The sequence below is a fragment of the Mchenga conophoros genome, linkage group LG2 (genome assembly GCF_057382185.1).
Source record: "Mchenga conophoros isolate Kocher_MC1m ecotype Shallow Benthic linkage group LG2, M_conophoros_male_GT1.1, whole genome shotgun sequence".
Classification (NCBI taxonomy): Eukaryota; Metazoa; Chordata; class Actinopteri; order Cichliformes; family Cichlidae; genus Mchenga; species Mchenga conophoros.
Genome location: NC_140527.1, coordinates 35,460,034 through 35,604,212, shown reverse-complemented (window position 1 = coordinate 35,604,212; position 144,179 = coordinate 35,460,034). Strand labels below are relative to the sequence as shown.

The following is a 144,179-nucleotide window of genomic DNA, read 5'->3' as shown; positions in this document are numbered from 1 at the left end:
TACACTCAGCCACTCTCTTTCTGACATCTGTGTCAAAATAAGCCCTTGGAAAACATATTTTTACCCATTCCGTTTCCTTCAAATCATCCAAGAGAGAGAAATTAAAGCATGTCAAATGGCTCACTGTGTGATTTAAAGGACTTTCTGACACAACAGTACTACACTGTAATCGACTGTCCATGATGCTTGGAATGAAAGGTGGGTGAGCACTGGCTTACACTATCATAGGACACTGTCTGGACTGAGACTGGCCAACAGATGGTCACCTGGATTAATGGAGTCAATTAATTCATCCCATTATGTAATTAAGGCTGGGGTAAAATGAGCAGAGAGGGTCAGCCTTAGCTTCCTCAGAGGTATCTGTTTATCTGCTTTAAGTCTTGAAAAAACTAAACAAAGCAAAAACAACAAAGCAAACTAGGAAATCCAACATTTATATTTTGCTGCATTCCCTGTATCTCACAGCTAGCCAGATATAATCATGTGCCAAAAATGTGTTCAAAAATCATAACAAAAATCACTTAATAAGTGTAATTTCATCCTACATTTAGGACTGCTACCTACTCCGAATCTTTGATCTTGATTTTTTTTTCTTTTTGCTATGGCACACCCTCAAAAATGGCAACATGTCTAGAGATGTTGATGCAAAGGTCTAATTTTTATTGTTTTAATAATGAACATTTTAAAACTGAATAAATTCAACTGCATTCAAACAATAACTTCATGTCCCATACAGTAAATACTGTATCTATAACGTAGTAAATCTGTTGTCATGACACCTCTTTGCAGTAACCCGTTTGTGTCCACTAGAGGGAGATCTAGTGTAAAAGTAGCAAGTCCCATTTAACTCTGATCTGCTCCCGTGCACACACTGACTTGCTGAGAGGGGATCTGAGGTGAAAACACTGTTTTGAGGGCACAGCTGATGAAATGTTGAATCACAGTGAGAAAGGGATGACATGAAAGTGTTGACATCTTACTGTTCACTCCCTGCCTTCCTCCCCTAAGATCCGTGAGCACATCCATTACATCTGGATTCAGACAGAATTAAGTAGTCTTCATTATGTGGCTTCCTGCATTACTGCAATAGCTTTTTCCAACCATCTGCAAGTCTGCTTGCATATTTAAATTTGCTTTATTGTATAATAAATCCTCTAATTGCTCATGTGGTGAGAATGCATGAGTATCGGGGCTGAAAAAAGTCAATGAATGATGCAAAGCATTTCCTGTCAGGATCAATACATCTAGACTTAGGCTGCCACCAGTTACCTCATGTTTCAATTATAAACCTCACTTCTATTATGTTGAAAGCTCCCTTACAACATGTGCACCGAAATGCAAGATGAAAGAGTACAACACTTCATGAAGAGCATAACAGATTATCTACTTGAGCTTTAAGCCACTCAGTTCATTCCAATCAGAACAAACTGTTCTGAAAGCTAAACACTTGTCGTTGGATGGTATTTAATTCCACCATTTATATTAGGGTATCTTACAAAAGTGACATTGTGTTAATTTGGCTGAAAGGGCAAAGATAATAGCAGAAAACCTCTCAAATAGGGACTTCGGAAAGGCATTTCCCAGTGGGAGGCATGCTCATTGGGGGGTATGTCCGGCTGGAGACCTCCTGTGCACATGGGGGTGAAACACACATACACACAAGCACACACACACACAGATACAACCATTTTGTAAGCTCACCTACTCCTATTAATTGCCACTGTGTAATCTCCCAGGGTCTCCACACATATTAAGAACAGTCCCTGTGCTCATTTAATTTAATGTAGGTTAGGAAGAAAAGATAAGAGGCCGGACAGTTAAGCTGATCTTTCTTGCTGCCCCCTTGCTTGGTATCTTATTGAAAACCCAGCCCAGCCAGAAAAGAGGATGTCGTCTAAGACATGACTAATCTTGGCAGAAAAAAATCCTTGTCTGTTCAGTGTCTGAAAACAACATCATCTGTGAATCCATTGACCTTTCTGTCTGTTTGCCCTAAAATACTGTCATTTGGGAGCTGGTGGATTAGACTACCTGTTTATGGGTTTGAGGAGCCTTAAGGTCTGAGTGATGCAAGAAAATAGCATGGACATCAGTGCGGCCAGTGGGGTGTCTCTTACTGCCCTTTGCTGGATTGCATTTGCTACATCAAAGAACCTTGCATTCTCAGTGCTTACACCAGAGCAAAGCTATCTGGTTTGGCGATTAGTTCTCACTGGGAAGCTTGAGAAAATATTGTTGGTGCAGCTCACTTATGGTTAGAGTAGGTTAGAAGGTAGATTAGAATAGAGTAAAATAGAGCAGAGAGGCGGAGGCGAGAGCAGAGGAGAGAAGAAGACATGAGGTGCGATGAGGTGACACCGTATTTACTCATTATATTTTTAGCTTAGAATTTTCAAAGTCAGCCTGTGAGGTGCTGTAATTAAACATTTCAAACTTCACTTGGAACATAACATTCCTCAAATAGAAACTTTACTGCACTGTGAAAGCTTTTACCCAACGTAAGTGGAAGAGCGGAAGGACAAACCTGTCTCCTTATCTCCTTTGATCCAAGCGAGATATGACAGTCGGGTGGCATGAGCAAGGAACGTGCCTCTCAGGTGTTAATACTGTGCTGATCTCATGTCGTAATATGCAAATATACATAATATTAACCCCCCCCCCCCGAACCCTGAACGAATTGCAGGGTGGGGCCTTCATGGATTAAGCTTGTTCCAGTGTGTCCCGTGGATGCCTGATGGGAATATAATCTTGGGAGTTTGGAGACTGGATTTGGTCATGCTCATCAAAGCCATTCCTAAACAGTTTTTCTGGCTTGGAGGAAGAAGGTGGCTGGCGTTGGGATGTAGCTTTGTCCTATGTATGTAGTGTATGTCAAAGACAGGGCCTGGTGTTTCCACGCAACAGATTTCATTGTAGCAATGTTCATTTAACTCATCAGTGGTTTTAATGCTTTGGTTAATTGGTGTGATCTGTTATATATCAGCTTAAACATAAAAAAAATAATAAAAATAAAAATAAAGGTCTGTAATTTAAGAGTAAAAATAAGCAAGATTCACAAACATTCCCTTTGTTTTGTTTGAACCAATTTGTTCGTTTGTCAGCAGATGGCAGCATTGCACAGAAAATGTAGCCCAGAATTCAGAAAAATGTCACAGGGGCCTTAATTAATTCCATCTCTTTCCTTGATGTATTTACATCTACTGAATTTTTGCTCTTATTGGGAACAGTTGCTTTTCTTGCTGCCACATTTGTTTTTACTGGCATAACAATGACAGAATGCACAAGAGCATGTTTTGACAAGAGTCTCCTGGGGCTGTTATGATGTGCACCTAGGTCACTCTTATGATTTCTCTGCAATACTATCTGTTTGATCAGTGAAAATGAATGGACAAGTTGAGTTCCATAATAAAAAATATTATTTAAAAAAGCTTTCTGCTGTCTTCCCCCCCCCCAAAAGAAGTACAGATATGTTTCAGATTCCTTCCTGCAAAGAGCACAGCAAATAGTTTGTAGTGCATGTAAGTAAGCTGTTCTGTCCCTTATCATATTTCCACTTGAAGCAAACTTACTCGAAGCTTGTATCTTCCACATGGAGCCCTAAGCCCACTTAGTTGTAAAGAGCCTTTACTTGCTCCCGTATCTTATCACGGGGCTGGTTAATGACTATGCAGAGTAAAATGGATCAGCTTGACAGGCCGTGGCTCTATTGGGAACATTTCCACTTATGAGTGCTAACCTCTAGAGCCACTTTGTGTAAGCACTAATACAGTTTGTGGCTGGCTGGCTGTGGACCCGTAATGCACCAAAAAGGAAATAGAGGCTGAGTGAAATCAGGACGTTGGTGCAAAAATGAGATGATGTGATATGACTGAGGAGGAAGGAGAGGAGGATGGCTGGTGCACTGAGGAGATGTGAAGCTGCTAAGAGAAACATGACCCCGGGGCATTTTCCCCATTGCAAAGAACTGTGTAAAGTGAGATTAGCTGGACTGCAGGGGATATTAACACTGGAGTCTCTAGCGCAAATAGCTCGTTTATCAGAGTCTCGAAAACATCCCTAGACAAGATAAGGTGTGTGGTACTTTACCACGCACACTGTAGCTGGCAGTATTCTCTGGACTAACTGGGCATTGAGAAAAATAGTATACTTGTTCATATGGTCTTTCTTCTTAAAGTGTAAAACAATAATCCGCAACCTGCCAATCCATTTCTGTTTTGCAGAAATCCAACGAAATCTTTTGGAAGCCTATAGCATGGCTAAAATTACTCTCAAGAAAAAAACAAAACAAAACAAAAAAACTGTTACTGTCTCTGAGGGCTTTCTCCCCAAAACAAATGGCAGTAGTAGAATAAGCCTTTTGTAGCCAAAAAATAATAATAATGATGAAAAAAATTTTTTATGTGAGTTTGTATGTGTGTGAGGAAGGAGGATTTTAAGTTCAACATTGTTTGTTGCTGGCTATAAGAATAGTCATATTAACAATCAACTGCAAACAGAGAAAAACATTTGTCATTTTCATTTTGTATATGCCAGTATTCATTTTACCCTTGAAGAAGATGAAAAGTAGCTGCTGCAGCCTTGTAACACAGCTACCCACCACAGGCAGACATTTGTATGACACTGTGTTTAAAAATGCATTTTTCCACAAAATCTTTACACGACTCTGATCTTCTTCCTTCTCTTTCACAATTTTTCACACTGTTAAATTAAGGAAAGGCATACTTTTTCTCTCCTGCTCAAACTTTTCTTGACACAGAGGTCTTGCCTTGGCCCAGTTCTGTTTCTTTCACGTCTATTAGGCATCCAGGGTCTTCAGCTAAAATTAGCGTTTTCTTATTGAGCTGCCTTTGATCAAGACATGGCATATACCCTACCCTCTTCACACCTGCAACCTCCGAAAGAGTCTAAATTTATCTGAATGACCAACCTTGTTTATAAGATGTAAACCGCTCTCGATAGCTCAGGCTTTAAGGTTTATAAAAAAGATCTCTATCTGCAGCCTGACATCCAACGCTGTCAGCCTCCACAGACCAGGCATGCTGCTATTACATAACCACAATCTGAATATGGGAGAGAAGACAGTAAGAAACAGACATACTGTACTGATGATAATTATCTAGCACTCCATCCCAGTGCTGTAACATCCTGATAATACTGAATGTACAGTAGATCAAAGACACAAACTTCAAATTCAGATTTCTCTAGATGCTTTGAAAAGTGACTAGATGTTATCTCATTTGTGGATGGCATTTATACTAAAATAGTCTTTGTCACTGCAGAGAAGAATTTCTGTAGTATTTAATATCTTTTCAAATAATGGCTAATTAAATGTTGATTATTCTGTAATCTGACTGCACATCAGTTAATAAGTGATATGTCCTTAATAAAACAGTGGGCAGATAATTTAAATTACATTACAAAGATAAGGACAGTCTTCATTTCTGTGTCAATTAAAATTGACACAGCTGCAGTTTAATAAAGCAAAGACTAAGTTGAGATGTGACCTAGACATCAAAGAGGAATAACTATCTTGATGAAGATATCGTATCAAACTCAGCTATGTGGACTTAAAAAAATAAAAAAGATGGATGTGCTCTATTGATTTTCTGGCCTGAGTTTTCTCATTTCTTTGAGGTACAATGGTGCATTTTTGTTTACTCTCTATTGATTGATGACAATAGCTTTCCCATCTAGCTTAGCCACCTGCCATCTGGCTGAAGTAAAAATGAGTTTGTGACGTTGTTGTGGGAGAGAATTTCTCTTTGTTATTTGTGGAAATGCCAAGTGTTTATACAGTGTGAACAAATGTGAATACAACCCTTTACGTTATCTCTATTATTTAGCAGAAAAAGGATAATCTTCCTGTCTCCTAATGTTTACATAGGATTTATGAGACATTTGCTCCATCACAGTTTGTATTTTGGGGTCTCACTGTGTCTGATTATGATGTTGCGTCCTTCTGGGAGCAGTGAAGTTAGGGTTAAGTGCTGTCAGGGGTTAGGTTAGGGTTAAGGGCATGAATGGCATGATTGGACTTGTAAATCAAATGAAGGAGGAAATGAGGCAGAGAGAAAGTGAATGTCCGTCTGTTTGGAAGGAAGTTCAGCATTTTATTTTCCCTGTGATACATCTAAAACTTTGTGACCAAAGGCTTCTTGGTACTGAAACAGCTCAGTGGGCCTGATGGAAGCCTAGAAAAGAGGCGTTGCCCTCCCATGTGTCAACAAAGAGTGGACAAGACAACCGCAGACACGGAGTGCTTCCCCTATGTCTCTACAATACAACAACATAAATGCATATAAGACCGCATAGAGCCTTATTATCCTCACAGAGCACTTTACTCTCACACTGCATGCTTTCTTGTGGTTCCTTTGAAAGTACAATCGGAGCCAGAGCCTTTAGACCCTCCATTATGGAACCAGCTCCCAGTTTGGATTTGGGAGACAGACACTCTTTTTATTTTTAACATAAGAATTAAAACCTTCCTTTTGATAAAGCTTAAAGTTAGGGTTGGGTCAGGTGACCCTGAACCCTCCCTTAGTTATGCTGCAATAGCCTTAGGCTGCTTACTGTTATTGCACTGAGCACTTCTTCTTCATTTAATTATTTTTATTCCCTGTATGTTCCTCAGTAATTATTAACTCTGGCTTTTTTTCTCCCATGCAGCTTACCCCGAGCCTAGTCGGTTGGATCTTTCTTTCCGTTAAAAGTTTTTCTTTCCCACTGTTCATATGAATATCATGTGATTCTTGGTTTCTTTATTATAGTGTCTTTAATTTATGATAAAAAGCACATTGAGGTGACTTTTGTTGTGAACTGGCGCTATATAAATAAAATTAATTGACTTGAATTAAAATTTTAATAGAAGGGTTCTGAAGTTGGAGATTGCTATCTAATTAAAGTTAACAAATTAGTTACCTTTTTCATCATTCATGAAAATATAAATATTGCAAAGTAGTAATTTGCACATACAGTGTGCATGTTTGTAAAAATGTTGTAGTAATAGGTAATCCATTGTGTTCATGACTATAAATGCACCTTTGGTTGCACAGCTATATACAAAATGTGTATGTTACATGTTTGTGTTTGCAGAAGCAGTCAAATATAATAGTCTAAGGAGCTTGGAAAGAAAAGCATCTGGAGTTGAAGACGTTTCACCTCTCATCCGAGAAGCTTCTTCAGTTCTAAGAGCATCTGGTGGAGAGTCCCAGATTTTAAGCCCTATGGGAGTTTCCCAAGAGGGTCATGGACCCCTTATTGGTCCTCTACTTAATCACACAAGTCAAGGTGTGAAAACGGGTGGGTCATAATCAGCCAAGGTTTCAGGTAAACCCATTGTGAAACCTAGCCCCACCCTATGAGGATGTGAGTGGGCATCCACCTCAGGATGTCCACTCACATCCTGAGGTTAAAAGGCCCAGGATGTGAGTGGGCATCAAGGTGTCAGGGAAGGGATCTCAAAACTGGATTATAGATGACAGACGGTTGTTGTCGTAAACCACCGCCTCTGTTCAAAGATGGTCGCTCACAGTGGACATAGATGGCTTTTTTTCACTCCTCTTTCAAACCATCTGTCTTCTCTGTCCAAAATGTTAACATTGGCATCCTCAAAAGAGTGACCTTTGTCCTTTAGATTCAGATGGAGAGCTGAGTCTTGTCCCATGGAGGTGGTTCTTCTATGTTGTGCCATGCCTTTATGAAGTAGTTGTTTGGTCTCTTCAGTGTAGAGGTCTGAGCATTCCTCGCTCACTTCTCAGATGAGAGGTGAAACGTCTTCAAAGAGACTTAAAGAAATCCAGACGCTTTTCTTTCCAAGCGCCTTAGACTACAATGATCTGGATGGTAAATGGTAAATGGCCTGCATTTGTATAGCGCTTTTCTAGTCCCTAAGGACCCCAAAGCGCTTCACACTACATTCAGTCATTCACCCATTCACACACACATTCACACACTGGCGATGGCAAGCTACATTGTAGCCACAGCTGCCCTGGGGTGCACTGACAGAGGCGAGGCTGCCGGACACTGGTGCCACCGGGCCCTCTGACCACCACCAGTAGGCAAACACGGGGTTAGTATCTTGCCCAAGGATATTTGGCATGCAGGCAGGAGGAAGCCTGGGATCAAACCACCGACCTTCTGATTAGTGGCTGACCTGCTCTGCCACCTGAGCTACAGCCACCCCGGATGACTGAGAACCTTCACAAACTGTCAAATATAATGTTTATGTACTTTATTCTACACTAAAATGGCTGATTTCAACCATCAGGAAGCTAAATGAAAATTAATAAATTGTACAAGCAGTGGAAAGCAAGGCAAACTTGCTACACTGTCATTTGTTTGTAATAAATAAACATACATACATATATATATGTATATATGTATGTATATATATATATATATATATATATATATATATATATATATATATATATATATATATATATATATATATATATATATAGATGTAGCGGTTCCCAATGACAGCAATATCAGGAAGAAGGAACACGAGAAGCTGGAGAAATACCAAGGGCTCAGAGAAGAGCTCGAGAGGATGTGGAGGGTGAAGGTAACGGTGGTCCCCGTGGTAATCGGAGCACTAGGTGCGGTGACTCCCAAGCTAGGCGAGTGGCTCCAGCAGATCCCGGGAATAACATCGGAGATCTCTGTCCAGAAGAGCGCAGTCCTGGGAACAGCTAAGATACTACGCAGGACCCTCAAGCTCCCAGGCCTCTGGTAGAGGACCCGAGCTTGAAGGATAAACCGCCCGCAGGGGCGTGCTGGGTGTTTTATATATATATATATATATATATATATATATATATATATATATATATATATATATATATATATATATATATATATATAGATATATATCTATATATATATATATATGTATGTATGTATGTTTTTGCTTGCATGAACAGTAAAATGTTTTGTAGAAAATGTCTCCTGAAAAAGCACCAATTTCTAGCTCTTATCAAGTCTCTATTAACAACACAAACTACTGCAATGAAGTCTAAAACATCTCCCCTTGTAGCATAACTGATTAACTCTGGAGCAAAAAGCAGAGTACTTCTACAGTTTGTCATAGAACATTAGACGTGTTGTTTGAGATTTAGCACCCTGCAGTAGAAAAGAACAAAAGGTTTCAGCTCATCCACATGATGTCATATTATTCTGTCAGATGGGCTGGCTTTAACAGTGTGACTAATCCAGAAAGGGTAGACTCTCAGTTTAATATTTGCAAGAACACTAATCAACTGAAATGTCACAGTCATATTTAACTATTATAACTTTCAGCATGACACTTTCTTCCTTAGTTCCTTACAAATATTTTTGTGTCCATCTGACTATTTGACCATTGGCGCACTTTTCTTTCCTATTGCCTCAAGGCCTCGATCTCCCGGTCAATTTTTCCAACTTTCCATTCCCCCTGTACCTCCTGATCTACCCACAGGATCAGTCTCTTTCTCAGTGTCTCCCAGTGTGGCTCCTCAGCTGCTGTGCACACTGTCCTGGGTGACATGAATTAATGATAACAGCAGCAGCTTCACAGAAAAGGCTCTTCGATTACATAAACCAGGCAATTCTGCAGCAAATCCAGTTTTTCTTCCATTTAATCCAGAGTACCTTCTACGAATGACCCTTTTCACCTTCTTTTCCCATTGCCAGTGCCTTTATCACTCCATACAACAACTGTTGCAGCAGGTATGCAAGCATATAATCTATCTATTGAGGCAACATAAAAAGGCATAGTCTGATTTCATTGTTGTTGAAATTCTTTTTTACTTTTTTACAGTTTTTTTTAAACTAAAATCAAGTCAAATGATGTATTAATGTGCTTTCATAGAGGTAGGCACCTTTTAATGAATAATTTCAGGGCAGAAATCTTAAGTGTTATCAGGAGGCTGTTGTATATGATCTCAAATTGAAAATGACCTGCCTCAACCTCGCCAGAATGCCTGAATAGCATGAATATCCTCTACATCACGATCTCATTATGCATTTTCTGCAAAGCTACACAGAAGATTGTAACTAGACACTCTCCTCTATTAGGCTTTTGTTAGAAAGCCCTTTCAAAGAGCAGGTGAGCCATGATAACACACCCTCAAATCTATTCGCAGAGGTATTCAACAGTAGAGGTTTCAACATAAAATGGGTGCAGAACCTTCAGAACTGTGCTACCATCAACAGTGTTGGTCAAGTTACTTGAAAAAAGTAATCAGTAACTAATTACTGATTACCTCCCCCAAAAAGTAATCCCGTTACTTTACTGATTACTTATTTTCAAAAGTAATTAATTACTTAGTTACTTAGTTACTTTTTAAAAACACGATTTACAACCTGAAGAGGTGATAAAGCGATAGATCTTTCAGCCCAATTCTACTTTTTCCTGCATAATCCATCATACAAAATGTAATCAAATGGAAAAGTCTCTTTTTAACTTGTTTTATTAGTTTTAATCTTTTAACTTTATGCATCAAGCAAAAATTTAATTATATGCAACATTCTCTGACTTGAATAAATTAGTTTAACATTTAAACCTATTTTCTGCACATTCCACCACATAAAATAAAATATTTTGTGTGTTTACACTCAGTCTTTCAAATAGATGCAAGTAAAACACAGCAGAAAATAAATAAAGTCAAAGACTCAGCGGTCCTGTTGCTCTATTTTCACCTGTAAAGCAGGAGTTGGGTAGGCGGAGGTTTACCCTGGTGCAGGTGTGCTGCGGTCAGTGGAAGGATATGGCAGCTCTGTGAGTTTCCCATTACGTCGTAGCTACTCGGTGCTTCCTTGGAAGTTTAGGGGTTTTTTCGCTGTAAAAAGAAGTTTTCTTCCCACGCACAGCGGACACTAATGTTTTTGTCACTTTTTATGGAATCAAACTCAAAGTAAGGTCAGTACTTCCACGCTTTAAACGCTGCACGCTCATACTCTCTCCCACAATCGATATGTTATCCATTGTTGATCTGCACACAGCTGTTGTCACCAACGGCGCACTCGCTTACGTCACTGTCGTGAGACATTCTCGCAAAAGATTCACGGTTTTAGTAACGCAGTAACGCAGCGTTCCTACGGGAAAGTAAAGGTAATCTAATTACCGTTTTTGCAATAGTAATCCCTTACTTTACTCGTTACTTGAAAAAAGTAATCGGATTACAGTAACGCGTTACAAATAACGCGTTACTGCCCATCTCTGACCATCAATCTAAAAATTGTCCCTTCAACTTTTCACATTGTAGGCGCAAAGATGGCTATTACTCTTTACAAAGTGATGGTATCCCAGTGAATTACCTAACAGTTACGTAAGGTAAGCACAATAAGTAAACAAAATTACTGTTCCAAGATGGGATTATCAATTTATTATATTAAAAAATAAAATAAATTGATGCAGTCATGTTAATGTATAATGTAACCACATATCATATATGTTAAAGAAATGAGCTGTTATTCTTTGCACTACTGGTAGTCCCCCAATAATATAACAGATAAAAAAAACTGTTGTTTCCCTATAGAAAAACAAAGAAACAATTTATTCTTTAAAACTCATGTTTGACATTTAAACTTTTCATGTCACAGTATGGTTTCTACAATTAAAGCAGGCATTAAACACAGCTATCTCAGGTTTTGCAGAACAGAATGTCATGAATTTCACAAATAAACAACCTATCTGACATGAATACCACAGTACTGAGTCATTTACATAAAAAAGACAGTTGCACTTGCTATAGTTTACACTCTTTTTTGTTGTCGTTGTTTCTTTGTTTATTTGTCTGCAAAAATCCCAGTTTCTTCTTACTGAGTACCCTCTTAAAATCTTTCACGTGTGTGTCTTCTCTGTGCCCCTTTTACTTGTCCTCATGCCTGTCAAACCTCCACTATTAAAGTTTGCCATTTAAACTGTCGGGAACCAATTAGCAAAGGTTTAGCTGTAATGGTTACGTTTCCTCTCTCTCCTGATGCAGTTATCGCCCAATCAGATGTTATAAAGTTCTAAAAATAGGCTGTTTCTGTCATTGTATTGATACATTGTGCTGCACTGAATGAACTGAATTTAATTTACACAATTCTACTATTTTACAGAATTACACAAATGACAATTGTGCCAATTTCTTTGGTTAATATATTCTGTGTAGTAATTACGATATCCAACATGGGTTAAATGCTACAATTGTACTGCAAATGGTGTTGATGTTACTCTTTTCTGCCTGAGCAGTTATGCTTTGTGGCCAGGGTGAAATATCTCCAGAAACTCCAGCCTTAACGTAGTGGCAAAAAGTAATTCTAATCCCCTCTGACCTCTGCAATGATGGCAAGTTTGCACAGCTGTTAAAAAGTAGTGAGAAGCAAGAACAAACACAGTTGCTGTAATGGAAGTGCCATGAATAGTTCATAGCAGTTTTCCTGTAGGCAGCAGCAGCATACCTTGAGGCCTCTGAATTACTGCTTAGCTTTACAGTGGGAACTCCTCCAAAATTACATAATGCAGCAGTAGTGCACTTTGTTTGCCAATAAGCTGGAACATGATGGTGCTCACATTAGATTAAATTGGGATTCTTTCAGTGTTGAACACACAAACACTTTCACCACATACACAATAGATACTGTTTGCTTATGCCTACATCTACATATACATACATTACTGTATAAACTAGACTTTCCTTTCCTTTAATTTCACATCTGAGAGTAATTACTTACTTGCCTCTTGCTGTTTAAAGTACAAAAACACGTGGCTATTTGTGCATGTTTGTGAAAGTCGATTGAATTGATTTATCTAACCAATAATCCTGATTTGTGAAAATGATATTTGCATATGATCACAGCTTAAATGCTCACTTTAGAATACATTTCATCTCTGTGCCTGCTGGAAAGACATCATGGAATCTAAGCTGATTAGCAGAAGACAGAGACCCTATATTGTAAAGGAGAACAAACCTTGAATGAAGCAGGGACCTAAAATGGAGGCTTAGCAGGAACACAGCTACTGAGCATGTAACCCTAAATCCCCTGTCTAAATATTTCCATTAAACAAGCCTTTATTTAGACATCATTAGGGAGGTGCCTTTCAGCGTTTGGCTCAATGCTTATTGTAGAATTGAATCAAAGCTGAGTTTGAAAAGAGGAGGGCTTTTGGGAAGAAGAGGGTTGCAGTGAAACATTGCCTCCGTCATGTCTCACTGCTTTTGTCTTTTATTATTGCTGCCACCACTGAATGACCATAAACAGTTAATGAGACTGCTCAGGAAAGGAGCGGAGTAATATGAAACCTGTACAAGGCAAGCAAATGTGATTTAAAGTGACTAATCATCAAGATGTACATCTGGAGCCTTAACCAAATTGTGACCTTTAGTGCCTGCGTGGAGTGGCTGTAATTAGAGTCAGGAACTTTAAATCAATACAATGATGCACTGCAGATTGTATCCAATGTGTCACAAGACTAGATTGATGAGGAAAGGCCTTTAAAACTCTGGGACGTGTTGTACGTTACTGTTGTGATGAAAATCTAGCTAAGTGTGAGGTGCTCTATTTACCAACTAATCTATGTACTAGCTCTTTTTTTGACTGCAAGTTATTACCCAGAGAATGCAATTTACAAAATTAAGTATAATTTTCAGGTAGCTGGCAAACCCCTAAAGCTCAGAAGCCTAGATCTTGATTAGGGTGCCCTTTGGAAGATACACTGTGGAAGTATTCTTAAGTGGGAGAAGCCCAAATCCAAAACATATTGGAGGGAATTTAAGTTCCATTTGGCCTACAAACTTCATGGAATCCTCCATGAATACAGAAAAAAGATATTCTAATAACCCACTACAAAACACAAATAAGATATATCACATGTGCAGCTGCAAAATGATGAGCAAGAGGTTAAAAATACAATTTGTGAACATTTTCCTTTAAATAGTCCAGTCATTGGCTGATCCATATTAAGTAGACCTTTACACTAACATTGCTCCCAGACATTGCTCAGAGAGCTTATTGATTGTGGTGGACAGCCAGACACCACAAATGCATCCTCACTCACAAATAGAAGAATTAAACATGTCCTTACACGACCTGGGTATCTGGTACAAGTTTGAAGAGGGATAAACAATTTTTTGTAGAGAAAAATGAGAGAAAATAAGATAAGAGTTTGGCCTTCACCCTTACAGTGCTACTTATGGTGAATTGTTCTTGCCTGTGGAAAGTGGACTGCAGTATTTCAGCATGAAAGAAAGGCCACTGAAAAATATCACAGATTCACTGCTTATGTCAGGCTGGAAGATACTGAATAAGCATGGCCTGTCCGAACTCACAATAGTCTGAAAAATCCCCACAACCAGAACGCTGTCATGTTATATCGATCTGTCCGTGTAATATTTTGCAATTAATCTCATCATGCTGACATTTTCTTCATGAGACATTTTTTTATTATTATTTACTTCATCTGTTCTCCTTGCAGTGCTGCTCTTCTGTGATTTTTGATAATGAGAACATTCTCATTTATCTCTGTGGTATGACAACTACAGTGCAGAACAACTTTGAGGGCTGCTTTCTAAATTCCAAGCTACATGCCACATATGACTGCACCCGCTTCATGAGGCTTGTTTTTCTTTTTAATCCAAAAATGTGTCAACCAAGAACCTGGTTATTCTCCCCCAGACCCTCTAGACACTGATTAAATATGATCAACCATATTCATCACTATTCAAACAATATCTATCAGCCTTTGTGAATTACCTTGACTTTTCTCCATTTAGGACCACAGAATTGGGTTCAGAGTTGGCCATGTTTACATTAAAATATGTACTTATGAAGAAAGAGTTAGCTGACCCTGTATTTTGTATAACCTGAATGTAAGTCTATTTATTACAATGAGCTACTTTAAATAAAGTTCAATCTATCAGGCCAACATGCTGGGCACACTGTGCAAATTACATCATCCATGTAACTTTAACATATAAAACATCAACAGCATGCTCAAGATACTACATATCAAGACTGAAAAAAATCTGAGGAGTCAACTGCAGTCTCCATGACAGCAAAATCCAAAGGTGGGCGGCAAACTGTTCTCCAGGGACTGGCCCCCGCAGTGTGACCCTGATCACAGACATTTAAGGAACGGAGCTACTCGCCTTTGTTGTCCTGACCTGACACCAGGCTGTCGGAGGTACGCACTTCTGCTCTTGGCTATAGCATTCTTAAAGGCATATTAAGTCTTAAGATGCTTTATTAAGGAACACAGTTGATACACAATTATAGCAACTTGCATAGTGTTTGGTGTGGACTGCCAGTAGGAAGAATGTGTGGGACTGGATCTGCATACTGTATTTGGCTTTCTGTGTATGAGCATGTTGTGGTTAAAGACGCTTAACATATAAAACATGTATTTGTCATAAGTAGGTCATGAAATGAGGAAGATTTGATGGGCTTGCAGATGCATTTGCTGCATGCATGTACTATGTGGGTGTGTGCATGAATGTATGAAGGAATATAACTTTTCTCTGTTCAGAGACTGACGTCAAAGCTTGCCAGGACAAAATTGATGTAAATATGGATATAATTGTACATATATATTAACACACTTAAAAAATATAAAAATAATCTAACAAAAACTCCAGGGACAACGATGGTTGTGAAACACTGTAATAAAATGACTCTAACTGTAAAATTCAGGAAAGATTGCTAGCCAAACAAGCTATTCTGTTGAAGTTGTATGATCGACAGGGGTACATTTCAGCCCCCTGTTGAGGCGCAGCGGGTGAATGTGTAAAGGTGGAGTACTCGGTCTCATAGTCCACAATGCAGACCCCCTGGGAAGGGTAATCACCATGAGGCCAGCAACAGTCAGCACAGCAGTAGCCCCTCGCCACAAAGGCACTCCTCTACAGAAACATGGCTGTGCTTTTGTGCTCCCCTTCTCCCTGAGTGTGTCCCACTCCAGGGGGCTTGAGAGGCACCACAGGGTGCCCATTAAACCATTAGTAGTGGAGGACAGCCCTGACAGCCTGATATACAAATACGCACACACTCACAAATACACAAGCATTCAAGATCTACACATGTACTGCAAGTATGCAAATGTCCCAAGCTGGCAAAGCCAAAGTATTGTTTATTTAACATCACTGTCAGCTGTTAAGAGCCTTAATTGCAGAATAATCTTTAATTTTTATTTGTTCCCTCTCTCATTTGTCAGCATAATAGCTCATTGACTTTTTCATTTACTGGGAGACTTGCTTATTGAATGTACCATTCAAGTTCAGTTGTTAACTGCCATGCTCCACATGTTAACTGAAATTTATACAAGCATACATCAGAATAAATTACAGGAAAAAAAGAGAAAAGTTCAAAGCAGCACAATAATCATCTCTATAATAATGGCAACAGTGATAAAAACAAACCATAGAATGTTAATGATACTTTACAATTCATCACTGATTGTTAAGACTGGTTTAAGGGGATGGATGGTTCATTAAATCTGGAGATTCAGATTCAGAACTGAATATCTCATCTACAGGCTTGTTGTCCTAATTATAATAGTTTCCTCAGGTTTTTAATTAAGAGGCCATACCAAGAGGAAAGAGAACATTTTGAGGGTTAAGAGACAAACCTTAAGAGGTATATGCCATCAAAGTTCGTCAGCATATTGTCTTTTTAGACCAGCTATGTAGTCATGGTATATATTTGATAGAGCAGAATTCTGTCTTCAACTTCTGACATAGTAAAACTTTGTGGCCATTAAGAAGATGTGATGGAAGTGGGGTTGATTTAAATACTCTCAAACTGTCAAGCATTGCATTCCAGCCTGGGCTTGGTAGATTACTAATGTCTGCAAGCTTTCATACCTTTCATATCTTTCTACGGAGCTTAATTGTTGCAGAAAGTTTCAGTTTTTGCAGTCTTTTGAAATTTATAGTTCAGACATTACCACTAAAAACTAATGTTGTTCTACACTGCTGTCTCTCAGCCATGACCATTAAGGTAGTTATGACAGTGTCATTGTTTACAATAATGTCCTCTCACTCAGTCTAAGAAGGAAAAAAATCTGCCCATGACACCTGGCATGCTGAAGGCTGCAGCCAGTGTTTCTATTCCTCAACACTTGCCACAGAGACCACTTGCTTACTAATTTTAACACACAACCCACATTTTTTTATCTATCATTAACAGTAACAAAAGGATCTCAAGTCTACAAAATAACGAGTATCAGCAACATCATATTCATTCAAGTTAGATTCACTTTATATATTTCCCCCTGTCTATTACGTTGTTGACATCATGTCAAAATAATGGGTAGGTACAGGAAAAGAAGACAGCTTCCAAGATGCGATGACATATTCTAGACAGCGTCAAACTGCTGAGGGTGTCTATTAGAGTAAAATAGCTGTGATATTATTAGAAACAATTCATTATACGCTATCTAATTAACTGAGCAGTTGGAACTTAAATTATTTTTCAGTTCCAAATTATCTGTAATTAATGAGTGTTTCTAGAGAACAATGATAGCTTTTCTTTTTGACCATAAAAGACAAAACCCGGAAATGAACATATGTTGTGTAGTGGTGGGATTGAAAAGTTTATAGAAACTTCACTATGCTTCTTTATTTATTTATTTAGAGTCTTTGCATTCTGAACATTTTGAACTTTGAAATTTTTCAAACTGTCAAAAATATTTCACTGAGAACTCAGTGGAGAAAGAGGACTACCAGCACATATCTCAGAGATAGTTGGGAAGGACCGATAAGATATTTTTAAACACAAAAGGAATAGCATATTGGACTGATGACTATCATTTGAGTCATGTTGTCATCAGAATGATCTATAAAAGTGGCACAAAGGCTTGAAACTGTCGCCAGAAGAAGTAGCCTATAGGCGAGCAGCTATTATTGGTCATGGCTTCTGTCACACTCCCGAATGTTGTTAGAACTCAGGACTTGTTTATGAAAAATCCAGTGAATCTTTATAGTGGGGAGTTTTTTGCTAGAATTATATTCTGGTGTTACTGCAGATTTATTTAGCACCTGCTTGTGTCCGTCTGTCAAGTTTTATGATGTGACATGAGGCGACATGTCCATATGGTGTTGGTGTTTGTACGTGAAGGAAGAAAAAAAAAAAGAAAACAGGATTGTGACAGTCAGAATCGCTTTCACAAATACGCCTCACGGTAATGTTAATGCAACTTCTCCACACGTTTTAAACTGTCCAAGTTACTTGCTTGTGGTGGCAGATTTGTCTCCCAGCATCTAGATTGTCAGCTAAAAGGATTTAATATTGTATATGTATATGAAAAATATATGTGGTAAATATTCTATACAGGACGAAAGTAAAATATTCTCTTCAGTTATGTTTTTGAGGTCCATCAAGACTTACAGTGCACAAATCATGAGAACAAAGGGAAAGGCTCTGTTTCTAATTAAAATTTCATGACTTTAAGTTTTAAAAAACCTTTCACTGCATTTTTCAGCATCACATGGTACAACATACCAAGTTCAGCATAAATAGAACACAAACTATATTATATTCAATATATAATATTAAACAAACTTTCATAGAACACATCTCAGCTATTTAATGCTCTTTTTCAACACATAACATTTATTTCTTCCTGTTTGAACTAAAAATAGCTGTACCTGACATAAGGGTTCCTCTGTGTTTAAGGTGAGTGTTGGCAGGTGGACCGCAATGTTATTTTACACATGCATACATGCAATGCGGTAGCCTTTACTGCAGTCACTGTGTAGAATAGTCCATATATTTTAGCGGCAGCTGGTAAATGCATATCTCATTGTGTTTCTCCTGTTTCCTTGAATCTGCTGAGCAAAGAAGTGGGATGCCTCGCATGCTCAAGATTATTATACAGTTAAAATTTAACAGGTGTAACCTTTTTTGTGGACACAAAACCTTTGAATGTGCCTGTAGTTTCCTGGTATTGTGTTTTCAGATAGTTCTTTAGTTTGGGTCTCTCCAGGCTTTGATTGCTTTGAACACAACTCATGTACTCTGTTTTTTACTAAGAAAAGCAAAAAAAAAAAAAAAAAAACAGCTGGCAAATTCATGAATGATTAAAAGCTACAGCTATTCAAATGATGCGGTACAGTGGATTGCTTACATTAGCATTCTATTAGTTTTTAAAGACCGCAGAAAGACACTTTCAAATAAACTTGTCATGGCTGTGTGCAGGCAGGCAGAGAGGAAGGACCCAAAATGCAGGACTCATGGAGGCAAAAATGAACTCGGAATAAACTGCTTTATTGCAGGCTGCTGATAGAACAGAAGACTAACTAAACTGGAAAATACAAACTAACAAACAAGCAAAACAGGTAGCAGAACACACAGCGTAAACTGAAGGTGATTAGACATTAACGACGCGACAGAGAACAAAGGAAACACAGGGCTTATATACACAGGGGAGTAATCAGGGAATGGAAAACATGAGGGAGACACAGCAAGAAACAATTTACAAGGACGCAGACAGACACTGAACTTAACCTAGAATAATAATCAATAATATAGAAACATACCAAAATATAAGAAACTGAAAAAGCTGGGTCAAAATGACCCAGAACCGTGACAAAACTCATACTTCAGTCTCTATTACTCCCTGATGTATCCATTCCTATTTTTCTTTAGTGATACTCACTCCTGAAATCATTAACAGGCAAATGGATCAGTGAATGTGCTTGTACACCAGGGTTTTTAATAGTTTTGCAATTTTCATTAGTTTTTTAAATTTTATTTATTTTAATAGGTAATAAAATAATATCACTACAGTAATCAAATATGACAATTTTTTCACCTCAGCATAATGTAACTGGTAGTAAAAATTGCTCCTTGTCTCGGCAAACCTCTGACAAATTTTGCCTATGGATACAAAGTTTATAGTGGTTCTGATGCTGCAGCTCACACTCCAGTATTTTGTTGGCAATGTATCAACTTTGAATTTATGTAATGAAGCACCTCCTAAATCTGAAATATATTTCTGCTGAATTAGCCATAAACAAGCTTTGAGCTTGTTTAGCAATTCACTTGAACCAAAATTACGAACACCCGGTGCTGCAAGAGTTAATGGTCTCATTGGGGCCAAGATATATGTTTTATAGTTGCCTGGTATCAATGGTTGTTCATCTGCCCTAAATTTTAAAATTTCAGGTTATATGTGTAATGGTGAAATGAGGTATTTTAGTATTGGCTTGACTGCAGATATCTAAAATAATGAAATGGGTTTGAAAGCTAATAAACATGGGTTTGGATATTTTAAGTGCAGTGCCTTAAAGGATGCATATACTGAACAACCACACAGTGCACTTCATAAAAATACACACATAAATACACAATAAAACAGAAATTATAACCCTGATTTTGAATATAAAAACCCCAATACTGCTAGATCGTTGTCTACCACGCGTCAGTGAGAGTCAAGCTACAGCTCGAGCTAAGTCAAGCGTCTATTTGTGAATATTGTTACTCATTCTTGTTTCCTTGTCTACAGACCTCCTGGATTACCTCCCCTGTGTGAATCTGTGTATCAAGTGTGAGGAAAGGAACCGCGGTCGAGTATGTGGAAAGTTGGAGAGCAAGTGATTCCCCGTCCCTTACATTATTGTATATAGCACTGCCCTGCACTTCATGTATATACACCTGGTGAACTCTGTGAATAAATCTTTGTGTTCAGCTGATTCAGGAGTCCTGCATTTGAGTCCCCCGCATTGAACCTTAACAGTTCTTTGCTTTGGCTGTATGTTTAGTTATATGTTTTTCCATGTTGTCTGACCAAGGTGTCTCATGTCCCCTTCCTGTTTACATGCCTCCTCCTTGTGCTCTGTTTCATGTCTCCCCTGTTTGTTATGTTTGTCCGTGTATGTTTCTTCATCCCGTCATGTCTCGTCCCCTCTTCCCACATCCCCTGTGTTTAAATCTCCCTCTTTCTCTCCTGTTTTCTCCCTCTGGTTCTCCCTCGCTCTCTAGCTATCTTGTGTCAAGCTTGCGTGTCCCAGGTTACGTCTCCCCTTGTTTCCTGTTTCATTTTAAAAGTCTTGTGTTTCCATGTTCAGTGTGTTTAGTTTTGCTTTCCCTGTGGCGTCATGTTCAGTTGGGTCAGCTGTGTTCCCCATGCATTTCCACTTCCCTCATTACCCTTCTGTGTATTTAAGTCCTGTCTCACTTTGTTTAGCATTAGGTTGTCTGTTATTCTCACCTCATGTTCCATGGATGTCATGTTTCTCTAGTCTCTGTATTCTCGTGTTCTTGCCATGTTCATGTTTAGTTTTACGGTTATTGTTAGAGCTTTTCCATGTCCCGTCTTAGTTTTTTCCCAGTTTTGGTTATCCTTTAGTTTTTCACCTTTGTTCGCCTGTGCTTTTGTTTTTGTGGTAGTTATCAGCCAAAAATAAATGCCTCGCTTTTTGTTAAACTTTAGTCCTGTCCCTCCTGTATCTGCTTTTGGGTCTGTTCCTCAGACACATCGGCCATTCCAGCCATGACATCCTCCAGGATTTTCTGCTAGGGGGTAAAATTTATATGAGTGTTCAAAGACCTGAAGCAGCAAAGCAGCCGCAGGTCGTCACAGTACCGCCACCATGTTTGATTGTTGTTATACTCTTTTTTATGAAATGCTGTGTTAGTTTTATGCCAGATGTAATATGACACAAAACTTCATAAAGTTGAGATTTTGTCTCATCAGGCCACAGAATATTTTCCCAAAAGTCTTGGGGATGATCAAGACATTTTTTGACTTTGTTCCCCTTTCCAGACTGATGGATCTCACTGACTTTGTTTTCCTGTTGTTTCTTTTGAGTTTTTCATAATGTGTTGCTTTTTTAGATTTTAGAACTTCTTATCTTTGTGCAATTTCTTGATTTGACAAGTATAGCAGTAATCAGACCAAGTGTGGCTAGTTAAATTAAACTCAGATTTCCAAAAGAATGTGGTTCACAGTTAATTAATGATTCAACAGTTTTAATAACACTATACCTACATATGCCCTCCTGGCACTTGGAACTGTGCTAGGTAACGAGCTCTCACAAAGTGTCTCCATACACAAGTCAATCAACCTGATATCACATCAAACCATGTAATAGATGCACCAGTCCATGTCCGTTTGAAGACAGACGGCAATTATCAGTGCCGGAGAAGCGCCCGAGAAGACATTGCGAACACTTCCTGGCCATCCAGTGTAGATGTCAGTGAAACTGTTGGGAAGACAACATTGGAGAAACGTGAACATTTTATTTGTACTGTATAATCTGCAGATTCTGACAGAAATCTGCAGCTATCCTTTGAAGCACCGCTCCTCTAAAACAGCAATAAGGATCAATATTAGGTTATTTACATTATTATGTAAATAACAAAATAACTTAAAGCAAAAATTGGGAAACGTAAAGTCCGAAGTCTTTATATTAAGGGCCATCAGTCAAACAATACTGTTTGCTCTGGGTCTAACCAGAGTGCGCTGTGTGTGACGTCTTCTTTTGCGCATGCTTTGAGCGTTCACACTAGGGCAGCGGTCCCCAACCTTTTTTGCGCCACGGACCGGTTTATGCCCGACAATGTTTTCACGGACCGGCCTTTAAGGTGTCGCGGATAAATACAACAAAATAAAACTAGTACCGGTACCGAAAAAAGAAGATTTATTCATAACACACGGGAAAAGACCCAGGAAAACCGAGTTAACGATAAAAACCATAACAAAAAAACCGCTGAAAACCGATAAAAACCCTGAAAACCATACATTTCACACCTGAGCCTCAACTCTCGCGGCCCAGTACCAAACGATTCACGGACCGGTACCGGTCCGAGGCCCAGGGATTGGGGACCGTTGCACTAGAGCATGTTTGCTGTCGCGTTTTATTTGTAGTGTGAACAAGCAGACAAAAAAATCGGATTTGATCAAAAAAACGGAATTGAGCATCAAGACCTGCAGTGTGAACGTAGACACTCCAAAACGTGAAATGTACACGCATGCAGAAGTTGCAGTAAGTTGCAATAACTTGCAGTAACAGCAGAAGGAGATTTTTTTTCAAGCCAGCATGAAAATAATCAAGGGGAGAGCATTTAAACAGACATTATTAACACATTTACATTTACACAGTTGCCGAGCTTAATTGATTCTGACAATTACGTTGGAATGTATTTAATAAAATTTTTGTTCACTACCGACTTTGTGGCTTTAAACATATCATCTCCCTCTGCTGGTAATGCAATTTGTGCATGCGTGTCCATAGACTGGTGTATCTATTACATGTATACCATATACATTTATACGAGTGTTTATTACATCGATACCACAGACATTCAATGTTTTCATTTGGCTCTTTGAATAACACTTAAAACAGTAGAGTTGTAAATACTGGAGCACTCAAAGCAAAAAAAAAAAAAAAAAGTGCTAAAGTATCATCAGAAATGACAAGAGAACAAATAGAATTTCTTCTGTATGAAATAATGCATCAGATGCTAAGAACAGTGACATCCTATATTTGCCATCCTTGTGTGTATCATCACTATTGTCCATTAAATGATTATTATTTAATTCAGATATGTGACGTGTTTAGCCGCTCCCATTCTGGCCTCTGAGGTTATTTTGGTATTTTCAGAAATCCACAGTACTATTTGCTCAACCATTGTGAATTATCTTGTGACACAGATTTTGGATATATGGGAATCTTTACAGATCACTTGAAGCGTGACCATTTATTAAGTTGAAAAATTGAACAAAAAACTCATAATCATTTGTTTAAAAATAAATGTGTAAAGAAAACAGAGCTTTCAGAAGGAGGACCAGTAATTAAACCTGTGGACAGAAATTCATGGGAGTTTCAGCTTTATCATGCAGGGAGAACATGAATCAATATGTACAAACATAATCTGTCAGCTGGTATTCTAGGTGACGCAAAAAGTCCTGCCATTGACCATTAGAGACCATGATTTATAGCCGTTTGGGAAATGCTAGCATTCTCCAGAAATGATGAATTACCTGCTGCATCCTTCGGAGTGGATCAATACATTGAGTTCATGGACTGGTGTTGTAGTGTGTAGTAGTTCTGCATTTACCAACTCTTCTCCATATGCTCTCATTCTTGCTCTCTGGTAAAGTGCAGTTCAGCTTAGCCGAGCAGCAGCCTTACGCCTGCGGTGAGTTTCTTAGCTTAATTTCACTGGCCTTCTCCATCTCTGTCATCAGAGGGCTGTTTTTGGACCTGGCTAGCACATTATTAATAAAGCTGATACATTCTCATTTGGCCCGCCATGGGAAATGAATTATTCTAATGGGTGTAATTCCACTGTCACTTCAGTTCCCCCTGCTTTGCATGTGGGCAAGATAGATGAGATGTGTGATTGAGTGGAACAGTGACTTTGATACAGCTATTAAATGTTCTTAAGCTGAGTGAACAAGACTCAACTGTCTGTGTGGGGTCTGTAAGAAAACACTTTCTCAGAAGCATGTATTTTATCAGGGTTTTATTTAAGCAAGCATTGTAAGACATGCAATGTTCAGTGTAGGGAATCATTTAAAGCAGACCTTTTCTCATGTGTAGCTCTATATGTGTATTTATAGGACTCAAAGACCAGGATTCTAGTTTGTGTATAGTAACACTATGTTGCTCTATATTTATTCCACCATGCCTTAGCATCAGTGAATTCTTTCTTTGCTATGAGCAAAAGTTAACCACAACCACATTGACAACTATGAAAATCTTCTGCTATCACTTGGTTCTCTCTCACTCACTCACTCTGTCAGTCATATGTTCAGTTTAACGATGGTTGTGAAGCTTAATTGCTCTTATAGTAACATCAACTTTATTATTATTATAATTTATGTGAGTGTAAGATATATTCGCAACGAGAGGTCCACCAGATCTTAATTTGGCCACTCCAGAACCGTCTTTTTTCCAGCCATTCAGAGTTGGAGTTGCTGGTGTGTTTCAGATCATTGCCCTGCTGCATATTCCAAGTGTGCTTGAGCTTCAGGGTTTATTTAAGGATTTTCTGCTCTCTACCATAAAATCCTGAAATCAGATATTCTCATTTCAGGATTTTATGGTATAGAGAGCAGAATTCGTGTTTCCACCAATTACGCAATTTGTCCGGATCCTGAAGTGGCAAAGCAGTCCCAGACCATCACACTACCACCAGCATACTTGAATGTCACTATAATGTTCTTTTTATGAAATGCTGTGTTAGATTTATGCCAGATGTTACAGGATGCTAACCATTCCAAGTAGTTCAACTTTTATCTCATTCGTCCACAGAATAATTTCAGTTATGTTTTCCGACAATGATAAGACAAGCCTTTGTGTTCTTTTTGGTCCAAAGTGGGTTTCGCCGTGGAACTCTCCAATGCACTGGTAGTTAAAATCAGAAGATAGCCAAAGACCTGGTATCTATATTGTACTGGGATGGGAAACTTTTTTGATGATTGGTACATCATTCTGTGTATTGGCCTACATCATTATTGGAAACTATGGCTGTGTTAAACTGAGAATTCATTTTAACAGAGCATCTGAGAGAGGGAAAAAAAAGTAAAAAAGGACATACATAGGTCCACTTTAATTAATAAATTTATATATGTATAAAGTAGAGACTGTGTATACAAACTCACCTCTCTCCTCAAAATCTTTTGGCTGTTCATTCAATTCAGTCAAGCCAGTACCGCCCAAATATGAAGAATGCTGTTTGTTTATTGTGATGACTGCTCCATTTCCACTATCACCCTCTCCAAGCCAATCTGTGCGCTGTCCATCTCTTTCTCTGTATAGCTGTCTGTGTCTGTCTTTCTCTCCGCTCATTTTCCTGCCAGTGTTTTGGTTTAGAATAATTCAGCTCTTCTACACCCAACTTTGACGAATGTGCTGTCCGTGAGATATATTAAAAACCCAGCAACCAGTTGGCATTGCTTAGTTTGGTAGAGAGCCATATTCTAATTGGAAACAGTGTCGCCATGCTGGACTCTAATTATGGTTTCCATAGAAACTGCAGAAAAAAGGATTTCTACAGTAGAGGTGAAGAAAAAAATAAAGGCTGCACAATATGGTATGCTATCATCTGTGGTTCTCTTGCTCACATACTGTCATATTTTGTGTGGTTACAAAGAATTAATGCCCCATAGTAAGGAGATGGTAAGTTCTTTTCTGCATTTCATACTGTATGCTGTCTCACTATGTTTAGACATGTCTTACGAAGGAAGATAGCACAGGACTGCGAAGTTATTAAAGTTCAGAGTCGTGGGCTCAGTGATCCTCTGGTTATTGTTTTCAGCTTCCACCTCTGCTTATCTGCCTTTCTAAACTTTCTCAACTAAAATAACATGATGCACACATATGGAGTTTTAAAGCACAATGGAAGCATCTTCCAATAATGTGCATTCAGCTCATGTGTTTGCTAAATTATGAATTTAGCAATGTAAACTGATGCAAAACATTTATGATCCTAAAATGATCAAATAAGATAGAATTATATCATCAACATCCAAAAGAAGTAATGCAGATGGCCATTGGTATCTAAAACCAAAATGCATTTCAAAGGTGCATTTGCTTCCTTGCAAAAAAAGTACTTTTTGCTCTGTATTTCTTGCAAAGGTTCTAAGTCTACTAATCAAAATCTCTACTTGTATGTAGTTGACGTCATTATGCTTTGGTGACGAAGATGCTGTCACATAAAAGGCTAAGAGTCTGCTAAAATCAGTCACAACTCCCCATGGAGTAGTGTGATATGTGTAAATGTGTGCATGTGAGTCTGTGTGTCTGTGCGAATAGGATAATGATGACGGGGATGATATGACACATGTAGGCGAAGGACAGCGCCTGTGTGTTCCTGAAAACGTGCTTTGCTCCATCTGCTGCTGTTAGGCAACCAGCTGCCTGCCTCCCATCGGTCCAGCAGCACCAGGCACAGCTACTCTGAAACCATGGCAACCAACTCTCGTCTGTGTGCTGCCCAGGATGACCCTTCTCCTCTTTCCCCCTCTTCTCATCCTCTTTTTGCAAATAATGTCAAGGGTCTTTAATTTCTAAAATGATTTGTGAACTCTTCCTGCTCCTCTTGTTTAAAATGTGCTCTTCAGATGTTGAGAAATGCAAAGCAATGTTGTTACATGTGTTGCACTGTAGTCCAATAAAATCCATGTGCTGTTTATATACAGTGGCACTGGGACTGAACATAACCTAGTGCAACCAAGTGCACCCACTTGACACACCCACATACACACAGGCACATTAACTTTGAAACAAGCTATCGTTCTCTTTCCCTTGGCCTGGAGGAGACACAACAAAATAAAAGATTTCTTCCAATTACTAGGGGCCTTTCTCAATCTCCTGTTGAGAGACTGATTATCAGCGCTCACAGTTTCAGGCACCTCCCATGCTCACCATCTCTGTTCTTACCATCATCATCAGACATTTTACATTACCTATTGTGCTTAATAGTTATGAAAAGAAAAGAAAGCAAAGAACAGGAAAATACACACAACTATATGGATAAAATTCAGAATAATTCATAATCAGTGAGTAGAAGAGTTATCCCTATTTTTATACATGATGATGCATTAAAGGCTAAAAAAATTATAATAATAAAAAAATTTATTAACTACGTTGTGGTTCCCAACCTTACTTGATAACTCCCTGTTACTCCAGGAAGATTTGGATGAGTATTTTCCATGAGCATGAAGTTCCGATGCCAAGAATGCCTGATGTTACGTCTCAGCTTCCATTTACCAAAAATAATTCATCAGCTATGTTTTTCCCTCTCATTCATGGTGAACTACTGGTATAAAGTGCTTGGCTTTGGGTTTTGCTAAAATGGAAAGAGTCTTAAATATTACATTTTACACATCATAACTGTTGATAATTCCCATGTTTACATCAAAATAATAAAAATATCCAAAGAATTTGGTTATCATTTGTTTATAGTGATACACAATGTATTGCTTAGCAATAGTTCAGCAGCAATATCTTAATACTGATTAAGACAGCTGTTTGCTTAAGCTGCAGTTATTGATGTGCTGATCTCGTAACAAATTAAATTTTGAACAGGGAAATGCAGAAGTTCTCTTAATCATAAAATCAGCATGCATTTTTTTGAAATGAACATGATTAACCTCCTAAGACCCGAACTCTTCCACGGCATGCATTTTTAATTTCTCTTTCATATTTGGTCATATTGGGGCCCAATGAATATAAAAACAAAGAATTACCAGATTTTTTTTTTTACCTTATTTTTGTTTTTAAGAAAAATAAGAGCCACATATGAGGATATTTGTTAGAAATGTTGATAGAACAGTAGCATTATAATGTCCTCATAAGTGGATATCAGACCATTGTAGAGCAGAATTGAGTATTTTGGTCTAAATAACCCAAAATGTGATGTCCACGTACGTGGACGGCAGGTCCTAGGAGGTTAAAGTACATTTGTTGACATAAGGAGCATAAAGGTATCCTTGCAGGCCTTTTGACAAGCTAATCATTAATGATTTTAAGTTAATGCAGTGCCTTGTTAACAGAAGTTACATATATATTATTTGGATAATATAAATATGTACAAATACAATTTCCAGCCATGAATCCTATTTTTAAACATGCAAATTTTCCACATTTTCATTTTGTTACTTAACCACAAAAAGACGAAATCAATAATGACTAATGCTCACTAAACCTATCTTGCTTTGATTGGAGGAGACAGGGGTGTCTATTTTCCAAGTCATCATCCATCTGGTTGATGTGTTTATGCTTGCCATGTATAGGTGCACAGGTATAGGTTGTTTCTGACAAATAACGAAAAATTCAGAAAGTGCACCATGGATGTTGTACAGCTATAGTGACACATGTCACTAAAAAAACTACCAAAAAGAAGGCAGAATCATTTCATCACACTTGAACAAATGAACAGCTGTCACTGCTTAAACATCTGCTGTTATTTCACTGATTAGGATGTAAGTATACTTGAAGCATGCCTCATTTTTAACACTGTAGCGCACACTCTTGCTTTTCTGCCATATGTGCCATGTAGTGTTTAATTGCTTTCTTTAACACACCAAGAGAACAAAAGAAACATTAACAGCAGAGAACAGGTTCTAAATCCATGGTGACAAAAGTTTTCACTCAAAAATAAGTAGGCTCTGCTATTTATTTATTTAGTTCTTACTTTAAACATTATGTATCTCTACAGTATATGCTCTGTAACTTTGTGTGTGTGTATTTGTGCTTTTCTGTATTTATTCTGTAGACTCATATTACGAAAGGGTTTTACTAAATGGCAATGTTGGAAAGTCTTGTGTTTTTGTGTGGGCCTGTATTTGCAAATCTTTGTGCACAAACATACATATGTGATGCTGATTAACAGCGGGCGACGGAGATACCTTCTTCTTGCCAGCTCACCCAGTGATACTGGCAGACAGAACTGCCTCTTGGTGAAACAAGCTAAACTCTCTGCTTCCCAACGTAAACACTGAATGGCATTATGCAAATACGAGATCAGATAGTTCACTAAAAACATATTCTATGTACATATCCTGTGTAAAAAGAAAAAGAAAAAAATGGTTCAGCGGGATTAAGCTGCCATCATAGTACTGAGGTCATTGATGTTTAGGATTTTCAAAGGGCCAACTTAAACAATAAGAGTGTGATGTCCATGTAAATTAATATTAAAATATTAGACTAACTGACATTTTTAGTGGGATATCATGTACTTAAATCAGCTTGGTTTATCTTAATTAAGTAATTTAGACAATTAATTAATTATTTAATTAATTATTACATTCCTTCAACATGGTTTACATTTTTACAAGTTCTCAGTAATAGGTGTCATTTTGAAACAAAGCATTCACTTTTTTTGTTTTTTAAATACTGACCATAACAATTTTATGTGAGCTATTTATACTGATTGTTAGGCATTTTTGTGTGTTATTTGTAAAGGTTGAGCTACCTAAAAATCATAAGCCTAAACAGCTTGATTACTGCTATGTTACCACAAACTTTGATTTCAAGCAATGTTTAAAACTACACATTTACTTATTTTAACATTTTGGCACAGGTGAGACATTTTAACCCTCACATCAATAATAAAGACATGATAAATAACTGAAAAGGCAAAGGAATGCTTGACTTCAAAGGAACGAATTGGCCACACCTGTCATTTGAAGCGACTACTTTCAGCATTTTGTATATTTGGAAAGACTTTCCCTCTCACTTGATGAAAGTTGATGAAACAGTCATTTTACTTGATTACCATCGTCCAGGCACACGTTAGCAAACAGTGTATGGCCTCAGATACACCATTTAGGAGTAGCATTTAAACCTTGTGCCTAAAATTCTGTAGTTCCCCCTTGTGATATCAAAACAAGTTCTCAAGCCAATCCTGAATCATTTTTGCCATGCAGCAATGAGCATTATGGGGTTTAAAGAGGCTCCTGCCTTTGGGGAACGCCAGTGAAACTCAAGGGATTTGTATGGGATCTGCAGTTTTCTATGAATATGTCACACTAACATTTCCATGAAAGCAGAAAACGGACTTTTCTAGCAGAACATCATCCACAGTCATGCTGCCTTGGGTCACTTGTTTCCTTCCCATAGTGCATTTTGCTGCATCTCTTCCACAGATAAATGCACATGGCTGTCAGGATGATGTCAAAGAAAATGTGATACAGCCATGGTCCGTAGTCTAGTGTAGAGATGGACCGATCCGATATTACGTATCGGTATCGGTCCGATACTGACCTAAATTACTGGATCGGATATCGGAGAAAAATAAAAAATGTAATCCGATCCATTAAATATCACGAAAGCACCTCACAAAACTTGCAACACGCCGTAACTCACCTCAGAACGTTAGCAGTCGGAGCAGTATGCATCACGTGATAGAGCGGCTGTGGCATGCAGGACCTGTCGGTGGTCTGGATAGCATGTGGAGCTTCGCTAGCAACCTGGCATTTCATCTCCGACAAAGTTATCCCCGAGAGAAGTAAAGCAAGTGTGTAAGTCCATCTCTGAATGTTTGTAAAGCATTCCCACGTTAAGCTTAACAAGCGACTGCCTCTCTCTCTCTCTCTCTCCTGCTGCTACTTCAATCATGAAACTGCTTAAATGATCAGCTGATCGGCTTTTCTGTTGCGAGTCCGTCTCTCTTGTTTGTTTTTGGCCCACTTTGCACCAGAAAGAGGAAACCAGCGGCTGAACAACAGCAGAACGTTTAAGCTTGATAAGCTGTTGTTAGAATTTATTTAATATTACTTTCTACACCAGGATCTTTTTCTACGTAGCTGACGCTGGTAACTGTGCAGGGGCGGATCTAGCAAAGTTTAGCCAGGGGGGCCGATAGGGCATGAACAGGGAAAAGGGGGCACAAAGACATACTTTTCTTTCTTATTCTCATTTAAAATGTCTAGCTTTTAATAAATAATTATCTGACACCCAAAGTTTTAATTTGATGTAAAATGAATAGAAGTCAATTACTGTATATAGTAACTATTAAATCTAATATATATACCCTAGTAAGCTATAGTACTTTTTCCTTTGGGAAGGTACCATCTGTGCAGTCTGCAATTTTGTTGAAGAAAGATGTTGAATCTATTTAATATTTCTTGAAAAATAATTGATTTCTGTGCATTTTTTTTCACACTGCATCAAATTAAGGTTGATTACGTCGATTAAGCATCATGAGGTGGCGCGTGAGAGGTGGTTCCTTATTTTTTATTTATTTATTTTTGTTGTTGCTGGGAGTTGGAACCCTATTAGTTAGGTTGCTTAATATTTACGCTAAGTACTCTTTAAAATACCAGAATAGGGAGGATGGTGTAGGTCTAAGTTTATTAGATTGATCAGTATTGCTGAACTATGAAATATTTTTTTTGTATACAGGTATAACAGAATAGCTTTAGTGTAGTTGTTGTTTTAAACTTGAGTATGAACTTGCAGACTTGCAAAATGCAGCAAGATATTTTAAAAAACAGTTTTGTTGATTAAAAAACACTATATCGGATTCATATCGGTATCGGCAGATATCCAAATTTATGATATCGGTATCGGTATCGGACATAAAAAAGTGGTATCGTGCCATCTCTAGTCTAGTGATGACGTTTGTGTACCATTTAAAAGCATTTTCAGAGCAAGACAGGGGTCAGCCTGAGTACTCTGGCTAGACTGTTGCTTCATAGATATGCTTGTACCGCCATTTGCTCCCCATATGCATTAATGAGCCCATGACCCTTCCGCTGTCCGTATTTAACCACTTTTTGTAGGTACTGACCAAACTCTGAACCCCCTTTTGTGTGTTAAGATATATCAACCTCATGCACCAGCTTTATCAATTTATTTATTTATTTAGGACAGTGCATGTTAATGAACATAAATGTAAAAAAAAAATTACATGAATGTAAACATACCAGATTATAGCCAAGGGCTAATTTCCATCTGTTTCCATCAATCATGTTTGGCTTTGCTTTTCAGTGACATCTGGTAAAATGGAAAAACACTAGAATCATTAAGATGGTCATTTTGATTCTTTTGGCATTTTAAAATTATGTAATTCTGTTAGAAAAAAACGCTATCATGTATTTTGTGACTTTTCCTAAATGGGTTTATTCGTCATCTGGTGAATTTTTGGTCTGTGTGGGTTACAAAGAAAAAATGACAACGATTTGATGACAGTCATTTTGACCTTCATAGAAATTGATGTAAAAAGCTCTGCTCAGCCGTCACAGCAAGCCTGGTTGCTGAGCAACACGTATAGTTTAAACAAATTTAGAAATGAAGGCCACTATATCATGACCCATAGCTAGCTTGATGTCATTGATAGATAAATATATAAAGGGCTAGAGTTAGATAATGGACAAAAAATTATTACAGGGCTGAATGGGTCTGGGATGGTCGGGGAAAAGTCGAGCAGAATGGAAAATCGGAAAGCGGACAGGTTGCTGTCTGTACAAAGCAGTGGGGAACCTTAGTTCAACCAAGCACAGTACAGACTGTGGGAAACTAATCGAAAGCAAGTAAAGGGTGAAATCCAGAGCAGACCGACTGAATCAGGCCTCAGAAGCAGAGCTAAGAAGGTGAATGGCTGAAGACTGGGATGGAGCAGAGTGGATGAGGGATGACAGAGGCCATCAGTCTGGTGATGCTGAGGCACTGATGTACAGTGGGAAAAACCTTCGCTCTTCTAATTTTATAATAATTTTTAAAAATGTGTCCCTTATTTTGTTGTTGCAAACTATAATGTAAGTTTTAAAATGTGGTCAATGACCTATTCAGTCTGTTTCACAGTGAAATTCAAATGTATGTTTTTTGTTGTAAGTCCTGTGATCTCATTTGTATGTGATACAAACACACCGCAACAACGTGATGGTATACATGCTACTAAACTGATGGAACTCATCATTATACCATGGTGTTAGTGTGTGTAGCCATTTACCTGACCATTTGCCAGGTTTCAAAACTGGCGTGTTTGATTCTTGCAAAGGTGTTGCTCTCATGACTTATTCAGTAACATCGCTCCCCGGCCAATCAGTGGCATGCAGGCTGTAGATGTCACATTCTCGGCTCAACTCAGGTCACTTGGAACACCAGCCAAGTAGATACTAAAAAGTACCTGGTACCAGGTACTACCGCCTAATTTAAAACCATAAAAACTGAGCGTGGTCAAGCTGAGCCAAACAGGTACTAGTAGAAAGAGGCCTCAAGTGGCAACACCTCAACAGGTACCAAAGTATTTATATTTAAATAAATAAATACAGTAAAACAGTAATGAAAGGGAAAAGACTAGTAGTTTATTTCATGTGAGCAATTTTGCAAGACCAAGTTACTGTGTTTGCATTGCAGGATCAGTTGTCAGATATAAGATGCTAACCCTAAACCTACAACCCTTAAAAATCTAACCCAACCCTTAATTCCCTGATGTAACCCTATCCCTAAAGCCAGAACTTCTATAGGCAAACAGTAAATATCTCTATTTATATTTTACAATTAAATTGATTTTTTTCCCTCTCAGTTTTAGCTAGAATACCATATGGAAACTTTACAAATTTATTACAATTTATTGTTTGATAGCGCTGAAGTTTGGTTATGCGTTTTGGCAAAGCTGTGTGTGTCTTAATTCATTCTGCAAACAAATACATCCACTTTATTATAATACTGTTACAAGGAACAAAAGTGACTCATGCACAAAACTCAGTACTTTACAAATCACTTGCAAAAACAAACACTGCATTCAAAACAATGTTATCTCTTTCAAGAAGAAAACACATAAGAGTAGACATGTCTAAGAACACCAGTGTTGTTAATAGAAAATACTATGATGAGCAAAAAACAAGACTGCTAACCTTATCAGCAGGCCTTTAATATCTTGCTGTAGCCTGTGGTAAACTTGTTTCATATTTAAGTGATAGAACATATTATTTATTCCAGAAATGTCAGCAAAGAAGTTGGTTATGTAAAACATCATTTATATAGCGATGAGTGAAATTTATAAAAACTCCATCTACATCATCTCATTACAATGTAGCCACAGAATCCCACAGAATCACAGGTAATTCTTTTCCTGGCCAAGCAGTGATGAAAATATTGCCTGATGTAACAAATCCAGCCTTAGTATGCTTCAGTAGTTAAATCCCCTCATGAGTCTTCATTGTTTGTAGGAGTGGTATGCACTCATGGGGATTGTTCCTTCCAGCAGAATGCTGAAAACTTACACTCAAAAGATTTGATAAATTGCACACATGCTATTGAATGAAATACAGGACAATGTGCATATCCGATGGACCAGTTATATAGTAGAACAAGCTGGGAAAGAGTTTATATCATGTAACGTAGTTAAAGAACATGGGCTATCACAGTAGCTAGGCTAAGAAGAGAGAGCAAAAAGAGAGCAAAATTATGGCTTCATGTTGAGAATGACCACCACAGATGTGATGTTTCCTTTGAGAGTGTTGATGGAGAACTATAGAGATTAGTGCCAGGGATGACGTGTGACAGAAGGATGGCAGCAAGGCGGGAGGAAATGGGAAGACTATGTAGAAGGTTCATGGATGTAGTGAAGTAGGATATGCAGAGGGTTCACGTGACAGAAGAGAATGATAGAGATAGGGTGAAAGGGAGGCAGATGTCCTACTGTGGTGACCAAAGGGAGCAGCTAAAAGAAGAAGAGGTCTGAGTATGTGCATAACTATTCACTATCTAAGTTCGTCATTTATAATAAGTCACACTGTTGACAAGACAAATCAAAATAAAATAATCAGTCAGAGTGATAGTGTGAAAGCTATTTCCACAGTAGTACACCACTTGTATAAACAGAGACAGTCACTTAGCGAGAAAAGAATAATATGACACAGAAAGCACAACAAAGCTGCAATTGGAGGGAGAGAGAAAGTGATCGTGCATAAGAGATAAGAGCAGGAGATAGCAGAGAAGAGAGCCATGAGAGAAACTGAGAAGGCATTGTGACTATGTGAAAAGGGGGGAGGGAAACAGTGTAGAATATTGAGGGATGAAAGAGCTCAAAATAAATGGGTTGGAAAGACTCTCATTGTAATTTTTTGGATCAACAGTACTAATAATCCAGGCATCATAACTGGACCAAGCTTAAGTATGGGCTAGCTATTACTCACAGTTACTAAAAAGTGTAACTGTTACATCCTGTTTTAGTAATTTCCCATCATTAAAGTGAGCAGTTTACCTTTAAGTTTGGGTTTTGATGTGATAACTTTAACCAAAATATTAAAAACATCAGGGATATATCCAAAATCAAGTAAGTATTGCCAATGTAAGAAGGGAAAGAGAATTCAGTGGAAAAATCTGTTGATGAAAATCATCAGCAGTAAGAAGGCACTACTTGAAAACTGAGAACTACTTTTTCTTTCTTGAAAGGTCATAGCTGTAATGAGAGTCATACTGAGTTAGTATTCTCTTTCATATCTATAGATGTGTTTGTTTTCCTTTCTTAATGTTCTTAATCTTTTTGGTGGACACATCTAATACCAGTACAGGGATTAAGATGGTACAGATACAGCAGATTTTTTTTCTGAGTTGGGAAACCAGCAACATCCTTGCTGCCTTTACAGAATTGTTTTGATTCTTATGGCCAGCCTGTGATTAAAAAAAGAGGATAACCTTGGATGTAGCTTTATATTTGCCCGTTTTTCACTGTAAACTTCCTTTCACTCTTTTATGTTCCCCCTCAGCTTTCATGTCTTTAAATCCTCACACCATTCTCCTGCCATATATTTGATGTCAAAACCACGAATTTGCAAGGATATAATATGCAGAAGAAGAAATAGATTTCTGTCTTTTTTTTTTCTTAGCCTATTCCACCAACATGATAAGGGCAGCAGTATTGATTAAATCCCTGACCTCGTCTTGTGCATGTCAGTCCTACAGGATATTAAAGCTGCACTTTTATTTTTGACTAGGACACGCATCATAGATGGCATCTTCAGCATCTTCTGTTTTAGTCTTGTTGTTTACCACTGATAAATGTTCAGTGTGATATCAAAACATTATGACACATTTCATGTGTCCTCACTCTGTAATTTTTCTCAGATATTCTGAAAATATCCGCTCACATCTGTCTGATCAGGCATCTTACAGTTAGATTAGATTAGTTGTCATTACTTTTTGCTTTTTTTTATTTATTATTCCTTATGTCTCATATATCATTTGATAAACGTGTTCCATGGTAATAGAAGTAATGGAGGACCAACAAAAACATCCTCACACAGCTGTTTACCAAATGCTGTGCTATTAAGTAGCAGAATAGAGGAAGAATACATTTATGCTGCAGGTTTAATGCATATTGGATGCAGCTGCTCCCTGCATGCCAATTCTTAGTCTCTTATTATTGCTGGGCTGCATTATAAAAGAGGTGAGTGCTGCTTGCCTGACTCGCTCACTCCTAGTTACATAACACCTGACCTCATCCACTGCAGTGAGGCAAGAGCTGGGATTCCCTCCTGCACGTGGAAATAAGCAGTGGGGAGAAAGGAGTGAGACAGAGAGGAGGAAGGGGGAAAACCATGTTGCATAAAGAAAATAAGGGTGGTCACTGATGCAAGGAGAATGTAACAGAAAGGTTTACTCACATCCCTTCAAAATGCAGATTAAATGTCATCATCCTAAATGGATTCTGTTAACTAAAACAACACCAAGAAATGAGTAATAGTTGATTCTTGACTCTAATAGACATCTTTAATATACTTTGTTCAGTATGAGTGACTGACCGTGGAAATTCAATAATAAGAAGGGGTGATTCACAGTGATGGAGATGACAAAGTGAGTAGTTAACCATGGGAATAGTGAGCCAAGTGTTTCCTATGGTCCTGAGGGCTCAGCTTGGCTTTCTATGACCGGTTTGATTGATGTGTGTTTCATTGTACTGAAGCAACTCCAGCTGGAACAGGTAAAGAAGTAGTGACAGAAAAAATTGGAAGATTGTTTTTGTTTTTCAAATGTACCACAGTTGCATAACACCTCATGCCAGTTATTTGGACAGCTATTGAATGAATCCAATTAAACAAAACAACAAACAAACAAAATTGACTTTAAGACAGAAAAATAATTGATGATGTAAGAATGGATAAAATTTATTTATATAGCAATTTGGTTGCAAAGTGTTCCAGAGACTTACACAGAGCCCCAAAGACAGCAATATCTGTTGGATATAACGCAGGAAGAGTTTTAATTGCATACTATGTTCACATGGACCTCACAAAAATGTTTCAGCATGTCCCATATTCATGAAATGTTCACACATTTTTTTTTTTTAAGAAAATGATGTAACATCTTTTTTCTTTGGCATGGTGTGGAGGAGAGTGCCTGAAAAGACAAAAGACAGTGAGGACATGACCTCGGATAGTGGTTGCTATTTGAACCTGCAATATCAAAGTGGATGAAATGTTTCTGATCCACTTCTCATACATAAGTTCTCAAACAACTAACATGTGTTGTTTTTCCCATGCAACGGTAAACTCTCACAACAATCAGACAATAAAAGAAAAGCAGGAATAAAAATATAGCTGGTCTTTTATCCATTACGTCCCCTGTTGTGATATAGTCAATGCTGGGTTTCTTATTCAAAAAGATACTGTATCACATGTCACTTGTTACATTTCTTAAAAGTGATGCAGTGCATTACTTATTTATGTTACTTGTTGAAGAAAGTAATTTGTTACATTACTCATTACTTTCTCGTTCCTCCGTAAAATCATCTCAAATGCATTGTTACAGAATTACTAGTTAACAATGAAAACCTTAGGCTACTGTTGCACACCGACACAAATCCCTATCTGGATAAGGACATGCATACAATCTTTCTTTTAGTGTTTATTTAGGAACACAAAGCCGACAACACAAAGCAAAGTTGAAAACCAGCCCAAAGAGACTTTAAAGTGATCAGCGCAGTGTTTCTACTTTAGAAACGTGAAACAAAAGTAAACAATGTGAAGCGTAATGTGTAATGTGATGACAATAATGTGTTGCTTTGTAACATGTTACATCCAGCATCCATCTTTTTTAATTGTTTAATACTGTGCACAATTTAAAAGATGTATATTATCACACCTTTTGAGAATCATTTTGTCTAATGTACATAAAAATAGGCCTTCTAAAGATTGTCTAATGTATATAAAATCAGACCTTCAAAAGATGGTATTATACATTTTATGTTAATTAGCTGCACAAAAAGATGATCTAACATCTTTGACAAGAAACATCAGGCTTTGGTGTCAGTTCCTCAGTTTAAAGAGGAAGAGCTTCATGCCAGATAACATTTTCCACTGACATTTAATTATCCTTCAGGGAGAAATGCATTTTTAATGAGCTGGAGATAGAAGCTGTCTCTAGACTTTAACCTTAATAGACAAAGAGACAAAACAGCCACAAGGAAATACTGTAATTTATTTTAATTTTTGCTGGTTTTGTGCAAAAATGACACCAGGCATTTAGTGATCACATCCTAATCACATGCAACAACAAGAAGATCATGTGGATTAATTGCTAAACTAGTGTTTCCTTATGTGTATTGACCTTATGTGGGTTTCCTGTCCCTTTTTTATTTGTTCCATTTCCACTTTTTTTTTTAACTTTAACTTAACTTTAACTAATTCTCAAATCACTTCAAAGAGCGCTCTTATAATATCTTAAAGCTGAGAATATAAAATCACATTAATGAGGACTTTGTCAAACCTTAAGAAGTGAAATGTACCACCTTTATTCACAGCTTATATAAAGTTATCTTTTGTGCATGTGTTGCTGTATTTTTATCCCCTTCAGACTTAATCCAGTTTTCCTTGTGCCTTGAGAATAGGTATGCCAGAAACCTGTACTCTGTTGTTGCAGCTGCATGTAGAGCACGCTTTAAACTAAATTCAAATTTCCGTGTTTCAAATGTTCCAAAATGCCATTCACTGCCAGTTTTAAATAAGCTATAGAAGTAACGGTATCAACTCCCATTTATATAAGCATTTCACATTTTACTGATGACTCAAAGCACTTTCCATGTGGTGTTTTATTCTATATGCTTTAAGCCTTCATCTACTTCAACTCAATGGACAATTGAGAATCATCAGTGAATTTAACATGCATGTCTTTGGACTGGAGGAGGAAGCTGAAGTACCCAGCGAGAGCCCATGCAAGCACAGGGAAGGATCCATGGAGTATATCACTGTGAGGTGGCGGTCCAATACTGCTTTGAAACTAACCTGGCCAGCATTAAAAAAAAGACAAAAATTATGTTAATGCTGACTATAATTAAAATAAAACTACGCTATTACACATTTTCAAATTTAAATTTAAATTCCCATGCTGCGATAAACACTTTAAAAACACAAATACTTACATTTTGTGACCAGCTGGCATGACCAAAACAAGGACATAACCCCAGCAGTACATGGGAAGTTGGCAAACATTGGTGCCTCCAGTTTTCTTCCTATTATAGAACTAAACAGGTATTTTGCTAGCTGGTGCATTTACCTCTTGGAACAAACATTCACACCCACACATGTATGCACATATAATATGGTGTGACTGTGTGGCAGGCCAAACATTGTTTCTCCTTACATTGTCCCTAATTCACATCCAAAGCTGCTCAGTGTTACTAACTGGAGATTATTCATGAAATAATGGATTGTTCTCTTTGTCTGGATTATGGTTATGTTAATCTGACTTTCCTGACTGAGACTGAAATATGTGACTCTTGTTGGTGGGTTAAATCGCTTTGGAGCTTTTCTGATGCTACATTGACCATCTTTTTTTCTCTCTTTAGTCTAATTGCTCATAATGTATTATGCAGTCTTTGACATACAGGTGGACTGCGTGCAAAACATAAACCCAGTGCAAATGATGCCAGGTAAAACATCCAGAAGGTCATGATGTACAGCAGACAGATGTGCAAATTAATACACCATTACTGGATTTTACAAACATTGCTTAGATGGGACAAAGGGTTTTAAAAAATGGATTTTCCATCAGCTTTTGTGTAATTTGGCATACTGTGTGGTCTAATTCTGTTATCTAATTCTGAAAAAATGCATTATGCTGTAACTAAAAGCTTAGATGATGACGCAATTTCCCTGTTTGCTAGCCTTGAAAGTAGCAACACAGTTTTTCGGTAATACTCGGTAGGTGTGGTTGTTTCCAAGGTTATTTAAGAACTTGCCAGAATTGCTCTGGTAACTAAGATCATCCTATTAGCTTTCTGTTCATGTAATTCCAGATTAACTCAGGTCAGTTACCTACTGTAAGATATTAAGGGTTTGAATACAAATCGAAAAAGCTGCCTGCCTTTCTTTCTTTCTTTCTTTCTTTCTTTCTTTCTTTCTTTCTTTCTTTCTTTCTTTCTTTCTTTCTTTCTTTCTTTCTTTCTTTCTTTCTTTCTTTCTTTCTTTTGCACTTGATCTCTGCATTTGATTTAATTGAACAATGACCATGATGTGGATTTATTGACTTTATTAAAACCAAAAAAATGGTTCAACATATTTAAGAAGTGTGACGGGAAAAGAGAAAGCCCCACCAAGGCGTTACAACTGTCTGCTGATGTCAGTGTACTAGACACCAAAACTGGGGAATATTACTTTTAAGGAGTTATGTTTTCTATCTAATTTGGCATTCAGCATAACTACTGTAAATCGTCAGCACTCTGTAGGAACTATGACCCATAATATTAGACCAGAAAAGAAGAAACAAATCAGATGATCCTCTATGTACAACCACTCGGTGATGGTGGGAAGGAAAAACTCCCCTTTTACAGTAAGAAACGCTGACTGAATCTGCTACCATTGACTGGAGGTGCATTCATCCAACCAACTTACTTTTACCATTTTCCAGCTCCTATCTCCATAAACAATCCATATTAAATAAAATTAAGAAGAAGACGCTACACAATACCAACACTGTACCTTTAATGGTGATGTCTGGTGCTATTTGTAGTGGGTGTTCTCAGCGTACATTCTGTGGGCAGTGTGTCTTTTTTGTCTTTTCTATCCCTGGTGCTCTGATACGGTGGTAGCACTGATAAGCCGAGGTGTAAGACACTTTCTGCTGAGGGTAAAATGTTGAGAATGAAGTTGTTGCTTTTCCTGTGCCTACCAGGGCACATGGGGAGGATGATGGAAGAGAGGTTTTTAGAGGGACAAAATAACAGCTAACTCTATTTGGATTCTCTGCTCTCAAAGGGCACTGAGGTGCTGAGGGCCTGGCAGGTTTGGCACATTGAGGATTAGCAGCAATGCATTCGATTTAATTCCTCGACCTGACGCTTTTTCCTTGTATGAGCTGAAGGCCTGCAGAATGTTAGTCAGCTTATGTTTCTAACTGTTGCCACCTGATAAACACTTTTTGGGTTTTGTTTTGTTTTTCATGTGAAAGCTCAGGCATATACATGCCAGGACTATACAGTGTTTTTACAATGACTAAACCCAAGTGTCAATCATTTCTGCTGTTTTTCCTCAGAAGGTCTTATGCACAACTTTCTTTCTTCATGCTAGCAGATGTATTTTTTTATCTGTTACTTTTTTTTCCCCACTCCAGCCTCTTTCGTCCTTAATATCGCCAGGGTTTGGAGCTATATAGCTTAGCATTATTCAAGTGTGTTATCTGCAGTTTGCTTCTTAATTTGTTTTGGTTTAGTCTGCTCTCAGGAATTTCAACTTGTTAAAAAATAAATAAATAAATAAAGGTTAGCGTGAAAATAGACCACTTCGTAACAAAGCACAACTTCCATTTACCCATTTCATCTGCAAATAATTGTACTGAGTAAACAATTCGTAAATTGTCCACAGCAAAATGACAAACAGAGAACGAGGAGCTGCAGCTGTCCCTCGTGGGAGGTTTCTCCACCAGCGAGTCAATTAAATTCAGTTGTCTGTGCTGCACTTAACTCATTTTGCTGTAAGTAACACCGTGTGCAGAATGTAAGGAGAAAAAAAAGAACTTTGATAATACGAGTAATTTCATGTGTTGGCTTCCTGACTGGGTAGAATTTTTTTTCCCCACCCAATAAACGAGCCGCCACACACGTATTCTTTAGTAACCTTGGTTACAAAGGAAAGTCTAATCGCAATGGATAAAACTGGTAAATCTAAAGATCGATGCATATCTTCTATATGTTTTGTAGGGTTTTCATGGCTATTTTGAAGTACTAATGAGTAGTAACCAGTAATATGCACTTTAATAACAAATAGCATTAAAAGAACAAGTGTGGCCCTGCCATTAGTTTTTTATGAAGCACATTATAGTGACATTCATTTAATTTCTGTTTGGGTAACTAATGTTTGCCTGAGAATTAAAACTGAGCGACACCACAATAGTGATGGAAATGACAAAGACCAACAGAAACGAGAGACTGGGTGAGAAAAAGGAAGCCAGTCAGCCTGTGGTGGAAGTGATAAAGGGTAATGAGTTATAGCATTCACAGGTACATGGTGATCACATATATCACAGCTCCGTCAGCTCTGGCTGATTCGTGACAGAATATTTCTGCCTGATCTCACTCACAATCTCAAATGATTATACACTGAAGTGGCAATGGCTTTGCTTGAAGTCTATATGTGTGTGGCTGTGTTTGAATTAGACACTCTGTTTTGGGGGGGCTCCATGCAGACTTATCAGTCTATCCAAGTGAAAATAAGAGTAACTGGTCTGCGAAGGAGAGAAAGAGAGAAAGTGGCTTCTTTTCAGATCAACATCTCTGAACAAAGCCGGAAGCCTCCGTTAATGAATTGGACTGTCCCATACTAATGAATGGAGTCTAGAGATGGGCAAAGGAAATGAAGGGAGTAGGGGGATGTCAAACTACATGAACGATGAAGTCGCTCATATCAGGGCCCATATTACAGAAGCCTATTAGTCCTCCTGTCTCTGATGGCAATGGGCGTAATGAGGTAGTCTCCAAAGACCAGATTGATGCCTGTTTTAACACTCACACTCCAAGGATGATGAGAGAGCTTATTCTGAAGATGAACAATGGGCTGTGATAACCAGAAAAAGTCTTGTTTGCTCCTGGAGTGTTGTATAATTACAGAACTTAAACTTTATCCCAGAGTATGAATTTCTTTAAGTTCATTTTTAAAATCTTGACATGCGACATTGCAATCAGAGGAATGTGACCCTATGTTAAGCAAGATGCCATTTCTCATATTGAGAGGTTTTATCATATTACAAATAAACTTGGTAGGTTAACACACTGTAATGCCGTCATTTGGAGTATTCTTCCCTAACTTAGTTTTCTCAACTGCCTTAGGTGATTATCCCAGCAACCCTGCGACCCTGTTAAGGATAAGTGGAAGAGAATGGATAGATGGATATTTTATTGTTATTAATATTAAGTAAAGACTTTTTGAATCATTTTTACTATGACCAACTCATATTTAGCTCCTTGGAAAAAGGCAAACGCATTATTGCTTACATAATAATTTTACTCAGCTAAACCAGCACTTATTCAGGCAACAGGAAAAGTTACAGCTGTGAAGCGATTTCCAAATACCCAGTCTTCTACCACGTTGAAAAGATATTGATTTTTTTTGATAGAATAAGCCCTTTAGGCCTGTGTAACACTCAGAGGCAATTAAAGGCTTTTTCCACCTAGGTATGACACATTGATGTTCACAGACAAGAAAGATGCCAGGAATTAGTTTATGTTCAAGAGTTTCTCAAGGGTGAATGTATTTCTGGGTACAATAAAACACAGATTTATTGTTTAATTGTAACAATCTAGTGTTCTGTATGACTGCAATAGCTAATGAGTGTAATAAATGAAGTAAACGACTGAACAAAGAAGAGGACTGACACATTTTAAAAGTATATCTTAATATAAATATTTTATTCAGTGCATTTTTGTGTATACAACAAATAATAAACAACTGGAAGTTATCAGCCAGCCACAATGTCTGCCTGTATATGTTGTTTCATCAGAGTATCTGTCTGGTAGTTTGGAACACATGATCCAACATGGGTTAATACACATAGCCTACATCATGCAGCTCTAGACCAGAATTTCCCTGCCTTCTCCCATGCAACAGATAGGTTCACCTAATAAAGACCACCTCCAGAGGAAACCAAGAAAAGAAAGTCTCCCAGAAGCATGTACCAGAAGGAAGTTATGTAGCTGAAGGGAAGCGTACATAGCCCACAAAAGGGTCCTTTTTGTACATATGTGTTTGTACATGCCCAGTGCAAGAAAGGGAAGATGTTCATTTTTGTATGACTTTATCTTTTTTTTTTCTTCACTTTTACAAATATGACGTGTCCTATAAAATGTTAAGCCACCTAAAAGTCCACAGTATTTTTTTTAAATATAGAAAATATTGTCACCACAATAAGTTACTCAAACACATAACAAGCATCCTGGGAAGGGTCATTCACCATCCTATGGTGAAGTGTATCAGTCAATAGAAGTCGACAAAAAAGGATGGTTGGGGTTTCGAAGTATGACACAAGCACAAAGGGAGGAACCGATTACGAGGACAAGAGCTAGAGACATTGTGACACTGTGGTAACAGAAGGGAATGGGGACACAGGATAGTCGTTTCATACCTCAGTCATCGAGTGTATCATCAAAAAGCACGTCAAGCACGCTGCCAACTCCAAAGTGGTTAAAATCACTTCCTTTGTCTTTCTTTTTTCTTTTTTCACAAACCTTTGCTTTCTCTCATCAAAAATGTACAATAAAAAAACAAAAAGATCCAGCTTTGCTTTTATACTGACTTGGCTTTCAGCGGCTTAAAGGGACACTCTTTTTCTGTCTTTGGTTTGCTGGAACCATTTTTCATTAATGAACAAAGATGCAAATGCTTAACGATGGCAAGGGAAGAGAACAAGAAGGAACATAATCAGTTATTAAACAAAATCTCACAGCTAATTCAGAAAATTAGCAAAAACTAAGGTGCAGCTGTGGCATCTCCAAATTTTTAAAAAAATAAAATAAAGGAAAAGGTAAAACTGCAAGAGAGCCACACTGCCCCTTATATCTCAGGTCAGTTGTACATAGGCTTCATTTTCCCATGCTAGAGAGCTCAGTCTCTGAGCGTGTGCACTAGGACGCAGGAGAGCTACCATCTGGCTGGCCACAGTCTCAGTAGCACTAGGCTGTACCATACCAGGGAGTTTATAGGCTTTGTATTCACAGAAGCATGGATGAGACAGAGATCAGGGCTTGTACGGTACCACTGCAACCTTGTAGACCAGCACCATTACTGACTGCCCTGAACACCTGCATGTCTAACTTCCCGTCCCTGTCTAACAGATACACGCGGGCTTGGTGTCTGCATGAAGAAAACTTACTGTGCACAGTAAAGTAATTACCAAAATAAGATAAAAATGAGCTAACTGGTATGCAATCATCACAAAAATAGAGTGTCTAAGGTCGTCAATAAACCTCAAGCCCAAAAATAACGTTTTAATCAGTTCCTTAATTCCAGAATGATCTATGTGCTGTTAAGTTTCTTACTGTTGATACTGTTTTGATGATGACCGACCAGGATGATAGGTGCTTTTGATTGACGGTGTCTGGTTGTTTATGTGTGATTTGTTGTCCTAGCTAGTCCTGAACCGCTGATCGGAGAAACAAGTCTGCTTGGATTCATGCTCTGCTAGAGGTAAGGTTTCACGGTTCGGCCCCAGGCCTGGGTTGGGCTACCAGGCTACGTTGATTCGTTCTGGCTCACAGCTTTCCCTCCATTGAGTACTGCTGAGGCACTCCGACTCTTGGTGGGTGTGCCACTGCCAGAGCGGGAGAACTCTGTCAAGTCGTGGAGAGATGGCTCTCTGTACATTGCAACTGTGAAAACACAAGAAAAATGCAAATCAGGCAAACTGACATGTTTTAACAATATTAGTGAAAGAGGCAGTGTTTTGTCCACTGGTTAAATGTCTGTTTAACCAGTTGTAACCATTATATTTCCAGATCAAAATACTGCCGAATATAGTAATTTCATGAGATGTTATCTGTCTCACTTGTCACCATCCTGGATTACATCATCCATTACGGCAATTAGCCTAAAAAAGGAGAGCTACCACAGCTGAATTACTGTCTCAGGCAGTAATAGGTGGCAGCTAGGGAGGATAGCAAAGTTTAATTGTTTAGTCAGCTTATTAATCAGATCATAAGCTATAATTACTCCTATCACCAGAAATACAAAACTTGTCTTTTTTCATTACTTTCAAACATAAATATCATCATGTACCCAGGAAAAAAACAGATAATATCTATGTATAACATGTTATTGTTGCTGTGCTGTTTGTTTTCTGTGATCTCACCATAGTTGTTCTTGCTTGACAATTGTTTTTGCACTATTTTAGCACATAAACATTAAAATTTGATAAATAAAGAGATTTACATTTTAAAAACCTGTGTCAGTTGATTAATGGTTCAAAATTAGCTCAGTATCGCTAAGAGACCATCCTTCTGCACACACATAAAACTACCTGCTATATTATTGTTTAAATGACAAAATAATTATTTGTCTTAGTCTTTTCTATGCATTAAAAACCTGTTCATCTAATATTTTGTGACGTTATGGAAGATTGCTCTCAGCTTATCTGTCCAAGTACTTTTTGGCACCACGTTATAGTTCCCTCCAAACTGCTGAATCAAGTAGACCCTCTTGGTGCTGAAGTAAAAAGAAAAATCTTATATTCACAGCATGACATTATAAATTCAAGAGTTGCTAGTGCTTCAGCTTTGCTGTGTGTGCAGCACTGGTCCAGTCTGCATTTAACAGCACCTTTTTCAGGAGAAATATCAGTAATCTGAGGTTCATAGTCTTTGGTTTCAGGATGTTGTCAACATCCTTCTGCCTAGCATGCTATTTGATGTTCATTCCTCAGGGAGTTTGTGGCTGAAACAGCAAACCCAGTCCTTCAGACACTTTACTTAGTCCAGCATTTTTTGTGTCAGCGGCAATCCAGTGCCCATCCTTGTATAAAAACATAAATCATTGGGAGGATTCGGTTGGGAAACTGCTGATTGGTTCCAGTCTTGTTTGTAACAGCAGGCTATTCTGTTATTACAGTGATAAGTGACTGACCTCAACATTACGGTACTAGATCATTGCTATCCTCAACACCTCTGCTATTTTATGTATTTAAACCCAGAACTAACCATATTGTCATTTTTCACATTTCTCCAAACAAATCACCTAGTAGATGCTACTCCACATAAAAGCAGGTGTTTGCTTCATGTATCAGGAGTTTTTGGGAGAGTTTTAAGAGGCTTTTCCACTTGGACTTGAAATGACACGAGCTAAACTCGCTACATCCAGAGGAACACAGTATGAGAGGCTGTAGGCTGAGGCTCACAGAGTGCAACCAGAAGAGCAGTGAGTAATGTCTGAAAGAGATGTCATCGCCAGTGTTGAGACAGATTCTTAATTGGTGCCCTGTAACACTTCTCCCTCTGAATGATTTCAGAGGGAATGATTCTCCAGTGCAAAGTTATTTCCAATCAACTCGCTACATCTGAAATTCAAATGAAGATTTAATAAATATTGTGCACTACAGGATACTTTAAAGTTTGTACACAAGAAGGAGTATTACAATAGTGTCTCATATTATATTTGCTATTGAAAAAAAGAAAAAAAAAAACTATATTTCCTCTCCAAGTTAAAATGCAGCCACAGTCGATAGTTTTCGGTATCAGTTACAATTACTGTGTCACATAGCCTCGATCTATCCTCGTTATTCAATTCTTCTCTTTCTCTGTATTTGTCTGTCAGCATAAAGCAAGCCAGTCATTCACCAGCTGTTTCTCTTCAGTGTGTTTGAGACCCTCTGGATGGCCTGTTAAATGAAGGTGAAAAGCTATTATCGTGATCTCAGGGTTCTTAATAAGATGCTGGCTGGGGAAGCTTCCCTAAAGACACAAGAAGGGGGACCATCGATTCAGCAAATAGAAGAAATGAAAAAATTAACTCTAAACTGGAATATAAAGCACTCTACCGCAGCTGAAATACTGAAGAAAATTCCTCATATACTACTAAGGTATTCTTTTGTGTTAAGATGATGTTTTATGATTTGGTTCTTTATTGCCATTAAAAACGTAATATTTTAGGGGGGGATTTAACGTGGGTGAGTGGCAGATTTGACCCCAGGCATCTGCAATAGCCCTAGAGCTTATAGGTCACCTGCTTAACCCAGTAAGGTACACCAGCACCCGAGCGATGGCCAACTTGATGCTGTCTATGATTGCATAATAACAATAACAACTTCCTCAAAGCAAGCAAATGCACACTTATATTGCCAATATCTTCGACTTTAAGAGGTGTGCATAACAGCTGAGTCCTTATAAAAAATCTTCCTCATTCAGTCACTTTTGTCAGTTATTTGCAAAGTTTACATTGTGTGACAATCAAATTGTTCGAAGTGAAGAATACGGCCAGCGAAAGTACGTTCCAAGGACATGCACTTGGATAATTAAGCAGAGTTTAAGAGCCAAACAAACTTTCACACGACTGTATTCTGACAGAGACAATGTTTAGCAGGTGAAAAAGGACAATTTGAAACATTTTGTCTTGTTGCTGTTGCTAGCTATTATTACTGGACAAAAACATTTTTGTAAAGTGTCAGGTTGTCTACAAAAATAAAAATGAAAAATGAAAAATGAAAAATGTCAAAGCAGAATCCCAATTTGGCTGAAAACACAGAAAAATGAAATTTTCAGTCAAAGTCAAGCTTCAACATTCCAACCAGCTTCTTGGTCGTTTGCTTTCAACTGTGTACTCAGCTGAAGTGAAAATAAACTGAACTGTGAAAATTTCTACTTTACAGGAACAAAGACCTGCTATTACATCAGAATATGCCAATAACTGTGTTTCATGTGCAACCATCTGATGTGCCACAATCTCAAACGTGAAATTTGAGCTGCAAAGCAAAGATGGGTTCAAGACTAAGCACAACAATCTATCTCTTCTCCAGTTCTACAAACTATGTATGAATATGAACAATTTCCCCATTTTGAGGAGGTGGTTCTGAACCAATCTGAACCAAGTTCAAGCTGCAATTATCATCATCAGTACTACCATCACACTTCAGACACCCACCCAAAAAAAGGTTGGTCCAGCCACTGCATTTCAGAGACTAGTGTGAAATACAATATGTGGGGAATATCTGGCTTTTGAAGAATGTTACAAAAATTTAAATGCCTCTTAATAGGAAAAAAGACTACCATTGATTTAATATTCAATCTTAACATAATTTTAAAAATTATAAACATAATTTTTTTCCAAAACAGCCAGTGTAAAGCCAACCACGTACCGCATTTAATGCAATATAATGCTAACGTATTAATGTAAGTTTGACATGCTGCCATGTTTATGACATTTTTATGAGTTATGTTGGTAAAATTAATGTTAAGCTGTCACAGCAATTTCTCAAATGACTGCAATTTTGTTTTAAAAATTCACAACTGCATCAGTGACACTTAATAACAAGAGCTGTAAACATTCAGCGAGACTCCCTCATACTCAAGACTCGTGTCATAGTTTTGGCACATCCTTAAAAGTAAATTTTTATATTTAAACTTGATTATCTAAATTCAGATCATTATTTTAAAGCTCAAAAATACAGAACCAGATGACAGGATCTAAACTGCACTTAACAGTCAACAATATAAAGAAACTGCCCTCTGCATTGTTTTGAGTATTTTGCACTGCAAGCCTTTGATTTCTTACTGAGACAAAAAATGAAGACCAGGGTGTTTTTCTTTTGTCTCACTAAAAAGAAAACAGTCTCTCTCTCTTTGTCTATCCCTCTCTCTTCTTTCTGAAAGGTAAATCTGTGTCTTGTCAAAGATGAAAGGACTGTGGCCTGTTTCCTCTGTTGCTCACGGCCACATTACCACAGACATATTCTTTATGGGTGGGGTTCTCAGTGAATTTACAGTCCTGCATGGGGACTGCTAGTGAAAAGTGTCAGCCTCGCTCCGCATTGTGCCTGCAATGGAGTGTGACCAGCTTGAGGAAGCTATTGAATAGGTTAATGTAAAATTCTCTGAAGAAAATGCTTAGTGTAAAGGAGCCATATAGAAAACAATGCACTTAGTTTTTAGCCAATAATATCTACAAAAAGGTCTAAAATATAAATAAAATGAAAATGGGCTAATTGAATGGGAAAACTGATACCTTTTTGAAAAGCAACCATTTTGCAAAGTAGTGTTGTGTGTACATACTTGATTATATGCCAGTATTCTCTCTCTATTATTTCTGTTACTTGTCAGTATTTTTCATTTTCAGGGAAGACTACAGTAATAATAGCTACTGTTACCTCTTACACTTTTGAATATAAGCAATTAGAACATTAATGCAACCAGGTATGGATAATACATTCCACAAACTAGTTCCTATCATATAACAGATATATTCTGAACCTTAGTAAAAAGTAAAAGCTCTGGAAAGGCCTACCTTTTAGAGGTTTGGGAAGAAAGTGGGCTGCTGGCTTGTTCTTCTTGACATGATTCCCCTTCATGATTTCTCCTTCCTTGTTCAGACCGAGGTACCAGCCCCTGCCCGACTGCTGCTGCCGGTATATCATGGAGGAGTATGTCACATAATAGTTCTCGAACACTGACTCCTTGAATTTGCACTCCGGTGTAAAGTGTTCCTGTCAGAGGATGAAGACAATCAGATATACAGGTAGTTGGACAGTAGTTTACGAGATCTAACGTTAATTTAAACTATATCTATAAATGGAAGCAGATGAAATAAATAGTTAATTACTTGATAGTGAAACCTAATCATGCTACATGTGCTGCAAGTTCGACAAGAACTGTATCTTAAGTTTCAAGCGTCTGCTTTAATGGGCCATGATAATCTTCTAAAATCTATCCGTTCCATTTACTGTAGTGAAGAATGTAGCATAGATAACAGTGATATGACAGATATAGAAGAGTATTAATAAAACATACAGGCAGATTGAATACTATATTCTTATTTGGTCCTAGCTGTTAAATATGTATGAGAAGATCATTATCTTTCTGAGTTAGGGAACTTTATGTGTACTTGAAGTTGCACATGCATCTTTTAAGGTTTTTTGAATACTTCTTTTCTCTGTCACTGATCTACTGGGTGTGGCAATTTTGAAGTTCATCTTCTGGACTCCATACTGTGCAAGAGTTCATATGCCCTTTGAGTTAGGTTTAGTATCTAGCACTTGTATGGGTTTTTCTCATTATTGCTACAACAGCATCACTGAGGCTTATTTCCCCTGAGACAAGTGCCTAAGTGTGCGTGCATGTGTGTGTGTGTGTGTGTGTGTGTGTGTATGTGTGTGTGTGTTGGTGGTGGTGGTGGGGGTATGTGCTTAGCTGAATGTTTGCAGTGTTTGTGGAGCTGCTTGGATGGTAAGCACAGAAAACAGTGTCTAATCTGTTAGGAGACAATTTCCCTTGAGAGAGATCAAGGGACAGTGCGTAAGACTGTGCATAAGGCAAGTAGGGCAAGTCACTGGTGATTGTTCCTGCTTTAGAGTTTTCTTCTTTGGACACTTTGAAAATGGAAGTACATAAAGTGCATGCAAACACCAGCATGTGCACAGTTAGTCATATGTAGAATAACCAGTAAAAAATAAGGATGCCTCTCACAGATTAGAGTTAGACTCAGTCTTAATCCAAGTTAAAAAAAAAACCAAAACATGACAGGTGAAAGTGATGACGTGTCTCCAAGGCCAGCAACCCAGTGTGAGAGCATGACAAACAACATGTCACTACCAGACACAGTCATCTGCAACAGCGTATCTTTTTTTTTTTTAACAGTTCAACAGTGTCACTTTTGTGAGCAGTAACAGGACTTCAAAAGGCGGAATGTCATGTGTGATGGTTTGGTTTGAAGCGTGTATACAAGACAGTTAAAGCACACAAAAGACTGGAATTTGTTGAACTTGTTAAAACAGCTCTACCACATCACACTGAGCCTTTTGTCACACAAAGCCTCAGAAGTTACTCAAGACATAAAATCTACACCTAGCTACAGTAACTGAGAACCAAGCTCATTTATCACCCCCTCTCACTGATTTAGCCTTCACAGACCATGCATCAAAAATCTCTAAAAGAAGCAGAGTGAAAGTGAAAGAAAGATGATGACACATCACCTTAATAAGATGTATCCAGTAAGCTCAGACCTAGTTCTCAGTTTTGCTTCAGCATCATGAGTACCAAAATTCTACTGATAGATCAATGTTTCCACTACCATTGCAATAAGAGACAGACTCTTTTTTGCATATCTTATGTAATTTACAGTCACACTAGTCTCTCTCCTTGCCTCCATTCTGGGCTTTTCCGACTTTGTGTCTATGTGTGTGTCTTTCTACCATGGGTCGAACTACCCAATTACCAGAGTTACTAATAATCTTGTATTCAAATGCGTGAAAACATATTAAAGGCTTTTTTTTGCTTTGTATATTATCACAATCATCTAGCTTTCAAAAATAAAAATTAGAGTGTAAGATCTTCAGTCATGTCCGTGCAGCTGTAGGCGGGCCTATAAGTTTAAGCAGTTATGTAAGTGGCTTCAGTGTGTTCTTACTGGATACCCAAAGATCATGCTTTATTTTTAAAAGAGCTAGAAACTCCACATCAGGAGGTTTGAGGTTTGAGGGGTGGTTACAGAGCAAGTCACAGGTTTTTCAGTCTAAAGACTGGAGTTTGCTTCCTGATTTTTGCAGTTTATCCATTTTTTCTTTCCAATTTTTTTTTTTTTTTTTTTTTACCACTTGTTATAATTATTCCTTCTTAGCATTGCATTGGAACCTACTATAAGAAAATATGTTTGCATGTTTTTAAGTTAAAATATGCCCCCTTGTGATGCAAAGGGTCCTTTTCCATGCATCTTTTAGGTTGGAAACCTCTCTCTCACTACTTAAGACCAGTGTGTCAGGACACAGATGAAAATGTCACCCTGTGCATAATTTCTCCTCAAGGAGGAGAAAAAAAACAGCATATCTCAATTGCAGCAGCCTCCTTCAGCAGGACAGTCACTCAATGAACTACAAAAACTACTTTGAACACAGAGCACAATGATCCATGGGTTGAAGTAGAACAAGCCTGAGCTGGCAATCCATTAGCAGGGGCACAAGGGGCAACATACATAATATGCTGGTGGTTTTAATGTTGTGGCTGACCAGTGTAGAAAGACTAAGCAGCAGCCATCTCAGTTATGCACGAGCAGCAATTGGAACCAGAACAATAAGCTACTCTGAAGCCAAGAGTTCTGTTCTACCTTTAATAATGAGCCCATGTGGGTTTGGCTCATTACTCTCCTCCTGGAGAAGAATAAGTCCAAGTCTATTGATAAACAGACAGATACAGACACACGCACAGTTAGAGCCAGGATGGAGGAGAGGCTATTGGCCATTACAACTGTATCTGAACCGATCTCTGGACAGAAGCCTCGCTCAAACTGACGCAAAGAGGGGCCAAAATGGCAGGGGATCCCCATTTCTATTCTAACAGGACTGTGATAGACAGAAACATTCAGACTCTTTGGAGTTTGCTCCAGTAGCATTTTCTTCAGTCAATAGCATGCTGATTGTTCACTAAAACCAATCTCCCAGTGAAAAAATAAGAAAATCTTGCATCACTTTAATCACGACTCGACTGCTAGACGAAGCAGGGGGAAATCACTTTAAAAATAGAAAGCAGCCTTGTCATCTCTCTCAAAGCATTTCTCTATGGTGGATTGGCTAAATAGACCTTTAATGATTCCATAGCGCTGCATGGCCTTTTCAATGTGCAGCTATGAAAAGTCATTTTCCTAATGCTTCACAGCTAGCAACCTTACTTGGAAAAAGTTCAGAAAAGCTGTTTCACAGATACCAGAAATGGCTGAAGTAAATCAGATGAAGTAAGTCTCCCGTGTGTTTGATATAACCTGGACAACTACCCCTGCTGTGCTAGTACATCACCTTGTTCCTAATAATGAAGCCTGGAACTGTTAATAAATTTTTTACATTTAATACAAATGGAAAAAAAAAATCTGTCCTTGTCTATTCATATATTCCTTCTAAAGAAGCTTTGTAAAGGATGCTTTTATTTAACTTTATAGACCCTCTTTGTATTAGCATGCTCTTTGACATGCCTGGTAGGCAGAATAGAGATGGAGAATTAAAGGTTATCTTTTCACGATTTATTATCATGAAAAGAGTCCCTTTTTATTCACACATTTTTAAAAAATATTTCCCTGTTCATTAATTACACATTGAATTGTATGATTTGTGGTTCACAGGTTGGCTACCCATATATTCTATGTTATAAAAAAGATGTCATACCAGTAATTCTTAGTTAGTAATTGAATTTTTTTGTGTAGTTTTTTTATCATTATTAAAACTTCACAGCGTTCATACTTAGGTTTATTAAATTTTGCATTTTGAAAACGACAAATGAGCTCTCATTTCAGCAGTCACAAGCTTATCCAAATGTAGTCTTATAAACAAAAGGCTTTTATTGTCAAATAATATTGCATACAGAGAACCGTCTGCTGTTTTACAACAGCTGAAGGCATGGTAGTATTGCCTGAGCACGGTCTAATAACTGCCTGTAGGAGGGAGACATTTAAAAGCTGATGAAGTGTTAAACATACTGTGCTAAAGGATGTTTCCTTGTCATTTTAAAAAATACATTGACATGCATGGAAAGACCCACAATCTCCATCTGGGGAACCTGCACACACACACACACACACACACACACACACACACACACACACACACACACACACACACACACACACACACACACACACACACACACACACACACACACACAATTAAACAAATCAAAAGTGGTATGGGTAACCGTTAAATGAGTATTCCATTAGCAAAGCAATCATGTCAAGAAACACTGTCAGTTACGATGCACTCTTAAATTGTTTGCTTCAGGGGAGCAATTGCAGCCCAGTAATGTTTTTCTGATCCAATCAGCTGGAGGAGAAATACTAGCATAATGGAACTGATCTCCTCTGTAAATATACTGGCTGGATTTCGACGAGACAAGACAAGCCAAATCAATGCTATGTGCGTATTCAGCTGCCATATCAAAACAAAAATGACACCAATTATACCAGTGCATTCAGAACTGAGTGTTGTTCTTTGCAGACACATTAATTCACAGTGACTGACTGGGCAGTGGAGGCAAATCTTACTAAAACTGTTTTTTCACTGCCAGTGAAACTGGACTAAAAGGGTTTTTTCTGGGTTTTTTTTTAACTTTAGCTAAAGAAGAAGAACATACTGCCAGTGGTGTTCAGTTGTTTGGGGATAAATTGAGATTTTTAATCTAGTGGAAAAGACCCTTGCAAATACCAAACACAAACAGGCACACCCACACAGGGTACACATTTAATTTACAAGCACAAGCACATACACACAGCACAAAGTAGTTAATGACACAGCTCAATGGAGTGAAACCATACAGCAGTGGCTATTTACCAAAGGTATTGTGCTTGCTAAATAGCTGAAAAGGCGAGCGCCAACCACATATCAAACAGGAGTGCACTAAAACACAAATACATAATGTACAAGGACATAATACACTTCTTTGATACCCTTCTATCTGTAATTTTATTTGCTGTGCAGTGCTAGTTCTGAAGAGCGTTCATGGGATATTTTCTGTAATTACAATTTACAGATGACTCTTGAATGCCCCACATGCTGACAGCTTGTATTTGTGATTGCTGACACAAACCTCACAGGCAGTAGATTGTCATGAAAAGTGAGAAAAGATTTTTTTTTACTACAAACACATGTTTTGGTTACATTTTAAAGAATAAAACATGCCCTTTAATGGCCTCTGAAGAAAAATATTCTGAGTTAAAATGCATTTCTAAACATAAACTAAAATAGTAAGTGAGACTTCAAAAAGAACCTTTTTCTTTTCCAACCCACTCTTCTGATGATCTGTCCTTTAACTTTTGTATTTTTTGGCACTTTTTAAATGAGCATGCAGGACTTCACAGAATGTATGACCATTGTATAGATTTAAATGTCAGGTATTTTAGCCTATAAACTTCAGTAGTTGCCTGATAAATATCTTCACCCCAAGAGCCCTGAACTCTCCATTTTACACGTATGCTCACACACAGCAGTCTAGACGAGACTCAACTGGAGCCATAGTGACTCACACTAATTCAAATTTGACCCACCAGGAAATTAATAACACCACTTCTAAGGCACCTCGTGAGATATGTGCACACACCTTAGCTCAGCATCTAAAAACATGCTTGCAGATCTGAAACTATATCAGCAAGGATTGTTTTATCCATATTAAAAAGCAGTGAGTTGGTAACTGCATGTTTTTGTTGATTCTTTTAGATTATACCAACAACAGTTATTCCTTGTTAATAATATTAGTCGAATTCTAATGCTTCATTAATTCTGACAAAGGAGAGAAGCAAACAGAAAAATAGAGGATAGTAAAGTAAACTACATATTAATTGGATCTTCCTCTCCCACACGTTAACACTGATAGATGAATATATTTTCACTGGTGCATTCTGTCTCACCCACACATGTGCATTCTTTTTTCTCACTTTTCCTTTCTCTCACACTACCTTTTTCTTGGTGTATGTCTCCTGCTCCTAAATGTACGGAACACGTCGTAATGTATGATCAAATACACAGGGAGGCAAAGCAGTCTATGCTCCAAAAGGTATTCACTTATTGGGATCAAAGGAAATGCAGAGCACTGGTTGAATCTAAAAATGCATATACATTTATAATAAATGACAAAATAATATTAGTGTCTAAAATGTAATCTGTAATCTGCCTATATATGAATTTCGGGAATCCCCTTTGTTTTATTACAAACGTGTTTCCACACTTATTTATGCACAAACCAATGAATGCAGAATAACTATATAACTATATCTATAATATAGCAGCACCACTCAATTCCCAACCCAGAGCACATTATCTGCTGTTCCACTGTTGATTAGGATTCTCCCTACAATAACTGACTCCTGGCTTAATGTGTGGCTAGAAGCCAACACTTTACCAGAGCAGCTATCCCAACAACACAAATACTAATTGTTGGCTTTCCATTCACTTCGGTTTCATTTCTAATTTAGCTGAAATAGAAAACTCAACAACCCAATACTTATCTGCATTCATACAATTTAAAAAAGAACAAAAAACAAAACAAAAAACTACTCTATTTGATCTGAGCTCTTTTATATCTCTTTATATCTATTACATATAAAACAGCATATGTAAAATACTGTTTTAGCATTTTGCCCTGGGATTCCCTCATTAGATAGAAACTGAGCTTTCAATATGGTGATCCAGATACTTGTTTCCCTAAAAGATGTAAATATATATAACTCACATCATCCCACAACATCTTTTTCACTTATAACACTGATCATGCCGCCAGACTCAGCCAGAATCTCACCAGGATGAGAAACAAATGGGGTAAAATTACATTACACACCATCTAGTGTTGTAATGACTCATTATCTATGCAGATGTCTTACCAGTGGAAAGTTCTTAGTGTGATTATATAGACTTTGAATTAGATTTTGAGTTCAACAAGAAGGCATCAGTCAAACATTTCAGGAAACCTGGTCAGAAAGTTTGGAATAAATGAATATCATCTGCATAGAAGTGACAGAACCAGAAGTACCGCCGTAAAATAGTCTATTTTGTAAACGGGTTTTAAAATGTTATTTCAAATTCACAACAGAGTTGTTGCAATCAAATACAACACATGTAACCAAGACTGAAATGTAAAAAAAAATGCATACTATGCCAATCTAAGGCAATAGATTGAGAGTGTTTGCTAGCGCTGTCCTTAGAAAACGTCGTTTTTACCGTTTCTTGCCGCTGTAAACGCCACAGTTTTGTTCAGAAAAAGTTGAAATGGAGATTCTGGGTCGCTGCATCTTGTTGCTGTGTCATCTTAAATCAGTCGTGTGATTTTGACACGCCGGCGCGTCCATCGACCCCAGAGGGTTCATTTTCATATAACAACTATTGTTATGTTTTTAATTTTCAGTCTGTTTTTTGAGGTCATTATTTTTATGCTAACATTATTTTTTAATGCAGACACTTTCTCCTCAGTGATGTTTTTTTTCCTTCAACTTCTGTTAATGTTTTGGCATGTAGGAAAGGTGTTTATAGAAGGGGATAGCCAGAGCACAATTTCCATATAATCTGCATAAAATTTGCATAAATCAGAGTGATTGTCACTCTTCCTGTCTGACGTCTGCCTAAAGCACGGATATATTCAAGCCTACAAACTGATGGAATGGTAAGAAAATATTTTAATAGATAAAGTGAGTATCTCAGAGACTTTCAGTAAAGACTGAAGGCTGTTGAAACTTTCTCACTTGACTGTAGATTTTTTTAAAAGGTCATATTCATATCATCTCAAATGAGTTTAAGTCTTTGCTAGAGCTGCTGGTTTGAATCTAACTGTTTTTTTGCAATGCCACCTCTGCAACAGGCCAATCATTTTGTTTTAATACATATAAATTGACTGGGTTATAGTTTACTTTTAATTTGCCAGCTAGCATTATTGCTTGCTTGGTCGTGGCTCAGGCAGTAGAGCAGGTCATTTACTAATTATAAAGTTGGTGCTTTAATCCATGGCTGCTCCAGTCTGTATGCCAAAGTATTCCTGGGCAACATACTGAACCTTGATTCGTCAAAGCATGAATGTGTGTGAATGTTACATAGAAAGCACTTAGGCATAGAAACAAATGACTGAACTGTTGAATGAAACATGTATTATAAAGTACCTTAAGTGCTCAAGTAGAATAGCAAAGCACTATATAAGAACCAGTTTATTTACTGTATGTGCACATACTAAATTCTGCCTTACTGGATGTTGAACCTGCCAGATATTTTACATGTTTGTAAGACATTGTATAGCAGCAGTAATACTGGCCTCTAAGAGGGATATCAAAGGCTTATCTGCCTTTTACTATGGGTTAATTAGCAAACATAATTGAGTTAATGTTAGTTAATGCTCAAGTGGATCTCTGTAAAATGTGCATATGTTTATTAGTCAAGCAAACTTTACGCCTGATCCATTTTATTTTAGGGGGAAAAACTGCAAAGACAAACAGACACACTTGCAGCTTGGAAGTTCCACATGAATTCATAGTAGCAATTGCTTTGTCAGGGAGCCAAAGGCTTAAGGCTGATATCGGCTTAAGAAGAATGTCCCAGTATGTCGTAAACAGCATGCAAACTATCCCTGGATTGCCAAACTTTCTTCAGTCCCTCCCACCACCACTTAACCTTCACACCAAAGCACCAGCAAATCTTTGTTCAGTACCAAAAAGAAACTTCCAGAGCTGCAAAATAAAGCCAACACAAAAGTGGAAAAACCTGGAGTTTAGTTTCTCCAAATGGTAATCAGACTCCACAGACTTTCATGTTGAAATGTCCAGCTTAGCAGCGCTGAAGAATTATATTTACGTCAGGTACAGAAGACATTTTTGGCTCTGTGGATAGTTTCCTTTTTCATGGGATGATCATTAAAGTGGACTTATCTGTGTGCTGTTAGTGCCTTTAGGATCATTTTAATGGATTATGTGACTTATGTCATGGCTTTTGTTTTGGTACAGTCAACTAAAAAGTTTATGTCTTAGTTTTGGTGAGTGAAATTTCAGTATTTTGTTACTTTAGTTTGTTACTTGGCAACAATTAGCTGATATGTCTGACTATGCATTGTAGCCATACAGTAATGATTGCAACTTGCTAACCAAGATAGCAAACAATAAATGATAAATTTGCATTCCACTTTTCATCCGTCCAAGTTCACTTGTGGCTCCAAAAAATCAACAGAGGCCAAAATATTAATCACGATGGTGTGTGTGAAGTACAAAACCAGCGAGTGACTGTGGCTACATATTTTATGCTGCTCAGTACTTTTCAATATTTTCTTTTCACATTTAAGGTTTTAGCTCTATTGCCAATTTCAAATTTAAAGTAATGGTGTCAGCTCCATATAAACCTATTTATTAAGTGGTGCTTGTGTGTGTGAAAGAGTACATTCAGGCCAGAGACAGAGTGGCCAGGAGGTTTGATCGTCTTCTTTGTTCATCTCATTATTTTCAAAATGTGTAACAGATAATTTGTCAGCAGCAACTGCAGAGTAAAAAGTCACAAGATCATTAGGTTTGTTGTTTCCAAGCTTGATGCCATTAATTATTTGGGAGACCTTTTACCATAAAGAACAATTCTTAGTAATTTGATTATGAAGACATTCTGTCTACAAGGAATGTGTACATGGAAGCCCTCTGGGTGCACATCTAACCAGCCTGTCAGTCTTCTTAGTGGCACCTGCCACTGAGAGGTAGTACGGTGGTGGCATTTGCAAAAAAAAAACAAAAAAAAAACCCACTAACAGGGGTAGGCAAACAACTGAATGATGCACTTTTTCACTGCTAAACCTGCTTACACACTCCTTGAACTCCTTATTCATGTTAAATTACATCATTTTTTGTTTTGTTTTGTTGTGTTTTTCTTTTTAGTCAGGCTTAGTATGATGTGTCTTACCGATGTGTACAGGAAGCCCTCACTGTTCATAGCCAGATAGAGTTTGGTCTGCACCCCCTGGATGGCCACAACTCGTAGCCCCACTGGAATAAGGTTGAACATGGCTAGAAAGAGATTGGACAAGAGAAACAAATGATAACAAATTTATTCTGCAAACAGTGCACTTATGTTAAACAATATATATGGTAAATAACAAAAAATGTCAATGTAAACCAATTACAATATTGTTTTATGATTTTATTGTTTCACTGATATTACAGCAGCAATGTCATCTAACAGTAAATGGGGTTACTATGGCCACAAGTGCAGGAGGACATGTCATGCTGTTTTTAGTAACTGTAGTCAAAGCACAGTCAGTACAGCAAAATGCAATCATTGAGAATCATTGAAGAATCCACTGGTAACGGTAACAAAGAAAGCAACCATATGTTTATTGTTTTAGCTCTTGTGTTGCTAATTCTGCATTCACATCTAAGAAAGAAAAAGAAAACCTTGCATAACTTTGGATGCATAGACCACATACAAACACACACACACACACACACACATATATAAAAACCTGTCTATGACCGGAGGGCTGAAAGCAAATTGTGAGGTTGACAGAGCCAGCGGCAGCCCGGCTGCTGTGTAGTATATCTCTACCTAATTAGTGTTAGCCTGTATAGTGTGTGTGTGTGTGTGTGTGTGTGTGTGTGTGTGTGTGTGTGTGTGTGTGTGTGTGTGTGTGTGTGCGCACACGTGTAGATTTCATAAGTTGCTGGCACTGAACACCGCAGGCTGACTAGAGGAAAGCACATGAATGTCCACCTGAGAGTCTCCATGCTTGCTTCTGTTCCCAAAAAAGGAAACTTCTCGCCTATTGTACTGACTATTGTTGGACACACTCCCAAATTCCACTGCCACTGCTGTGGGTTGTTGTTGTAACATTTGATGGTACTAAATAAAGCAAGTAAAGTCCATAGAAAAATAATGTTTCTCTTAAATTTCCCCTTTTGAGTGTCAAGCGTTTATGTTATCACATTATAAGAACTTTTCGATTTAGACACACGAGAAGACAAAGTAAACTTCTGTCAGTTGAGCTGTGAGTCAGTGTGCTTCCTTACTATAGATCCTCTTGTCAGCCACTTAGTAGATCTGTAAAGTCCTTAGAGCAAAGCACACTATATGGGTTTTATGATAGGCTATTTCTTTTGCTCTTAATAAAAAAAAACCCTACTGACTCCCTTCTCTCTGGGTTTTTTATTATATACAATGCTCAAAGGCATGTGTGATATATTTACTTTGTACTGCATTTTCAGGTCATTTCTGGTCCTGTGAAAAGCCCCAGAACCAGTCACTCTCTAGTTCTGTCTCTTTCTTATCTCTCTACTCCTTCTCTTCTTTTAATCCATATTTTTGTTTCCATCTTCAGTCGCCACATGAAGTATTCTTCCGAAAATACACTCTTGTCTGTTCTAATATCCTTATTGACATGTTTCAAATCATCTATCCCAGCTATCCTTCTGCTCAATGCTAATGAATTTTGTTTATGCATGGTGGATGCTCTCCCATGCATCCACAATTTTCAGAGACATTCTTAGGTGCTTGTGTAGTTGAGTCAGTGCAGAGTAAAAAGTCACAAGCCCATTAGGCTTGTTGTTTCTGAGCTTGGAGCCATTAATCAGGAGACATTTACCATAATCTTCAGTAATTTGATTATGAAGACATTCCGTCAACAATGATTGTGTACATGCAAGACCTTTGGGTGCACATCCAACCATCCTGTCAGTCTTCTTAGTGACGCCTGCCACTGAGAAGCACTGCAATGGTGACATTTGGAAAGAAAAACACTAGCAGGGCCATTGTTAGGCAAACAGCTGAATTATGCATGACTCGTTCACTCTTGGACCTGCTCACATACTTGTCTATTATAATATCTGTTATGACATGTTTCAAATAATCCATCCCATGAGTGTATTTTCCAGCCATTTAAAATGACACATGAATTAGATGGTGACTTGGCTAATCAAAAGTAATATATGAGAGCTGCTTATATTCTTAAAGTACTTTGGTAAAGTCTAGTTTATAATGTCCATATTATACAACAGTTATCATACTTTTTCTCTAATCTATTCATTATATAATCAGACCTTCTGTTTATTTCTCCTAACAACTCTAACTCTTGCTCACTGCTGCTGAATGCTGCATTTGTATGGTAGATTTTCTTTCATGCAATTCTCAGTGAGATTTGTAGTATATTTAAGTCAAATTGTTAATTAACTTGTCTGGCTAAAGATGCATCCCCTCTCAAACAGAAATGAAGACCGTCATCATTAATGCAGCTTTCAAAAAGATGGCACTAAAAATCATAACGCTCTATATTGAAGACGTAAAAATTACAGTCTGGTGCATGTTGATGTTTTATACAGCTCAAACGTAGGACCTACCACAGAGTTTCTGCAGTATTTTTAGGTGTACTCTAACTTATGCATTTAAGCTGATAAATATGATTGCCAAATATATATTTGGTGATTTTGGACCTCTGTAATTGTATTTGGACCTGTGTAATTCAATTTTGCATCGACTATTCCTTGTCTGTAATTTTGACCTGATTTGATGGCTCCTTTTCTCTAAAACCTCTTGCTGTTCTTGTCTTTGTAATTGCACCCTTCTCACTGCATCATTCCACTGAGTTTTCTGCCACGATACTCCCACCAAGATGCGCACGTACGCATCTGCACTCTACTTCATTTCAGAAGGATTACCAGCTGGTTTACTGATGGGGATTTTCGAGAGGTGAAACTCAATTACTTCTTGGATCCTAGAAACACCTGAGCACACTGGAGAGGATGATAGGTCTACCACCCACTCACAGACCTTTCCTGCTGCACAGAGGAATATGGAGTAAGAAGGGCGAGGAGGCCTGAGGGATAGTTTTCACAATTGCTTGCAAGCTGTCTAAGTTCCACGTACTAACAGCCATGAAGTCACAGAACAGTCAAATTTTAAATACTTTCTTTTACTCATTCTGGGAGCAACATGACAGCAATTAGAGTAGCCTGAATATGACAATATGACAAAGTATTGAAGCTTAAAAGGAAGCTGCGGTGACAACAGTGTAAGGCACTTCTGTGGTGAGATTAGTGTTGAACTAGTGACTCGTTGGTTGAGGAAAGTGGGTTACTTAAAAAAAACCAAAAGACTGAATTAGATAAATAATAAATAAGATTCTTGTGATGTGATTTGACTATGTACGACATAACTGATGTGTTACCCATTAGGAGCCGTGCCAATTAGTTTGCCCTTTGGGATTTAGAGTATCTAAAATTATGGATTCAAACATCTAAATCTATTTACAAAAATGAGGTATGAATGCCTCAAGATTGACAATAGTGTGTATGCTGAACCGTAAAATGCCCTCCTTCTTTCCTCCCCAAAAATGAGTTGTCTCATTGTAGTGCTTGATTTTCCTACTAGGTTTTCTTAGTTGTGATACAACACAAGAAAATATCTGATACTGTATAATATTGGAGGAAAAATCCATATTATTCTGTGAGACGTGTATGTCTTATTTGTGCCACTGGTTTAACAGCCACACTTGGTCTTCTAAACAAGTGGAAGTAGCAAACATCAAATCTTTGTTTGTTTTTTGGTTTGATTTTTGTTTTGTATTGTTTTGTTTTTTCTGTGTATCTGTGTGTGTGTGTACACATTTAAGAAGGTCCTCTCCCACCATCACAAGACACCAGTAGCTCCAAGAGGACTGTGCTCTCCGTCACCATGGAGACAAGCGCACCCAGCGCCTAACAACGCTATTTTTGGAGCAGTGCAAAGAGCTTCACTCTTTTTCCTTTTCCTATTCAGCAGCAATCTTTTTTTTTTTTTCCTCAAAACTATTTTAGTCCCATAATGCAGGTCAGTTGTTGCATAAGTTAATAAAAATGAGACCATCCAGATATTATGGGTGGGGTGGTCTGTGTAAGAAGTGAAGTGCAACATTTTGTGGGTGCATGTTTGTTTAAAATGTTTCATAAGCTTTGCTTATACTACTGTACGGTGTGCTCTGTGTATTATGGAACTTGATATTCTTATATTTAACCCTTGTGTGGTGTTCGTATTTTTGTTACTCAGCCAGTGTTCATGGGTCTGGTGGACCCGCTAGAGTTTTGGCTTTCCAAATTAACACTATCAAACAATTTTATGTTAAATTACTCAACAGATGTTTACTTCATCCCAATTACAAGACATATGAACAGCAAACATGGTTAATTTTTTCCCTTTGTTAGATCACATTTATGAATTAATGTGCTTCTCGTTTTTCTTTTATATAAAATATTATAAATAAATCAGTTATAATCAAGTGGAGTGAGTGGAAAGACACAACACATTTACACGTGAAAAAATAATTAATTGTTTAATTTTTCTTTTGAAAAAAACTGAACACGGGTCTCACAGACCCGAACACCATACAAGGGTTAAGAAACAAACTTCACAGGACATTATAAGGTATTGCTCTGCTTAGAAAACATCCTACATCCACAGAGTTGCTATTTATATGTAGGAGACACCAAGGGACTCAATGAATACTAATTCAAAGGCCTCAGTAGTGTTTACATCCACTTAATGGTGAGATTACACAGCACGGAACAAATCCTGTTTCACAGAATACTGTGCACACTTTTCCCACATTGTTAGATGTTATTTTCACTCAGCAGCTATTTTATAATTTTAATCTTTCAGGGATATGTAGTAGTGCTCATTGCACCATCTAATTAAAAGTTGGTCAGTGTCTGTTGTATTGTTACGAGACAACTGCCTGTGCTATTCCACTTCCATTGATCTCTTTAATCAATTGGAAAACAAAGAGCTAGTGGGTGTGTGGCAACGAAAGGAATGCATCCACACATAGTGTAAGGCAAAACTAGATCTCATGACAGAGGCAGTGTGTAGGTGTGAAAAGCCAGTTATGACCTGTGTTCAGTTTGGAAAAGGATGATTTTGATTAGATCAAATTAAACAGGGTCACTACTTCACCGCTTAGTTTGTATACTTGCAAACATGTATACAAACTTAATATTTTCTATGTAATAAGAAATATTTAATGGCAAAAAAAATCAAGATCCATTTTGAACAGTTTAAAATGCTGCTCTCTATTAGAGTTAAAAGAAATTCAGCATTTAAAGTCAAGCCTAAGAAACCCACAAATAAGGAGAAAAAATATATATATCAGCTCTCCTATAGCAGTTTAAGGAACATGGGCTTTATGACAAACCTGAAACAGTCTTGACACACTGCAAGATGAATATAAGTGGTGTAACCTCAATTATAGTACATAGTATAGCACAGTGCTGATAAAAGGTAAAGTGGGTGCATGATTGAAAAATAAGTGGAATCCATACACCAGTACAATGGAGTGAAACTTACTGTAACCATTGTCCTCCTCCTTTGTTCCATCAATGGTTCCATCTGCCTGCAACTGCAGGTGGAAACCTTGTCGACTGTAGAGTTTCGTCACAATCCCCTTCAGCTGGGGCTCTGTGGAAGAAGAGAGCAGAGAGGAGGACACAAGGATGAAACCACAGAGTACAAGGTGGAAGATAAAGTCGTTCGTAGGTTTGTAATGGGACATACTGCCGCTTGCATTGTACTCTTTCCAACAGCTTTTCAGCTATTAAAACCACAAATAAAAGAAAACAAAATAAATCATTTGAGTCGACAGGTAATTAATGAGGCTGAGTGGCACACGTGATGGGAGATTTAAAAAAAGGAGAAATAGTCACAAATGAATGTGATGTTGTGAGACACCTGTCAGTCAAACAAATGCAACCAAAATGAGCAAAAACATGCTGGAAGGAGTATATTAACTTACTTTGCTCTCACCTTCTCGTGAAAAGGAATTAGAGACTACTGTAATTATGTCTTTCTAGACAGCATTAGAGACAGATTCTGGCCTCAGTTAGAGAAGCTGCAGTCAGACACGTTCAACTGACCATTTAAATGGTAAACTATTTAAAAGGTATTTAAATGGCAAACTATTAAGAGCTACAGTTATATCAAATTGTGTTGTGTCAACATTTTAAAAAGCATTATTTCTGTCTTTCGTCTGCAAAATCTAAGGGCCAGTAGCTTGACAACAGAGATGAGATCAAAGATGGACAAGAGTATCCAAATAAGAAATTGGTTCTGAGGGCATGAAGTGATTTAAAATGGCTGAAATTATGCAAGTAACCCCTCTTTCTCAATCCATGTTTCTTGTCAGTCTCTACTCCATCAGACCTGCCCAACAGATGGACAGCTACAAAAGTAAAAAGGAATGCTAATAAAAATCTAAACTTCAATGAAAAATGGTATATTAAATGCTCTCAAAATGTTTGAGGCACACTTTAAGAGACAAATAGCACCGCAAATTACAGCGCATAATATTTCTGTCTAATTTTGCATGGTAAGGAAAGCGTTAGAGTTCTGAAATATCTGTTGAAAGCCTTGTGTTCTTTTGACCGTGTTCATCAAAAGTATGGTCTTAAAAAAATGATAGTTTTAAATATTAAATCTGTTTTGCCTGTCTGAGTTACATTAGTGTCTGATAAGTGCTAAGTGCTCTTCAGTCTTTGGTTACTGTCCCAAGTGGAGTGTCCTTTACTGTTGTTAACCACACCATTCAGCTGTCCTATCATCTCATCCATCTTTCAGTGCTGTGATCACCAGCCTTACTAAGGTTGCTTTCGCTGCGCCAGGGTTTATTCAGTCTATAGAGTGGGGATAGCGTAATAATTGTGGTATAAAACTTTGCACAAAGACATAAAGGAGCCTAAATGCATTAGCTCTACAGCCGCATGTACATATAATGTATTTCCTTAAAGATGAGGCACCATATACCCGCCAAAAAGACAACACCCATTGCTTTCCCTACAGGATAACTGGAAATTGGATGTTAGAAAGATGCACAAACTGCAGGATAGTCAAAGTGTTATATAACTGCATGTCTTAACTTTCAGGTGAATTATACACAGAATTACAACAACAACAACTTGAAAATGAGTGAATTGGATAGAATAAAGTGGGAAGAAAATACAGAGATGAACGTTGTAAGGCTATAGGGTCATACCCACAAACATAAGGAGACTGACACTATAGCAAGATGTGATGCCACTGCAATAATGCAAGAAATTGCAGCCACTTTGGACTTGGATTTACATCTCACAGTAGAACTACATACCTAAAATACAGGAAATTCTTAAAAATACTGTATCTGCCAATGCTTTTATTCCTGCTGGATAAGTTTCAACAACAAAGCATTTGGCAACAGCATGCAGGAAATATTATTTGGAGCTAATTGTGAGGTTTGCTTAAAATTCTAAATGAAAGTTGGGACCTGCTTATTTAAATGTGTGCATCTGAAGTTTAATATTAATCTGTTTTTAAGTTCTGCCATCCTGGAAACCAAATATTATATCCATTTTGGAAACTAAAAAGAGTGAAATTTATATTACTTTTGATGGAGTGATTATCCAGATTAATTGGAACAGTAAATCTTATTAATTTGTGACAGTGAAGTCTTATGTGATTAATCACCTAAGCCTTTTTTACATCTAGTTCAGTAGATAGGCAACGAGCGATTGGTTTGATTTATCTCGCACTATTATTTGAGATGCAAGGCGACTTCTGTGTTGATACACTTGATAAGCATGCCTTTCAATCTTGCACCAACTTTTTCATCCATCTTTTCCGAGAAAGTGAGCGTTACATAGTAAATATCTTTTTTAACTGCAAAAAATGGCACTCGTAATAAGAAAGGTGATGATCAGAGTGATCAAAAATGTGAGAGCCTGATGAAATTGGAACAACAGACCTGGTCGTCTCCTTCGCCTTTTCTTGGAACCAAAGAGTTTGACTCGTGAAAAAACGTTCAGTCGACTTGGTTTTTCACAGCTTCCTTTGGTTTTACTGGGGCTGCTAACGCAGCGGCAGGCATTAGACTTCTCCCGCTCCCTCGCCTGCCTTTTCTGCCTTATGAGGGAGCTGGCAATCGCTGCCGCCATAGCCAGTTTGGCAGCTCTCTGGGGGAAAAACTTCTTGAGAAACGGGGAAGATATCACCCCCTTTGAATCCAAGAGATTGAGGGGAAATGTCCAGAATCCGATGCAACAACAACAACGATGTGTTAAATATGGGCTACTATAGAGCTTTCAAAGTGCACTCTAGTGAAAATGGAATAGTCCCAGGGGTGCAGCGAAGATGGCTAGATGATGTCCACATGGATCATTTTGATCATTAATTTAGTCGCTTTTCAGAAACTGTCCGTTGTAGCCTCGAGAAAAAAGTGAAACGTAACGAAAAGGATAAAAAACAAACGTTCCATCCGAAGCTGTACAAAGACTTTGGTCTCACAGCACATTGCATCTTCTTCCGAATGTATCATTTTCTCGGTATCACAACAAATGCGCACAAATACAGTTTGGTGAGCAGTTTTCCGCTAAACTACATGGTCGCACACATGGTAGTCGTGAATGAAGCTCGCTGCGTAGTCATAGGATGGAAACACCTGTTTGCAGACGCCTGGGGAGTGTGCAGTGCTCGTTATCTGATTTCCCTAATCTCTTGCTGTAGCTGCTACTGTTAAGAAAAAACAACAACAACAACGAGAAAAACAAGGAAAGGAAAAAGGATTCAGACCGCTTTCGCAGATGATGTAAACGAATAACAACAGAGATCCCATTCTCTTTTTTGTTGAATCGAAGCAAGACAAGGTAACAGCAGGAGCTCCCTCATTCTGGGTCAGTATCCGAGACCGGCTCAACCACAAACTCAGCTGATCTACCGAGAGCATCCCACCTACAACCAAGAGAATGAGCAGTGGGGAGGAGGGAGAGGACGGGGAGTCTAACTGGTGAGACACAAACCAAGTCAGTGTGCACACTCACACACGTTTGACTTAAAGTAGTGATAATTCATATTAGGAGAAAGGTACGTAGACGTGTGGAGGCGGAAAGTCCAGAGAGAAAGCGAAAGAGAGCGAGAGAGAGAGAGAGAGAGAGAGAGAGAGAGAGAGAGAGAGAGAGAACGAGTAGATGAAGAGAGAGAGAGAGAGAGAGAGCATATTAGAGACCTTTCTGGTTTCACTTGACAGAAGTGAACAGAAAGTTACTCAAAAACTACCAATATAACTCATTTTCCCCTATGGAAATATGAGAAAACAGCATGTGAAAAATAAATCCCGTATTTTAAACTGAGGTGAGAACGAACTCCCAGCCACATACTACTTGAATTATATGCATTTTAAACATTTAAAGTTGTAGTATTATTAAATATTTGTTATTTCCAATGCCCACCTAAAGGTGCAGATGACTGTAAAGAATAAAACCGTCAACTGTTCAGTTAATGTAAAATGAAAATAATGTATTAAGACCCAACCAACAAAATGACAGTAGATTAACCATCAGCATGTATCCTTAAAATGTCATAAATCCTCACTTAACACTAAACATCAAATTGAACAAATTGAAATCACCCCAATCTAAAACCCTTTCCACCAACATCGTGGTGAAATTTTCATTTCTTAATGTTACAGGAGCTACAGGTGAATTATGAATTGACTTTATGAAAATCGAAACTTAGTGTCAAACGTAGTGTCAGAAAAAAAAACCGTAGTCTGGAATCTAAAGCTGAAAACAACTTGCCACGGTTTTGTTGTTTTCAAGCCTGACTTACAGCGTCCGTTGCTTTACTGAGAATATTTAACAGACTAACCAATGCTGCCATCTAGAGTTCTCAAGAAAATATTTTTTTAAGTAATTAATATTTTATTTATATCCACTGCTTTATAAATGAGACCAGTAGGCCTAACACACGTCAAGTTTATAACTAGCGTTGAATAAATATGAGTTTGCGCATAACTAAGTGTAAAATCTGGGGAAGTAGAAGTGCAATAAAATCAACTGAAAGGCATTTAGAATTAAGCTCGACAGAGTATAACCCCTTTTTTTCATAATTCTGAAAATAACTCGCTTAAAAATACCACATTTGAAAAAAGTTTGTTCAAACAAGATAAAATCAGTGAAGCACATAAGCGAAGATGAGATCCCCAGACCTTTTTATGTGTGTGTTGTTGTTGTTTTTGGAGCGACCTCCACTTCAGCACCATGGACAGCAACTTAAATGCAGTAGGATACAAATAAATGGACCAAATAGACCAGACGACAAAACACAATAATCGACTTTACTAGAAACTCTTTTACAAAAAGAGAGAGAAATAAATACGAGTTTAGTCCCAATAATTAAAGATAATTGCTTTTTCTTTTCCTTTTTTCAAAGCAGCATAAATTCTAAAACAAAATAAACAGCCTACCTGAAACTGATTTTCTCAAGGGAAAAGTCATATTTTCTCAACAGCGTAGCCAAAGCAGTGACTTGGATACTTGCAGTCCTTGGGTGGTGAAGTGAAGGCGAGTAGACGATATATTCAGCAAAGTTCAAACCATTGTCAGACAACTGTCAGAGGCGTAGTGAAAGAAAAAGCATCGAGGCGTGGCCACCAACAGGAAGATCGTTATAGGACATTAGCGACAGGCCATTATGACTTCTAAAAAGCTCATTAAAGATTAATTTAGAGGTCTTTTTTGTGCGCCAAAAACGTACGTGTATTCAATGTATTGCTCCGCTCGGAGGGGAAGTCGGACGAGCGGGGAGCAGATTGAAGACAAATGAACAAAAAAACGCAGGCGAAGCTTGTACTTCCTTCTTGGGGCAGTGCAGACTGTTCTCATATTACAAAGAAATGTGTAAAATGATCCGATAATGCATTGACTAAACCTGTTATACAGGCCTGTCTACTTTCGACGGAAAAATATCGATAAGCATTCAGCAGAGACAACAGTACACATTAGACAAAGTGTATTTTGTCCGTATTTGCACTCAGTTCCTTGAAACTGTTCCTTTCTCAAAATGCCCAGTAACACTGAGGCTGACCAAATATAAGATGGGATTGTTATTCATTATTGCAGTATACATTTCTCTCAGTGCAAACCACGAAGCATGCTCTATTGGTTTAATTATACCATTTAATTTGAGTCAAAGTACAGCAAAATACAGTGAAAAGGGACTTGATCGCGAACGGGCCTAAAACCGAGAGCAGAGTGACGAGAACTACAACCTGAGTGATGAGGGCAGTGTACCCTGACTGACCATGTGCGCTTTCTTAACACTAGATGGAGCAAGTGGCCAGGCTATGGGGCAATCAATGCACCCGAAAGGGAAAAACCTACATTTGTCTTTGTAAGTGATTTTAAATTTAGTATACAGTAATAGAGAAACACTTAAGCTCTAATCTAAACTTAAATCCATAATGTAATAAGATGGAGTATGTCTATACTATTATACCAGACATGCCCCCATATTTTAAGGGCCAGTAATTGTCTCCTTTTTCTCCTTAAGGCATAGTTACATTTAAAATCAACACACTACAACTGACTTGTACTGTTGTTGTTGTTACAAACAATATGGAATATTGTAAGATTACACCTTTAGCTACTACAGATTATTTAGTTAAATGAAATACCTAACACCAACATGGCGAAACAAACAAATCATCAAGGTCAAGAGTGCAAAAAAATGAAAAAAATCATAGTAAGTCTTCCCTAATGAAATTCATATATAAATAGATTTCAGGGGTTTTGTGGGCCCTGAATCAGAAAATATATATTTACTGGGAGGTGGAGTGAAACAATTATAACCGTGTTACATTACAGTGGTCTGCTAGAAAAGCTTGGATACCATAATTCACATGGATATTAGTGAGTTTGACACGTACCACCCACTAGAACATTCGTGCACACTAAGCACACCCACCATGATAAAAGCACTCCCAGACAGGAACAGCCTCTCCCAACTGGAAAATGTGCCATCACACTACAAAAATAGCTCTGAAGCGACTTGAGGAATTGATCCAGCCTCCAAACCCCCCAGATCCCAACTTAGTCTGGACGTTTCTGAACAAGATGGATTCACAGGGGCACCACCTTGCAACCTAGAGAGCCCAAAGAATCTGATGTGTCCTAGGCCCAAAAACCACTGTAAACCCACAACCCTGTGTCCACGTCCAATTGATTGAGAATTGTTTGAGAAAAAGAAGGAAAACTTGCACAATACATATTAGGTAATCACTTTGATTGCTTTGATAGATAACTGTAAATTGTTCGCACTCAGTTACAATATACTGATTTACAAGAGAGGGGCTCAAATGGGGTGAGAGTTGAAAATATTTAATTTTTCCATTCACCATCTTCAATGTGCTTCATAGATAGCTCAATATAATGGTCTAGAAACAAAACTAACCTTTAACCTCGCATGTTCTAACAGTATAGGACTGCTAACAAAATATAATTATAATATTAACATATTATATCAGTAACAAATACCCTTTAGAGGGTCATTATCTGTATAGCAGTTTGCACCATAATGTATGCTAGCTGTAGGGGACATTTTCACTGTGATTAATATCACAATGCAAAACCAAATATTGGCTGTTGTAATCAATTCTGCATACTTTTCATATTTCCTTTCATTTCCTTCCTCCTCACTTGAAAGGCTAAGCTTTTTAAACAACAGAATTACAGATACAGACAAGAAATATTTTACGTTGAAAATGTGAATTAACATACTGTAGCTATGCTGTGGTTGTCAAGAAGCATTTTGTGATTTTTATCTTTACTTTACTTACTTTACTTTGTAATACTGTACGCGACAAAGGACTAACTAAATAATGAAGCAACTAGTTAAGCTGATCGGACTTGGCATGGTCTGTGACTCTTGCAAGTTAAATAGGAGTAGTTTATAAGTGAAACGTTACAATATACTGTATGTTTAGGAGATTTGCTGAATATTAATATGCACAGTATTGTACGTGCCATAAAAACAACTCAATCACAGTGGGAAAGGGGAATATTAAAACTCTGTCCAATCTTATTTATACAATGCAGCATACATTACCCACATCTGGTACTATCCAAAGCCTCTAATTCTGCCCATGGGTAAACACAGAACAGCAGCTTTCACCAATAATCTCACGTTTTGCGTCAGTTGTCCTACTATTGATAAAGCCAGACCATCACTCAAGCAAACAGTGTTGCAAATCTGGAGATGACTGGATTTATCACTGACAGTTAGCAAGACAGAGTGAGGTGATGAGAGTCGAGCTGCTGTGTACAAGCACACGAGATACAAAGAAGGTCCCTCTTGCTGTAGTGCTTATCTTTGTAGCAGCCCTTCTATGAAGGAAAGGTGGGATTGGGTGTGGGGATGTGCAGTGGCACAATAAACAATGCTAACAATAAAATAAAGTTATATTTTATAATGCTTCTTTAAATCTTGAATCCATCATTTTTGTTTGAGAAGATATTTCAGAATAAAACATACCTCTACTCCACTTTTGTCTTTGTATACTGTATATATATAAATATTTTTTTTGTAGGACAAAAGTGCAATATAGCTGTACTGTGCTCATTTGAAGTCTTGCTCTCATGAATTATGCTGTCATAAAATCAACAGATTGGCGATAACACAGCAATCTCTGGCTTTTGTCCAAATGCAAAATCTGTTCCTTTCTCAACAACAGAAAGAAACAGAGTGACCTCTGTAAACAACACCTATAGACACAGTAAATAAGACAAGTCAGTAAAACACAAGGGCACACACAAACACAGAAGCTGTCTGTCTGTGTATGTGTTTGGATGCTTGTGTAGCAGTATGCCCTGGGTACATTAATTATTGTAGTGCCCCAGAATGCCAGTCTACTGTAACCTCCCTGGGGCACCTTGCCTCTGCTTTGCCCACACACATGCATTCATACACAAAGGAAGACTGAGAAAATAGCTTAAAATAGCTAAAAACATACAACTTTGATAGTATCTGTCACAACTGTAGTAATGCAGAGTCTATAGGGTAGTCTGCCTGCACCAGAATCTTAGAACAGAAAACATACAGCATACTTTTTCCCCATTTCCTTTAATTTTCTGTAATATACGTAAATGTTTACATTAATATCTAGATTATCTTTACTTATAATGCAGACACATTTAAACTATAAAAGATGTTTAAAAGCCAGGACTTGGGGGGGGGGCAAGAATGTTTGTCCTGTGTATACATGTAACTGTCCAGCAACCACAAAAGAAACCCAAAGGGTCACCCTAGTGCTCCATCATCTCTGGCAAAAAAGGGTTAAACATCAGAGGAAAACTAGAAGATAGCGTGTGTATTCCCAAGGTTGAGTGCTGTGTTAACCTTTATATTATTAAATATCACCCAACAATTAAAGCTATCTCAGCTTTTTAATAACCCAAGGCTGTCATGATAACACCTAGCTCTTAATCATTTTTTCAAATTGTGAAAGAAAATTGGCCTCCAAGGGCAAACACTGAAAAAACTACAGCGGTTAACCTTGCCAGTGGTGTTTAATAGTGGGCAAAGTTGCATGGTACGATGTGCTACTGACTGTATAAAGATATTTAATGTCAAAGTAAATTGTTATCTTCATGCACCATTTCAAATGGCAATAAGAGGATATTTAACCTTTTTGTACAGCGCGAGGGGATTAAGTGAAACATTATAAGGGAGACAGGAACAGTCTCATAAGCTCAGAGGGTTGCTGCTCTAATCATTTAGCTCTTTGGCAACATTCTCCTGGTTTTCTGCTCTTTGCGTGCGTGTGGGTAACAGTCACTCCACTCCAACAGCAGCTTGCAGCATGCTAGGCCACCAGTGCCATAGTGATACCACGCATTGCCATGGAGACCGCACATACGTAATAGGGTGTGTGTGTGTGTGTGTGTGTGTGTGTGTGTGTGTGTGTGTGTGTGTGTGTGAAAGAGAGACAGTGAGAGAGAGAATGGGGGTTGGGTTTTACAGAAAACTATCATTCACTCAATGTTTCAGTAGAGCATGGTTCTACAAGTCAGTCATGGGTGACTGGCAGACCCATAGCAATAATCGCGTGATCTCTCCAACTCTTTCTGAACCAGAGGGCTGTGCTCACTGTATGAAACCAAGGAGTCGGTAGACTGAAACTAGAGGACAATCTATTATTCCTTCCCGTGGATGATTCAGGATCATGTCTAAAGCCCCACCATGGGAACCAATATCTATTTTTTCACAAGCTTATATGCTAAAACATTTCCACAGTGGCTGTAATGCCTAAACAGCTGATGCAATTTGAAAAAGTTTGCACCTCTGTTAGAATTATTAAAATGGTGTCGTAGTCCAAATATTTATAGACCCAAGCGCCTTTTTCACTGTCTTTAAGTAATTTACATTAATTGACAAGGTATGTTTGCTTTTAGTTGGAGTGAAAATACGATAAAATATATTTTTTTAAACATCTAAAAGGCATTAAGAAGATCATCTCTGAGCTTTTTCCAAGTCTGCTTCTCATTAAATCACCAGTTCCATCTCCACCTCTCTTTTAAATGCTAAAGCTAATTAGGAACAGACGGAATGCCTGGCATTTGTCAGCTAACCTCTCCCCTTTTGTACAACAACCATCTTCAAAGTCTTTATCTGCTGATTAGCGCTGCCATATTTCCTCTCACACAGATGACTACTAAGCTTTTTTGTACCCAAGTGACAGGAAAATAATTCTAATTCGTATATCAATGGAAGCTAAATATGGCAGTGAGACATAGGACCTGAGCACTCTGCCAGACACTTTGTGCCTGTTTGTTTGATAGCAATACAGATAGATGTGGAGATTCACTCCTGGGTAATTGCCATCATTTAGATGTTTATTTGCATTCTGAAAATTTGCAGCTAAACGTGAGGAATAAAATTAGACAAAGATTGTAATTGTGATTTTCAAATAATATGACATTGATATTTGTGATGTTATTTAATTAAGTATTTAACTTATATTAACTATTGAATATAACAAATGCTGCCATTGTGATGGTACAAACAGCACAGAGATTAGGCCATCTTTCTGCTTTTTACTGAGTGTTTAACTCATTTAGTTGTCTGATTTGTAGAGAAGAAATATTATATTTTTAGAGTCAATTACAGCCTTTCATTCAAATTAGGAAGGATGCAATGCTTAAGTTTTTAAAAATAAAATGACTGACCTTGAGGTGTATAATACGTCCCGATTAAAAATCCTCTTCAGTGTGTGACAGTTTATATGTTTGTTTAGACATAACATGTCCTTTACAGATGTTTGATATACTTCACAAAAAAAAAACCACAGAATAATACAAAGAATACACTGTTGGATCTGTTTAAACATCTCTGACTGTAGCTGTCACTTGTTAATTTACATTTAGACAAATTAACAAGTGACAGCTTTCGCTGGGAGCATACTCAGGGCTTTCATGTTCTCTGACCTTTGCTCCTATTGTGCCTCAAAATGTGAGCACATGCCTCTGTTCCAGTCTGAGCGTATGTGTGTACAATATGTGTGTAAAGGTTCCTAGGCTGTAATGATGTGGCAAAATCTCTGTCATGGTGTAAGAAATAGCAGCATCCTGCTCTGGATGACTAATGGGGCAAATGTTCCCTCATTATTTCAGCACATATGTAAATATGAAACGATTAGCTAAAGAGACTACCAGTTTTCTTGTCCTCTTACCCTTACTTCTTTTCGGACTTCAAAGATGAGGATGATTGCTGATGATTTGCTAAAAAATCTCCAAGTCACAGACCCTGAAGACCTTAGAGTTAAATCATGCCAATAAAAAAACTCATTAACCAGCTCTGGCATGCCTTATTTGACCCTCAAGGTGCTCTAAGCAGGTTTGCAGAAAAGTAGGATGTATGAAAAATGTAAATTGAAATGTAGCATCTATGTTTTACGCTGGCACATATTTGTGCAGTGTATGTAGATGAGTCATGCATTGCATGACCCTGCAGTTTTCAGGTCCCACGTGAATTATGGCTGAATCATAACTAACTCTGCCGGAGGCAAAGGAGAGGTTCTTAAAAGCTTCAGTGACAGATTGCTGTGCACGGAGTCCTAAGCAATGTGACTGTGAATGTTAAAACTGCAGAAACTGTTCTTACAAAAATAAAGCTATAATACAATAATCATTTAATAAACTGCACTCAGGTCAGGTTATATGAAATAAAGTTTAGCTCCAGAGGAATGTGGAGGACCAAGTTCATAGCAAATCACAGGCTTAGATTAATATAAAATACCATATATTATTTTTAAGTCTTTTTTTTCTTTCATTAATACTTAACTCCACATTGCTTTTCAGTTGGCCATTTAAGGCAGGGTACTAGGAAGAAAAGATTATACACCATGATTTAGATGTGCATCAACTTGAATATACTTCTAGCTGGCCAAAACTAATAGGAGTCTCTAAATGCCTGTTATCAGAACAAAGTCCAGCATCTGTCCTTGCCAGCATCACAACAGGAGTTAGCTGGAGGAGGGAATCAAGTGCAGGAGATGCTCCCTTGCCAAAACGGATGGTTGAACAGTCACATGGGTGAATCATAGCTAGATAAGTCAGTCGAAGCCCTTGGGCAATATCCATCATGATGAGACAGCTACGAGAAGATGGAAAGAAAATAAATGACTAAAACACTTTGATTTTCTTTCAGCTAATCTCCCCTTCAGTACCCTGAAAATGGGCTCCTGTCAAAGTGAAGAGGGACATCTGGTATCAAACATGGGATATGCAATATTAGTGGCTTCACTCGTCTTCTAAAGTGATGGGTAAGCCACCGTACTGTACATACATGATATTTCCCAAATAAGCAAAATTGCACATTACATAAAGTGACTTATAGAGCATGAGATTTACAGCTTTCATACTACATGTTGGATGAACATAAATATATCATTAACTGCTATTTCTATGGAACAGTGACCATGGTGCTCATTGAGATATGAAACCAACCAAGACGTTTTTTAGCCGATCAATAGAGAGTAGCGCGTGTCTGAAAGAGGATATAGAGAACTCGAGGATGTATGTTGCAGAGTTTCTGAAAGTTTGTATAAAAAGCTTTATGCTAATTATACCCCATCAAGTAGGAGCAGTCTTAGTCCCAGAATACTGTAAGTGAAGTGATGTTGTCCTACATAGTTTTTTCTCCAGTACGACACATCAAGGATGAGTATGGAGTATGATTAAAAGCATCATCTCAGACACCGGCTGGCTTAAACTGTCTGCTTACTGATGGAGACACAAAGAAAAGCTCAGAGTCTGGCAGAGCTCAAGGTCATGCTTCCTTCTTTTAAGAGTTGCTAACTTTAGACACATTTATTTTCTTGAAGGATGGGCTCTGTCTAAAAACAGATGATGAAAGCAAAAACATTTCTATTGATTAAGCTAAAACTACACTTACACCTAATATCGTGTCGCGATTTGTAAATTAAAAGATTAACTCTTACTTGAGATAAAAATGTTTTCTTGTCTTGTGTTTTTTAATAAGGAAGAACACTGATAATTGTCTGTATCTTTGTCATTTTGTGGCAACTTGTCTCTGTTTTTATAAGTTTGAGTTTTATTTTGTAACTGTGTTTTGTGTTTATACGTCCCTCTTTTCTTTTGCTTCCTTCACAGCTCTGTGTATACCATTTTCAATGTACACTCCCACCTTCTTTGCACTTTTTTTCCAGAAGTTATTAAGGAACTCTTTTATTTCACTATCTGTCAATTTGCCTGCAAGGAGATTTTTTAGCATTAATCAGGTCTCTGTCCTTAGAAAACCCCACTAACTGGCATCAAGAATAACTGAACATTATGCAATGAGGTCAAATGTGCAGTGCAGCGAACTGGATGTGAACAATATGAAGCTCAATTTAGTCTGGCCACACACTCTGGGTTTCTAATGCACCTGATACATGTCCTCATGAAAGGTCTTGGTTTTTCATTTCCCTGGGGGGAAGCTGCGGTGCAGTGGCGTGTCATGAAACCTCATTAAGGTTCATAGACAGGAAAGATCAAAAGAATGGCTCTTGTCGTGCATACAGTAAGTGATGAGTGGTTGTACTGTATATGGCATCCCAATTATTATTAAAATTATGATAGTGTTTACAAAAGATCCGAATGTATGTGAACATGCCAGTGTGATTGCACGGTGTCAGATTAGGATGGATTTTTTCAGTTTACTTAAAAGCGTTAGAAGGAACAGATTGACTAAGCTGAAAATGACATGACAGGGGACATGAGTCAACTGATGGAAGTGGGTGGGTAAATAGGTCATGTTCCCTATCCAACACAGAGTCTCTCAGCTTTCAGTTCCATACCCCCATTCCTGTTAGTGAAGTTAGCACATAGAAAAATCAATGTAAGCATAATGAAAATGAATGGCAGTGGGCTAGTGTTTGACATATACTGGTGGGAGGAACCCTACACAGAAAAGATGGAACAAAACAAAACACTAAAGCAGCAGTGGTGCTCTGTGGTCTGAAGCAGGCATATATCAAAGAACAGAATTAGATTTGGAGAATCATACCAAAGTCTTCAGACAAGATTTTTTACATTACATGCTGAGTGGTCAAGTAAGGAGTTTTTAGCAACCTTTAAACCTGAACAAAAGTGTCAAAATAAAGCAGATTTAAGGGTGATAGCATGTTTTTTAAGTGTGAATTGTTCTAAAGAATCAGAAAAAATGTGTTAAATAATAAAGGACAAACTTATGTGTGTTAAAGCTACACTAATAATTAGCTGTTCACAATTTTTCCCAAAGTATTGTTTTCTAAGAACTATAAATTAGACTATTTGGTAGCAATGACATGCTGGCCTGACTTCACTCAACATGCTCTTATATTAATAAGAAGTCTCTTAGTACTGCTGAATCATATTTGTAGCACAGACCATGGGGAAAAGGCCACTGGAGAATCTTAGCATGACCTGCGACATGCACCATCATCCTGGGTCAATGTGTGTGTTTGCAACTGAGGAGATAACATCAGGAGATTATAACATATTAACCAACGCTTTGGCAGTCGTAGCAGATTAGGGAAGGGATGTTTTGTTGGACTGGCCTGATGTGGTGATGGTTTATGTGTGATGTTCAGTGCTGCTGATGGACTGCCTCACTGTCTATGTGATTGCTACCCATTACATCATTCTGTGGCCTGTGACATCCTACTCACACACATCAATAGGGACAAGCAAAGCGTACACTCATCATACCTACTATTCATCATACACAGAAGAAGCACTCATGTTATTACAATACACGAGCGGTGCCTCTCAGTTGATTTGGCTGCAAACAGTGCCCACTTGTACACAAAAAAACTAGCCGATTGGATATTTATCAATGTACTACCAACCTGCGTTAATGCAAACAGTTACAGCTTTTGCTACTCCTGTTCAGATACAGAAAAAACAGGCGGTGAGAGAGTGGTGAGGTCATGTCCCACTTCCTGCATTAACAAAAAGTAATGTAAGCTATTATTAGTGGAGGAGCACTGAATCTTTATTAACCTCATTCACATACGATGAATGACTAAGCCCTCTGCAAATAGTAAACAAAAGTGGATGGATTCTAGTTGAATAATGGAAGGTAAAACGGTACTAAGTTTTAACATTTCCTTCTTTCCTTTTTTGTAATTCTAAAAACTGGTACTGTTTGTACTGTAGATGCTGGATGGGAGGGCTCAACTTGTGTGCAACACAGCTTGCAAAACAATTGTAGAAATCCTGGGAGGCAGATGCTGTGCTGTATGTGGTTCTGGGAGCAGGGGGAGGTAAGGTAAAATGCAGCTGCCGGGTCAATGAAGCAACAGCAGAATGCACTAAGGCTCGGAGAAGGCTTTGGGGGATATGGCAGAAGTCTGCACTGGGTTGCCTCAGCAAGACAAAGCTTGGTTGACCAGTCTGTCTTTGATGTCTGCACATATGTATTTGCATGCACATCTGAATCCTGCATTATTTGGTCAGCATTTGACAGCTGAGGTTAAGCACATCCAAAGAGATTCAACATCTCTGTGCTGCTGTTTATTCAGTCCAATGCACTGACCTGTCCCTCTTGGTGACTTACATGCCTACTGGAAAATTAGATTTCAGGCTTCAATAATGACTTCACAGCATACTGATGTAAGATACCTGACAGAGGTTATGTGCTTGTATGTAGGAGCAGGGGGGGGGGGGGGGGGGTGACAAGCTTGAATGACATAGGAGCACTACACTCTGCTGAAACATGTTGAAGGCTACTGGTTTGTATAGCAAGGCCTTCAAGTTACCTACATTTCTGAGTTTATTTTATAAAGACACACCACATAATTAAGAAGCACTGAACATCTTAAACCTGAAGTAGCATGCAACCACTAAATCTATAGATATCTACAAGTCTAGGATACCAATGTGAACACCCAGTTTGATGCAGTATCATGATTAAATCGATGATTTGACAATTTAAGCCTTTTTTTTTTAAACTACAGCTGGTTCCTCAAAACTCTGGAGGAGATAGTCATATCTACACTGTGCTGACTTGGAATTAAAATGTCAACTGTGGAATGCTCTAAACACTTTCCAGACATAAACTCCACTGAAAAGAAGGTAAACAAACAGCCTGTCTCAGATTTGTGCAGCACCCCAAAATACAACAAAAGAAATTGTGAAATGGGGGTTGCATTAAATGCTTAAGTCTCAGTTCCCTATAATCCCTTTTGATGAAATGTTCTTAAACGTCAGCTTACAGCACCAACTTTTCTGCAACATTTGGCAATATCACTACACATAGTACACCCTCTGTATGTGAAGGACAGCAAAACTTTTCTAGTCCTTAATCTGGTTTTGTCTGCCTCAACGGAATTGCCAAGTCATCTTAGGGGGATGGCAGGCGACATGATGGGAACAATTGGGTGTCTGTATGAATCTTACCCAATATTAGCCTTGGATGGCAAGCTGGCACATTACTTGGTACCCCTGAGAGTAAACACTCAAGGGTTTTACATAACCCCGCCAGCTCCCAAGATGACCCTCCAACCGTCTCTACTTGTCTATTGTTCTTTCAGTCTCAGCTGTTGCAATGTTTCAGCACTTGTAGTGTAGTGCTTCTGCAGATTAGATTAGATCAGAAGGTCTTAGGAGCTTTTAGTGTCTTTAATGGTAATCACACTTTTTTTGACAGTCATCAGTTTGCCACAACTGATGATTTCTGATAAATATATTTTAAAATGATTTCACTCTGTAAATACCGATCAGATCCTTCAGAAAGAAAAAGCATCCAACCTCAGTTTATTTAGTTATTATTCAGTATTCAGCTGAGTGTCTGAACTCAGCAGTAAAACCTGTCTAATACTAGACCTTTAAAACATATATGTTTATATGCATATTTTTAAGCATATAAACATAATATTTAATAACATGCTGAAAAAAAGCACATTTGGTTATCAGACACTTGAAATCAAAGGTTAAAAGGGGTTGGAACAATATGGACAATCTGGCACATTCAGTTAATGAGCAATTAAATCTGGAGGCAGGTTAATGCATGTTACTGTCACATGAATACTGCAGCCTGGCATTCTTTCCCGTGATGGCATGGGGATATGCTCTATTACCAAGAAAATAATGACATCCCACAGCATGGGGTCACCCTCAACACATCCGCTTTCTCTCCTTATCCCTCTCAAGCGATCATGGTGCAGATGTGATTTAAGTTGCGATTGTAGTACTAATGTACTCATGTTATGAGTGTAATTTGTTTTTGTTTTGCAGTTACAACAGTAACTAACTATATATAAAACTACAGCTAACGTTTATAATTTACTGTATATAATTTCTACATACCAATAATAGAATGTAGAAAAACTTGCTGAAGCCAGAGTCAATGAGGGCTAAATAACACCACAGAAAATTATTGAACTTGTTACTGTGGGTGCAAAAAGAAAAAAGAAAAAAGCTACAACTGTAGGTAAAAGGAGAAGGGTTAAACACTAATTTTTTGTTTTTTGTCTCACATCTAGGAGGATACGGGTAATTTAACTTTTGTTTTAGCTCTAAGAGTAAACACAAAGAAAAAATGGACACAATAAGGACGGTTGGGCAGTCTCTACCAGTGAATCCCTGTGCTATGACTTGGCAAGGGGAACAAGCTGTTGAATAACTAGCAGTGCCATGCTGCAGTGCTGGCAGAGGACCAAATACAGTATAGTGTGCAGTGTATTGATTTTGACTGTTATTGTTTGAGGTTATTATGTAGTGGCAGAAAAATTGTAAAATAAAAGCAAAAAAAAGAACAAAAAAACACGATTTCCATCCAGGCTCCATTTAGAATATATGTATTGTCCATTTGAGTATTTTGCTTCAGATTCCAATGTGGGATTTAAATTTAGTCTCAGCTGCTATCAATAACAACAACGCTTTCAAAGATGCAAGGCTCTCAAACTGTTATAGCTTATTTTCTCATAATTATCTAAAAAAAAAAAAAAAAAGGAAAAGGAAAACAATTTAAGGCGCATTAAGAAAATCGACCCCTGCACTGTTTGTTTTGGCAAGAGCAACTTATTTTTTAATTCACAAATCACCAACTGCCAGTTTTTAAATATATATTATTAGCATAGCAAGGCACTGTAAACTGAAGAAGCGATGATCTGTATAAAGTGCAATGTTTACCAATACAAGAAGGAAGAGAATGAACTTGTGTCGTATAGAGGCACAGTTTTTCAGTTGTAGTTGTAGATAAGGTCACAACAGCATCACAGAAGCAGCCTGTTATACTACTTAAAAACAGAATGTTTTTGAACTGTTAATATATTACATCCACTGAACATCTTCTCCTTCTCTCCAATAAGTGACACTAATTTGTGTATATCTGTAATCTCCATCCTGGCAGCTGTCAGAAGCTAATTTGCTCGCTTCTCATTAATGTGGTGCTGACTCAGCAGCGTGCCTCATTGCCCCCATTAAATAGCTTAATGCTTGTTTACTCTGAGAAAGATGTACACACTGCTTGTGTCACAGTTACTTTAACGTGACTCCTCTAGTGTGTGGTTTAGACTCAGATTGTAGTCAAACATGAACTTTAGTGAATAAAACAAAGTCCATTAATGACATAAGCTGGGATATTAGTGTCAAGCTGGGTGAAGAAGTCAGGCAGTGATGGGAACTACTGACTTCATTAGACCGACTAATGTGTGCCGGGCAATAAACAGACGTGAGAAATTAAAACAGACCGTTTCTGCTGTCCTTGGACTGCATGAAATAAACAACTAGTATTTGTCAATTAATTACGATTTAGCATCTTTTATTTGCCAAACCTCACTTTAATTTACACAATATGAAAAAAAATATCATATACTGACTAAAATAAAGCCTTTTCTCACAAAAGTATGTTGCTCTTATCCACTTTTTCTTCTAGTCTCTGTTAGAATTCTCTGCAATCAACAGGGAGCAGCTTTGCTGAAATGCTACTGTACATATAATGTACAGTGTTCCATTTGATGTGTGCCCTATAGTTATCACATACTCTGTTTGATTTAAATCTAGCCTTAGACGTTTCTAATTTATTTAATAGAGTTTCTGTTTGTAAGGGAGGTTGTGGGTGACATGCATCTCCTCCCGTTGCATGCACAGCACAAATTTTGATTAACTATATGACATGATGTATATTTAAACTGTGTACTGAACTGTATATCCACTCATGTCAAAGCAATTTACTGTATCTCTAAACAGAATGGCCCCGGTTATTTGCTGTCTTATTTCACTCTGTGTGGATATTGCCATGAGGAGAGAAACTGAGGCGTGCAGGGGAGAGAGAAGTGTTAATTAAATAGACAATGATGGAATGTAATAAGCCTGGCAACTTGACTTTTCTGCATTGGTCTCCTGAGTAATTTCTTGTTAATGTTGCAATGAACTCCCGCTCCTGCTGATTGTTTATGCTTTCAGCTTAAGCTTCAAAGGTGCCAGAAATTAATGCTACATTAATATTTCTGCCAAAATCAGAGAAACATTTCCATGAACATACGTACTATTTTTAGGTATATGACTTTGAAACCCATTTGGAGAGTAAAAACATAAATGTGACCATTTTATTTCTAGGTTTGTATGTCTGTAAGATTTAAGTCTAAGGCCATGGTTCTCAGCCCAAAAAAAGTGTGGAGCACCAGCTATGGGTTAGGAGTGAGTTGCTGCCCCAAATGGTGGAATTTAAGTATCTCTGGGTCTTGTTCATGTTTGAGGGTCGCATGTAGATTGGTGTGGCGTCACTGTACCAGTCTGCTGTGGTGAAGATAGAGCTGAGTGTGAAACATAGGCTGTTAATTTACTAGTCAATCTATACCAGCATATGTGGTTGAAACCCCAATGACACCTCTCTGGACTCATAGAAAGACGAATGTAACTATTTTATCCACGTAGAATAAAAGTTTTATCAGACTTACAAAGTGAGAAATATTCATCAGATAATTGCAAAGAGAAAGGTAATTGCATTTGTCCTGGAAAAAGTAGAAATTTATTCTAAGGCACAAATTTTCTCTTACTAGAAAGTTTAATTATAATATTTAGGTGATGCTGAAGTCCTCAAACTGACCTTGAAAGCACACTTTGGTTTTGACTTCTCCTCGTATACCACAGGTGATGTGGAGGTTTTGTCTAAGTGGCCAGAATGGGAAGTACTACTGTACTTAGTAGAATTTTTAAGTATCGGTACTTTACTTGAGTATATATTTTTCTGGCAACTTTTTACTTTTACTTCCTACATTTTAAAACAAATATCTGTACTTTCTACTCCTTACATTTTCAGAACAGGCCCGTTACTTTTGGTTGAACAGTATCATTTATAGCGTTAAAGTGGGCAGGAAGGAGTAGAGGTGCCCGTAAGTTGTGTTTGCGGTACTTCAGCATCTAGCTAGCTCTACAGAAGGAGAGGAAATATCAAGTGAGCAACATTTTTTTAAAGTGTCAGGTAATTTTATATTCAACAGTTCTATCAGCTCAACAAACATCAGCAAACACATAAGCTGTTTGTGCAGTTTGTCACACAGTGTGTTGCTAGCTAAAAGTCCAGCTACTGTATTTTCTAGGGAGAGAAAAGAAAGAGAACTTCACTCAGAGATGGAGAAAGACGCTGGGAGACAGACGGGACAGGAGAGGAAGAAGAGAGGTTTTATTTAAAGATAAGGATCACTCAGGGACACTTGATAAACTGCAAATTCAAAGCTTGCATGTAATGTCATCATTTTGCTCAGATGTATCTATCTATGTATGATGTGGTCTAATATATTATATATTTTCATTTTGTGAGACATCCTGCAAATTAAACTAAGTATACTAAATGTTTTTTAAATGTTGCATGAAAATTCTGGTTAGATTTGTGCAGAATAAACAGGTTTGCTTGCTTTAAAGCACTGTGTGTGACTGGTGCACAGTGGCTGTGGTTCTCAGAGTCACATTTAGGTTATATCAAGTGTAGTGGAGATGAATTTGCATTTAAGATGAGAGTGCTTAGATTAATTCGCTGAATTTCAACTTTATACCAGCTGTTTATGGTCTAGTATAAAGATAGTATAAAGACCATACTGTCAGTGTAGAGGATGGAAATCAGCCACGATGGCACTGAAACATCTGCGTACATCTTGTTAAATTCAGTTGTGTAAATCCACAAAGAGCAGCCGTTCAGCTGATCCTGTGCACTAAGAAAACCTAGTGAGGCTCACATTAGAAATGACTGTGAATTGTAATTCTTTTCCCTATGCTGAGCCACTACACAGATCCTAGCATTCCCCCAATCTGCTGAAACCCTGGCTGTTCTCATTTTACTGTTTAGGTGTGGAGGCAAAAGAAAAAAGTTTGTTTTTTTTAAATTACCTTTTACTGCATGTGACCTACATAACAGATTAGAATCCGAATTTAGATTAGAATAATATTTGTATTCTCATACACTAATAATATTTTATTATTACATTAATATAGCACATGGTCTCACTGTCGTTACCCACGTGAGCATTCAAGTCTCCCAGCCGGAAAAGAGTGGAGTGCCCACTCCGGGTCGGGGATGAGTTCCTGCCCCAAGTGGAGGAGTTCAAGTATCTCGGGGTCTTGTTCGCGAGTGATGGGAGAAGGGAGCCGGAGATCGACAGACGGATTGGTGCTGCGGCTGCAGTGATGCGGACGCTGCACCGGTCCGTCGTGATGAAGAGGGAGCTGGGTGTAAAAGCGAAGCTCTCAATTTACCGGTCGATCTACGTCCCTACCCTCACCTATGGCCACAAGCTGTGGGTAGTGACCGAAAGAACGAGATCGCGGATACAAGCGGCAGAAATGAGCTTCCTCCGAAGGGTGGCTGGCCTCTCCCTTAGAGATAGGGTGAGAAGTTCGGCCATCCAGGAGGGGCTCAGAGTAGAGCTGCTGCTGCTCCACATCGAAAGGAGCCAGCTGAGGTGGTTCGGGCATTTGACAAGGATGTGTCCTGGGCGAAGTGTTCGGGGCATGTCCCACCGGGAGGAGGCCCCGGGGCAGACCCAAGACACGCTGGAGAGATTATATCTTTCGGCTGGCCTGGGAACGCCTTGGTGTTCCCCCGGATAAGCTGGAGGAGGTGGCTGGGGAGAGGGAGGTCTGGGCTTCTATGCTTAGGCTGCTGCCCCCGCGACCCGGCCTCGGTTAAGTGGAAGAAGATGGATGGATGGATGGATGGATGGATGGATGGATATAGCACAAGGTTCAAAAACGGTTACTAGGGGCTACTTTTTTCTTTCTTACTTTGAGTACATTTCAGAGCTGGTACTTTTTTACTTTAACTTGAGTAAAGAAGTTTCCTCTATTACTGGAGTATATTTTAACAATAATATCTGTACTTGTAGTTAAGAAAAGAAAGTCTGTACTTTTGCCACCTCTGTAAGTGGCAATACCTATCATTCTGAATCAGAATCAGAGAAACATTATTAATCCCTCTGGTACACAACTGTGATGATATCACTGTTTGTATGCAACACAAGGCATGAAGTGGGTGGCTTGACTGCGGGCCCATTATACCCACCGTTATGGTGGCATATGCCAAAAGTAACATCACATATGCTGGTGCAAGCTCTGCTTAGGCGTATTTCGGCTTGTCATGAACTTCTCGATTTTTGTAACGTTGTACACATGACACAGCTAGCTTGGTGACCACAATCATGTAAGTTTTTAAAAATAAAATTCTAATAATGTCAATGCAGAATCTCATAAATGTTCAGATTATACAGAGGGAAATCCTACTGCAAGTAGAAAAGATAAGATGAAGAAGAGATGTGTTCATGATGTGTTCGTTTCCTTCGTTTCACGTCTTTTATTGGTATACCACTGCTGATGTAGAGGTTTGGTTTTATTGCCTATCATTTAGGAGAAAACTGTAACAACTCTGGTGTACCCTCGATACCATTATAATTTATGACGGGGCTGTGATGATGTCATATTTAGTTCATGACACAAGCAGACCCTATTTGGGCCCATTACAGAGAGGGCAAGGAGCTTGGTCATTCGGGTGAGGTTTAGAGTAGAGCCACTGCTCCTCCACATCAAAACGAGCAAATTAAGGTGATTGGAGCATCTTACTAAATGCGTTTCAGGCATGTCCTACCAGTAGGAGGCCTCTGCATAACAACTCTTGAGTGGCTTTAATTTGCACTCTTTTTATTGTCTGCTCAAAATGACTAAAAAATTGAAGTTTGTATAGCAGTTGTACTTACATCTGGATAAGGCTAAAAGCACATAAGAGAAACATAAGACTAAAAGTACACAGTAGGACTTTCATAAAATTCAAAATACAAATTTCTCCTCTTACATATGATCAGAGAGGTTAGGAAAATGCAGAAGAGCATGCAGTGCTGATATGACACTGACGCTTTTCTGCTACCCTGCGCTCTCCAGGTACCAAATCGCATTATCATACACATGATTTATTCATGCATAGTCTATTTATGCATCAACTTGGAATTATTGCCTTTATGCGGAAAGACAGACTGCAAAGGACAGAGAGAAAATTAGACAAGCTGCTACTGTGGAATGAGTGCATCTAATGGTTGCATGTTTGGTCTTGTTGATATTGCAGTAATGTGCAGGCCGCAGTGGGATCCCCCAACAGACTGTGCTATTATCAGCAGCAAAAGTAACCCCCTGAAATGTAATTGCAACTTTGTGGTGATTCACCATCATGCATAAGTGGGAAATAAATGGTGCTACTACTTACTCCTCTGGCATTTCTGTTTTCATTTCCTTGGCAGCAGATTAAATATTTGTCAGTACAGTAGAAACACATTAGGTAGTAGCATAAATGTTGCACAGGTCCTGGTCCCCAATGTGTCAGCATTACAAGTTCAGCGACAGCTGTGATTGGTTCAAGATATCAAGCTGTTGTGAAAAGAATGAAAATAAAAGGCCTAACGGGATGGAAATCTGCGACTACAAACAGGCAGTTACTCTTTGTATCCAGCATGGCTACAGCTTTTACAGAATGGCACCAGTGGCAGCCTTGCTTTCTGTGTAAGGTTCTTTGTGGGTGACTCTGTGCCCATTATAATTAAAAAAGAAACAATTTGCACAAACACAAAGAGAAAATCCTAGAAAAATTAGGTTTTCTTACGTAATTCTTTGGCTAAAAGTTGTGTATAGGTATAAGTCTATAAGTTGACAATGACTAAGCTTTTTGAGAGAACAAGGACTGTGGATATTGTCCCTCATCACTTCGTCTAAAAATTGATTTAGAAGGACTCTCCCAATAACCACAATTTAAAAACATTATTCATCTATACCATAACTTAGTCAAGTTCCTCGTGTGCATTTGAATGCGAATATGTGTGACACCTAAAATGTCTATGTGTGTGAGAGACAGAAAAAGAGAACAAGAGACAGGGATACATATGATAAAGACAAGTTTGTGAAATGGGTATCTCAAAAGTGACAGCATGTGACATTTCTTTCTGCAACACAGTCACATTTCTACGTCAGTTAGCATTTTAAAACTCCTGCAATTTAAAGTCAGCCAATGTGAAAGAACATCTTGTGTCTGAAATGGACAGGAAAGCATAATTCAGCTGGAAATACTTCTACAGCTTATTAAGTATGTCACACGCAAATACTATATATATATGATTTAAGCACTTTACTTCCCAGATTGCCTTAGAAAGTTGTCTGTCTGTGTATATATCATATAGCCTCAAACTATAAAGACAAAGTCTTGCAGTACTTTGAATTATGGATGGATATTTACACAGATCTGCTCCTCAGGCACCATCTTTTGTTTCTACTGTGGAGACACAGAACAGAGCTAAAGAGAAAAACAGAAGCAGAAAACAATGATTTGAGTATAAAGAGAAAAAGATGGTTACACAGACTGAGTCAAGGAGAGTTTGGATAATACAGAGAACAAACTCTTTGACAGCAGGCGACCCACACAGGCCTGAGAATGTCACACATGTCTCTGGACGTGTAAAGCTAATATACTGGTCCCACTTCAGCCACTTCAGTGTAGTTCTGGGATATGCATCAGAGGAATTGGATTGACTTGCTTAAAGCCTAGGTAATTAATGGATCTTGCTGTTCATACTTCTTCAAAGCAAGTGTCACTGTTCACAGTTCAACAATCTACTCCTGCTGGCACAAAAGAAGTCTTGTTTTTACTACTTATTGTGATAGTTTTCATTTACTGTCACTGATGTAGTTTAACCATAGAGGGAAAAATGTAACAAACTGCAACAGCCTGGACTGCTGTCCACTGTGACTTACAAAGTCTGTTAGACACAGAGCTAAGTATTCTAGAAGCTAGAGTCCATGAAAATCATTAATAAGCAACACAAAGCAGTTGAAATGCTGTTGCCATGGTAACAGTGTGACGGGACTGACTTTCTTGCCCAGATTTCTCAGAACGCATAAACTTACATTAAATGCCGTCTTTTCAACGAATGTAAAAGCTAATTTGTTGCCATTCTACCAAAAAATATAAAACATTTTTGTTTTGTTTCTTAATGTGGGAGTTTGTGCTTTTGCAAAGATTTTCAGGAGACAATTACATATTCTTTATAATCTGTGTATCTGTCTACACGGCCTGTTCCATAGATCAGTTTAATAACACAGTTTCCATTCACATCATGCATCAGCATAAATGACATCCTCATGAACAGCTTACGTAAGAGCTGTAGTCTCCCCTCCTTCCTTTGTAAATTCAGTCACGTCCAACTGGAGCTGCAGACAAACTGAATAATACATCTGTAATTCTCCAGCCAGACCTCTGTTAGTATACCACTACTTTATCTCTCTCACCCTCACTTTCTTTCCTCACAAGGATAAGAACGTGTGTGCAAGTCCTTCAGTGAGTAAAGAGAACGTTATCAACAGGTCAACTAATATGACAGGTCCAGAAACTCTGTGCCAAACATGACATTTAAATACAGCAGAATATAGACCAGCACACTGTAGACAACATGTGTGAGAGAGTTCATCTCTTACCAATCACGATGTCTGTAAAGGAAAGCAATTTCTACAATCGTAATACCATACAGAAGGTTGAATGATAAATGAGGTAGCCAAAGAACCTGAATGCCAGAAAGAGCAAGGTGCAGTGACATGCTAGGAGCAGAAAGTTTTTATTTTGTTTTTTATTTTTCTTATACATGGACTTCTCTTAACAAATTCTGCGTACTTGTACTATATGCAGGTATATTTTCTCCCCATAGCTGCATACAGCAAGTATTGAAGCAGGAAAATGAAACATGGAGGAAATGTAAAACAAAATAATGTTAGGCAGGGAGAAAAGGAAGGAAGCAATGGTAGGCTGCAAAAACCAAGACCACTGAACCACAGGCAGAAGCATAGGAAACACGGGAAGGAAGGAGAGGGAGGAGGGGTTTGCTGACTTGACAGTCTGTGGATGAGTAGATCACTCTTTAGTCATGGATATGAAACATAATCTTCACAGCCTTGTGTTGTTTTGTTTTGCTTTATTGGGCCAGTTTAAGTGGAAGCACATACTGAAATCGCTTAGTCATTGAACTCATTAGGGCAGCAGCTGCCTCCATCTATAACCCCTTTTCTTTTTGCACTTTGTTTTGGTCTGTGCATGCGCCTCAGGGTGGCAATGACCGAGTTAATGGTTTGGGGTAGGGAGGGGTGGACAGGAGCTACAGATGCTATGCTCCTCAGTCCAACATAACGGGTATGCAGGCAGACACACATACGCTCACACAAACACGCACTAAACTGGACGAGGCCCAGGGAGAGACGCCGTCCTACAAGTTCTCTGCTAGCGAATATCCCCTCAGCACTGGGTCGTCTAATATGCCCAACACGCACACTTGCACGCACGCCTTCGTGCACAAACACACACATGCAGAAGCGCACCAGATGCTCTCTAAAAATGGAACAGAAATTTTGAAAAAAAACTTCGTTTGGAGGGACAGAATATGAAGAGGGGGTGAGATGAGAGTGGCCGAAAGAAGCGAGGAGCATCAGCAAATCAAAACAAGGAGGGGTGCAAACAAACCTTCGGGTTCTGCGTTCTCTTTGTGGGCGACTTGCTTCAGTGGGCAGCAGAAGATTTCGTGACACTTAGCACGAAAGGGGGACCCTTTACTCCTTATATCCGCAGAGTGGATGGAATCCTGCCGTAACATAATGTACTCCTGGGTACCTGGGGCAGCGTCATCCTGGACTGCGGTGTGCCATAACAGAATGAACTGGGGTTAGAAACCACATAAAAACAAAAGAAAACAACAACAACAGCAAAAACACAAGCAAATAAAAAGGCATTAGCAACAGCAACAGCATTAAATAACGGTACTAAAATGCATACTGACAGGCAGAGCAGGGAGAGAGAGTACAGGAGGATAAAAGAGAATAAGAAAGAAATAGACAGGCTCAGATAAAGAACACTAAGATCACAAAAATAACTCAAATAACAGACAGACAAATAAACAACAGTGGGGGTTGTGTTATATATATCCTTAGTCTCTGAAAAGGAAAAGTGTTAAAATAACACAAAGAAAAGATAAGGGGACCAAGAACAGTTCAATGTTCAAACTCAGTGTTATGGCAGGTTTTTAGCAGGCACTGGACCAGCACTTAAATGAGGTGATTGGGGTTGGGAGAATAATATTAAGTTGTGGACAAGCCAAAGCAGGCAAACGTGCAGTCTGCTACAGTATATATGAAGCAAGCATCCCAGAATCTTAAGGCCCCTTTCTGACAACATATCCACCCCATTTATTTTGAGTAGGCAAGCAAATGCAAGGCCATGCACAACCCCCCAGATCACACTGGGTGGCCACATTTGCTTTCATGAAATCATGCTTGGGACAAGTGACATTAAGGAGAGTTTTTATAACTTGACTCTGCATGTCTCTATAGGATTTCTGGGGTCTTGTGAAGATCCTTGTGTTTCTGATTCGGTCTGGACTAGGCCTAATGCATCCGTCCTCTTTCAGGCACAATGCATGGGCTTTAATCATTGACCTATTTTCTCTCTGTTGATGGATTAGCTACAAGCAAACCAGTCCAAATAAATTGTATCTTTTTATCCTAATGGATTTCAGTGTCATGCCTCTCTCTGACACACTTATTATTAAATGAAAATGACAAAAGAGAAGGCCATTAATCATCTGCCTCCACTGAACCACAAATAGGAGTAATACCCTGTTCATCTATGACATGTGTGACCAACATAATTATCTTCCATTTGCAGAAAAATGACATTATGAATAATTCCAAGGTTTTACATATAACTCATGACTCATTTTCCCTCACATTCAACTGATGATCTGATATTAAATCTTTTTGTATTGCATGTAAACTTCAGTCAGCCTCATCCAGAGGGCTAATCCATGAATTGATAAATACAAACTCAGATGTACAAACACGTACACAGACCCTCAGCACACATTGATGTGGATGCACTGTACTTTAACACCTAGTATGTCAAGGTACATACACACCTCACACATATCTTGAAAAAACATCTTGTACTCTTGTTTTGACTGTTTAATATTATACCTGTCATTTATTGACCTTGATATGTTGTAACCATATGGAGGAAATCCTGACAGAGCAGTGTGCAATCCACTATGACTTCCAAACTCTAAGATTAAAAAACAAACAGCATGAAAAAGTATATAAGCAGCACATGGCCTTACTTAATGTTTTTAACTAGTCTTCAAGATAACCTATAAGTTACTGAACACTGTGTTGTAGAGATAAAATGTTCTTCATCTAGTCTATGTGCTGCACACCAGCAACAAATCAACAATCCCAAACATATAGCTAGACTAAAAAAGGAAAAGGAGTCAGAGCCCTGAACGTCATAGACATCTGTGGTTACAAGAATCAACACGAGGCACCCAATGCCCTTACAGCCAAAGAAAGCTGTTGCAAGTTCTTTATGATGCTGAAGAACAACCAACCTTCCAAGTAAAAACTATGCAGGTGTACATGGACTTTACTACTTTAAAGATCATGGGTGGGTCCATAAAATATTAATTTGAGTTTATTCTCACTCACTCATTCTTTTAACTCATATTTTTATACTTTGTTTGAAGTCACTTGGAAAAGAAAAGTTAAATATAAGCTAGATTTTTTTTTAAATGTCCTAAAGCATCTTCACTTTTAGTCACTAAAATGTTTTCAGAGTGTGCTGTATTGTTATTAATGTACTCATAAATTGTTTGACTTTCCTGAACTGTTGATTATGGTGGGGTTTAATGGAAACAGTGGACTCTGTATAGGAGCAATATGTCTATCAGCAAATGGCAATCAGTGTGTGATTATAGTTCAAAAATCCAACTTAGGCAACATTATGACTATGATTAAGATTGTTGTTGTTAATGTTAATAATTATAATTGTTATTATTAAAATTATATATATAAAAAAAAACACCCAGCACGCCCCTGCGGGCGGTTTATCCTTCAAGCTCGGGTCCTCTACCAGAGGCCTGGGAGCTTGAGGGTCCTGCGCAGTATCTTAGCTGTTCCCAGGACTGCGCTCTTCTGGACAGAGATCTCCGATGTTATTCCCGGGATCTGCTGGAGCCACTCGCCTAGCTTGGGAGTCACCGCACCTAGTGCTCCGATTACCACGGGGACCACCGTTACCTTCACCCTCCACATCCTCTCGAGCTCTTCTCTGAGCCCTTGGTATTTCTCCAGCTTCTCGTGTTCCTTCTTCCTGATATTGCTGTCATTCGGAACCGCTACATCGATCACTACGGCCGTCTTCTTCTGTTTGTCTACCACCACTATGTCCGGTTGGTTAGCCACCACCATTTTGTCCGTCTGTATCTGGAAGTCCCACAGGATCTTAGCTCGGTCATTCTCCACCACCCTTGGGGGCATCTCCCATTTTGACCTCGGGACTTCCAGGTTATACTCGGCACAGATGTTCCTGTACACTATGCCGGCCACTTGGTTATGGCGTTCCATGTATGCCTTGCCTGCTAGCATCTTGCATCCTGCTGTTATGTGCTGGATTGTCTCTGGGGCATCTTTACACAGCCTGCACCTGGGGTCTTGCCTGGTGTGATAGACCCCAGCCTCTATGGATCTTGTGCTCAGAGCTTGTTCTTGTGCTGCCATGATTAGTGCCTCTGTGCTGTCTTTCAGTCCAGCTTTGTCCAGCCACTGGTAGGATTTCTGGATATCAGCCACCTCCTCTATCTGCCGGTGGTACATACCGTGCAGGGGCCTGTCCTTCCATGATGGTTCCTCGTTTCCCTCCTCAAGCTCCCAGGCCTCTGGTAGAGGACAGGAGCTTGAAGGATAAACTGCCCGCAGGGGCGTGCTGGGTGTTTTATATATATATATGTATATATATATATATATATATATATATATATATATATATATATATATATAATTGTAACAGAGGAATTATGACTTGATAATAGTTACACCAAGACTCCAATCACAGTGGAAAAAGCCAGCTTATTGGACTAAATAAACAACCTTTTAGCAAGACCAGAGTCCTAAACAATGACCATAAACTCTAAAGTTAGTACAGAACGTCCCTTGCTTGGCACAGTATGTGTCTCCTCACATATTTAATAGATAGATACGCAGAGCATATATTCAATTTTCCACACCTGGAACAATCAGTTATCACATAAATTGTGTCCTGCACAACTCAGCGGCATGTTTGCTCCTCTTTGATGCTCTCAGATAACCTTTCTCCAGTAGTTCAACTCAGCAAAAAATATATTTATATATACCGGTAACTTTTCATATAAATAAGTAGCTCAGACTGATTCAAATAGCAACACAAAACAATGCCAGAAAGGAGTCAGTCAAGAGAATATTCAAATATTCGCTCCATCTTTTAGCAGTTTTCTCCCTGTCCCATGTTTGCTTTGTATTCTTCACAAGAAAACTAAACATAGACTCTTTCGCCATTATTATAATTATTCCAAAGCTCGATAGAGTTAAGCTGTAAACCATTTACTACATATTTAATCCTTTATATCATTTTTACTAAATATACCTTTCTGAGGTCACTGCTGATGTAGAAAATGGGAACGGGTGTAAAAGACAGGGAGAAAAGACTCTTGAGAACTACAACAAATGTCTAATTACAGCCAGCAATTATTAATGAGCCAGCTAACTGTTGGCTCATTAGAGGTAATAAAAAAGAGTGACGATGGGGCTAAGAGGACGACTGCAAAGGAGGGGGTAGGCACTATGTTTTACAGCTTTCATCCTCTCCCCGGCCTTGATGAAGAACGCATATTTGGGAATGAAGGACGCATGATGGATGATACAGCGAGGCTTGGTACCTCACTCTCCATCAGGACAGCCACTCACAGACAGAGTGAAATGTCAGCCAGGTTCGTGATAGTCTGTGATCTATAGACACCAGTGCTGCCGCACTGGACCTCCAGCAAACTGCAATAGATATTCCTGCCCCTCTGACAGGAATAAATCTAACAGTAAGGAGAAATACTTACAAATAAAGTGCAGGGCAGTGCAGGATATATCTTGCTTTGGTTAGTTGAACATCTATTTAACACCCCCTACCATTAGGTCATGTGTGCAACAGTACAGTAGATGTGCTGCGTATTTATAGTATGTAGAATAAAGTAAGTAAGGCACAATAACAATGTTGTGCTCATTTTCATATTTGGGTTTATCTATGTTACTGTGGGACAAAGGAGCAGGCTTAATATGAACAGGTATTATTCTTCACATGCTCAAACTTCCATCTGCCATGGTCAAATGAGGTTCAAGGACAACCAACTGATGTAGTGTCAGATCTAGAGAAATGGCTTTGACTTCCATAGGTGCACTGGTAATTTGCACCAGTTACTCAAGTCATGGCTTGTATCCATCACGAAGGCGACGCACATGCATCACGTGCTTGACAAATAGCATACTCACTAAATTAGAATCAAAATTAAGCACAGAAAACGGGTCTGTAGCCTGAGGTTTGTGTTTCAAAAATAGCCTGGCCTCAATGTAGTTTTACAAGAAGCAGAATCTAGCACATTGTCTTCTGGGATGCTTTTGGTTCAGCGTGGCTCAATCTCAAGAAAGAATAGTTTTATTTTGGTTGTAAGTCACCTTGCAGGCAGCAGAGAAAGTAAGTCGAGTTGAACTGGAGGTTTTCTTTGAAACGCAGAATGAGCTTGCATTTTTATTCCTGCTCTATCATGCCTCTGAACTGTCACACTCACTTTTTCTTTGTCTCTTTTTCTTTTGCTTCTTTTTTTTTTTTACATAACCAGCAACTTTATGGAGTGGTAGTTTTAAATACCATAAGCTCATCTAATAGATAACCGTTCTAATTACTATGAATCTGATCCAGCCAGAAAAACACTAGCAGCCTTATTTTGTTTTATCTTTCTATATCTATAATAAACCCTAACCAAGGTTTCTGCATTGCTTAGCCTTCATTATGTCTAATAGCTGTTATATTTTATAGATGAATTAAACTTTTAAATTGTGGCTTTAGCGTATGGAGAAATGTAAAATATTGTGTATGTTTTCAGATAATTTGTCATGCTCCAGTAGTATTATAGTATATTAAAACTTATGTCAGAATCCAATTCCATTAGTAGAAAGAAAGCACAACTTGTAAAGGACCACAGAGCAATTACTCAAATGCAACATGATATGGCCATAGCTCCAGTCATGCTCCCCCAGCAAAAGCAATCCATTTACACCAATATGTACCATGTATAGAAGCTATGAGTCTGCCTCAAAGGGGCGGCAGACATCGTGTCCTATTTATTCATCTAGAAATGAGTAGGTGTTGAAATATTGTGTCTTTTCTCAAACAATAAGCTTCAAAACAATGTGGAAAAAACAGGAAGTCTTGGTCCACTGAACTAAGGCGCAACAGAACAAGGAATTTAAGACGTTGCCATGAGGAGAAAAAGGTATGGCCAAAGGAGGACAATGAGTAGAAGCTTCTGACCAACTCTTCTAGTATGAGCCCAATCGACTGAGTTACTTTTGGTGGCTTTAATAGGTTACTAAAAAGAAAAGCCTTTTTAAAACTGCTGTAGTAACATGCAGAACACTTGTTTCTCTTCTTCTAAAATTGCATCAGTGGTCTTAGAACATAATTTGTGACCCCTGTTCAGGTGTCTTAGCAAGTTACTGTAGGAGTTACTGTGGTAGAGCGCTATCAGAAGTTCTCATAGGATTTTCTGCTTGCAAATTAGTGAAATAAAGGTGTATTTCTGAACAGCGTGGCATTGAAAATAATAGGGTTCAGTATAACAGACTTCCAATGTAGGGATCCCTTAATAATAAGAAGTATAAAAGCTATCATTTATATTTAAAAATGTAAATATTGGTATATGTAATGATAGACAGTATAATATACATAATAGCACCATAACCAATAGCACCAATAGTTATCCCGCTGGCACTCAAACAGTGCAGTATTGCACCTACCATAATACTACCTACTACGCAAGTGAATAAGGAAGAATAAGAATAACTAGCAGGGGTTGACAAAGTTTTTGTCAAAGAAAAAAATAATGGATATTTATGAGAAGTCTAGAAAGATCATTGTAAACCTAAGTGCTTGGTTATTCTTAACCTTACTATAAAACATGCCCTGAGAGTAATTTTTTACATGTAATTTCACCTTTTTTGACACTTTTTTTCTCACCTTTTGCTCTAATGTGCTACTTTGCATGTATGCACACAAGCATTTATAGACGCACAGATGAACATGTAAAATGTTTCATCTCCCTCCCCGTCATGCATTCAAATATTTCTGGGTTCAAACACGCACTCATGCTGAGAGAGATTAATGTTAAAGATCCATTTCACCGCAATTAACAGCTGACGAGAGCAAACTGGATCATAAAGTCTATACTACTGCCTGCTGATTAATAGGCCTTTGACTGCGGGATGACTGAAACATTGTGGGAGGTGGTTCAAGGGTAATAGGATCAACAAAGCCTGAGAGGTAAGTGACTCCAAGTAGCTTATGATATATCTCATGTCAAATCCACTTCAAAGTCACATACGATTTATACTTTCTTTTCACATCAACCCCACGCTCGCTGTAGAACATTACGAATAACGTTACACCGATCGAAAGAACATGTAGCTTGTCCATCACACTATATGGCTTGCCGGTGTTTAAAAGCATATACTTTGATGTGCAGTCATCTTCCCATGGGGATTTTAATAGGAAACATCTGTCTTTTAAGCATAAGACGATTAGCACAGTGTCAACTATCTCCTCCAAAAGCCCTTGGATTTGAAGAAATTAACCAGGCATTGACATGGTAAGAGTGGATATTAAAACATAAAATACATAAAATCTTCATAATCAATTCTGGAAAAACAGACAGTCAATCTTGTTGCAAGATTTAAAAAAATTAAAAAATAAATGTTTTGGTTACATTTTTGATGACATTAAGCTGCCTGTGAAGCTTGTAATTGATTAATTTTCTGGAAGTGGCCGATTGCAGCCTTTTTGTTTTATTAACCAGTTCAGAATGTGATATAATAAAATTACTCCTTAGCCTAAAAAAGAAATTCAAACAGTTGCTGCTTTCAAATGACATGGCAAGTTCATTAATGCACTGCAGAAGTCTGTAGCAGCTGTTTGACTGCTCTTGGCTCCAAGCGGAGCATTTGTTGCTTTTTGATGAAAAAACATGTGATATAGCTATGAATGGGTGAACAGAAAGATGCCACTCGTGTTAATGGATCGATGCACTTAATTAAAGTGGGCAATTGCTCTTCAAAAGCACACCATGTGGTGCACAGAGAGCAAAGGGAGAGAAAAATAAGTAGCATGTAAAACACTTTGCAAAAGCCATAAATGTGTCCTTGAGAGGTCCAGTGGTATTTGTGGCCTTAGATGCTCAATACAAAAATATGAGAAATTGCTTGCTGCCAACAGAGCACTGTCATCTAGTGAGTTGGATAGAAGGAGGTAATCTCAGTGTGAGACCTGCAGCTGAGTGCAAGAGAAAGAGCGAATCCATGCTGTTGGCCCATGAAGCCAAGTATCATTGTCTGGAGCATAGTAGTTATAGATCTCCTGTAGTCAGTCGGTTTAATCTGACGAGAAAACAATAATTAAAACATTCAAAAGCTGTAAACTAGCATCAGTATTTGACGTAATCAATTATTTAAACCCACTAAGTTTGTCATTTCTTGTTGTCCAATAGTATTATATAATGGCATGCAGTGCACCTGCCTTCTAGGTAGCAGTGGCAGCAGTCATCCAATAACTAACTGCACTAACTAATGTCTGAGTTCATGGTTGACTAAGTGCAAATGGCAATCTCACATTCTATATTACACATTACTATAAGTTAGTATGAGGTCATCGGGTCTTGGGTCAGTGTTAAGTAAACTCTACCTCAAACTACATAGAGGTAAAGAGCAAAGTAGACAAAGTACTGAGCGGTTCAAACACTATATCACTAAATTCAAAGTTAAAATTTGAGAAGTTGTGTAACTGGATGTGAGTACCATATAATCATATCACCACTAAGCCTTCACAGGTTGTGACAAGACTCTTTATTAATTACTGCACTGAAATAGTCCTTGAACCAAGCCTTTCCGCCAAGAACACAGTCTCTGGCAGAGCAAATATGGAGGGCAGCATCTTCCTGTGCCTTCTGCCAACCAGATCAGATCCCAGATGGGCATCAAAACCTATCGTACTTTAGTTTATTAATGCACATTTACAGCCTTCACTGTTGTTAGAGGAGGAAAGGTAGCAGAGGGAGAGGGGGCGGAGAAGGAAAGTGGAGGAGTAAAGCCATTTGCACAGTTTTAAAGAACAAGAGTACGAGGTGGAGAAGAGAAAATCAGGGTGACCTTATTAGTGTGAGTCTATTTACTGAATTTCTGCAGCAAACATGCTGAAGAGTCTTCAAGTCTTTTATGACAGATCAGTATTTTTTAAAAATAACAGCTCCAGGGATGGAAATGAGAAATGTTAGATTTAAAGTTGAAGTGGTCAAGAAAAATGCCTCTCTCCATATCGCTTTGCAGAGATTTGGAAGAGAAAGAAGTCACTGAATACTTTATAGGACCTATATTTTTTAAAGACTAAAAATATGTAAACTATGTAAATATAAAACTCAACAAACTTAGATAAATATTTTAATTTGTGTTTATTAATTTAAAAATAAAGTACTGTTAAATTATCACAGCTGTGGCAACCAAACACTTTAATTAACAAACACCTCAGACACTACAGAATTAAATGTTAAAAGAGTAGTGAAACACACTTGTTTTACAGGGTTTTTTGTTTGGTTTTTGTTGGGGGGGTTTTCCAGCCAAGTGTTGTTCACTCTGCAAAAGTGAACATTACAAAAAAATTACAGAAAATGTGTTTTTGTTAACCTCATTGTGTTGTGACTGTGTTGTTAAGAGCTGCAATAAACACTGTTCCATATGTCTTCTTTGATTAATATGCTCTATAAAAGTCCTGCAGTGTGTGTTAATAATGTGTGGGTATTGAGGGGGAGTTTATGAGGAAATGAAATTCAAATAAAAAGTTATGAGCCTCTGGTGAGACCTGGAGATTTATACTGCAATCCATGGTTTTTAAAGCCACGTCTGGTATTATTCCTTGTAGGAGCTTTAATTATATATTCACGATAGTTTTTTAAGTAAACATGCTGTAGATATGAATATGAAGGATAAATAAAACTGGGTAAAATTTGGAGAACATGTGAAGCGGGACAACTTCTACCAAATTAATTTTTTTAAAAGCACGGGGATCAGTTAATAGCTTCTTTTAGGACAATATCAGGTAATATAGCTAACCCTTTCTGCTATATTAACATGTAATTAACATACTGTCAAATTCTAAATTGACCCAAGAGTCCCAGCTTGCTTGCCCTTGATGTAGGATTACATAAAGGATCCAAAATCCAGACATTCAGAGAGAAGAGATTTAGGAACAGCTAATCCCAAAATCTGAATCATGAAATATATGTGATTGATTTTTGGTGCCTTTGATTCCTCATGCTGTATTTTGGAAGGTTCAGAGGTAGTTTTTTTTAACTGTATCTTTTTAAAAAAAAAAGATATTTGTTATGTTTTATGAAAAAAACTAAAGCAGTAGACTGCCAAAAAAAAAAGGGCAAAACAAAGTTCTGTCTCAACTGTCTGATGATCTGAACTGGAACAAATCAGGTTATTCCAGAACAGTATGGTGCAAGAGTAACAGGAGGCCTTAAAATAAGGGAAACTTGATCTTCTATTGGCTTGTATGCTTTGCATTAGTATTTACTCAGTGTCAGTAATTTTCAGATATTTGATATTGTTTTACCCCTAACACTGATCAGCAAAACCAATTTCTATTTTTTTTTTTGATGAAGATGATAATTTTTTCAAAATTTATTATAATATAGAAAATAGATAAAGACTATATGTAATAGATACAGTTATGCTTACCAAGATGGTAAATGTAAAAGGTAAATGTAGAGAATATAATGTACCACTTTGGAAAGTTTGTCCTAGAAATTAGATTATGTATTTGCAGATCCATTAATTTCTCATTGTATTATTAGAATATGAATTGAACTACATATTCCAGTTCTTGTCATGTGACAATTGACAAATCCTGTTCATTCGCAGCTGTTACACACCCTCAACCTTTCCTACTACATAAGCCAACATCACAGCTGCTGAACCATCATGTGCTCAACACACTCTCCCAAACACACCCAGCTACATTCTCAAATGTTCAACCAGTAGAAAATGGCACATGGGGACATTTAAAGTGGTGTTGGTAGCAGTCATCAGTCATAGTATTGCCAAAATAGTTCATATGATGTTCAGCACATCCCTAGATGCCATATTCACACAGAAAAAGAATGTTTCTTTTCTGGTGCTTTGCTCCTGTATAACAGTGTCTGCATTTGTGAAATCACAATTATTTGAATTTTTGTCTGTTGTTTTGACACTTTAATAACCGTTTAAAGTAAAACACAGATCCACCTTTTCTTTCCTCTTTTCATCTGTTTTATACCAAGTCTTAGTCCCCAGCATAATACGTCAGTGGGAAATGGTGACTGCCTCACTTTGTCTCCCTGTCTAAATCCTACACAAGCTCTGACGATGGTCTGCCAGCACAGTGAAAAAAAACCTACCTCTTCTGAGGCCTCTGTCACTTTGAAGAAATCAAACTGGAGCTGTAGCACGTAACACCCACGTCACAGCACGACAGCGCCGACAACAATTTCATTCCGGCTGTTTATGGTGAGCTCATTGTCTCTGGTCATCTTGGCTCTCGTGTTTCTCACAGCTGACTGACTCAAATGTGATTGTGTACGTTGAACAAGCCTGCATACCGCAGTTTGCATGGGAGGGAGTATCTGGGAAGTCCATCTGCCCAAAGGGCCTAGGGGCATGTGAAGACTATGCTTGTGTGTGTATTTTTATATTCATGTTTTACCTTTATGAGCCAGGACAGTTACGGAAAGTGAGGACATTCCTGCTATTCCTCTGTTTGAACTATCAAAAGCCCATTTCACAGATAAGTCAGAGTTAGGGCTTTACACATAATACGTTTATGTGTGATAATAAAATGTGCTATATAAGCAAAACTGCCACTGCTAATTGGAGGGCATTTTAACCCATTGTTAGATCGTTGCTAAATAAGAACCTACAGGGGTCTAATATTTACTTGGATGCCAAATCCTTGTGGTGTAGGACTTTACAAGAGAACACATACATCATACTAAGATGTATATATAGTTCCAAGACATAATCGAGACTCGACAATAGCTAAAATTATTAGCCACCATTTCTTACTGACATCTACTGATATCTTATGCTGGGTACTAAGGCTTGGTACACAGATGGAAAGTATCTAAGTATTTTTTTGAAAGTGACTTTCTATTGGCTGCTAGGGCTTTTTATGTGTTTGTTTGGCGACCGCCTTTCAAAGACCCTCAAAATTCAAGTTGTTCTTTATCTGTGGTGCTCTCTTCATGTTTTTTGATCTTATCATTTGAAGTTATCATATGGTAGTTGATATTGAATATATTTTTCATACAGTCCCCCGCCAAGAATTTTTTAAAGTGCCCATCTTTTTACAGTTTCAAGGACAACTTCCAAGATGTTTCCGTGAAACGGGCTACCTGGTGCATTAAGTTACTGTAGTTTTATGTCACAGCTTGAAAACCTTGTTTTGCATAAAGCTAAATAAAGTTGACTATTTATGGTTCAAATATTTTGCCAGTTTAACTACAGAGAGAACTTTTTGGGTGGGTTTCCAAGCAGGTGTGGCAATGTCTCTCTAATTTATCAGCATATCTTGTGTTACAAGGAGGGTGGTTGAATCTAAAACTTTAAAAGAAAGCAAATGTTTGAAATGAAAGACAGTGTGATAAATAAACTATGTCTACAAAGTGCTGCAGCTGAGTGCAGTTCTGGTTCTGACTTCTTACCAGGTTGAAATTCTGAGTCTGTGCGTGTGTTTTTGTGTGCGTGTTTGGAAAGGATAGGATGGGCATCAGATGACGCAACAGTACCAGCATTTTATGACTACACAGAAGCCATTACAAAGTTGAAGAGTACAGCGGAGAGAGAGGGAGAGAAAGAGGGATGAGTGTAGGATTTAGCTTCACACCAAGACATAAATTATGCATTCGGGCCATCCAGACATGTAGTTGTGTATCTTTTATGAATGCCTTACAGAGGCAAAGCAAGTTTAGCTAACATTTCAGTGCTACACATTAAGTGAGAGAGAGAGTGAGCGAGAGTGGTAGATGTAAAAGGGGCATTGGGGGGGGGGGGGGGGGGGTATTTTAGCAGTAACGTCTGACACAACCTATGATAAAAGCTGTCATCCGAGAGCAGTGCAGCAAAAAAGGTTCATTCCATCCGTCTTATGTGGGCACTGCACTTGAAGGATTTAAAAAAAGTGATACATGGAGTAGAGTTCTCCCACTCTCGCAGTTTGATCCCAAGTGAGCGTTTTATAGGAATTGCATCCAGTCATAAACAAACAGGGCAAATGGCACCATCTGTGCAAACTGGATGAGGGGGTTATCATTTTAAGTCCTGCAGATAGTGACCATTAAAAAACAGGACCACTATAAAAGACCACACTTTTTCATCAAGTGTCATCTCCTTTGATCTTAAAGAAAAGATACATGTGTGTCAGCATGTAACCAACTATAAGTCCAGGTGTAGTTGTACTGCCAGTAGTAGTAAATATAAGTGGAAAAACTGTGCACATGTGCGCGTCCAATGCTGAGTGAAGCTCCAGGCTAGGTTTACTATCTAGTGTTTACAGAGAGCCTGATCAGAGGGATTACAATTACACAGGAACTGCTTAAGACAGCTGCTTTACTCAGTGTTATCAAGCCACCCACACTCACCATACGCTGACACCTAACAACACGCACAAGTGGTAAATGGAAATCTACACCCTTCCTGGTATTTACGAGCACTTAAAACAGTAACAGGTGACGATCTGGGGTGCTGGTAGATTTATTGACAACATTTCTCCAGGGATTACTGGCATCCGGACATATCAAACAACAGGCAAGTAACATAGCATCAGAAAATACCTTTGTTTTTCAGTCTGTATGTCATACTGCAATTTCTTGTAACTATTCAATTTTAAGGCACTAATAGTGAGCATCATTCACAAGTATGTATGAATAGTGTAGACTTAAACAGAGACAAAAGACATGGGTTTTGCCAGTTTGACAGTGTTTACTGGGATTGGAAATGAAGACAGAAATAGCTTAAGCCAAATCAGATCAGTTCTCATACTTATTTATTTATTTATTTATTTTACAGAAACATTTTTTACAGTCACTCCAACTTGTTATATATTTGAACAATGAGAGACATCTGTCTTAATCTTGCTCATCATTTGCCCTAGGCTAGGTAGCCTACCTAAACACTCTCAAAACACTCGCTTACTGAAATACATCAATTCAGCCCAAAAATCAAATAACTTTTTTTTGTTGCTCTATTTAAAATGTGACAATTTGGTTTCTAACAAATGTGGTTCAGCTCAACACCTCCCAAGAAAATCAAATACACTAGATTTAGTCTGATCTGCCTCAAAATAAGCTTTTCTCCAGCGTGACAGAATGAAATAAAACTACATCATAGCAGTTATCCAGCAACTATTTTTAACACAACACAAAAAGCTGCCAGATTATTTAGTGATATCATGTGAGACTAAATGTCAGCTCCAGGGAGGGGAAAGAAAGCACCAGTTGTTGGTCATCTCCATGATGTTAAAGTGCTTCTGTAACTGAAAACCACTGGTTAGCCTGCCACACTTTTCCAGAACATTCTACACTGCAGGGTTTGAGGAATAACTGGTGAGCCTCACTAAAATGCTCCAGCTTCATTTTTTATATGCTTTCATTCATTTCATTCAGACATTCACCCACTGATAGATTCCTGTTGCCTGAATGGATTGCTGAAAATAAAGTACCTGGCCCATGCCTGCATCCTCTTCCTCCTGTAAAGAGAGATTACTGTGTTCTTCCCTCATTAATGGTGCCACAGCTGTTTGATTTTTGTGTATTTAAACAGCCAGCACTGATGAGCAGGCACCAAGGCCACAAAACAGTAAACCTGCTTACAGCATTGCAGATAATTGCTATGACAACATCCACAGTGGATAAGACATAGAGCGGCTGGAATAGAAACAAAGCAAATGTTTGCAATGTTCGATCAAATGAGGCAGTTTTTCCCATGAGATATGGGCTACAGTATGGTCGATACTTGTTTAATGAGGAACTATTGTATCAATTAGGCACTAATTACTCCATTATAGCTCTTGTGACTTTATAGTTGGGTAGTTTGTTAGTGGGATTCATCCAACAATTAATGCCATGGTGCTATGATTCAAATGCTGCTGACACTGTTCACAAGAGCAAAGTGTATATGTTCTTGTCTGTGCTGTTAACTTCACTTTTGTACACTGAACTTAAGTACAAGGCATGTTTGTCAGCTACATCAGCTATACTGTTATAATAATTATGCGATTGCCATATTTATACAGCAGAGGCTGTTTGCAGCAGTGATGGTATACTTTGATTTAATTTCTTATTTTAGTTACAATATGCTGTATTTTTATATTTTAATTATTTAAATGTCATTTGTATTAAACCTATCCCTAAAATGTTGCCCAGAAGTGCAGCTTTCCTATTTAAAAAAAAAAAGAAATGCATTTTTCTTTAAAATGATGCCTCTGATCATATATCATAATTGTCATGTGATGACAATTATGAGCATTCTTGACAGTTTCATAGGTCAGTTTGTACTAACAGTGCTGCCCTTTAGTCCTAACAGAAAGCCAAGTAAAACACTAGAAACAAATGCCACACCACTGACCAATGAAAATGGCACTGAGAAAGATTCTTGATGCAGCATCCCTTCCCTCATGTTATTATAGTTGTATTGCCACAGCTACAGGCAAGATGTCATATTCAGCTGAGATGAAGAGATACTAAGAATAAACCCAGTATGCTCGGTGCTTGATAATAATATTAAAATCAAAAACACACGCATCAGGAGTGCAGGATTTGAAATTACGCACCACGGCAAACTATCACAGTGATCAGTAAAGCTACAGATTTTGTTTTGAATCACACCCAAAATTTGACTGCATCCATGACAATTTACGCAGATCATTGAAAGTCATTATCAGCTCCAGCTCCTGCGCTATCAGTGTCTGTCTTTCTAAAGACATCGAGCTCAGTCTTCATGGTAGCATACAAAGGTATTGTGAAATAAATGCTTTAGATTTTCTTTATTATGCTGTGTAACTGCTAATAAAGATGGTTTTCAAAGCAGTAACCAAATAATGTAAATTATGTATTTTGAGGAAATGATTTTGATTCTTTGAGTAAAAAAATGAAAAAAGTGCCAGTCACACCTAATTTATCTGAAATATACTTAATGAGGCTCTACATGTGCTTATACTGCATTTCTATTATAGCTGCAATGATAGAGCTATACATTTTTTTTTGTTATTGGGTATACTTGTGTTGTTTTTGTACAATAGTAAATTAAATATTTGTAAGTTTTAGGCTGTTATTAGGACACAAGAAGACATTTGATGGCATTTTATACTCTACAATATTATGATTGTTCTATTTTCAGCCTTATGTTCATTTCTCTGTGCTTCAAAGCCTCTCTAAGACAACCATAATCCTACATATTTATGCAGCCTGTATTCCTGATAACAAGTCAACCAAAAATGCAAGATCAGTGGCGCACTTCTTCTATATATTAATAATACAGCCAACAATTAAGAGCATAATTTCTCTGTAATTTAATTAAATTTCAATGCATTATAATTTATATTAGAATGTAATTGTATTTGCCTAAAAGCTACATGTAGTGTGCCTACCTACTTCATGGTAGGGACTTCATGTTCTGCTTTACCAACTTACAAAAAAATAAATACTATCAAAATTTGCAGGCCTAATAATAGTACAGGTAACATTATAATGATAGAGCTAAAGTTAAGCAACTGGCACACACCCCAAACACCCCAGTGCACTCACAGTGTGACATAGGGAAATATTGTTTGTTTTTCCACAAAATTACCAAGAAAGTACACAGTAATTAAAATTACTTCCTGTAAAATACCATGAATTTAGGCACTACTTTAAATGAGTTTTGGACTTCCTAAATATAATCATAAAGTATTTTTTCTTCTTTCCTATAAAATACATGAAGTTATGCCCTACTTATACATGTAAAATTACTTACGCACTAACTAAAATTCTCCATGCAATTCTTAAAGTTATTTACATAATAATTTGTGTTTCTTTTCCTGTAAAATAATGGAAGTTATGAACTACCTAAAATTACTTATTAATGATTTCTTTGTTTCCTGTCTAAACCTGGCGTGTTGACCCTGATGAAGGCCACAGGCTGAAACGCGTTGGTCAATTATTAAAGTTGTTCATCTTCCCTCAAGTGTTGCTGGAGTTCCTGCATTGTAAACCTGGCGTGTTACCCAATTGTTATAGTGTACCTGTTTTTCAGTATTTGCAGGAAAATGTGATATAATATAAATATAATAGCATTTAATTACAGGAGGATTACACCCTTAGTCATTAGTTGTATTATAAAGTATCACTATTTTTTTTTCATTATGATACATGAGATATTTGGAAACTTTAGACTTCAGCAATGCCGCAGAAAATAAGTTTAAATCCCTTTAGACACATTACATACAGTTAGACCCAAACAGAACAGCATTTTAGATGCTTTCTGATTCCACAACTTATCAACAGGATTTTTAAACAAGGGTAAAAAGACCAGGTGCTCTTTTTAAATACAATAGCTCTCTGCCAGCAATCTGGAGTCATGGATCTGTCAGATTGTTTTGAGTACAGGTTTTCATTAAACTGTTGTATGCTGCTGTTTCCTATCTGATGTTGATAAGGGCTCTGACATAAAGTCACAGCCCTTTTTAATGTCAGAGCAGCAGACCTAATCCAGCAAACATGAACATGCTACCACTGGCATCAGTACTGAGGCGCTTACAACAGTACACATCATTCTCACAGACTTACAACTGATGCTTTCCCCACAGTCTATCAGGTCTAAATCTAATGCAGACTGGATATGCCTTTGTCCTTCATGTGACCTAACCACAAACACTCCATTATGGCTTGACACTATAAATCCCAGAGGGACTCTGGTTCAGTACATAAAGCACCTTTGCTCCAGCACAATTCCCTTAATTGAACTTTTTCATGTTACTCTGATTACCATGGTATGTCAAAAAGCTATTAGGGTAAAGTAGCCATTGCACACACTCAGCTTTTACTGTACTTCTAATTCTATCTAGTATGAACTGTCAGTCGCTGTGTCTTTAAACTGTAAAAAAAAATGCATGTATGACATGTAGCATATAGCACAGTAAAATTTGGCAGCAAAGTTGATAATGGTTAGGAACTCCAATCACTAAAGTGAGCAGCAGTGCTTTTCCGTGACCTTTCTTGCTGCTAGCTTGATTTTCACCAGCCACAGAGGATTGTGTATAAAAGGGAAGAAATGATGAAAGATCTCTTTCAGGGTAGAGGCGATCTAATTTGAAAGAGGCCGACAGATGCAGAGTAGTATAGCCACAGACTATACGCATACTACAGTTTAAGACACAACAACCGGCTAATATGTATATGGACTATAAAAAGACACACAGATTGCTCTTATGGGAAAAACGTTTGACGGTTATACAATAATCTGGAAGGTGATCATTGTATAATAATGTTCAATAGTCACCTTACTTTTCAATTTAAATACCAACAGTAGATTCAGATTTTAAGAGCATGCTTAAATTTTTCGTAAGCAGATGATTGTTGGTAATAAAAAAACGAAAGAAATATAGAATAGCAGCGTCTGTGAACCCGATGACCTGACTACCTTCTTGAAAATTTATAGAACGCACTTCTGCACCTCTCCACCTGTCACACGTCGGTACCTTCAGAGCTCATCCACAAATACTAACACTTCAAATACTTTAGCAGTAATCAGCACCACATCCACAATCATTCTCTTCATTCTTGGCCTGCCTTCAGCCTACTCAGTGACCTGCCCCCTGACCTCTGCCATAAACAGGTGTGATGACAGGCTGTAGGAGCAAAGCTGTGAACGTGGCACAAAGTTAAACGCATGACGACAGCTTAGCAACCAGTGAGTGTTTTAAAATAACTCGTGTTTTTGGCCCAGCAAAATAACTTGATAATACTTTAACCAAAAATACTGTGGACTGTTGCACTTAGACTTTTAAGAGAAACATTTAGGAAAATGCTGATTACTGCAGTTTGAAACCTGACTTTATTTTAATCACCGTCACTGATGAGTATTTCGAAATACCTCAATGATGTCATACTTTGAGACCAGCATATGTGTCACATGTGGTCAAACATTTGTAGATCCTTTAATGGATTCCGATCTGCAACATTAATAATTGCAAATGCCTCGCCAAACTTAAACTTCTCTGCGAGAAGTGTAACTTCTGCAGGACACGAGTGAGTAATAGGTTTTACTGCTGTGCCAACTGGGGTCCTAAAAGTCATAATCATTTTATTATTATTAATGGAAACACTTTATTTGAATACAACATTTGGCTCTTACAGTGTAGTAAAAAGCAACTTTACATTTTTAAACGTATTCCAGTGTAACTGTAGATATAACTTTTAGGGCAAATAAAATATTAATTTTCTCTATCTTTGGCAACAACTGTAAACAGTGAACACACACAGCTCCAAGTGTCCAAAGGATCAGGGGAATACAGTCCAGAGCAGCCCAGTTTCACAGTATTTTTTTTTAACTGGTCCCATTGTATTTACTGGTATGAATGAGAATACACACACTGCAGCATATACTGCATGTGTTTGACACAGAGACAGTGGATGCCAATCACCTATTTACAGACAAGCGTGCTGTGTTACCATACTTAGAAAACACATAGAGGAGCCTATAGCCTATATTATGACCTAGATGGGAGAAAGAGGGGCAGTGAGAAGACTTAAACACTCTTCTCTGTCTGCTGTCTCAGTGGAAGTGTAGAATTTTCCTTCTCCGACACACTTAGCAACTTAATGAGGGCTTGTAGATATTGTGCTGTGGAAAAAGTATTTACCCCCTTCCCAATTTTGTACTTTTTTTGCATATTTGTTACATGTACATGTTTCATACTCAAACAAATTTTATTACTAGACACAGATAATCCAAGTAAATACAATGTGCAGGTTTTAAATTATGATTTCATTTATTAAGAGGAAAAAAAACTGGCTAAACCTACCTGGCCCTGTGTGACCCTGCCCCTCATTGTTAAGTCAATAATCACCTCATCGAGAAATTGCTTAAATAGAACCTGAATGACAAAGTGAAAGCTCTCAAAAAGCAACAAATCATGCCACGAGAAATAAAGTCGGTGACATCTATCAGTCAGGAAAGGGTTACAAATCTATTTCTACAGCTTTGGGACTACAGCAAACCATCAAGAGAGCTATTTTACACAAATGGATAAAACTTGGAACAGTGGTTAACCTTCCCAGGAGTGGCCAGCCTACTAAATGTTCTCCAAGAGCACTGACAAGTCATCCGGGAGATCGCAAAGATCCCACAACATCTAAAGAAATGCAATCCTCACGTGTTTCAATTAAGCTTCGTGCTCATGACTCAACATAACAAACAGACAAAAATGGCATCCACAGGAAAGTTTCAAGGTAAAGACCATTGATGATCAACAAAATAAACATTGAAGTTTTTGAAAGGTTTACATCCTATTACATCTGGAGTAAAGCTAATACAGCATTTTAAAAAAGAGAGCATCATACCAACAGTCAAACATAGTAGTGCTGCTTTGATGGTCCAGGGCTGCTTTACACTTGAGTTTCAGTTTTTGTTTTTGTATGTGTTTCCTTATACACGTGTGAGAAACAGAGTGGCACGTTCATCCCCCTTCAGCTGTCATCGCCACCATGACTACCTTACCAGTCACACAAGCCACAGGCCAAAAGCCTACTCATTAAAGTTAACTGGCTAACACGTGAGCCAGTGATTTAACAAAATGAAGGGCTTCACAGGAAACTGCTTGCTGCACTCAGCTCTTTTATGAAATGGGCTGAGCTGTACAAATTTCTGAGTAGCGGGGGTGATAACTGTCATAAAACGTAAAGGCAAAGTCCTCTGGAAGAACTTTTGCTTTGTAAAGTTAAAATGACCAGTGTGAGCTTAAATGGCCTGAGTAACTGGGATGGTCTGATCTGGTGTAATCTGGGCCGGGTTGTTCTGGGTCTGTCTGTTGACTGTCCCCTGCTCAGCTCTGCCAGTCTGTACCCAGAGGGCCTGTTATTTTGGGAGCTCAGCTGAGAAGAGATGACAACATCATGGACTGCTTAAGCTGCTTACATTTCCTCAAGCACTCCCAATGCACCCTGGGATCTACACTCTTGTGTTGCTACACTTACTGTTGCTCCACAAGCATTGAGTGTATGTGAGCAGGCACTGTGTTGCATTCTCAACCAAAAACCGTTCAAATCTTAACAGTTACACAGGAAGAAAAGTCCTGTTAAAAGTGATAAAGAATGATGTGCAGAGAAACATGTTGGAAGACCAAGCAATATGCAAGACATAAGAATAAGTAAAGTTTAGGATGGAAGAGACTGAAGACAGGTGGGGTTGAAGTGACGCAGAAGTGGTATGATGTAAGGTGTGCATTTGTGTTTGTAAAGGAGTTCCAGATATCAGACATAGATTAGCAATGAACGAGAGCTTAAGTTATCCATGATTTAGGAGCTTTTTTCCATAAGATGTGCAGGATTTACTATAAATGATTTCAATTAATTTACATTTTTGTATTATTAATGAAAAACTCTTATTAGATGCTTATTGCAGACTGCTTATTGGATGAACCCTAGCTGATAAGGTCTTTACTATGTAATTAAGAATCCTGTAGCTTTAAGCAATTTTATGTGATTTGTGTGTAATGACTCTTATACAGCACGGCTGCTCTCGTTTGGGTAAAATCTGTTTAAGTACTGTTTTTGATATCCTATGGGCTAGACAGAGGGGAGGTAATAGGTAAACGGGGTTCAGGCCATGAACTGTCAGAGAGCTGATATTTTAACAGCAAACATAATTCCTGTGTGCCTGGCTCAGGACTTCTCAGCTATCATTGCTCACCCTGCACTCAAACATCCAGCTCTCATCCAACGGCACAGACAAACCACCATAAAACTTCTGGCCCAGGATATTACAAGCTCATTGGCCTGGAGAGTGACATAAAATTTAATGACATGCAGTGTAAGTGTCGCTGAGGAAAGAAGAGGAGGAGTTAAACAGTATGTTACACAGAGTTCAGTGTTAACAGAGTAAGTTGGAGTGGCAGGGATAGAAGGGGAAAGAGACAGGCAAAAGGATTTAAACCTACATGTGACAAAAGCAGTCTACAAGTGCATCACTTTAATTTTAGACTGGGCTTAAGAGTTTTAAATATTTATTGAAACCTACTTGTTTTACAGTGGGGGGTTTTTAAAGGTCCATATTACTTAGCTAAAATGAGATCTACTGTGTTTTTTGTTTGTTTGGGTTTTTTTTTTCTTTAAATCGTTTTTATTTCAGTTCTGGAAAGTAACCGCCATTTCTAAGTTGCAGCATTACTGTACAATAGATGCAGACCTTTATTTACAATTATCTCTGTTTTAGGGTGGCATGATGGTTCAGTGGCTGACACTGTCAGCTCACAAAAATAAGGTCCTAAATTTGAAGCCAGTTTGGATGTTTTCCCTGTGTCTGTGTCGACTCTCTTGCGGTTCTCTGGCTTTCTCCCACAATCCAAAGACATATACGGGGCTAGGTTAGGGAGCCTACATTTCTTATAGGTGTGAGTGTAGATGGTTGTCTGTCTCTATGTGTTAGCCCTGCAGACTGGCGACATGTCCACTTCTGAAGACTATCATCAGAATACAAGTAAATGAGGCAGTCAACCCTACTCAAACTCAAGGCTTGATTTTACCTGTGTGTTTTACATGTGTTTAATCCTGATCAGTTTGTGAATACTGTAGGTAGGAATGTTTGTTAACTTCCCTAGGTGCAAAGGGTTAAATTGGAGGGCAGATAGATGGCAAGATCAGTCACAGATTATCTGTCCAGACATTCATCACCAATCAGACTGCTGCTGGTGTAGACAGCTTCCTACTCCACGGCATGCTTCAAAGTAGGAGAGACAGAAAGCGAGAAAGCCTCCAGCTAGAAGAGTCACACGAAGTAACCTCACAAGACCGCATACATGGGCCTCTAGCATGCAAACTTTGAGCATACTTATATTAGCAGTCACGCAGCTTGTACAGAAAGGGTAAACCACCATATGGTGCTACTCACATGCAAACATAATTTAATCTTGTGCCTTATGTTGGTTTTCTTCTGCATTCCTTCATAACTACGTTTATAATTTACTGCTTTTAAACTGGAACTCATTTCAAAAAGTCTGTTTCTCACCCTGTGCTGCTTGGCTTCATTTCTGGGAAACTGAGAAATGATGCTGTGCCTAGATTATTTTGCATGTTTACAAACTGTCACTTAATTGATGCTAAAATATTCACACTACACAACATGCATTGATATAATATGCATACAGACATTGACAGAATCTCCTCATATGATTATAGAGTCTGACATGCACGCTGCCCCACGGTATTCTCTGTAATGTCTGCAAACCAAGCTTAAATTACTTGTCTTGCTCCAAGTTGTGTATTAGATGACATGAAGGAACATGAGACCTCTCAACAGTCTCAACATTGCTCAGATACAGCAGATGGTGAAGTAATTATTTCTATACTGGCTTACACAACCTCTGCCTCCAAGGGTTTGCTTTTACATACTCTGAAGTAAGGGTTCAATCTCTAAGCTTTCAAAATAAAAGCTGGAACCTCAGTTTTCACCATCCCCATCTGTAGGAAATAAACTTGGTGTGCACACAGGCCAATAAACTATAACAAAAGCTGACAAAAATTTATTGTATCTGGCCATGATCAGTGTTCTTAACAGCTCCCTGCAGACTTGTAAGTTGGCAGGATGCAGTTTCACCTTTATGAAAAACTGCAAATAAAGCAACATTCAGTGTATTAAATTCAAAGTTCAAAGTGTGAACAAAATTATAAAAACATACACTGCTTTAATGAATGTCTGCCATTGTCGGGTCATTTTTCTTCCACCTTTCTGTTTTCCGTGACTCTTCAATCAGTAGACAGGGTGCCATGACACAACTACTTATTAGTAAGAAGCAGTGGGCAGGCAGAGATCGCTTTGCAAAGACAAACAACTTAATTAGTGGCGGCACAGCTTTAATAAGTTCAGCTCAAAATAGTTTGGAAAAGCTGGTGAAAAAACAGCACTGTAATTATGACTGTGCTTTGATTCCCAATTTATAGGGGAGGCCACAATTACTGTGTTTGTGGAGCTTTCCGTGTATTGTTGGTATTCTCCTGAATGTGTGGTCAACAAGTGTGTGTGATGTAAGAACTCACTGTTAAGAAGTTTTCAGTTATGTGAAGCTCATCTGTCTGGGAAAAGCCAGAACAAGCCTGCAAATGTAAAGTCCTTTCCGCAAAGAACACTTGGATTTTATCTTCTTGTGGCACACCCAAAATGCATGGCCACTTTTGTGTTAATCATTTAATTTAATTTATTTAATTTGTTTATCAGTTATTTTCTGTGGCTATTAATATACAAAATGACTTTGACAACATGACCAACCTAACCAGTGCATTATTTTGTCACATAAACTGTATAGAAGGTACAAAGAAATGGAGCAACACCCCAGGTGGAACTATTATTCCAAGACAGGTGCAACCCGGTTGCTTTAGGGGGATGGACTTCCGCCCACGAGTCAGATGCAAGCTGAGAGGCAAACCGAGTGCACTGTCTTCATTGCTCCTGAACTTTACCTGTGTTTGCAGGTTGGTACCTGGTAAAGAAATACTACCACTGTTTGTACATAACAATGTTTTATCTCCATGTTAACTTGTGAAGAAGTAGAACAGTACCTGTAACACTTATGGGCACTGCCGCGCGGTCGACTCGCATCAGTGTGAGACAGCGGCGTCAGGCTGCGCAGGCCGCTAGCAGAAACGGCGCGGTAATGTTTTGTATTGTGGGTCGTTAGCGCCCAGAGCATTGTCTTGTAGGAAGGTCATTCATATCGATTTATTTTCTTTTCATTATGAAGGTTGGTACTCCCGCACACTTTACTATTTTATATAAACCTTTGATACAAAGATGTTTTATTGTTAAGTGTCATTGAGGTTTGAAAAGTATATAGCTGTTTAATATGTGAGTGTTAATGACATGTGAAGTAGAAAGAAGTTGTCCATGTTATGCAAAAGTGAATTTCATCCTCAGTGTGCTGTAAATGTGTGTCTAATTCTGCTCAATTTCAGTATTCAGAATCTGTACAGTCGTATATTGCTGTAAATTCATTGTAGATTACAGTGGCTTCCAACTGCTTAAGTAAGAGCAGGTGTGTACTTTTGTTTTGCTTAGACTGAGCGATCGCATGAAGTACATGTAAAATAGTGGAACGTGTAGAGTGTGAATTCATTTATTTTTCTACTTGTGACTTTGGGGAAATGGACAGATATGGACACTGGGACTGAAAAAGTCATGCACACGTGGATATTGTTAATGCTGTTCATGTTTGTTGAAACTTGAATAAGAGATGCAAGCTGAGAGGCAAACCGAGTGCACTGTCTTCATTGCTCCTGTGTTTGCAGGGATTTCTTCTTTGTTATTGTGGCACCATTCCTGGGGCCCGTAACAAATTGTGGGGGCTCGTCCGGGATCCACTTCCTGTTGAGTCTTCTAAGGAAGAGGGTCCAGAGATACTAGAACCAGAAAGTCAACGTGAGATGGCATCGCTGTAGCCGAGACGACAGCTGGTGGGTGTCCACAAAGAGAAGTCAAGATCTGTACGAGGGTCTTCACTCCACCAACGGAACTGCACCTCTGTGTCTCATTAGTCGAAGCTCATCATGGCAGCAGGAGCTGGTTTGGAGCATCAAAAAGAACATGTATAAGCTTTCAGGTGCAGAAGCCTATCAGCTCGCAAGGGACCTGGTCACAGACAGCCAGAGTAGTGAATTAGAGTCCACTGATGAAGAAGGTTGTGTGGATTGCATTATCAACTATATGCAGTCAGATGCTTTGTTAAATTCTGAGGATGAGGGAATGAGTCAGTTGCTGGTGCTAAATGATCTTGTATGCAGTATGGTTGAAAATCGTGGCCTATTGAACACTGCTAATGGGGTGGCGCAGCCACTGGAGTCACCAGTTGTTAGTGCTAAGACAGTCGAGCGCACTACAGTGACACATGCTACCTTAGGCCAGTTACCACCAGTTACTAACACTCAACAGCATACCACCCCCTTACTTTCCATCCCCAGAGAGCCTACAACATCACAGCAGACTGACTTTGGTGCACAGGCTCGCACCACCAATCTGAGTCCAACCCAGCCTAGAATCATAAATGATGAGCGGGGTGGAGAGCCACAGCATTTTAGAAATGCAAGTAACACACATCCTAGTGGGGCACACAGTATAGGTGACCCAGTAACACATGCAGCAATACCTCACCCCTCATCACATGTAACCACTGAGAGAATGGTTTCCTTAAAGGACCTCTCTTACCTCCAACGGAGGGAATTTAAGGTACATGGTGGCCAGATTGGGGACCACAATGCTGACATAACTTATAGCAGCATGTGTAAACAGATAGATGAAGGCATTAGAGAGGGTTTCACAGAGACTGAGGTTATCCGGGGTGTACTGAGAATTGTAAAGCCAGGTGTCTTCAAGGATATGCTCATCAACAAAGATGAAATCACTGTGAATGAACTCAAGGGCTTTCTCAGATCACACCTGGGTGAAAAGGCCAGCACTGAATTGTTCCAAGAGCTTATGTGTGCAAGGCAGAGTGAACAAGAAACCCCACAACAGTTCTTGTACCGCATGATTGGACTCAAACAGAAGATCCTGTTCCAATCAAAACAGGTCAGTACAGACATTCGTTATGAACCCAAAACTATTCAGGAAGTCTTTCTTCACAGTATCCACCAAGGCCTGGGCACAAAACATACTGACATCAGACAGCAACTAAGGCCACTCCTTTCAAACAGCAACGTCACTGATGAGGAGATTCTCAGACAGGTTATGAAGATGATTAGCGATGAAAATGAACACCAGCGTAGGTTAGGTCATGACCCCCGTCAAAAAACAACACATACACATAGTGTCCAGGTGGAAGGAGGGGATGTGAGTGCAAACAGTGGGGATAATGATGCGATCCAACAGCTTAGTGCACAAGTAGAGGCTTTGACTAACATGGTTGCGACTTTAATGGGCCAACAAGCGGCAGCTATTCATACAACCCAATCAAAGACTGCACCTTTCCAAACGCCAGGCCAGGATCAATTCCATGGCACCCAACCTCTTGTTAACCAGGCACTCACTCCTCCACCAAGTCAACCTTCAGCTGCAAGGAGAGGTAAAATACCCAGCTGCACCAAATGTATGCAGCAAGGCTCAGAAAACTGTAATCACTGCTTTGTGTGTGGGGATGCCGGGCATAGGGCAATTGGCTGTTTAAAACGAACCAACCAGCCGGGAAACGGGAGCCGGTCTCTGTTGAGGGACAGACAGAGACCATCCCAAATCCCCAGTCCCACTCAGTAATGCCCACTAGCAAACTGAGACGTCTGAAGGGAAAGGGAAAAAAACGCTGCAAAGAAGAAAGCCAGCCCTCCCCACTGAAAAGCCAAGCAGTTACTGACAGTACAGCCCGAACAGTGCCATTGATTGGTAAAAAGAGCCTACTAAATTGTTTTGTCAACGGCTATGCTGTGACAGTACTATTTGATACTGGCTCACAAGTGAGCATCATTGATAGATCCTGGAAGGAGACGTTCATTCCCCAATATGCAGTGAGGCCCTTACAAGAACTTCTTGATCCTGGGGAAAGCCTTGACCTGTGTGCAGCAAATGGACAGCCAATCCCATATGATGGGTGGGTGGAGCTAACAGTTAATCTCCCGGGGAACACCGATCCCAACCTTACAATGGAAGTACCCTTCCTAATCAGCCAGCTCCCCCTCCCCCAGCCACTACTGGGAGCCAATGTCCTCCAAGGGATGATTAATAGTCATAAGTGTGATGCAGATGCACACACTATGATCCTCATCCTTCTCCGCAAAGCCCTAGGAGTGGAGGAAGAACAGGCAAGAGCCATGGTCAACTTTATCAATCTGCAGAAAGAGTCAAACCACAGTATAACCACCATTAGGGTAGGGAAGGAAAATGTTTATGTTCCACCTGGTAAAACGGTAAATGTGCGATGTAAAGTACCATCTACCTTTGACATTTCCAACCCTGTTGTCCTGTATGAGCCACTAGAGGATAGCGCCACGCTAGAGCAGCTGAGTGTGGGGGAAGGATTGTTGGAAATCAGTAACACCAAACAACCATTTGTTAGAGTGTCAATTTCCAACCACACAAACCAAGTAATCACTCTGCCAAAGAGGTCCCAACTTGGCTCCATCCAACATGTTGCCAAAGTTCTGGAGCCAGGCGAACAGGACGTTGGAGATGGGGGTCCAACACAAGCTTGTGTATTGAAGGCTGAAGTTAATGTGGCCTCTCCTGGCACTCCCCCTGCTGACCTGTGGCGACCACCGGTTGACCTCAGTCACCTTAGTTCAGAACAGCAGAGAATAGTCGAGAAAATGTTGAATGAGGAATCAGCTGCTTTTGCACGGGACGGCAGTGACATTGGATGTATACCCTCTCTCCAAATGTCAGTTAGACTCAAAGATGACACCCCAGTCCAAAAGGCTTATGCGTCAGTCCCAAAGCCATTGTACAGGGAGGTTAAAGAATATATACAGGAGCTGCTTGTGAAGGGGTGGATTGTAAAATCACACTCGCCATATGCTGCCCCTATTGTTTGTGTGAGAAAGAAAGACGGATCATTGCGCCTGTGCATTGATTACCGGCTTCTCAACAAAAAGACTGTGCCAGATCGGCACCCCCTCCCCCGCATACAGGACCTGATTGACTCACTCGGAGGCTACAGGTGGTTTTCCATCCTAGATCAGGGCAAGGCTTACCACCAAGGCTTTATCGCGGAGGGGTCCAGGCACCTGACTGCATTCACCACCCCATGGGGCTTATATGAGTGGGTCAGGATCCCGTTTGGCCTTTCTAATGCACCAGCAGCCTTCCAAAGAAGCATGGAGGAAATGTTGGACACACTCAGGGATGAGTGTTGCATCCCTTATCTGGATGATGTGCTATGTTTCTCCAGGTCCTTTGAGGAACATGTTGAGGTCTTGCGGCGTGTACTTCAAGCTCTGCAACGCCATGGAGTTAAGCTCCGCCCTGAGAAATGTGAGCTACTTCGCAAAGAGGTCAGGTATGTAGGCCGCCTGGTGTCGGCAGATGGAGTGAGGATAGACCCAAAGGACCTAGAGGCAGTACAGGCGCTAAAGCAAAAAGCCCCTCAAACAGTCGGTGATGTCAGGCGGCTACTGGGTTTTCTGAGCTACTACCGGGCTTATGTGCAGGACTTCTCCCGCATAGCCAGGCCGCTTTATGAATTGCTCAAGACAAACCCCAGCCCACCTCTAACTAACCTTGTAAGAGAAAAGGGGAAGGGGCCGCAGTTATCTTCACGGACTCCAGTAGAGTGGGGCAGCCAACACCAACAGATTCTTGAGCGTCTCATAGACATTCTAACAAGCCCACCAGTGCTAGCCTACCCAGACTTTGATCACCCTTTCATACTGCACACAGACGCGTCCCAACAGGGCCTGGGGGCGGTCCTGTACCAGAAACAAGATGATAAGATGAGGGTGATAGGTTATGGGTCACGCACACTGACCCCAGCAGAACAGAATTACCACCTCCATAGTGGGAAACTGGAGTTTCTGGCCTTGAAATGGGCAGTATGTGAAAAATTTGTCGACTACCTGTACTATGCGCCCCATTTCACGGTCTTCACGGACAACAACCCCCTGACCTACATTATGAGCACAGCCAAGCTCAATGCTGTGGGTCATCGCTGGGTGGGGCAGCTTGCCGATTTCCATTTTGAAATCAGGTATCGGCCAGGCAAACAGAACATTGATGCAGACACGCTTTCGCGCTGTCCACTTGATATCAGTGTTTTTATGGATCAGTGCTCAGAAAGACTACCAGAAGAGGCAGTGTGTGCCACCTGGGAGGGAACTAGGACTGCAGAAAAAGGGGATGTAGCATGGGTGGCAGCCCTCAACATAACATCACAACACCAGACACATGCAGACACTGGAACATTTCCAGTCATCAGCTGCAAAGAGCTCTCAGATGAGCAGCGGAAAGATCCTGTTATCAGCAAAATGTTAGAGTTAAAGGAGAATAACAGAGATCTAACTGATGAGGTTCGTAGAACATTGGACAAGTCCACAAGGAAATTGTCACGAGAATGGAGTAGGCTACAGGTGGAAAATGGCTTACTCTATAGGAAGACTCCCAGCCGAAAGCAGTTAGTCCTGCCTGCCATCTACAAACAAACTGTCCTCTCACACCTCCATGACAACATGGGACATGTTGGTGTGGAAAGAGTCCTTAGCCTAGTAAGAGATCGCTTTTATTGGCCCTTTATGAAGAGAGAGGTTGAGGAATATATCACCAGACGATGTCGTTGCATTAAGCAAAAAGAGCCAGCCTTACCTGACAGGGCACCTATGGGGAGCCTTACATCGAGCTCGCCCCTAGAGCTCGTATGCATTGACTTTCTGCACCTTGAGACCAGCCGGGGTGGGTACGAATACATACTGGTTGTAGTCGACCACTTCACCAGATTCGCACAAGCATACCCCACTAAAAACAAGGCTGGAAAGACAGCTGCGGAGCGAATCTTCGGTGACTTCATCCTACGGTTTGGCTATCCAGCTAAGCTTCACCATGATCAGGGCCGGGAGTTTGAGAATGAGTTGTTTAGGGCTCTCAGACAGCTGGCCGGTGTAAACCATTCTAGGACTTCCCCATACCATCCACAGGGCAACCCTGCAGAGAGGTTCAATCGGACTCTGCTACAAATGCTCAGGACGTTGGGCGAGAAAGAGAGAGAGAACTGGAAAGATCACCTGTCTCACGTTGTGCACGCATACAACTGCACCAAACATGAGTCCACTGGGTTTTCTCCATATTACCTCCTTTATGGTCGCCATCCACGTCTCCCCGTCGATCTCCTCTTTGGGTTGGTAGCTGAGGACGAGGCCGACACTCCAAGTGGATATGCAAAACGATGGAAAGAGAAAATGATCGAAGCGTACAAGATAGCCAGCACGAACAGCCAACATTCGAGTGCCAAAGGCAAGCACTATTATGACAAACAGAACAGGGGTGTAACCCTACAACCAGGTGACAGGGTTCTTGTTCGCAACGTTGCAGAAAGGGGAGGTCCATGCAAACTGAAACCCTATTGGGAGAAAACTATCTACATTGTCAGAGAGCAGGTTGGTGACAACCCAGTTTATAAGGTCAGCCCTGAAAACAGAGGTCACCATACTCGCACCCTCCACAGAAATTTGTTGCTTCAAGTTAATGATCTACCAGCAGACATTACAGATGATCGCATGCCTGATAGACTGCCAAGGGCAAAAGGAAAGTCAAATCAGCCACGGGAAACGGTCGACCAAATAGAGGCTGGTGATGTAAGTGGATCTGAAACGGATGAGGAGGCACCTTGTTACTGGCTGCGGGTACCCAGAGAATCATTAAGGACCAATCGGGACATTCCTAATCAGGTCCCAGTGAGCGGGTCATTGGTTAGTCCTGAGACACCTGGTGACATGCAGGGTGGCGATGCTCCTATGGGATCAGAGTTTGACCGAGTGAGTGTAGGAGAGATGGAGCAGGAGAGAGAGAATGACATTTCGCCCCCTGTGGAGGAACCAGAGTTTGGCGAAGAGCAGCTGGCGCCCCAGACCAATGACTCCAGTGAAAACACTCAAGGGTCTCAACCTGAACCTCAGCCCGTACTAAGGAGATCTACAAGGCAGAGGAGACCTGGCCAGATACTGACCTATTCTTCCCTTGGCCAGCCAACGTATCAGCCACGTCTTGCTGTTAGTTCTGTGGGTGTACAGCCAGTGTTCTATATGCACCAGTGTCCACAATCGTACTGGCATTCAGTCCAACCCATCCATATTATGCCTGGTGTACACTCCGCTGTCACTTACCCGATCTGCTGCTGAGTTTAAGACGGGCATAGGACCTTGGGTACATATAGTGTTGGGTATTCAGAAAATGTAGAAAATCATTGCACACCCATATGTATTTGTAATTTGTGAGTATATTGAGTGAAGAGTTAAAGTTTGATTCAGAGTTAATGGAAGTTTACACTGTTAATTGCAAGTGTCGGGAGCCACTTTTGGTTTGTAGGGGAGTGTGTGGCACACCCAAAATGCATGGCCACTTTTGTGTTAATCATTTAATTTAATTTATTTAATTTGTTTATCAGTTATTTTCTGTGGCTATTAATATCCAAAATGACTTTGACAACATGACCAACCTAACCAGTGCATTATTTTGTCACATAAACTGTATAGAAGGTACAAAGAAATGGAGCAACACCCCAGGTGGAACTATTATTCCAAGACAGGTGCAACCCGGTTGCTTTAGGGGGATGGACTTCCGCCCACGAGTCAGATGCAAGCTGAGAGGCAAACCGAGTGCACTGTCTTCATTGCTCCTGAACTTTACCTGTGTTTGCAGGTTGGTACCTGGTAAAGAAATACTACCACTGTTTGTACATAACAATGTTTTATCTCCATGTTAACTTGTGAAGAAGTAGAACAGTACCTGTAACACTTATGGGCACTGCCGCGCGGTCGACTCGCATCAGTGTGAGACAGCGGCGTCAGGCTGCGCAGGCCGCTAGCAGAAACGGCGCGGTAATGCTTTGTATTGTGGGTCGTTAGCGCCCAGAGCATTGTCTTGTAGGAAGGTCATTCATATCGATTTATTTTCTTTTCATTATGAAGGTTGGTACTCCCGCACACTTTACTATTTTATATAAAGCTTATGATACAAAGATGTTTTATTGTTAAGTGTCATTGAGGTTTGAAAAGTATATAGCTGTTTAATATGTGAGTGTTAATGACATGTGAAGTAGAAAGAAGTTGTCCATGTTATGCAAAAGTGAATTTCATCCTCAGTGTGCTGTAAATGTGTGTCTAATTCTGCTCAATTTCAGTATTCAGAATCTGTACAGTCGTATATTGCTGTAAATTCATTGTAGATTACAGTGGCTTCCAACTGCTTAAGTAAGAGCAGGTGTGTACTTTTGTTTTGCTTAGACTGAGCGATCGCATGAAGTACATGTAAAATAGTGGAACGTGTAGAGTGTGAATTCATTTATTTTTCTACTTGTGACTTTGGGGAAATGGACAGATATGGACACTGGGACTGAAAAAGTCATGCACACGTGGATATTGTTAATGCTGTTCATGTTTGTTGAAACTTGAATAAGAGATGCAAGCTGAGAGGCAAACCGAGTGCACTGTCTTCATTGCTCCTGAACTTTACCTGTGTTTGCAGGGATTTCTTCTTTGTTATTGTGGCACCATTCCTGGGGCCCGTAAGAAATCCCTGCAAACACAGGTAAAGTTCAGGAGCAATGAAGACAGTGCACTCGGTTTGCCTCTCAGCTTGCATCTGACTCGTGGGCGGAAGTCCATCCCCCTAAAGCAACCGGGTTGCACCTGTCTTGGAATAATAGTTCCACCTGGGGTGCTGCTCCATTTCTTTGTACCTTCTATACAGTTTATGTGACAAAATAATGCACTGGTTAGGTTGGTCATGTTGTCAAAGTCATTTTGGATATTAATAGCCACAGAAAATAACTGATAATCATTTAATTTAATTTATTTAATTTGTTTAACACAAAAGTGGCCATGCATTTTGGGTGTGCCACATTCTTCAGTGTGCAAGACTAAAGTTAGAATTGTGGTCCTCAATTTCATCCCGGTAAAGTCTACAACGTAGTCGTCTACGTCATTTTTTGCACTGTATTACGCTCGTGTGCTCGTGTATCTGCCCTGCTCTGCCACCACGACAGAAACTGAGCTGATCATGTTGAAATTGGAGCTAATAAATAATGAACAACTGAAATGCAGGAAAAAAAAGGACTTCAGAACAGACTGAATCTATACATAGATTGTATGAAGCATGAAAATGAGAAAACATACTCTACATTGGGAGAACATTTCATATTGCATTAGCATTATCAGCAAGCTAAATACAATAGCAGCCTATTGGATTTTAATAGAGGTACCCCAGCCATGTGATAATTAATCCACTGCACTGTGTTTACGCTGCATAATACTACCATGTCTCATGTTGCACGTCATGCTACAGTGTAGTATAAGCATGTGTGTGTATTTCTGTGTGTGTTCACATTCCATCTGTAAGGTGTATTGAAAGAATTTTGCTTTGCCTTCAGTACACACTCAGCTTTTTATCTGTCTAAAAATGTGCTACAAAGAAGAGCAAATAGAGAGATGATTAAATAAAACACTTCTGCACTGCTACACAGCTGCTCACACATGCAAATATATACGCATCCCACTAGGGTTTTTAGTCTTATTCAGAGCAGGATGAGAAGTGCCGGAGCAGCAGTCATCAACTGCACAACGATAAATTCCACTTTTTTCATCATTCAACTCTCTCTTCGGTATAAACTGTGGATCGCTAGGGCCAGGTTTAGGCAGGGCAAATTTGCACCGCTTCCTTTATTCAATTTGTGCTACCAATCTGTGGGTAATTTGTGCTTTATTATTAAGGTAATGGCTAATTACTCAATAAGGGACTGGGACTCCCTTCCAACATTGCAGTTCAGTGGCAAGAGAAAGATTATAAAGGTTCAAAAGTCTTTATAAACATTACAGTTTATAAGCAAATAAATATGTGGAAAAAAATCATATAATTTCAGGAGATAAAGTTGCATTGGATTATGAAGGTAAGTTGTGTCATAGAGATTTTTAAGCTAAGTTTCTCTTACTGTGTATTTTGGGTACAGTATACACAACTCTGCAAAACAACATGGTTCTATTAAATTTAATGAAAAAACTGCTGAGCTAAGTTGCCTGTCACAGCGATTAGCATGCTGGATTGGACTCTGGCAGGGGTCAGGTCACTTGATGCAGCAGGGTTGGTGGTTATTACAGAGTAGGCAGCTTGATTAGCCTGCAGGGTAAAGACCAGATACTTCCAAGTATGTGTTTGTGCTTGTGTTTGTGTGTGTGTATGTGTGTGCGTGCATGCACGTGTGTAAATGTGGATTGTATGAGTAGATGGGTACTATTGTTTTGCCAAGGCCAAGACAGGATGGCAACCCAGAGCCAAAGACAAGAAACCGGTAGAGCAACTCAACAACAAAACTGAGCAGCCATCTGTGCCTCTGAGCTTTGAAGCATAAATTGTTGAGAATCAACCCACCCACTCACACAAGCACAACCTATACACGTCTATACTATGTAAAATTACATAACATATTCATCAGAGAGAAACTGTGGATTTGTAGAGCATGTTGTGTGCATCATGCCTGAACATTTCACAATTTGTGAGGGAACGAAATCATAATGTAAGACCCATGAATGAACAAAAGAGTTAATGGATTCAGCTGAAAACCATTTTTACAGTTGCTACTATAATTAAACATTTGCTTTGTCAATGCATTACAGCCCTGTACATCTGTAACAAAAACATACATGTTCATTAACAGAAAGTCCTTATATTTCATTCAACAATAACTGCCAACAGTTGTGTTTTTGTTTTGTTTTGTTTTTAAGATTAAAAAAAGCAAGAAACAATAATAATGGCAATCATTTTTAGTGACCTGACAGACAAAAATATTACTTTTATATTATTTTTTGGTTTTCTAGTGTCTCACAGCTGAGAAGCCATGCAAGTGCTTTTTTTAATGGGTGTGATGATTTTAGCGAAAGTGTGAGGACTGCCTCCACACAGTGTTAACAACACATTCTGTTCCTCCTACCAAATAAGCCCACAGGGTTCAAGTACAGTCTCTGAACAGACACACCAACATACACAATGCATCAAATCAGAAGCATGGGAGACAATCAGATTTATTTATATCGTTCACAAGGCTCATCTCAGCACTTGATACCAAAAGACAGAATGAAATGTATAAATCACTTTTTTTAAGTGATTTGTTTGTTTTTATTGGTAGCATGATGTAATCCTGTGGAACTAGGATCATGTGTGAATCTACAAATGTTCTTGTTTCTCAATATTTCCATCCACGGTGGACCTCAAAAGTTTTACCAATTTTGCTTTCAGCGCTGACTTAATTTTTCGTGGCATAGATTCATCCACAGATTCATCCATAGGTGCTGATGGAAACATTCCTCAGAAATTTTTGTCCATATTGACATGAAAACATGACACATTTGCTCTAAATTTGCACATTTGCACTCATGATGCAAATCTCCCATTCCATGACATCCCAGGGGTGTACCACTGGATTGAGATTTTGTAACTGTGGGGAGCCATTGGAGTACACTGATTTTAATGTCATGAAATTGTTACACTGTGGTCATAAAGGGACGGACATGGTCAGCAACAATACTCAGGTAGGCTGTCAAATTTAAACAGTGCTCAAACTGGTAATAAGGAATCCAAAGTGTACCAAGAAAATATTCTCCAAACCATTTTATCATCGCCGTGAGCATAACCCACTGATACAAGGCAGAACTACTTCAGATTCAATATGGTGCACGAAAAGGGATGCTCTTCTGCACACCTTGGTTGTAACAGATGGTTATTTGAGTTGCTGTTGACTTCCTACAGTCTTAAAGCAGTCTGTTCATTCTCCTCTGTCATCAACAAGCCATTTTTGCCTAGAGAACTTCCGTCACTGGATATTTTTGTCTTTTTTGCACCATCTTCTGTAATCCTTAGAAATGTTCGTGTGGAAAATTCCCAGTAGATGAACAGTTTCTGAAATTCTCAGAGTAGCCCATCTGGCACCAACAACCACGCCCATTAAGTCATTTAAAGTCACTTAAATCACCTTTATTCCCCATGTTGATGCTTTTTTTTCCAGCAGGTTGTCTTTACCAGAAAAGCTCAGAGTTACTGCCATGCGATTTGCAGATTAGATATTTGTGTTAACAAATGGTTGAACAGTTGTGCCTAATAAAGTAACCGTGAGAGAGTATGTGAATGTTTTCATGTCCTCTGAATGCATTTTTTTTATCATCAGCAATTTTTATTTCATTTTAAACTTCAATAACAGAACTGAAAAAATAAATACATAAATAAATAATTAAAAAAAAATAAAAAAACAAAGGGAGATTATCCTATTCTTTCTTCGCACACCAATCCCCACACCACCACTCTCTCATTACTCCTCTGTCCATCAAGTTACAGAAAGCCAGCTTGTAAAGGGAGACCAAATACAATCATATTGATGCAATTTATCTAATAAACCATAATTCACTTTTTCGTAAGATGCCAACTCTCTGAATTCATTTTTGTCTTCTTTTTTTTTAGCGATGCTAGCACTAGAGCTGATATTTGAGTATTGATCATTTTAATCATTATTAGTATTAGAGTTCAAGGGGATTTCTTCCAATTTTTTATTTTGTCCAAATCTAGATTTCAACGTATAAAGAAATCTGTAAAATTGGAACCTGTGAAAGTCTCCAATTTTATACCTTATTTATCAGCTAATTTTGTGTAACACATAGATGGAAGATAATGTTTTCTTTTAAAATGCACATATAGTGAACAAAGCAAAGATTTATTTAGCAAAAGTATCAATAGATGTAAAATTCCTCTTCAGAAAAAGTAAGCACATCCTCAGCTTTTGAAGCCAGTTCAGCCTCATCCACCAGGAAATGGTCCTTTTGAAAGGGTTTGCTACTCTTCCTTCCAAAATGTTTTCAGTTCAGTTTAAGATGTTTGAGCTTTTGCTTGCATGTGCTGCTCTCTTTCAAATATCCTACAGTTCAGCAGAATTCAGATCTTTGACTACCCATTCCATAACTCTTCATTTCTTCTTCTTGAGCCATCCCTGGGTGGATTTGCTAGTGGTGCTTAGGATCAAAGGTATACTTACAGTTTAAGCACTTTTTTGATATGATGTGAAATTCACAGTTAAATCACGTAATGTTCCCCAGTCGCCAAGTCAGCAAAGCAACTCCAAATACTACCATTTCAAAGCAACTATGTCACTGATTCATCTGTCCAGAGCACATTCTTATTGTAAATAATCTTTCCTGTTTGTAAAACCTCTTTACAATTAAAGATGTATCCAATTTGACACCATCAGTTGTGACAACTGCCTACAGATGAGAAGACATTTTTGAGTTATGGCAGACTTTTTTCATCAAAATGTATGTTCTTGTATTTATACAAGTTGGCAGTCGTGTGAAACACTAATAATCTCGCGAGCATCCACAACCAGTTTTTTCCCTGAAGTTCTCGTGGAGCAGCTTAGGTCTTGGTAGATGACATCACACACTTTAACAGCACAAAAAACACCTGATGACATGGAGTTAAATAAGTCTCCCTAATCATTAGCACCTACTCTAAATCCTGTGACACTAACATTTCTATATTTGAATAATATAGACTAAAGAATGATGTAGACTACTCTTACTTTTCCATGAAATACATCAGCTTTTTCTCTCATTGAAATTCTAATTGATTCTGTGTCACATTTTCAGGTAATTTTTTTTAAATGTTTACTTGCTCAAATGTGTCCGAAAAGCCAACAGTCTTCTACACAGGCTGTATATCGATCTGTATGTGCATAGTATAATACACAGAATACTATCACAATACAAACATGAAAGAAAATCACATTAAATCTACATCATAAACTGACGCCAGATGCTGTCAATTCTGATTTACAGAGTATAGCCGAACAGAGAAAGCCCTGCAAAATCCTAAGATAACTCTGGCAGACCAGACATAAAAAGCATTAACACACACACACACACTTGTACCATGTGAAAACAAGAGCTATTTCTGACTCTGCTGTTTGGGGATTTCAGTTTATTTCCTGCTCTGTCAAACATGTTCTAAATGTTGGTGCGAGAGTCACGTCTTTGTTCTATAAGACCAGGGGAAACAAGTGACCACTTGATTACACAGCACAGCAAACACATGACATAAAGGTCAGGAACACAAAGGAGTGGGTACACAACTGCAGAGCATTGTGCAGGACGCATTGGTGTTCTCATCGGCTCTTCTGAAACTATACACATCTATTACTGATTAGAAATATAAAATTAAATAAAACTGGAATCAGCTTTATTTTAGGTGACATTGCTACTATAAGATATTGCGCAAGGTCCCCCAGTAACCAAAGGAACTGAAGCAATTTAACATTGTCTTTGTCCTAATTTTCCACTGTAACCTTTAAGCAAAGCTGAAATATTTTGGCATTATTGCACGTAACCTTTTCATCTCGCCTACAGCACTGTTCATCTTCTTTATGCTGGCCAGTTCTCCTGTTATGTATTACTGTTAGATCACTGACTGCCATCTCTCTCTCTCTCTCTCTCTCTCTCCCGCTGTCTCTCTCTCTTAACTCTCCATCTCTTTTGTCTTTCTCTATCTCAGTGCTGCAGTGTAGGCAGAGACTTGTCTCCTCTAATTACATTGAAAACGATGTGATCATTCAGTACAGAGAATCTCTAATGACATCTGGCAAAACAAAGAAAAAAGTTTTAAGGCAGGAAACTGAATCACACTGCCGCCTGGCTAAATGTCCATTGACTATGAGGTTAACGGTGGGGAAACTGTAGCACCACGGTGTTTGCTTTCAAGCAGTTTTAACCGTTTCCACATTATCAAGTATCCAATCCTAACGCAGCTTGTACAAAAGTTTCTGGTAGGGTAGTACTTAAAGTGCTATGGTTTGTGTCAGGAATGCCTGGAAAAGACTGTGTTAAGACTGGCCCTCGTGTTTCCAGTGAGACTTCGTGTTACTCTTACAGAATGGATCTCGTTCCCCTTGCTTTCAAACCTCCATCCACCCTTTTCTGTGCTGAAGGTCAATCACAACAATTATAAGGGTTGATATGATGACTAGCATCTCTGACATTCCTCTGTTGATCAGTGCTATTTCACATCATCTCTGTTTTGTTTTGTTTCTTTCTCTGATTAGTAGCTGAGCTGTCCAGTAACATCCCAGGGACATGCGGCCTATGCCTTTAATAAACCCTGAAGAAGATTTCAACTGAACTGAGAAGATGAAAACTATTTTGCATTTGTCTGTCAATGCCAGACTAACTTCAGGGCAGTTTATCAGAAGATGTTCTGGCTGTGGCTTTTTTTTTCTGGTAAGTACTGGAAAAAATGTGATTCACAATTAAGAGTAAAAGTTGCCCATTAAACTGTAAAGTTTTCCTTCTTATGTTATATGATTTTATCGGGCTATTAGCGTGATGATGATTTCATGCGGAGAGGGCATTCTACCACTCTGGTTGGTCAGTGTTGTGCTAGTTTTAACTGGTTTTCACTATATAATCCTGGGCAACATAATCTATGAAGAGCTCGGGAGCTAAACCTTACATATACTTTTGAATTGTTAGAAGCACTAATAAAATGTTATTCAAATTACAAATTTATTAAAAAAAAAACAATAGGGGGCACTAATTTACTGTTGCCTTTCCCTTTTCATTTTATAATGAGCTGTGTATCAGCATGCATTTTTCTTTGTCTGGGTCACAGCATGCACATTTGCAGCGCTGCGTTCAGTGCATGTAAGCAAGCCACCTCGATATCCTCCACCCATGACTGACGACTTCCATGCTTATTGGGGCTTTGTTGCCGTGGCAGCGTCTCATTATGTAAATGATGTCTCCCTGATGAAAAGGAGGCAGGCGCAGCCGTGATGTTCACTGCTCCAGACTGTGTAAAATTGGCTTCAGGGACCAGTGAAGGAGCATTGCTATATTTAGCAGTCATCTTAACAATGTCTTTCTTCTTTCTTCTTTCTCACATCTTTGAAACAGAAGGCCCACTCACATTTAACACTTGTGTCATCTTTTTCACACAGTGAGTACTAAAATATTACTCCAAATGCACATAAAGGCACATTACCAACATTTCAGTGGCTGTGGCATTTACGTCTTCAAGGCTTAATATGTTGTATTTCTAAATTCTTGAAAGTTCTTTCTGTTGAATAGTTTCCTAAGAATGTATTATCCTTCCTTTCTCTGCCATATATCATCACTGTCATGACCCAAGCTCAAAGGGTTTTATTCCAGCCCAATAAAAATGATCCTTTTAATGTTATAGCCAGTTTTTAAAATAGACAAAATATGTGCTGCTATTGAATTAGATGCCAGAAACATATTTTAATAAAGTAGGGTTAGGGATACCAAAAGCTTGGACAAGCTTTCAGCATCAAAGTCTGACTCTTTGAGAAAAAAAATTTTAAGGAAACTGTGTAAATGAATAAATAATTCTTGTTGTAGAATGAAATTGCAAAGGATTTGGAAATTTCATCATCTAGGCGCCATAATATGATTTAAAGATTTCAGAGAAATCTCTGTGCGCAAGGGATCAGGCAGAAAATCAAATACTGAACGCTTGTGATCTTCGGGCCCTTACATGGCACCACATTAAAAACAGATGCTATCTTATAGTAGAAAATACTGTATAAGCTCATGAACACTTTAGATCATACTTCATAAAAAATGCTTTTGTCTTTCCCAATCTAACAATATATTGGATCAGTTAAGTATTACCCTTGTGCTTCCAACACTGATATGTTTTTCTCATAGACATCCAGTGAACTGCTAAGGTAGATCACTGATGCAAGCTGAAGTGTGGCCCTGCCTGTAACTTGCGTGTGAAACAGCTGCAGGACTGGAGGAGAGCAAGAAGCTGGTAATCCTTTAAACTATTCTCTGCACGTTTTGCAGAGGAGATGGTGGTCTGCTGCTTTGGAGTCTTCCGGTTGAATTCACTCTACAGAGACTACAGCCTTGTCCGGCATTAAGAGACTGTCAATCACTAATCTGCATTCTGTTCAAACCTGAGGCAATCATTTGCCCTTACCATAAGCACTGCTGGCCAGTTAGATGCTGTTTCCCAGACCTGCTCAGCCTGTAGATCCTGTTTATTACCACTGGTTCATCCTTATCTTGTCCCTTTCCTACCTCGGCTTAATCCCCTTTATAATTATCATCAACTTTAATTAGTTAATGTGCAGAGCAACTATTAATCCTGAGCATCATTTCAAATACAGAAACCAAGGCCATGAAACCTTTGAACGTGACATGATGTTAAAGCATTAACAGAAACATTTCAGTGCTGTCACTCTGAGCCGAAAATGTCCCCTTTTGAATCTTTATTTCACAATAACTTTATGTGACACTGTTCCCGTCCCACTAGGCTCCATGGATGACAGGACACATGGTTTCTATGGTAACCTTGGGATGCTGTAATTGCTTCTGTGACCTCTTTCTGCCCTCAAAACATCCAATAGCTCCTCATTCATTGTCTGTTGTAGTAAGTACAGTATTTACAGTTAAAAATATGTTGCTAAAATGTGCTTAATGTAATTAACAATGTCTATACTTAGAAGCACAAATTGCTCAGCAATAAAAGATCCACTTGGTTCCATATGTTTGGGGATAATTGGAAAGAACATCTGTGGTAAAGCTTCTGCAGAACTGCACGTGTTGCATACCCTCCACAAACTGTATGTGAGCCCAAGGTGGCGTGAAGGCTTTCCACACAAATGAGTCACTCCTGCCACATGCTCAGTTGAACAGATGAACGCTTTCCTTCATCTCAGTCGGGCTAACAGCACTAGATCTGCGCTGAGTCAATTAACAATCAGAGCTGGATTTTCTCACACCTGGCAACAGTATTATATGAGAAGGACATAATTCTGTTTACCATTTGTCATCTCTAGATGATGAGCATAAAAAAGAAACTAAGCAATGCCATTTAAACATGCTTTCATTATAACAGCAGCGGAAAGGAGACCAGAAAATGATTCAATTTTCTGCTGATTTTATCTTTGTTAAATTTAGCAGATAATAGACCACTGGGAAAAATGTTCTTCTTCCCTCATTAAATCCCTGAGCTAACATGAAGGTGGCTAACCTCAACTTGGCTTACTGACATGAGCAGCTATAGGAAAGTGTAAGTAGGTCCAATAATCTGAAGCTCACACTTGCATAAAAGTGGTTTATCTCGTACTTTTTAAGTAAGCAAAACACAGCAATCCCAATCTGAAATATTTCTGTTCTTTCCTTATTGAGAGAGATTTTTATTTTGTTATCAGCCAGTTTGACACACACAACCACAATTATGGGGGATTATCTTTAGATGGGATTAACTGCTGTAGCACGGAGTGCATTTCTGAAAGTTAAACTGCAGTAATCTAAAATCCACAGGTAGTGAATAATCCCAAACCTACTGTCAGACTTTTAGTACACACAATCATTTTTGATGAAATGATTCAAGTGAAGTAATAAGATTACTATCATGAACCATGTTAGCATTAGCAGGCCATAGTCAGATCTGAAGAGGACTTTGGAAAAGAACATGTTGTTGTTGTGTTAAAACGCACTCGTTTTGTGCAGAAGTCAAAAATACGAAATGGCAAAAAACATTAATTTTGATATTTTATCTGTTCGCGTTCTGTGACAAGGAAGTCAGTAACTTCTTTTTGTGTATTCCATTTAATTTCCATCTACTGTGCTGGTATAATGGCACTACCTTAATAACTGGAATAAAAACTACCTTGAACATCATAAGAACCCTTTAGATCCCGGATCCTCATACAAATTCTTACTCATCCCAGTTCCTGTGCCAATTCATGCACACCCCATGTACTGTATATTGAGCCTTATTTTTCATCCCATATATTTACATGAGTTGGTTGTTAGCAAACTGTCAGAATTTTCAGCTCTGGACACATACTTACTCCTGAACCTAATTTGGGGAGATAATGTTAATTACAAGACCATGTTGAGTAACTTTTATTGGAAGAATTGGAAGTTAATACAATGAACATAATATTCAAAAAAATGTTATTATCATTGTTAAAAAAAAACAAACATGGCCTATTATTTTTGAGATTAGATTAACAGATAATCGCATGCTTGCTAAACAGCTGTGATATTCAGCAAAGAGCATTCATGGCCTTTTTTAAGTAATAAGGATTAAATGTCTTTAGCCCCTCTTAGTCACAATATTTATGGAGGAAGCCAAATGACATGTGTAAATTAACAACCAGGTATTTCAAAGTATAAAACTGCAAAGATTAGTTGAAAAATGAAAAGTGCAGTATAAACTATAGGGGCACTTTAAAACCTTTCTATCGGCCATATGCTTCTACAGTCTGAAAATACTCATGTGATCTTTTCTGAAATGGCAAGAGGTTCACAGGAAGAGCCAGGCAGAGCAGGAAGCAGCGTAATTGTCATTTGGGACCTTTTTTCACTCATCGTTTAAGCACAAAAAACTATTTCAGGTACTATGTTCCAACCCCGTGAGCTTATTACATGAGCTTATTTACATGAGTTTATTCACACGGCTGGTAGTGGTCACTTAACTTTAAAATTTAGTACTAGGTCATCTTACACAGCTTACACAAACAACCTGCGGGTTTGTTTTCTGAGGGAGGCCAGCCTCTCACAAAAGCCTCACCTCAGAAGACACGCAGCTCTGTGGATTACCAGCAGCAGGCAGACTAATGCACCCGCAGTGAAGCATTTAGAGATTTTAGGGGCAGAACATTTCTGGCAGCAATGACGTAAAACATAGCATAGTTTCCATTTCAAAGTTGAGAAATTAATAAGATTAAAATGTCTTCATCCTAAACACATACGTTCAGATGTATTTCACTGCTAAATGATCAATACATAACCATTTCCAACAATGCAGCTGTCATGCTGAACCAAAACACACCTTTCATGTGAAAGAAAAAAACATCCTAGGAACTCTAATGAATCACGCACCAGAAACCAGTCACAGGGGACCCTGAGTCAGAAACCCAAGCTTAGGAACTGAAGAGACAGGCCTTCAACATTCTCAAACACCGATCAGCACACAATTCAGCAATGGAAAGTGGCAGATCACTGATGCCACTCGGAGATCTGAGTGGCATTAGACTCCGCTCAGGAGGTGAGCCAGTTTCCTTGAGGTCGTGTAGCCGGATCTGCGTCAGTACAAGTAAAGCATCTGACAGTGCAGAACCACGCACTTTCACACATTAACACTTGTCACTAACTTCAAAGTTGGGACAAAGTTGGGACAGAGTATGGTACAGACTTGTAGTGTAATGAAGAACATAACCTGTTTGGATTGACATAGAAAAGAAAAGACAATCTATAATCTGTTCATTCATGTTACCAGATCCTGACATACTCTGACAAGATTAGAATATCCAAACACTTCAATATCAAGGGAATGTTAAGCTACTTAAACTTCACAATTTTGGTAGGACAGTCACTAAAAAGGACATAAACTGGGGGAAAAGATTCATTTTGTGTTGATACAGTATGCTGAATAAATATTATGAATCTGAGCCAGACAAATGTGAGAAAATCCTGTGAGTTTACAATGTTGAAACTTTGTTTGGAGTCATTTTTCACCCTGGCGTGACTTTTGTTCGACCCCTGCATGTCAAACTATTAACTACAAGTTGATCTCACAAATGCCAATCCTGTCACTGCATGCTGTGTCTTATTTTTGTTAAAACATCCCGAGAGAGTTCACAACAGTACGGGTGCTGAAGGCATTTAATAGAGTCTTAATGATTAAAGTAGTGGATCCTCCCTTCACCACATATTGTTCAAAGGAGATTCTTGAAGAGCCTCATTAGATTAAAAGAAGTTAATGACACTGTAGACAGTATTTGGTTTTGCTGATGAGACCAGAGCAGGTGTCAGTGTTGTGGAGGATAGAGTTGCCTGCACTGTGATTAATGAAGCAGCTCCAAACTGTTCTCTGCATATCTATTGATTCATTTCTGTGGCTGGCGCTGAGCTGAATTAATCTCCCTGCAAATATGCAAGACTTATGTCTTCTTCTGCACTTTGTCCTGCAGTCTGAGGCAGACATGAATCGACTGGATGACACTCATAGCCAAAGAGGGGGTTTATCAATGCACTGCGCTAGGATCAAGTCTGAGGAAAGTAACAGAAGCACAAAGTTGTTGTTTTTTTCAGAAATATGGAATCTTTAACTGATTATAATGATAAATTAGCAAAATGATGATAAAAAGCAATCAGAGAAATGTACGTTAAATTGGACCATAAAGTAAAACACATACGGTGCAAATGTTTGTATAACCAATGGAGAGTTAATCATCTCAACAGTTAATGCATATGCACGAGAGTTATCTGAGAGAGGCTTCAAGCCCTGGAAAGTTATAAAGCCGAGCGAGTGTATACGTCATGCTTTGACACATCACTTTGTCCGCACAACTAAGCTTCAGAAGGACAAGGGGAAACTAACACAACGTGATTCACTGGTGTTGATACTGGTACTCTACACAGAGCCATGTTTCTCTCTTTCAGTCTATGCATGTTTTCTGTTTTCACATGCTTTGCTAACAAAATAAATCCCTGAGGGAGTCGGAGAGAGAAAACAGTGCCCTGTCACAAAACTGAGTCACCAAGAAAACACCCTGTAACAAAAAGTGACTTTCTTACTGAGTGACAGCTTGAATAGCATGTCTTTGTGGTATGACTACTACTAGGACCCCCACAGAGAACATTACTTGTACTTTTCAGGATTTAAATCTGTCTGTAGATGCAAAAACGAGATGCTCATGCTCGACCCCTCTTTTTTTTTTAATTTTCTAACCAAATAATGTTTTTGTAAAGATGTAAGCATTCAGAAAACTACAACTGCAAAAGACATACTACTAAAATAAAATTAAAATATGCCATCATAGGTAATTTAAGCATCTTGGCAAGAGAGATTCTTTTTTCAAATTAAGAAAAAAGGGGGTATCACTCTGTTAAAAAAAAGCAGGGCAGTGAGAAGCTTCTGCAGTCCAACAGCTTGCAGGGTGAAAAAGGAGCTGTGGAGATGGCAGGTGGTTCCGGCTTTAATGGACTGTTTCCCTGAAATAATTTGTGGGACAGGTGGTTGCCAACATTGGCAGGGTCGGTGGTGATTTTCCCCATGCGGTTCTCGGCTCTTGTGCAATTCAAGTCTCTGATGGAGGGCAGCTGGTACCAAATGACCCTCTCAGCAATTCACAGTCTACTGTCCTCCCCCGAGCCCCTTCTATTTTTTTCCTCTCACATGAAAGCACGTCAGCTACACCACATTTGTGTGTTTTTCTGTAAATTTATAAAAGGAGACAAGCCTTAGTGAACACTCATAGTTAAGTTGAAGATGTTTTGCTGTCATCTGATAGTTTTGGCGATAGCGCTTCCAGAGAGCGTGCCATTGATTTCCAGTGGGAGACAAGAACAAAAGCTCCCGTGGAGGTTAATCTTGAAATCAATTAAAGCATGTTTTACTCACTGCACATTCAGCAAAAAAACTGATAAGCTTCCCTTACTGGTGTTTTATTTTAGATGCAGAAGTTAGTTGTCAAGCATCTTATACTATAAACATTAAAAAGACATACTATAGACATACTAGACATAATATGGATCTAAAGGTTATATAATATCAAAAGAATATCTATTTTTCCATTATATGTTTTGTTAAATGCATCAACAAATTAACCACGGAGGTTGAGAAGTAGAGTGGTTTAACAACAAATGCACCATGACACCAAATCTTTCCTTCTGTGCCCTCATCCAGGAAAGCAGCTTTGGATGAGGTATGCTCAATAGCTCACTAGGCAGTAATACTTTATTAATGCCTATTAATAAAGATTAAATGTTAATAAAAACTGTAATATTCTGTAGTACCCTGATTAGGATGCATCTGTACCATATATAGTAACACCAAAAGTCAGGTAGCAGTGTTGCCAAAATAAGCCAATAAGTTCATTGATTTGTTGTAAGCACTTCAAGCGGAGTCCGAACACGATAGTAGGAAGATTCAATTGCATTTCTATACTGTAAGTAAACAGGAAGACTGTTATGGGCACGCTGCCACGGTGTGAGTGTTGGGTATTTTATTCTGTCACTAAACCTGGGAAACAGCCGTTTTTACTGGTTGCAATTAAGAGTTATTTTTTAAGTTATTTTATTTTAATACCCAGATATTTACTGACGCGAAAAGTCCTGTCCTCTCTGGTGTGTGGTTTTTTTAAATCTTTTAATAGAAAACTGAGCACGAGGACAAAGACGCAGTAACGTGTGTGACGGTGCGTAAGCTGTCCCGCACATCAGGACGGAACGGTTGCGATTAGTCCCTCTAGGTTTCTTTGGCAACCTGTCTCCATTCTGTCTCCATGGCAATGCCAAGGCAGTTTACTTCCTTTTTTCTCAGGGATACGGAGCCTCTTTGTTACGCCACAGGTCATAAACTCGAGCTACGAGACCGAGAGGGCTCCGCGCGTCGTGGCAGTGCAGATGTGACGAGAGTGTGCGGCTCAGTGTACGAGCGAGAAACACAAAGGGACCTTTCAACAGGATGCCAGTGACACAATAGGATGCCACCACCATCGCTACACTGGTTATACTGGTTAGCTTATTAACATCCTGTAACACACACCCTGTAACATATTGCCTTTGCTAAATCATCTGCGTTTCTGACGATCACCAAGTCAAGGCAAGAAACGCATGTGATCTCAAACTCAAAACATCGTGCAGCGTATAGGCCTGCAATAGCATATCTCAAAGAGCAATATCCACATGCATCGTGCTGGGAATGGTGAACCATCCAGTGGTTGGTATTGTTTTCAGTCAAACCTCAAAGGGTGATTTGAGCACCATGCAGGGAATGAATGAGCGCATGGTCGCGTTTAAACCTGTGATTTGGGGATAAAGCAAGCTGTGCAAGCCAAGGCTCTTCTCTTACCCTTGGAAGCATCCTTGTCTTCTTTAGGCTTCGCCACTTTTCCGCTCATAGATCCCAGTTTGGATGTGTAATTCCCGAATTAGATAAGAATCGAAATCCCCTTAATTGCTGACAGTCCTCAATGAAATCCTGACCGGAGATTCCAAGTGATGAGATAAGGCTTCTGTAAAGAGAAATATTCATCAAAATTGCATTTTCTCTCATAACACAACAGCTGCGTTTGGTGTTACAGCAGGGCCAAAGAACGTAACAATGGAGCTACTCGTGCTGCAAGGTGTTTCTCAATTGGGTATCAATGAAAACATTCAACTATTGATAGACACACTCACACGCCACACGACAAAGACCTCATGTAGTTTCAATAAACACAAAGAAGCAGCCTATACGCATGCCTATCTTCGTATAGCCTTTCCAGTGATTTAACACCGCGCTTTAACCTACCTTATCTCCTCCACGTTTTCTGCTACATCAATGCACATTGATGAAAGGAAACGTCCCCACTATGAATCCCGTTATGTTGCATACGAAAAATCACGACCTACTCTATTGTGACAAGGGAGACGAGCAAAAAGCTGCGAAATGGAGCGCACTTTTGCTCCCCGCAGGTCTTCAGTCAAGAAAAATTCAAGTGAATAATACACTGAGCTGTAGTGTCTAACAAACCCCGAGAGTAATCCCATCCAGTGTGGCTTTTGGCGACCAGGTTTTCTTGTCTGAGGCTTTCACGGTCGAGCTCTAAACACTCGGCAGATAGAATCAACAGGATACACAACGTGAGAGCGCTCTACCAGTTACAGCGCCCGTTCACACAGTGGACAATTGTTTTTTGACCCGCGTATGACGGCTGTGGTGAAAACGAGCTGCTCGATCCATGAATGCAGTCAGCATGTGAGCTGTGATGTCGATGCGGAGAAGAATTAAAGCAGGAGGTTGTGCTGCATGGCGCGCACCATCTTGCTGTTGCTCTCATTCAGTTGCCTTTGCAGAGCTATGCGTTATCCCATTCACATCCGAGATGCGCATTTTCTAAATATATATTCGGAGGTCTTTCCTTTGACTTGATTAAATATGCATTTGGAAGTCAGTAAGTGGCTGGAGGATAACACATAAAAATAAAAACCGCAGTAAATTCTTGTTATGCTTTCTTACATACCTGCAGCTTTATCATTTTACAGTTTACATAACCTCATTAGTTAATAAGATATTTGTTGCATATGACTAATACGATGGTGTTATGTAAAACAAGCTCCGATGGATCGGACTCTTAACTGAGAACATAACCCACCTAGTTAAGACTGGATAGTGGAACGTATCAGTTTGTTTTAGTTTCATGAACACTTCTCAGGTCCTTGAAAGTTTTTCAGGTCCTTGAAAGGACACATCCAGTTCTACAGCAGTGTTTTGAGAGTGCCAACCACATTAAGTCCTTTCCCCCTTCTGGCACCAGATGAGCATTTTTTTTCCAGATGCCACCTCACATTCCTGTTACATAATCACAAGGTGAAGTTTATCACATAGGTGTCTTTTACACCGGAGAAGCTAATGTCGCAGTCCCACCACTGTTTTGAAATGCGTTTTGTCCCCATACCGCACAGATTTTTACAGGTGTAATTGGTTCAGATAAATAAAGATGAATTGTTTGAGGAATGCTTGCAAGTTTACACATTTAAAAAACATGCAATACAGTTTCAATGTAGATAAACAAATAGTATACTGAGTAACTCGTTTGAGTGTGACGTGATTCACTGTGGGTCATGACAAATCGATTGTGGGAGTGAGGAATACCTCAATTTCAGTGCACTCACTGTAAAATGCATGCAATAAAGAGTTAACTATAATTATCTTTTTGTAAGTGTTCAGAGACTATCAGACTAATGAATAAAGCCATTTATTAATATTACTGCAACATATTACTGCAGTAATATGTTATATAAGTGTCCTTACCTTGTGAAACTTGTAAAGATGAAGCCTAAAAGCTTCACTTGAAGTCACGTTAAACTGTTCAGTTTCAACTGAGCCATATCAACAGCAAAACATATTGATTTCCATTTTTAAGGACACTATAATCTTTTTAATTAGGGGTGCTATTTTTTAGATTCTGTTCAAAAGTCTTTCAATCCATGTCCAGTTTTTAGCAGGCTCTATGTCACAACCCCTGGTCATGCAGAGCTGTAGCATGCAGTGGCAGCAAAGGGAAAAAGACCCCTAGGTTAAGGGTTACACGCCATATGGTTGCTATTTTTAGAAGAAACTGGAACCACTTCGAACTTTCTTCACATCCGCAGATCTTGCTGAGACATTTGAGACATACTGGGACCTGTCTCGGTGAGTTACTTTCCCTTAAAACAGTCCAGTCATTGCATTGTTTTTTAAATTGCACTCTACTGAGTTGAGT

The 144,179-nt window shown here is 38.8% G+C and overlaps 1 protein-coding gene and 1 long non-coding RNA gene across 5 annotated transcripts; one reads left to right on the top strand and one right to left on the bottom strand.

Annotated features, from left to right (window-relative positions):
• Positions 1 to 44,235: 44,235 nt before the first annotated feature.
• fgf13a (fibroblast growth factor 13a) lies at positions 44,236 to 142,758 on the bottom strand. Of its 4 annotated transcripts, XM_085243480.1 has the most exons (7): positions 142,226 to 142,758; positions 141,785 to 141,947; positions 93,306 to 93,473; positions 66,336 to 66,446; positions 60,933 to 61,036; positions 50,840 to 51,038; positions 44,236 to 46,221 (listed from the first exon to the last, which is right to left on the bottom strand). In XM_085243480.1, exons 2-7 carry the CDS (start codon positions 141,831 to 141,833, stop codon positions 46,085 to 46,087), a joined length of 768 nt encoding a protein of 255 aa, XP_085099606.1. In that variant the 5' UTR covers positions 141,834 to 141,947; positions 142,226 to 142,758; the 3' UTR covers positions 44,236 to 46,084. The 4 variants fall into 4 exon arrangements, with proteins under 4 accessions (XP_085099606.1, XP_085099623.1, XP_085099632.1 ...); XM_085243497.1 differs by lacking the exon at positions 93,306 to 93,473; XM_085243506.1 differs by lacking the exons at positions 93,306 to 93,473; positions 141,785 to 141,947; positions 142,226 to 142,758 and adding an exon at positions 71,257 to 71,601.
• On the top strand, positions 106,635 to 135,707 carry LOC146582506 (uncharacterized). Its single transcript, XR_014888871.1, has 4 exons — positions 106,635 to 106,795; positions 132,990 to 133,164; positions 133,840 to 133,882; positions 134,614 to 135,707. It is a non-coding gene; the product is annotated as an uncharacterized LOC146582506 (long non-coding RNA).
• Positions 142,759 to 144,179: the final 1,421 nt, after the last annotated feature.

Coding starts and splice junctions, on each gene's coding strand:
- fgf13a (XM_085243480.1), bottom strand. CDS start 141,833: ATGAGCGGAAAAGTGGCGAAGCCTAAAGAAGACAAGGATGCTTCCAAG. Junction 51,039..60,932: donor AGGGCTTCCTGTACACATCG/GTAAGACACATC, acceptor ATCCTCTGACAG/GAACACTTTACACCGGAGTG. Junction 46,222..50,839: donor TCTTCCCAAACCTCTAAAAG/GTAGGCCTTTCC, acceptor GTGTTTTCACAG/TTGCAATGTACAGAGAGCCA.